At 40.3% G+C, this 121896-nt stretch overlaps 1 protein-coding gene across 4 annotated transcripts; it reads left to right on the top strand.

Moving 5' to 3' along the window:
* The first annotated feature begins 307 nt into the window (after positions 1-307).
* Positions 308-92892, top strand: UACA (uveal autoantigen with coiled-coil domains and ankyrin repeats). Of its 4 annotated transcripts, none has more exons than XM_047736521.1 (19): positions 308-558; positions 50005-50138; positions 53994-54082; positions 57230-57294; positions 58097-58154; positions 61507-61577; positions 61681-61787; positions 64626-64807; positions 65931-65968; positions 68717-68785; positions 72863-72970; positions 73487-73519; positions 74026-74124; positions 79350-79386; positions 80254-80306; positions 82938-85676; positions 87468-87620; positions 89471-89536; positions 92695-92892. In XM_047736521.1, the coding sequence occupies exons 1-19, from the start codon at positions 478-480 to the stop codon at positions 92764-92766; spliced, it is 4254 nt and encodes a 1417-aa protein (XP_047592477.1). In that variant the 5' UTR covers positions 308-477; the 3' UTR covers positions 92767-92892. The 4 variants fall into 4 exon arrangements, with proteins under 4 accessions (XP_047592477.1, XP_047592478.1, XP_047592479.1 ...); XM_047736522.1 differs by lacking the exon at positions 308-558 and adding an exon at positions 47407-47832; XM_047736524.1 differs by lacking the exon at positions 308-558 and adding an exon at positions 48840-48871.
* The last annotated feature ends 29004 nt before the right edge of the window (positions 92893-121896 follow it).

The raw sequence follows: 121896 nt of genomic DNA, 5'->3' as shown, positions 1-121896 counted from the left end.
CACGTGGGGAGGAGACGACAGCCGGCTTTGCCTGGACCCCATGCTCTCTTTCGACCTGAGGCTCCATCACTAAACCAGGCTGGCACCAGTGCCCTGGAGCCTGGCTCTCGCTGCGTCCCAGCCGCCGCCGCTGCTCACCGAAGTTACACGCGCAGCCGAAGTTCACAACTTTTCCTCCAGCAGGGAGAGGAAGGGTGTTATTAAGTTTGAAAGGGAAGTCCCGCCCTCTTCCCGGATTCCGATTGGTCGGGTCCGGCCCTACCCCCTCCAGGGCCGCGGCAGGATTGGTTGCGGGAGGGGAGTCCCGTCGCCTGCCAGGGAGCGGTGGGCAGCCTGGAGCCCCCAGGTGGCAGGTGGGGCCTGGACCGCCGGCGCCGCCTCCTCCGCCTTCCTGAGGGCTCTAGCCCGCGCACTTGAAGGTTCGCGCGCGGCAGAGGCGCACTGCGCCGCTGGGAGCCGGACTGCGAAGACTTGGCCATGAAGAGCCTGAAGTCCCGCCTGAGGAGGCAGGATGCGTCCGGCCCCGCGTCGTCTGGCGCCGCCGCCACCGCCAGCGCGGTGAGTCCCGCGGCCCGTACGCGTCCCGGGTTGCCGGCGCTGCCTTCCCGAGAGCCGCGGGGTCGTGTGCTCGGAAGCGCGCGCCGCTCTCCTCAGCCTGCCTTCGGCCGTCCCGCTCCGTCGGCCCGGGGACTCCTTCCTGGGGTCGGGGCCGGGCGTCGGCGCGGAGACCCTGGGGACCCTCCCCGTCGCCGGCCCGACGCAGCACCCGCCCCTCTCCCGCAGGTCTCCGAGCTCCCGGGAGAAACCCCGGCGCTCTGGGGGCCAGTGGGCCCCCTCCGCCATCCCGGCTTTCTGCGTTCCCCCCTGCGCCCGGCGACCCCGACTCTTCCCCTCGCCCGGCGTTGGCCGGGCTCCCCACGCGCGCTCTGCCTGGCCGGGCCCGCAGGGGCCAGACGGGGGAGTCGCACCCCTCAGTCCGGGTGGGCCGGGAAGCGGACCCCGCGCCGGCCCGCCGCTCTCCGCACCCTCCGTGGGCCCGGGACTCGGAGGCTGGTGGCGCCAGGGCGGGCGGGGGGGCGGGTGTCGTCGTGTGCGGGCTGCCTTCGCCGTAGCACTGGGAAAGTTTGATTTCTGACGGAGGCAGACACAATCGGGCGGCGATGCAGACGGAGCCCCTTGGGTGGGGATCCTGGAAGCGGAGGTGAAACTGGGGAGTTTGGTTGTCCTTTGAGGCCGAGTTTCACCTGTGGGACAGATCCGTGCGGGACAGGCATTCGCTGGTTCATCTGCAGCCTGGCCTCCGTGTGTGCACGCTAAGGAGCATTCAGGGCCTCTCTTTCGTTGGCAGGGGATCAGAAATCTTGAGAAACAGCCTGACTGCAGATGCTGGGGATTTAGATAATTTGGCAAGTCAGAAGAATGGCAATGTCATCAGCATTCTATAGTATTAAACGTTACTTAAAAAGTCGTGAAAGGGGGCGCCTGGGTGGCTCAGTGGGTTAAGCTGCTGCCTTCGGCTCAGGTCATGATCTCAGGGTCCTGGGATCGAGTCCCGCATCGGGCTCTCTGCTCAGCGAGAAGCCTGCTTCCCTCTCTCTCTCTCTCTGCCTGCCTCTCCGTCTACTTGTGATCTCTCTCTCTGTCAAATAAATAAATAAAATTAAAAAAAAAAAAAAGTCGTGAAGGGTCAGAAACGCCAATGAGATGTGATGCTCAAACTGCCCAGTTCCCCTTGGGAGTAATTAAAAAGGACCTTTATACTTTTGCACGAAGTATACCAAATGATTATATATGCTTTTTATGAGAATACTAATTAATCTGCTTTTGGTTAGTAGTTAATTCAGAATTGTGGCTTACTCAATTCTGACTTTCTGGGATCATTTTACTTAGACTTAACAGGAAATTGTGGCAAAACTAGGCTCCTTAATTTCCAGTTTAAAAAAAAAAAAGGAAAGCTGTAGGTGGCATGATATTTGATGACTTGATGTTGATTAATAAAGCATGAAATTATTTTGTAAGCATATAGGAGAGATTATTTTGTTTCACATTGTTTTTTAGATAATAGTATATGTGCTGCCGAAGCGAGCACTGTTTTTTAGATAATAATTGACAAATGTCGTCTAGTGTGTCAGAGGTCACTGTGGTTGAGTTAAAGATTCAGCTTTTTTGTAGTACAGGTTGTGTTTCATTTTTATAAAAGATAGCTTTTTTATATTTATTTGCTGTATTTTCCCATTTTCTTTGGCTTGCAATACAGATCCACATTCCACCTAGAGAATTTTATACCTTAATTTTATCCTGTTTTCTGGAAATGCAGAGTATTTTTTATTGCTATTATCAGCATGCCTGTTTGCATTGTATACATTTGGAACATTAAGTACATCTCCCTCAACTTAAATCTTAGCACCTACTGAACTGAGCATTCTTTTTCTTAAAATAGCATAAAAATAAAGAGAAATACATAGTATAAAAAGGTAGAACCTGTCTGCTTAGAAAACATGAACATCTCTCTTTAAGTTAAATACTAGAATAAATTTTGTAAAATATTTAAATGAAAATAATTGAGTTGATGACTAATAAAACCAAACCAAGGTAGAATAAAATGAATGTATAGGAGAAGTAGGTTCCTTTTGCTTTCAATCCATACCATAATCCCTAATGTCAGATTTGGTCACATGTGTATGTACTGTTGGTGTTACCAGTTGCTTGCCTGTTTCTCCAGGGAGAGTTGAGCATATGCAAGTCAATATGAATGTAAATATTCACCCTCTATTAGAATGGTAGCATACTGTACTTGTTGTTCTATATCCTTTTTAAAAACTAAATAATTAGGCCCATTCAGAGCATCTCCCTTCAAATCCTTCTGTAATATACAATGATGAATAAGCCTGTGTGTATTTCAAGTGTGTGTGTGTGTGTGTGTGTGTGTCCTAAAAGTGCAATTGCTCTGAAAGTGGAATTACTCCGTTAAAGGATGTGGTGCATTTGCAATACTGAAGAATGCTGTTGAATTTCCTTCATCATGTACCCCATGTGTGAGAAATTACTTTTTCCATGCTTGTAAGACCCCACTGCATGTTCTTTTTTTTTCATTAACAGTTTATCCTTTCCATTTTTCTGTTGGGTTGTTGATTTTTTAAAATTCATTTGTAGGGGCGCCTGGGTGGCTCAGTGGGTTAAAGCCTCTGCCTTCGGCTCGGGTCGTGATCCCAGGATCCTGGGATCGAGCCCCGCATTGGGCTCTCTGCTCGGCAGGGAGCCTGCTTCCCTCTCTCTCTCTCTGCCTGCCTCTCTGCCTACTTGTGATCTCTCTGTCAAATAAATAAAAAAAAAAATATTAAAAAAAAATTCATTTGTATGCACTCTATGTCAAGGCAATTACTCATTTTAATATGAATAGTATGTTTTCTTAATTGGTTATTTGTCTTATGACTTTGTGTATGGTGGCTTTTGCTATGCAGAAAGTGGTTATTTTTATGCAATTGAATTTGTCAACCCTCTGTGACTTGTATTTCCATTGTATCTTGGTCTTTCTACTCTTCGATATTAAAAAGCAAAACATTCTACCTCGTTTCTTTTAGTTTTTTAATTTGTTTCATTTTTTTAACATTTAAGTTAAATGTTTGATCCGTATAGAATCTATTCTGATATAAGTTAAGGGGCATATATCTTGCTTTTTTTTTCTCCCCCATGATTACTGAATTTGAATCTTAAAGCAGTCATTTTAATTATCATGGAAATAATCACAATATGCTCCGCACAACTTTGATTTGAGGACAAAAATCTTAGATGTGTATTTCATAAATATTTTTTCTTGTTTAAGCTTATGTATCTGAAAGAGATGCGTTAGCAATAGACCGACATATATATTTTATAGTATGTGAAATACAGAATCTTAACATGCTAAATTATATGTAGGAAAAAATCATTTAAAATAGTCTGAATAGGGCGCCTGGGTGGCTCAGTGGGTTAAGCCACTGCCTTCGGCTCAGGTCATGATCTCAGGGTCCTGGGATCGAGTCCCGCATCAGGCTCTCTGCTTAGCAGGGAGCCTGCTTCCCTCTCTCTCTCTCTGCCTGCCTCTCCGTCTACTTGTGATCTTTCTCTGTCAAATAAATAAATAAAAATCTTAAAAAAAAAAAAAGTCTGAATAGTACCATAGTTTAGAGCTCACTCAACAGAAGTTATGTTTATACACACATATATATAAGTATAGTTCATAATTATCAACTGTGGGTAAAATACAGTTGAGAATTTGTCCTGTACTTGCTGAATCTGGAGATAGCTGCCTATTTTAATCATAAAATAAGACTATTTTTGTTGTTGACATTTATCTTAATTACTAAATTGGAGCTTCAGATTTCTGAAAGGGGTAATTAAATGACTGTAAATGCCATTTCAAATCTAGTCAATTATATGTGCAATTATATGTACAATTATATGTACAGTGAGAATAGGCTATTCCGTTTTCACCTAGTTCAGACTAGGAAAATTGAGTAATTAAAATTAAGGGGGTGTATTTCAAGAACTAGTAGATGTACTGCAAACAAATATTGTAAGCAGACACTTAAACGGTACCTACACTTAGCATTTGTAGTGGAGGAAACGCTTGATTGTTAGTTATCTCTGATATGGGAGGCTGTGGTTATTTTTGCTCTCATTTCTCTAGGCTGCTCTGACTTTGGAACAATGAATTCTGTAAATGAGCAACCAAATATGTACAAAAGCATCTTGTTAATGTTTCAGGACCCTGAAAAAATACTGCTTTTTCTAAAAACATTTAGAGTTACAAATATAGCAACTGAAAAATATCTTCAAAAAAATTCCTTTGGTTCCCACTAAGAACAGAAGTTTGAGATGTTTGGGGTGCCTGAATGGCTCGGTTGGTCAAATGTCCTACTCTTGATTTTGGCTCAAGTCATGATCTCAGGGTCAAGAGATGGAGCCCTGCATTGGGCTCCCCACTAAGTGAGATGCTCTCTGTCCCTACCCCTCACCCTGCCTTCTCAGGCACTCACATATTTTCTCTCAAATAAATAAATAAATCTTTAGGAAAAAATAGAAGTTCGAGATGTTTAGAAAGCCTAAAGGATTATGTTTTGTCTCAGTTGTGGTTTTGAAAATGAGGGTTTTGTGTTTCCCTCTTAGGGTTTGGAGTATGTTTGAAAAGATGTTAATATTATAACAATGATTTTGGGGTAATATAAATAAGATCACAAATCATTATGTTTAAACTCATGATACTTAATTAAGCACTGTTTACTCAGTTTAATTAAAGTTGATGCCAACCTTTGGTTAAAAATGTTTAACTTAAAATTTTATTCAGACAGTTTCCTAGAGTTATCCCTGCTTTGTATTTCTTGTGTTCTTGAAGGAAGATCGCAGTAAAGAAGACCTGTATTTATACTTTTGATGTCAACCCAGGTCATCATGGTGATTTGAATTGCTGAATTTTATTATAATACCAAAGCAGAATGTTTGAGTTGCTTTGGTACATCTTTTGGTACAAGATGGGGCCAATAATTTAAATGATGGTAATTAACAATTTAAATTCTTTATTATTTTTTTAGATTTATTTATTTATTTAACAGAGAGAGAGAGATAGACAGAGATCACAAGTAGGCAGAGAGGCAGGTAGAGAGAGAGGGGGAAGCAGGCTCCCTGCCAAGCAGAGAGCCCAATGTGGAGTTCATTCCCAGGACCATGAGATCATGAGCTGAGCCAAAGGCAGCGGCTTAACCCACTGAGCCACTCAGGTGCCCCAACAATTTAAATTCTTTAAATAAGAGTGATACAGTGATTATATATCTGTACATATTCTGAAATTTAAAATGATTAGTTCAGGAATTGGACCTAGGTAAGCAGTTACCTTATTTAATTTGGAAAACGTTTATGGAACACATAATTTGGACTTAAGAGTGAATTAATAATTAGATCCTTTGTTAAGAAATAGGTAATTCCAAGTTGGAAGCAGAAAATGTGCAAATTGAGCCTGAAATCTTTTGTCCCCCTTGAAAGCAAGGAGACTGTCAAAGATTAGGACTCAGGAGTCAACTTGAAGAGGTTCCCACTTGACCCATGATGGGACAGTTCCATCAACAGTAAGGATAATATGACAGTGTATCAAAATCTTGAAATCTGTGATTTCGTAATTATGATTAGAAAAACAGGAGAAAGTTGTCACTTTTGGAGGATGCTAGAGAGTTGATGTATTCTTTTAAGAACCAGAAAATAAAGACAAAGAAAGAGGTATGCTTTTCCTCAGGCTAACTGAGTATTTGATGAGAGAAGTTCCTCTTTTTTTATTTTGTGTTTTATTCCAGCTAAGAGAAGAAGGGAGACGGAATTAGTATATTACAATTTTACACCTTCTAATGAATTGATGGATCTAGGGCAGAGACAGTGATTATCATTGGCTACTAATGTCTCAAAAAGAAAGAAAACCAGATGTAATTTATCTCCTGATGGAAATATTCATTACTGCCTGTGAATATAGTCTTGCCAAGAGAACCAAACCTGAATATGACAGGCTTCTAGATCTTTCCTCCATTTAACAGAAAATATAGGGATGGAGGAACAATGGGATGCAATGAGTGTAATTATGATCATGGGAAACTCTTGGAACAAATGGCCTAGTTTCTTCAAAAATAAATTATAAGAAGAAAAACATGGGGGAGAAATCTAGAGATTAAAAAAGACTTAGGAGACATATTAATTGATTATAATGATAGACTTCATGTAGACCTTGATTAATAATAAAAATAGGGACACCTGGATGGCTTAGTCTGTTAAGCATCTGCTCAGGTCATGACCTCAGGGTCCTGGGATTGAGCCCCACATAGGGCTCCCTGTTCAGGGGAAGATCAGCTTCTCTCGATTCCTCAGGGTAATGTGGTCGTATGTTTGCAAAGTGTTTTTATCTTTCAGAGAAACACTTAGAAGTGTACTACTATCTATAGATGAAATGATGTGAAGTGGGATTTGTTTCCAAATAATCTGTGAGTGAGCGGGTAGAAGTGAGTAGGGGGTACAAGTTGAAATGGGATTGGTCATCAATAATTGTTGTAGTTGGCTGGTTCATGATACTATCGTATTTACTTTTTGTGATGCTACTGTTTTTCTATATATTCTAAAATTTCTATCATAAGAAAAATCTAGTCACAGCCTTCAAATTTTTAAGAGAGCTAAACAAAAAATAATAATACCTTATGTTAAAACCATCGATAGAGGTGTATATAAATTTCTGTGGGAGTGCAGATGTGTAGGGTGGGGTTAGGGAAGAGGCTGGAAGGTGAAGGTGAGCCTGGGCCAGATGGACAGTCTGAAGGGCTTTCCAGGCAAGAGAACAGCCAAGTGCAGCAGTGTGGAGCTGTGAAATTAGAGAGTGCTCTGAGGGAGCATCAGGTTCAGAAAGGAGCTTTGGTGTTTTGGTAGGGGGTGGTGCAGATGAGGTATGGATGAGAATTTGGATGGGGCAGTTGGGCGAAATAGTTAAAGGAAGGCTTTGCCTTTTTTTTTTTTTTTTTTAAATATTTTATTTATTTATTTGACAGAGATTACAAGTAGACAGAGAGAGAGAGGGAGGGAGGGGGAAGCAGGCTCACTGCTGAGCAGAGAGCCCGATGTGGGGCTCAATCCCAGGACCCTGAGATCATGACCTGAGCCATAGGCAGAGGCTTCAACCCACTGAGCCACGCAGGCGCCCCCGCCTTTTAGTTTTTTTAACCTGAGTTAAAAGTTTGGATTCCTCGACAAGTTTAAATCCTTGTTCAGAGAGATTTCTAATTGGAGCGGGTAAAGTTTCATCTGACGAAGTTATTCTGTTGGTGAGGTAACAAGTTCACCCTTTTCCCCTTCCCCCAGAATTAGCTAATAGCCAGCAACATTATTCTTATCAGCCCTGTTTAATTTACAGTGGAATGCTTGGTAAAGAAATCTACATCCAAGAATTTTAGACTTAAACATTATAACTCATGTGTTTTATCTCTATCATAATGGAGGATTTAAGTATCCTGTTAGGAATCATGCAACATTTGCCCAGACACCTAAGGAATGTAACAAATGGTTGAAAATTTCCACCTGCCTGAGCTTACTTATGCAAGAGCAATCAAATTGATTTCTGTAGGGAATTTAATTTGCCAAAAAATGTTGATTGAAATGCACTTACTGAAATTGTAAATAGAAAGGTTGGGCTAATATATGCTTATTGCCTCATTTTCCTAAATCATAAAATAACTAAATGCTTTATATACGTCTAGGCTTAAATATATAACACAAAATACAGGAATAAATTTACCTGTTGTCCCAAAAACGGTTTCCTCTTTTGTATTTTTGTTATCCTCAGAAATCTTGGATATTACTGACGTTGATTAATTTATTCCTGAATGGTATAGTCTCCGAAATGATGTGCAAATGATGAACTGATAAAGTTGAGTTACTAAAGCTCTGGCAAAAGATGCGATATGATGAGCTGTAATTATACAATCGAATCAGACTTGCTAAATGCCCTTGAGAGAGAGTAGGTATGTGACTGAACCCGTCAAGGTAAATGGCTGTCTATTGTTTTAAAAATCTTGCCCCACCCTCCAAGGGGCATACATGGTCAGGGTAGAAAACAAAATACAGTTGAAGATAAAGAATAAAACATGTCAACATGCCATATCATAAACCACTGCTTATGCTCTTTTTAAATTTTCCAGATTGCCTCTTTGTTGTTCAGTCAGCATTTAATTACCTTGATGCTATAGTAATGATATATGTATAATTTCTTGAATCATATTTGATTCTAATAACCCCCATATTTAAAATTATAAGTCATTTGAAATGATTGGAGCAGATGTGAATGTCCCATTAGGAATACTAAGTAAATGCTAGTGAATTACTTAAAAAGAAGTTAGTTATAAGAAATCCAAGTGCCCATAGCCAATATTTATTGAGCATGCATGCCCCAGCATTGTTCCAAGTGCTTCACGTTAGCTTACTTAAACTTCACAGCAACCCTAAGAAGTGGGTACCATTGCCATCGTTTTACAGACAAAGTGAAATCGTTTACTTGCCTCAAGTGCCATACCTCGTAAGTGGAGATTGGGTAGCCCGATCCCGGAACCCATGTTTTTAACTATTGTGAAATGATAGAATTTCAAATTTAAAGCTATGACATTTGTATCTTGAGCTATATACCAAAGAAAATTGGAGGGAGGAGTGTTTAGGGGGAAGGAAGGCATTTTATGTTAAGTCTCGAAACTGATTTGTGTTCCCTCCAGCGCTGTATACAGTTGTTGCATTCACTACACCTTTCTAGTAATATGATTTAGAACATATTTGTCAACTTGATTGGAAAAATAATACAGCTTTAATAAAATACAGCTTTAATCTGTGTTTTTGGTTTCTAGGCAGTATGGACATACATTTCTATGCTTATTGCCACTTTTACTTCTTGTTTTAGGAACTGTTTGTGTTTGACCATTTTTTCCTTTTGATGCCTTGTTCATGTTGATCTCTGGGTGTTACATCTTAATTTTTGCTACTTGGCTTATTATAGCTTTGAGAGTAGTGTGTGTCTCACTATAGCTGTGTTGCTGACACCTTCCCTTGCATTCCAGTTTTTGTTTTATGTACTTAATTTTGTGATAATTGATACATTAAGACTCTTGGCTATTTTATATTCACTGAGGAGTATAAATAATGGTATAAAAGTCCTTAATTTGTACCATTAAACTTTTGTCTTGAATTCTACTTTGTCATATTATCTGTGATATTCTTACCCGTTTTGCCTTTTTGCTTTCGCGTGTGTGTGTATTTGCCCAACACAGTATTCTACAGTTCTTGGTTTTAAATATTTAGGAGGATGTATGGGTGAAACCAGTGCTGAGAATCCAGTAGAACTGAAAAGTGGGCTTACTGTCGAGATGTGCACGTACAAGTGCGTACCATGGGGTATATGCTTTTTTTGGGGGGGGTGATATATTTTTAATATTGACCTTATTGATAATGTTGTCAGGATTTGACATTACCTCTGTGATAAGGTTTTCCTGTTCAGGTGCACAAATAATTATTTTTTTCAATCTCAGTGACTTTTGGTTCTTTTTTTTTTTTTAAATCAGATTGTGACATAATTAGAGGGAAGAGGGGAAGGACATGTACATCATGCTTTCTAAACTAAAAAAGTGAGTGTATAATTTTTCTTCTAGCTTGTTTCTGTTTTTTCATGATTTTCTAATTTGCAGGGTACTTACCTTGTACAGAGGTTGGGGGTCCTTTGAAAAGAGTCTCCAGTGGAGAAGCCTAGTCGGTATAGTTGGGTTCTAGTGAGGGTATCACACACTGATCTTTTTAGCCCTGTAAGGGAGGAAAAGCCCACAAACACTTGCTGATTTACACGTGAGAGATTTTTTTTTTTTTTAAGATTTTATTTTTATTTATTTGACAGACACAGATCACAAGTAGGCAGAGAGGCAGGCAGAGAGAGAGAGGAGGAAGCAGGCTCCCTGCTGAGCAGAGAGCCTGATGTGCGGCTCGATCCCAGGATCCTGGGATCATGACCCGAGCTGGAGGCAGAGGCTTAACCCACTGAGCCACCTAGGCGCCCTGAGAGATATTTTTAATGAGAGCTCTTTTTATGATTCATCTCTTTTTTTTAAATGTTGGATTCTTTTTAAAAATTAACGTTTTATCTTTAAAAAAGGACTTTATGAAACAGAAACAACATTTGTGGTAGTGGCTAAGTAGATAAAGGTGGAAAATGGAGTGTTTCCTCAGCATTAGAAAAGCCAAATTGTGGGCCAAAGAATGTCCATTCATAGTTCCTGCAGCCCTGCCTGGGGCAGAATGGAGGCGGGGCAGTGTGTCAGGCCACTTGGGTCTGAGTCTTGCTGCTCCTTTGTGACCTTAGGCAAGTTACTGAAATGTATTTGTTTGTTTCCTCATTTGGAAAATGGGATTAATAATTATAGTTAAGAACTCAGTAAATATTAGTTCTCTTTATTACTAACTGAAAAATCTCACCAAGGGTCTTTCCACTTTTATCCTTCATAACCAGATGAACCACAGTTTTTCCTCATCTTTTCCTTTCCCATTAATACATGCTCTTGTAGACTTTTAGATTGAGATCTTCAAAAGACTATCTACTCTAGCCTCTTGTGCAAGAGTTGTCTCTACTTTTCATTTGTTAAAAAAAAAAAAAAGTTTCTTGAAGGCCTAGGCTTAGCATGAGGGAATGAGAAGCAGCAGAAGACAAGAGGCTCAAAGTATGGTGGGGGAGTTCTATAAACAGGTAATACAAAGTCATAACTGATGTGACAGGGGACTGGTCCAGTCTGGGGCTGAGGAGTTGGTGAAGGTGGTTTTGTTTTTGTTTTTGTTTTTTTAAATAGGATGAGTTGCTGTTGCTGTTTAAAAAAAAAAAAAAAAAAGTTGAGGGGAGATTCACAGAACATAAAATTATTTATTTATTTTTAATTTATTTTTAAAAAATTATTTATTTATTTGACAGAGAGAGGGCATAAGCAGTGGGGAGGGGCGGAGGGAGGGAGTGGGAGAAGCAGAGCAAGGACCCCCATGCAGAGACTCTATCCCAGGTTCCTGGGATTATGACCTGAAGCCAAAGGCAGATGCTTAATTGACTGAGCAACCTAAGTGCCCCTAAAATTAATCATTTTAAAGTGAAAAGTTCAGTGGCATATAGCATGTTCACAGTGTTATGTAACTGCCATCTCTGTCCAGATCTAGAACATTCTCATCACCCCAGAAGGAAACCCTGTACCCATTAAGCAGTTGCCTATGTGATCCAGGAAAGGATGAAACTGCTCTCCCAGGCAACAGCAAGAGCAAAGGCGTGAAGTGAAGAGTCCTGAGTTGGGGGAGAGGGTAGTTGGTTTGCAGCTTAGCTTTGGTGAACCCTAGAATAATAGGCAAGGGGATGGAGTAGGAGATAGGAGGGGAGATTGGGGCTAAATCTTAGAATGGCTTCAAATATGCCATATTTTCAGAGTGTTGAACTTTGTCCTGTGTGTTCAGAAGTTGGGAATCACAGGATCAAAGGTCTTCTGGGTGGATTACTTGGTAGCTATGTTCGGGATCTTGAAGGGGTCAAGCTTGGCAGCGGACGGCTGGTGTATGAGGCTGCTACCATAGTTGGGCAGGAATTCGTGAGGGCCAGAATCATTCCGCAAGGGACAGAGAGGAGGGCACCATGAGAGAAACTGGTATATGAGCCCCAGAGAAGTTGTGACTTGTCAAAGCCACACATGGTCAACAGATTAGAGCCCCTGCCTGCTGGCCCTGAGTGAGGCCCACTGAGCCCCCGGGGCGTGCTGCAGTGTTCCAGAGGTGCAGTCCCTGGCTAGAGGTAATTGTGTTCTAGAACACCACCTGTGTCTTCTTGTATGCTAGCGCGTTAGCCTTGTTTTCACATGACTTGCTCTATAACCAGGTTGGATGTGTAGCTAAATGTTCTGATGGGGTTGCTTGCAAAAATATTTCTGAAAGTTTAACTTACGATGCTAATAATCATAAACACAGATGTTGAGTATATATCTAATTTGTTTCCTCCAACTTTTATTATGAAAAATTGAAATAGAAAATTAGAAAGAATAGCACAGTGAACCAGGATCTGCCTGCTCACTACCTAGATTCAACAATTAACATTCTGCTGCATTTTGCTCTATCTGTATATGTGTATGTATATAAAGATAGAAAATAGACATGCATTTTTCATTGAGCCTTTTGAAAATGAGTTGTAGACATTATATTTTACCTTTAAGTACTGTAGCATCCATCACTTAAGAATAAGACATCCTACTTATCTACAATATAATAGTGATACTTTGAACTATAGGTTTTATTTATAGATAGGAAACTTAGGCACTATATAACTTAGGAGGTTGAAGCAAAATTGGAAGATAGAATGTTTTCCAATTCCTTAGACTCCTTTATCCTACATTGTACATGATAATATTTTGTCTCAAATTTTAGTAATATTAATGCATTATTTTGATGATTTTTGTCACATCCCTGAAATGCTCCTGCTAATGGTTAGTATTCTTTTAAAATGATTCTCTTAAAAAACACTGAAATATTGACATATTTATTTAGAAGGAAACTGGATGAAGGATAGAAAGAAAAGAGAGTTTTAGTGGTCCTCTGGGATGTAGAAATTACCTCTTAAAGACGAGCATCTCTAGGGAAGGAGGAGTAATAAAAGGGTGGGGACAGGTGGGAAGAGGAGGTTGGTGTGCAAGCACAAGGCTGCAGGCAGGGTGTGAGTACTTGTGCTCTGCCTGTCTGGTCTCTAGATTGATCCAGGGATCTGGGCATTGGTGCTGGCTCCTCCTATTGAACCTTTTCTTACTTTTCTTGTCTTTTTTTTTTTTTTTTTAAAGATTTTTATTTATTTATTTATTTATGTGACAGAGAGAGAGAGAGAGAGAGAGAGAGAGAGAGATCACAAGTAGGCAGAGAAGCAGGCAGCGAGAGAGGGGGAAACAGGCTCCCTGCGGAGCAGAGAGCCTGATGTGGGGCTCAATCCCAGGACCCTGGGATCATGACCTGAGCTGAAGGCAGAGGCTTAACCCACTGAGCCACCCAGGCGCCCTTTTCTTACTTTTCTTAAGTTGGGCTTCTCTTATTTCTCTGATTCCTCTTTCCATTCTCCAGGCTCCACTGCTATTATCTGTCCCTGCTTGCAGGCTGATCCTGAATGATCTGTAACCTTAGGAGGACCTGTAGGTAGACTGTCCTTGTCTCAGTGAGGTATATACACCGTATGCATTGAATAGACTATACTGACAAAAATGTCGATTTCAGTATTCTGCCACTAAGTAAATACTTTCCTGTTTGTGGAATGATTCTTTTTTTTTTTTTTTTTTAAGATTTTTTAATTTATTGGACAGAGAGAGACACAGTGAGAGAGGGAACACAAGCAGGGGGAGTGGGAGAGGGAGAAGGAGACACCCTGCCCAGCAGGGAGCCTGATGCAGGCCTCCATCCCATGACCCTGGGATCATGACCTGAACAGAATGCAGATGCTTAATGACTGAGCCACCCAGGTGCTCCAGATTTTTTTTAAAGTTCCCTTTATAGGGAATGATAATTTGTTAAAATTCTTAATTAAATAATTATTCAGTCATTAGAATTCAAGAATGTATATTTTTAAAAAAATCATACATTCTTTAAGTATTTACTGTATCCCAGACCCTGCATTGCCTATGGAATGTAAACACAAAATTCATAATCATATTCAAGATTATTTGGAGTTTTTCTTCAGTTCCTTTTCTCTAAGCTTAACTATCACCTGGATAATACCATTTTTGGGTGGACAGTAGCTTATTTAAATACTTAAATTCTTGTATGAACATGTAAATTACTAATGTGTCCAATATTTTATTTGACTACTAAATAAATATTCTAGTTTAGAATATTAGTTACATGGCCATTTGTTTTTTTGTATTTCTTATAGCTTTGGGTTTTTTTATTGGTCTATTTCATAAGAATTTTTATAAAAATCAGTGCTTTTCTTTGACAAATTATTCTATGATTTTACTTTTCCTTATGTAAATAAAAAATGTCATGCAATTTTAGAAGCATCTTTCATTTTAGTGTCCACACCATTTAAGTAGAGATATTCTTAGGCAAAAGATCAGGAATAACAAGAAGTCAGAAAATCTTGGTTTGAGTCCAGGCACTGCTATTGAATAACTCTGTGACCTTGGGCAAATTAGTTTTTTTTTTTTTTTTTAAAGATTTTATTTGTCAGAGAGAGAGAGAGAGAGCACATGCAGGAGAGAGCACAAGCAGGGGGAGTGGCAGGCAAAGGGAGAAGCAGGCTCCCCCTGGGATCTTGACCTGAGCCACCCGTGCATTCCCTTGGGCAAATTACTTTTAAGTTTCAGTTCTTTCTCTTGTTAGATGGGGATGATTTTACTTGCCTTTCTACCCTACCAGAGATTTTAAGTACTAAAAAGAATGAAAACCTTTTGGAAGCTGTAGAACAATATAAATAGAAATGTAAGCAGTGGTTATTATCTGTCAGTTAAAATATTACATTAGTGTTTGTTAGGTGACCCCAAAGTTGTACTGAACCAATTCGGAAAATACAGAAGATGTTGCTCACATCTTGATGAGATGAAGAGTCAACTTTATTATTTATTTGTAGAATGGAAAGATCTTCTGAATTCTAATTTGAATCACTTTTCCTACTTATTGCATGAGTGGAGAATAAGAAGAGTACAACTTTTGTTTTGTACAAAGGAGTTTTGAGTTGGTTAGCTAAATAACACACTTGACAGGGAAAAATCTTTGTAAGTTTAAAAATGCCTATTTTTCCACACTGAACTTTCATTGTAGAGTAGCACAATGAATGAGAGCCTTGCAAGCTGTGGAAAACATGACACTTGTGCATTTGATAAGAGGCTAAGCTATGTCTAGTATTTTATATTCATGGCTGTTAGGAGCTTCTCATTCCGTGGTGTCATTCACAGCTATCAATGTGTTCTTTCTACTGGTTAGTATCAATAGGGAGAATCCTGGCTTATTTTGCTGGAAACCAGTCTTTGGAATTCTGTTGAGAGACACTCTACTTGTATATTTGCCACTGTGTAAGTTACAATTACTCTGAGACTTAAAGTTTAAGCAAAAATCAGTTCTACCAATATTTAACAGACTTACTTTTTTTTTTTTTTTTAGTCTTAACACTTTTTTTGCCTGTACTCATTTTCTTGTGACTCCTAAGGACAGTTATCCAGCCTCTTGCAGACTGCCCCACCTTGGGTCCACTGTCAGCCTCCTGGCAGGCTGTGGGCAATTTTTAGCTCAAGAGCTGCTGAGATTTAGAAAGACTTCTTTTCCCTGGCAAGGAGGGTGAATTTTCTGGAGGCTAACAAACATATTTATGATCTGTTACATTGTACTTGCATTCAACACATATTTATTTATTTAGCACCCACTATATGCCAGGTTCTTTTCTCTTTCCTTCCTTCCCTTCTTCTTGCTTGCCTGCCTGCATTCCTCTCTTCTTTCTTCTTCTTCTTCCTCTTTCTTTTCTTCCTTTCTTTCTCTCCTCTTCTTTTTTCTCCTCTTTTCCCCTTCTTCCTCCTCCTCTGTCACTAGATTTGTGTGTTGGGGATGGGAACGGTCTGATACCAAAGTCAGTTAGCTGACTCTAGCCTGATCCTTAGTTGTATCCTTAGTCCTATGTTTTTTTTTTTTTTTCTTAAGATTTTATTTATTTATTTGACAGAGAGAGAGATCACAAGTAGGCAGGGACGCAGGCAGAGAGAGAGGGGGAAGCAGGCTCCCCACCGAGCAGAGAGCCCGATGTGGGGCTCGATCCCAGGACCCTGAGATCATGACCTGAGCTGAAGGCAGAGGCCCAACCCACTGAGCCACCCAGGCGCCCCCTTAGTCCTAGTTTTTAATGAACTTTTTTGGAATAATCAGTATATGAGCTGGTTTTTCTTTTCTTTCTTTCTTTCTTTCTTTTTTTTTTTTTTTTTTAAGAGATTTATTTATTTATTTATTTGACAGAGAGACAAGAGATCACAAGTAGGCAGGGAGGCAGGCAAAGAGAGAGGGGGAAGCAGGCTCCCTGCCGAGCAGAGAGCCCGATGAAGGGCTTGTTCCCAGGACCCCAAGATCATGACCTGAGCCGAAGGCTTAACCCACTGAGCCACCCAGGCGCCCCTGGTTTTTCTTTTGGCTCATTTACCTCCTCTAATCTTTATATCTAGAATGAAACTGGAGTTTTGTGTTGTAGAAATTGCCACTGGATTCAGAGTTCTTTGCTTCCATTTCCCCAGGCATTCATTATGATTTGTCACTTAAGTGGCACTAACCTTTATTTTCATTGTTATGGTTCTTTATTTCCTAAATTTCAACCTCTTGTTGGACTAGAACATTGGCCCCCCAAAAGGTGACAGTTTTGCAAAAACATCTTTCTGTTTTTAAACCAGTAGAAAAGTCAGTTCTTTTTTTTTTATTTAACCAATTTAAAAATCTGTATTATTTTATTTTCTCTCCAAGTTTTAAAATAACCTTCACTTTATTTCTTTAATGCCTTTAAATAATTGATTTGTTGGGCACCTGGGTGGCTCAGTGGTTAAAGCCTCTGCCTTCCGCTCAGGTCATGATCTCAGGGTCCTGGGATCCAATCCCGCATCGGGCTCTCTGCTCAGCAGGGAGCCTGCCTCCTCCTATCTCTCTCTGCCTGCCTCTCTGCCTACTTGTGATCTGTCTGTCAAATAAATTAAAAAAAAAAAATCTTTAAATAATTGATTTGTAGCATTTTTGAATTGGAAAGGACCCTAAAGGTTTTCTGGTCCAGTGGCAAAATTACCTTCAAGCTTTTCAGGCACAACCCACAGTTGGAAGTACATTTTTTATTGTGGTACAGAGATGTGGTAGACAGAATTCTAAAAATGACCACCCATGAACTCCCTCCCCCAACCCAGGACTTTGGCTATGATGAGATAATATGCCTATGATTATGTTGCTACATGGCAAAAGAGATTTTGCAGATGTAATTTAAGGTTGTAATCACTTGGCTTTGAGGTAGCCAATAAAGGAGATTATCCAAGTGGACCTATTCTAATCACATGAACCCTTTAAAAACAGATTTTTCCCTGACTCACAGCAGAACTGAAAGAGAGGTTTGAAGGACAAGAGAGGTTTGTTATGTCGTTGCTGGCTTGAGGGTGTATGGGCTGTGGGAGAAGGAATGCCAGTGGCCTTCAGGAGCTGTGGGAAAGAGGCTCTGGTTTGACAGCCAGCAAGAAAATGGGTGCCTCGGTCCTGCAGCCGTAGGGAACCCAATTCCAAGAACAACTTGAATGAGCCTGTGGAAGCAAATTCATCCCCAGGTAGGAGCCCAGACTGGCCGGCCTGCCTGGCACCTTGATTTGTGAGACCCTAAACAAGGAACCCAATCGGTCCCACCTGGACTTCTAACCTACACAAACGTGAAGTGATAAATAAGTGTTGTTTTAAAGCCTCTTAAGTTTGTGGTGTATTTTTACACAGTAGTAGAAGACTACTGTGCAAGAGCATTTTGCAACCATATGAAGAAGTGCTGTGGAAGAGATGGAATTCTTATAAGAGAAAAAAAATCAGAATAAAAAAAATGTAGTTACAGCCTGATAATAATGATAAAAAATATTCACTTGGGAAGAGACCAGCGGGGGATATACAAAGATGATCATTGTCACGAATTTTTTTTTTAAATTTTTTTATTTTTTCAGCATAACAGTATTCATTATTTTTGCACCACACCCAGTGCTCCATGCAATCCGTGCCCTCTACAATACCCACCACCTGGTGCCCCCAACCTCCCACCCCTTCAAAATTCTCAGATCGTTTTTCAGAGTCCATAGTCTCTCATGGTTCACCTCCCCTTCCAATTTCCCTCAACTCCCTTCTCCTCTCCATCTCCCCTTGTCCTCCATGCTATTTGTTATGCTCCACAAATAAGTGAAACCATATGATAATTGACTCTCTCTGCTTGACTTATTTCACTCAGCATAATCTCTTCCAGTCCTGTCCATGCATTGTCACGAATTTTGACATTTTTATTTCTCATTTTTTGTCATGTTACTTTTTATAATTAAAATAGTTTTATCTTATTAGAATTTATAATAAATCTGTGTAAAACTAGGAGCTTAATTTTATTTGGGAATTTATTACTGGCAACATGCAAATTCATGGGCCTGAAAGACTTACTGGCAAGTGTTAAATGTGAAAAAGTTCTGAATGTTCCTCCTAATTTTGCTTAATTATCAAGTATCATGAAGCTCATTGGTAGCAAGAACCCTTGTATTTCCTGATATTTACCATATCACTCATCTGCTGAGGAAATAGCTTTTGGTGGCCCCTCTTGTATTGATGAGGAGAATGCACAGGCCTGCACGTTTTTTAAAGAGTTTCTGAGTAGAAGTCTAGGAATGGCCCCTGGAAAGATAGATTTAAAGCTGTCATGTATGGCCTTTAAGATAAAGATGTGAAAGGACTCCCCCTTATTATTACTCATCTTCAAGCCACTTTAAGTCCTTCAGCCTTATTAAAGTTAAAACGTTTATTTAATGCAAGGAGTCCTGTAAGTTAAACTCTTATTTATAATAAGTCAGAGCGTTTTCTAGATACACACTGAGCAAGCAGAACAGCAGTTTTCTTAATTGCCTAGGTCTAATTACATTCCTGCTGTGCAACTATTCTGAGGGCGTGGGAAAGATGAGTCACAAAAGAGGAAGGAACTCCACTTAGGACCCAGTATAAAGATTTTTGGGTGTGGTGTGTTTGGGTGTACTCCCCAAGACAAAAGAAGTGTCTCATTTAACACAATGAAGCTATCCTGGAGAGTTTTTGTTGTTGTTGGGTCTGACCTGTAAGATAAAACTTTCCTGTGTCTGCTTCTGACTGCTGAGCAGGGTCAGTCCTCCTCAAAAAGGGTCACAGGGGAAGGAATGCTATTGCCTCACAAAGGTGAAACCGTATCCTCTTTAAGTTTTTCTTGAATCAAACTGGTTTCTTTCTTTCTTTTTTTTTTTAAAGATTTTATTTATTTTTTTTGACAGAGAGAGAGATCACAAGTAGGCAGAGAAGCAGGCAGAGAGAGAGAGAGAGGGAAGCAGGCTCCCTGCTGAGCAGAGAGCCCGATGTGGGGCTCAATCCCAGGACTCTGGGATCATGACCTGAGCTGAAGGCAGAGGCTTTAACCCACTGAGCCACCCAGGCGCCCCTCAAACTGGTTTCTTAAAACTAACATTGCTAACCACATGGGATTCTATTGCTTTTCATTGTTCCGGGGTGATACCATTGATTCAATTAAATGGCAATGACTGGAAAAAATGATGAAAATGGTAACATTTCAATTTGAAGCGTGAATACACATGGTTAACAATGATAAGCCACTTTAATTTTTATTTTTTAAAAGATTTCATTTATTTGTTTGAGAGAGACAGAGAGTGTGAGCAAGGGGGAAGGGCAGAGGGAGAAGAAGCAGCAATTTCCCCGCTGAGCAGGGAGCCCAGCAGACCTGACAATGCAGTTCCTGATGTCACAGGCTCATCCTAGGACCTTGAGAACGTGACCTGAGCTGAAGGCAGAGGCTTAACTGACTGAGCCAACCAAGTACCTCTATAAACCACTTTTAAACACCAGGCCAACTTGTTAAAGGACAGTTCTAGAAACTTCCTGGAATGCCTGATTTTTCCACCTTCATAATTTCAAAACATTTAAGTGGTCCGATTGTATGCTCGTCGGTGACCCTTTCTGCTGAGTTCCCCCATCCTTGTTTGGTATCATCATTCTAAACTGGCTAAGCAGACCCTGTGGTTCTTTGAGGGGGCGCAGATGGTAAGATGAATAGGGTGTAAGTGTCATGGTTTAGTACAGGACAGACCTTGGGGATGTGGGAATCAGGGTGCTGTTTTCTGCTAAGTGCAGTTCCTGCTGGACTGGAGGTCAAGTTAAAACAACAGGCTCTTGCCTCATATTTTTGGCTCATCTTCTACCTCTAAGAATGAGTCTTTCCTTAAATTGGTACCCTAAACAATCTCTCCCCAAACCCTAGTCCTGGCTTTGCCCATTGATGCATCATGGGAGTAGCAAGTTATCCTATCTTCTTTTCTTTTCTCTGACGGAGAAACTCTCCTCTTTGCTCAGAGAATCTGCAGTGAGGTTCTTGTATATATGTTTTTTGTATATATGACTTGGTTGGTTCTTATATATGTGATTTGACTTGGCCAATGCTATCACAGATTTATACTTTAATGTAAGAGCGTATTCAGCTGACAAAGATTTGTAAGATTTTTTAACGCAGCTCAAGTAGTTTGGTTTATATATATCATTTTAGCAATGCAAGTATTGTGAAAACAGTTTAGATCAGTAAGTATTTCATGACTGACTGCTAGCTTTTCTAATACATTGTTTGGGTTTGTCCCTTTTTTAATTATCAAGGCGATACTCTGAGTTGTTGTGCTTGCTTTTTAAATGAATACGCTCTGTTTCTGTAATTTATTACAGAACCTTTCTGTGGTGTGTTTCACATCTGTAACTGGCGCTGGACTGAGAGGTGGAATTGGGAGGTGCATTGCCATTGTCGCGAAGTGGGAAGAGGAGTAGATATGAGACGTAGTTCTGAGACAGAATTTTGAAGGATTGATTGATTGTTCTTCAAAGAAACAAATAAGAATCATCCTGGGGCTTAGATGTGCATTACATACCAAATTCTAGAGTATTAATTTAGATTAACTGCTGACACAATTATCTTTCATATTGACTTTAACAATGTGGTAACGTTTTTGGTTAAATTATATAAGTTAGCAGGAATCTATCATCAATGGATTTTTGAATGTTTAATATGTAGCCCCTTGAAAGTTGGTATACATCTTATATATCTATAAAGTTTGCATTTTTAGAATCACTTGAATAGCCTTTTAAAGCAAAATTAGTTATTGGCGAATATAGACCATATTATCTTTACCTTAATTCATCTCCTTATAGCAGTGGTTCTCAACTGCAAGCAGTTTTGTTTTCTTGGGCACATTTGGCAAAATCTGGGTTGGTTGTCACAACTTGGGGGGTACCACTGATGTCTAGTGGGTAGATGCCAGGGAGTCTGCTAAACATTGTATAATGCAGAGGATAGCCCCTCCACAACAGAAACTTCTGAGGTTCCGAATGTCAGTAGTGCCAAGTCATAACAAAGTATAATTTATGTCATCCTTTGCATTTTCCATTATTCCCCCATCTTAGGTGAAGCGGATTTTAAAAAAAAAATGCTCTTACGATATTTGATAGATTGATTAGAAAAAGGGCCCCGTTCTCTACTTTTTCTTGTATCCATACTCTGCAATGTGACGGTTTTCCTGTCTCTTGATTCTAGGTTGTGCTTTACTTTGGACAATAGAAAGTGTTGGAAATGATGTTAAGCCTGCTCGCAAAAGATCTTTTGTGCTTCCGTTCTCTTATGAACAAGCCCATGCCGGACTGCTAGTTAGCAGTTGCTCCTGTTACCCCAACTGTCAGCAGGCCGATCACCAGACCTGGGAAAGATGCCATCCTAGACCACCCAGCCCCCAGCCAGCCAACTTAGGCAGTTGGTAGTAGATGCATGCATAGTCCTGAGATCCCTCAATATGGCCCAGCACAGCGCAACTGCCCAGGTGACCTGTAGACTCGTGAGCAATAATAAATGGAGCTATTTTAAATCACTGTATTTTGGTTTTGCAGCAAGAGAAAACTGATACATTATGATATAATAATGCTTTTGTGGGGGAATGGACATACTTGCTTTTTTGTCTAATTATTACTAATCCCAGGCAGAGGGCTTGTTAAAAAAGCCTTGATGGGGGATTGTATTTGTTGTCTTCATGTTTTAAAAACAGGAAAACCATTATGATTGGAGTCAGGTGAGCAAAAGGGAGAAAGTGGAAAGAGATTAAATCAGTGATCTCTTGGTATCTGGATCATGTTTGGGTAATGGTTTCGGACTGTATTTGGATTCTAATCTGAAGAATTCAGCAGGGCAGTTTTTTTGTTTGTTTGCTTGTCCACAGAACATCCATATATTGGGTTTGTTTGCTGCCTAATTATCACTTTTAGGTTCAATATTTGTGGTGAGAATATAAACTACTAAGGGGTTTTAAACAAAGGAGTGACATGATCTGACTTGTTTTAAAAATGATTCTGACTCTTGTGTGGAGAATAACTGTGGGGAGCAGGGGACAAGGGTGGAAGTGAGGAGACCAATTAGTAGATTATCGTAATCCAGTCCAGGATGCAGACAGACACTAGAAAAAATGTAATCTATAATAGGTCTCATTGCCATTGATTAATCTAAATTAATTTTTTACTAGGCTATTTTTAAAACTCTTTTGCATCTTCTATATACTGTCACTTGAGAAATAATGCAATTTAAAAAAATTGTTCTATTAGAATAATGTACTCCTTGGTCTTTTTAAAAACTCATCTTTCCCCAGAACATTAATGACAAGTTCAGGAGGTATGTGAGAAGGGAAGGATAAATTGCATTGTGAGGCTCTGTTATTATCTGTATTATTGGAAAAGCTTAAGCAAATTATTTATTTATAGTAGCTGGCCTCTAAATGTGGCTTGGTTCTCTGTTTAAGGACTGTGGACTGTGGCTTTTTTTTTTTCCTCCTTTTTTTAAAAGTAAAAGGCTGTGATTGAGGTACAAAAGATATTCCTTTAAAAGATCCAAACATCTTCTATATAACAAAATTATTATATTTCATAAATACATATAAGCAAATAGACTAACAGGTGTTTTTAAATATAGAAGAAATATAAAAACTGAATAAAACTTGAATAAACTGAATAAAACTGAATAACATAAAATTTGAAATTTTGACCTCAAGAAAAACACCATTTTTCTTCTCGAAGGTAGACATTTATAAGACTCCGTATGAAACATCTCACTCTTCTTAATCTGTTCACGATACAAGAGTGGTTCTCAAATAGGCTACTGATAGCATTCAAAAGGGACAACCTTCCAAGACATTGTGCCTCAGACACTTAGGAGACCACCAATTCAAATTAGTCTACCGGCTCTGAAGAGTAATGATTTTAAAACACCACAACTATTCTGGATCTCAGATCTGCTCATTATAAAACATTTTCCATATCCTTGAAATTCAAAGAGTATAATGTCTGTGAGACAATTGTGAGATACCTCTCACAATACCTAAGAGTATCACTCATCAGCATTTGGTAACCGGTGAGCTGAAACTCTTGTGACGCACAGTGCCTAGCCCTGCCATTAGCCAAGTTCGTGTGCTCTGTCACCATTAGCCAAAAGCTTACAAGCGGAAGCATTTGTTAACTACAATTAGAATAATCACCCCAAGGGGTACCTGGGTGACTCAGTCAGTTGAGCGTCAGACTCTTGATTTTGGCTCAGGTCCTGATCTTAAGTCCCAAGTTGGGCTCCACACTCAGAGCAGAGTCTGCTTGAAATTCTCTTCTTCTCCCTCTCCCCCTGCTTGAATATGCATGCGCTCTCTCTCTTTCAATAAATAAAAGAATAATCACCTCATTTTAAGTAAGTACAGTCCCTCTGTTAAGATGATAATAAAGATAATTAAGATAAAGATAATAAAGATAAAGATAATAGAGATGATAATAAAGCAGACTAATAAAGATATTGACAATAAAGATATTGAAGCTCCATTTCTCAAGTACAGAAAATATTATTTGAAGACCTTTGATTATGTTGGCATTCTTTTTTTTTTTTTTAAGATTTTATTTATTTATTTGACAGATAAAGATCACAAGTAGGCAGAGAGGCAGGCAGAGAGAAAGAGAGGAGGAAGCAGGCTCCCTGCTGAGCAGAGAGCCCGACGCGGGGCTCGATCCCAGAACCCTGGGATCATGACCTGAGCTGAAGGCAGAGGCTTTAACCCACTGAGCCACCCAGGTGCCCCTATGTTGGCATTCTATTAAAATCAGTACAAAATATTTTAATTCCAGTTGTATAATAAAATATAATTTTTAGAATAATTCACTATAAGAATTTGACAATAAAAACAAAATATTTAAAACATCCTACCAAATATGGAAACTACTTATTACTTCATGCCATATTTAAATTATTCTTCTTAGACAGCTGTTTAGTGGAATGATGTAAAATAGAATGTGAAACACTCAAAATTGCTTTTAATAGTTGTTAAATATTTTTAAAACATGAGAATTAACTAATTTAGAAATTTGGCAATTTCTTTCAAACCCCAAAGCAGAGGTGTTTCCCATAAAGGTATCTCCCAGTACAATATTAGTATTATAATCCACCCAACATTAAATTTTAAAATCAATTTAGAATACCTGAAATAACAAAGATAGTAAAACTAAAGCATTTGTTATTTACTCCTTTTAAAAAATCTTCGTTTTCTCTGATCATGGAAAATTATAAATCTTTAGAAATTATCATTTAGACTTTTCAAGATGTCCAAAATATATTTATTGTGTGCAAAAAGCAAGTTGGAGGATGGTCCATTAGTATAATCCGTGTTTGATTAGTGGAGGTTTTTTTTTTTAAGATTTTATTTATTCATTTGTCAGAGAGAGAGAGAGAGGAAGCACAAGCAGGGGAGGGAGAAGCAGGATCCCCAGTGAACAAGGAGCTCAATGCGGGACTTGATCCTGGGACCCCGGGATCATGACCTGAGCCCAAGGTAGATGCCTGACTGACTGAGCCATCCAGGTGTCCCTGGAGATTTTTTTTTTTTTTTAAATTAGAAAAATATATGCCAAATTCTTTACCAAACTCTTAAAAGTAAATTCCTATGATTAAGGAGTTCAGGAATATGAGGTTCTCAAACATTCCTGGGCCACACTTGAAGAGATGAATTTAGAAGGTTTGGAATGGTGGCTATCTGCATTTTGAATAAACACACACAGTTAATGGAGAGGGTTTGCGGGCTATACCTTGAGCTGCCCTATGAAGGATCTTCTGTGGGGCAGGGACCAAGGAAGAAATACAGGCTATAAAGGGACCCTACCTTCAAACAGAGCAACTCCTCTTACTTTGTTCAATTCTTGGCTTCTTTGAAGATAATTTCTGAAATTAAAAAGATTTGAGGGGCGCCTGGGTGGCTCAGTGGGTTGAGCCTCTGCCTTTGGCTCAGGTTGTGATCCCAGGGTCCTGGGATTGAGCCCTGCGTCCTGCTCTCTGCTCAGCGGGGAGCCTGTTTCCCCCTCTCTCTCTGCCTGCCTTTCTGCCTACTTGTGATCTCTGTCAGATAAATAAAAACGAAGTCTTAAAAAAAAAAAAAAAAGATTTGAAAACCACCATCTGAGATAACTGCCCATACCCAGTAGAAGTTCTAGAACACATTGAGGGTATTCAATAACTTTAAAATCTTAAACATCACTACCATATGTTTATTGGATGTTTTAGTTTTTGAGAACACTTTCAACAATTTTTTTTTTTTTTAAATTTTAGCCAATTAAACCTGAGCAGGACAAATGGAAAGTATAATAGGACTTGAAATATTTCTATAATGATGAAGTATCTCAAGTAATTTATAAATAAGTTGCCGATATAAGTTTATCTGCTCTGTGGACAGTAGAGTTGAGAAAAGTATTTAAAGTAGAAGCAATCAGTTTTAGAATGCTTGCTATTATTTCTGTGTGAAATGATATCAAATAGTTTTGAAGGAACCCATATTTTTGATTACGTGCTCTTTGATTATGTGCTATTGTTATACAATAATTGCTTATGTAATAAAATGAGAAAAAGCCTTATCAATATTGTGCTTTGTTAAATGATATTTTTATGATTTTTAGAAAACATAAATGTAAATTTTCCTTTTATAGATTACTATACTCCTCACCCCCAAAATGCCGGTGAATAGGAAGGAGACTTTATCTATAATTGGATCTTCTTAAAAATCATGTGTATGTATAATTCTTAATCCAAAATCTGTTAGCTAAATCCTTAAGCAAAAGCTGCCTGTTTTCCTAACCTTAAGCCTACACATAAAGTGAAAGAAATTCAGAGTTTCAAAGTTTCAGATGGAAACAAAGAATGTCCCTGACTGAGGGTGAGTGCACCTGGGCTTTCGCTGGGCAGTGTGCACAGCAGAGCTTTGGAGGCAGCTCCAATTCTTCTTTTCAGGAGGTTTCTAGAAGGCAGGTGAATTTCAGGCCACTGTCTAACTCCAGACTTGGGCTCAGTTCAATTGTGGTTCCCACTATTTGTTTTCTTTGATATTTCCCTTGGCTCTTTGTGTATCTTTCTGATAAATCCTGTTTTTCTTAAGGCAACTGAATGGGTATTTCTTATAAGAAGCCTGAACAAAATAATATTTATTATAAAAAATTTAGAAACTACGGTGGGGGGAAAAAGTCTTCTCTAATCCCATATTCCATAGCTGTTAACTCTTTGGTTATTTCCTTCCTTCCTTCCTTTTTTTTTTTTTTTTTTTTTTTTGAGTGTTTACTTCTTAAAATTGTGATTTTACAACCTTGGTTACAGTTTGTATGCCTTTTCAATGTACTGAGCTCTGTGTGATCATATTTGTAGTTCAGAAGAAAGTGTAAAGGCAAGTGAAATGAGAATAATTGGAAGAAACTGTAGGGATTATGTATTCTTTTTTTTTTTTTTTTTAAGATTTTATTTATTTATTTGACAGAGATCACAAGCAGGCAGAGAGGCAGGCAGAGAGAGGAGGAAGCAGGCTGCCTGCTGAGCAGAGAGTCCGATGCGGGGCTCGATCCCAGGACCCCGAGATCATGACCTGAGCCGAAGGCAGTGGCTTAACCCACTGAGCCACCCAGGCGCCCCGGGATTATGTATTCTTAAAGCATACTTAGTTAGAGATTTAGTTTATCATTATAAAAAGATCAGCAAAGAAGCTTCTAAACTAATGAGACAGTAAATATTGCTTATAGTTTTTACACTTTCCCCCATGCTTCTGAAATATTCTGAATCTTGTAAAAGTTTGAATTAGGAGTTTTGTAGGGGAGACTCCGTTACTGTTGCAAGGTGAAGGTCTTTTGTCACCTTGATAAATCCGCCTCGCTTTGTTTAAGCAGAAACGCAATCTGGTTGGATTCAAGGATGCTGAGTTACACCTTAAGTTCACTGTGGTGGTAAGTGTCATCTTATTAATGTATACAAGGAGAACTAAATAGCTGACCAGTGGACTGGCTACTTCCATCCAGTCTCCCTAATCAGGAAGCAAGTTTGCCAGAAGCTTACTTGTTGAATTAGAACCCTGGAGAGGGCTGGGAGGATGCAAATATTCAAGCCATGGGGTTTTGATGCCTAGATGTCATCTCCACATTGGATTGTTCTCGTCAGTGCCAGAATTCCTGAAAACCTTCCTTATCAGCATACCTCTGCTCTCAGTCCAGCACAGTTACAGGTCCTTCAGCAGTGCCCCCACTCCTGGTTAAACCGTTGCGTGTCGCAGTCCCTCCACCTCCATGGGGACCGTGGAAAATTCAGAGCTCGGTCTTGAGAGGTGCTCCTTACGGTCGGAAGGAAGGACATTGGGAAAGTTGAAAAGATTTCCTTTCCAAATGGGATAGAGGAAGATTTTCCTACCTCCTGTCACAGCCCTTAGCAGCAAATGCTTCCTGCGACAGTTAAAATGACCATGCTGCTGTGCTGTTCTTAAATTATCGACTCCTGCGTTTTCCTCAGAGACCTGGGAGGATTGTGCGCATTCTTGGTCCAAAGGAAGGAGTGCTGAGATTGATTTATCCATATTCGCCATGGGAATGGCCACATCCACACCAGGTTTTTACCATTCCTGGACTCGATGATTCCTTGAGGTCTTGCTTCTGTTAATCCGAGATATATTTTAAAATTTAATTTCCTTTAATATAACAAGGGAAGCAATTAATTTCTGGATTTTCTACATATAATGTAGCTTGTGGGGAAGAAAATAACTACTTTGCAGTTATAGGATGTACTAACAATCTATTATAATGTTAATCTTAAAAGTAAAACTGCCAGGGCCACCTGGGTGGCTCAGTCATTTAAGCATCTGCGCTGGGCTCAGGTCATGATCCCAGGGTCCTGGCACTGAGTCCCACGGCAGGCTCTCTGCTCAGCGGGGAGTCTGCTTCTCCCTTTCCCACTACCCCTGCTTGTGTTCCCTCTCTGTCAAATAAATAAATAACATAAAAGTTAAACAGTAGTTATTTTATCAGCCATATGAGTTTATTTGAGGGTAGCAGAGAATTACAATTTAGGGTAAGCAAACTGTTGCAAAACCACAGGGAAGTCCTAATAACCTAGGAGAGGAACACTCTTTCATAAAGGAAAGGGTTGGGGGCAGTTAGAAGGGCTGTTATAAACAAAAAGTCCATTGGAGTAAAGTGGAGTTTGACGTATAGTGGCTTTTCATGAGTTGTGACTCTCACTGGCTGGCTGGGACTTGAGGAAAACTTTTCTCCCTCCTGTTGAGGTAGTAAAGTAGTAGCTAATAGTACTGATGTGCAAGTGTGTCTTTTGCTATTGGGTCTGCAATTTGAGGAGTGGTAGAGCCTGAGAGCTCCCCTTCGGGCTTCCTGACTGTTTTGGTGAGCTTTCTCTTTATTAATTTTCACCAAATAAGTCAAATCAAATAATCAAAATCAAATAAGGATTTTAATCTGAGAGATGTATTGCAAACTCGTTGCCTGGTTTGGACTTTCCAGATTTTATTTTCTGGCTTGGTGTAAATGAATAGAGGAAAAAGCCATTTGGGGCCAAAATTTACCATATATACTTGGGAATACTTACTATATAAAAAAAGAATATAATCTGTGAAAGGATCAAACTCTTTAAGGCAATCGCAGGTACACCTTGGTTTAAAAGATTGCAGTGTCCTTACTTCCCAAAGAAACCATGAAGCACCAGCACCTATTAGCTGGTTGTTATTAGCTCTACGGATTCATTTACCACAGGTTTCCTTGAAAAGTGACTCCCTAGTACAGTATAAAACACTTAGTATACACAGTATAAAACACTTCGTTTCAGACACATTTTCAGTTGCATAGTTGTTAAAAAAAACAAACCACACACATTAAAATTTTTAAAAATATGAGTTGGAAGTGTTAAAGGACTGCCATATATTAGGTTTCTATGTCCTTAAAGATTCCCCTCTTGGAAGGACACAACTTTTTCTGAGTGTATGTGTATTTTCTATCAGCTACCCTGATCTAAGAAGCAATACAAAGCAAAATATTTGTAAGTACTATCTTTATGGTCACCTTCTATCTGAAGTAGTTAGGTTTAGAAAGAATTCTCTAATTTCAGTATTTGTTAATTTCAGTGTCTTTAGTCACTCAACAGATACTTAATTGCCTACTTAATGCAGAGAAGTGATTAGGTTGTGAGGGCACAGTGCTCTTGAGGAATATGTAGACAGATGAATGGGGGAGACTTTATTACAGTGCTCACACACTTACATATCAAGCTACCATTCTACGTGATAAGCTCTATGAAGGATAGGTATTCCAGAATACATAACAGGGAAGGCCTGACTAGGCCTGGGAAGTCAGAGAAAGTTTCTCTGAAAAAGCTGAGCTTTTCAGAGAAAACCTAAAAAACCAGGTTATTGTTAAGTAGCATAGGGGAAGGGAAGGGTGTTGTTCTCAGGTACACTGTGAGAGAACTCGGTACTTCTGAAGAACTTCCCTCTGAAAAGAGATTGGAGGGCTGGAGAGGGAATATCCAGCTTCAGTTATTATACTTCAGAGGTCAACAGGGGCCAGACCATGAAGAATATTTGAGCTCATGTTAAGGACTTTGATCTTGAGAGCAACAGGAAGTTTTTAAAAAGTCTTAAGTACAGTAAGTTTATATTATGAAAGTAGACCTGTTCGAATTCTTTAGCTTACTCTTTCTAACCACAGCTGAGCACCTTGGTGGTGATAGAAGTAGTTGTAGTAGGAGGAGGAGGAGGAGGAGTAGTAGTGGTGGTGGTAGTAATACTTAATTGCCATTTATCTTGCACTTACTCTGTTTCAGTACTTTGGAGCATACCCAAGGTATAAATATATTAACTCTAATTTTTCTAACTAGTGAAGTGGTTGATCTTTTACAGATGAGCATACTGAAGTTCAGAAGGTTTAAGTACTTTGACCAAGGTCATTAGCAAATAAGTGATCAAGCTGGGAACTCAGTCCAGGGTTTTCTGATGCCAAATCCCTGTTGGCTGATAGGAATTCACTCAAAAATTGTCCACTGTACACTTTCTGGCCAAATGGTACATTCAGACAGGTTTTTAATGATGTTTTTAATAATGATAAATTAATGCTTCTTTTCCTTCGATTTTTCACACCTATTTGCAAAGAAAAAAAGCTTTTAGTTGCCAGCAGAGGGAGCCAGAAAGGTTGATACTTTAATAAAGATTTGGAATTCTCTAAGTTAAGAGTATTCACTCATAAGCAATTCTGTTGAACTCCTATTAAGAATAATGGTTCATATGAAATATGTATATAATATGTTCTCATTTTGATTTTAAAAGTAAATGTGTATCGTGTATTGAGGAGAAGTACGAAGAGATGTAAGAAAATATATTTATTGTTATCTCTTAGCAGTGGTTTTGCTAGGTTATCTTTTCTTATTTTCCACCTTTTTGGGGGGCATACATATTAGTTATCTAGTTTTTCTACAATGAACATGTATGATGTAGCAAGAAATAACTCTTATTTGTGGTTTGAGCAGTGTAGGGGCTATAAATGGTCTTTAAAGTGTTCTTTTTTAGTCTAAGATGCATCACTCATTTTAATGCATTATTAATTTACTTGGGAAATCTTTTTCTTATTGACAAGGTAAATTTAGGCCATTACTTATCTGAATCTTTAAAATTCTGAATTACTATAGACTAAATTTAAGAAAATGTACCAAGTAAAAATAAAAAAATTGTATTGTTTTAGACTCCTGGTTGTCACACTAATGAGAATATTATAGAGTATAAAGGAAAACAATTCATTATCAATAATATATTTAATAGGATTCAGACTTAGAACTGAGTTTATGGTATCAGTTTTCTCTTGCATCTATCTTATAGAATTAGTAAAAAGTATAAAATCCAGTTATCACTTCAGTGGAATGATTACTAAGTAATATGTTCCTTTAATTGAAGTTTAAAATTAGTTAGTCTTGGAATTTGAATTTTAACTCTGCCACTTAATAGTTATTTAATATTGGCAAGTTGCTGAACCTCCCTAGGTTTCTTTTGCTTTATATGGGAAATGAAGATGGTAGTAAAATTCTTTTTTGATTATAGTTGATGACTATGTGAAGTGTTTATTATTAACAATGAGTGTTAATTTATCAGGTTTGCAACTTTAGTTTTATTTTTGCCACAACCTCACTTCCAGCAACTAAACTGAATTGATTTATCCTCTATAGAATCCATATTTACCCATACCAATAGGTGTCATAGAAACATCGATCCATCATGAACTGTACTCACCTACAACTGCAGGCGTCTCATACTATAGTCAACTACCAAAATTATAGCCATGTATCACATATTTCTTTACCTCATAACCTTTTGTTTCATTCAATTTCTGTACTAACCAGCTTTCCTGCACAAACAACCCACAAATTTTGGTGGTTTATAACAATATTACATTACACGTAGCCTTTGAGCTACCTGTACAGAGCGGTTCGCTCACCTCCACACGTTTTCATTCTGACACCCAGACTGAAGGAGCAGCCTCTGTCTGGATCTGCCATTTGCATGGTAGTGAGAACTCAGTGGGCTGGGTGCAACCAGCCAGTGATGGTGGTTGTGATTTAAGTGATGATTAAAGCTTTTGCTCAGGTGTGCAGTGCGTCATGACTGCCAAAGCATGTCACGTGACTGGGCTCTGAGCTGGGAGGTATAGCGACAGCTACTCTTCCCACTGGAAGTGAAAACAAGTTCTAAATCAGAGCAGGAGTGTGGAAGCCTCTTCCAAGGATGGGGTTGGTAAAAAGTGAACAATAATGTCACCTACCATGATTTGTCTTCTTCATCACAAATGCCAACTTTCTTCTCTTCAGCTTACAAAATATATTTTTCCCTTTGTCAAGGGAAATACCTCAAGAATTCTTTCACACATTATTTTTGAAGTCTAGAACCTCATTAGAATTTGTATGTCTTTTATGTATATAGATTTCCTTGATCCAGAAACCAGTTATCTTCTACTCTGTATCTTTGCAACATAACAGTGTTGGAACAGTGATGGGACATTGACAGTAAACATTCCTGTAAAGAAGTGGGAAGGAGGGAGACACCCAGTAGTCACTGGGTCCCTGACATTTAATTGTAAAAGTCCTGTTGGGTAAATATAACGAGGGCACTGGGTCCCTGACATTTAATTGTAAAAGTCCTGTTGGGTAAATATAACGAGGGCTCCTTTTCTTGGCACTAGGGGATGCTCCTTGATTTTGCCCTGGTTATGCTCCTGTGTATAGCTCCTAGTCCATTGTTTTCCATGGCTCTTGACCATGCCCTTTGTAAGGTGTTTCCTTTAATATATCATCCTTCTCCGTATTTGAATAGAGTATTGAAGGGTATGCTCTTGTTGGCTGGGGAATGAGGTAAGGGTTGAACAGCTTTTCCTGTCCCGCTTCTTGCCTATAGAAACCTGGGGACCCAAATATGATCTAGAAGAGTAACAGACTCAGCCCAGGCTGTGGGTTGTTTTGGAAGTTGCCTTATGTCTTTTTTTTTTTTAAACTATTTGGTTGAGTCAGACCCATGTGCTAATTACTATATCCTTGATTCTTTGGCATATGCCTTATTCTCTAGACTTCAATACAGCTATCTTGAGCTTATTGGGCTTCTGTGGGACCACATCCTTAGTCTCTTCCTGTGGGGAGTCCCCCTCCGAGCCATTTTGTTTCATTGAAAGGGTTTACTGGGTGAAAGGAAAACACTTGTTTCCTTTCCTCACTATTCACTGAATGATTCTTTTGTACTTCAAGTGTGTATCTGTTTTCCACACCAAGCGATTCCCCAATTCTCTGTGAGAATCAACCTGGTGTATAGTTTAACTTAATACTGACTACCTAGAGTTAGCTCAGACCCCACAGGTTAAGGGCTCAGCTCTACGAGACTGTCCCCCTCTGACTTCGGACGCCAATCACAAGTCCAGTCTTTTCGCCAACTTATTTCATTTTTTTACATGTTAAACAGTTTCATTTACCACTACATGATGTGGTTTGCCATTTTGCCAACCTCCAATAACCGTTCCTTGCTATCCATCACCTAGCTTTGAAGCCCACATCACACATATTTTTATTATTTTTGGTCGTGGTAGGTTGTTAAGGTTACACCCTGCTTCTGGTGGCAATGTGTGCAGGGTTCATTTTTGTTGCAGTAATTACAACCGTGGTTTTTCAAAATAACAAGTTTACATTTCCTACTATATGTTGTAGACCGTGGGTCAGCTCTGTAGAAGCAGCCTGTGGCTCCCCTCCAGAACCAAGGCTAAAGGAAAAGCCCTTATATGAGCTATCATGCTAGTCTCTTGACTGAATCAAGAAGGCTGGTACAAACTTGGATTATTGCTTCAAGTTTTTGCTTAGAGGTGATATGTATCACATCTCTTCACATTCTGTTGGCCAAATCATATCTCCTGGGTGATCCCCAAGTCAATAACCTAGGGATGGCCATTCTTTCCCTATGAGATGATACACAAATCACACATCTACATATGGAGAGATACATAAATATATATGTGTGTGTATATAATAATAATCTTACAAGGAAACAGGAATGAATAGTTTCAATAATAATAATAATACAGTCTACCACAACTTTATCATATAATTCCAAATGATGGATAAAAAATCAGAATATATATTTTAAATTTAGTCTTATATTACTTTAATATACTGTATCTGGGTTCTCCAGAGAAATAGAGCTATTAAGAGATATTTGTTTATGTATCTATATCTGTCTATGTGAGAGATACTTATTTACTGTAAGGAATTGGCTTACATAATTGTGGGGGCTAGAAAATCCGAAATTTTCTAAGGCAGGTGGGCAGGCGGGCAGGCTAGGAACTCAGGCAGGATTTCTATGTTACAGTCAATGAGACAGAATTGCTTCTTGTCAGGGAATCTTTAGTTTTTGCTCTTAAGGTCTTAAAGTGATTGCATAAGGCCTATCCACATTATCAAGGATAATCCCCTTTAACTCAAGTCAACAGATTTTAGATGTCAGTCACATCTACAGACTACTTTCCTGGCAACATGTGGGTTCATGTTTGACAAAACACTGGGCACCATAGCTGAGCCAAGGTGATACAGAATTTACTGTCCATATATACGTAGTGCTATTTTGCAGATAGTAGAATATGAATACAGTGTTCTCTCTCATTGTAAAGGACAAACAAATTAGCTTGATCATAGCTAATAAACTCAGTATGTTTTAGCTGAAGATAATTGAGCACCTAAAACAGGGCTTGGCAAACTATGGCCCACTGCTTGTTTTTAGAAGTAAAGTTTTATTGGAACACAACCATGCTTATTCATATACTGTCTATGGCTGTTTTATTCCATAATGGCTGAGTTGAGTAGTGAAAATAGAGACCGCATAGCCTGCAAATTCTAAAATATTTACTATCCAGCCCTTTACAGAAAATGTTGGCCAACCCTTAATATATAGAAGTGTTTGCCAACCCTTAATATTGTGGTTCCTGTTTTGTCTTGGCCTACTCCTAGTGCAGTGTCTCTGTTCAAGGATAAGTATATACTCATTAAACACTACAGTAGCAATATTTTATTGTTTAAAGTCACAAATTCTATTAGATTCATAAAAATTAGTGGTTTCTTAATTTTTATTGCATAGCCATTCAGATTTTCTTTTAGATCACATATAGATTTAGTTTTTATGGCTAAAATGCATATGAATGCTGTTAGTTTAAATGAATACTGGTGTATTTTTGGGAATGGAAAGTACTTTTTTTGGACAAAATTTTATCAGTTTCATATTACTATAAATTACAAATTTCAATGTATCTATTTTCTTTTAAGGTGGTAAAAAGGTATATTAGTGTGCCCGACTCATCCCCTTTTTCAATTATTTATTTTTATTTTTCATGCTCTTTTTTAAGATAATGGGTAAAAAAACACTATTTCTCAACTTGACTGCTTTTGTGTACTATCGATAAAATTGAATTAGACTACAAGATTTATTTGTTTCCAAACCAAAGAGGAAATTGTAGCTTTAGTTAGTGGAGAAAGCATAAGCCCTGGCTTCAGACAGCCCTAAGTTTAAATCTAGTGGCTTAGAGCAACAGCTGCTTTATTTGCTGTTGACTGCATGGGTCAGCAGTTTGAGCTGGGCTCTGTCGCATGGTTGTTCCGCTGGTCTTCTCTGGGATTATTCATGCGGCTGTTGTCTTTTGGAAGCTCCTCTAGGGGTTGGTTGGTCTAAAGTGGCCATACTGATATATCTGGCATATTATGCTAGCCAGCACTGCTAGCTGTCATGGTTGGGTGACTGGGATCCTGCTCTCTCAAGATCTCTGGTGCTCTAGGATAGCTTGTTCATGCCGTGCTGGTAGTATGTCCAGATGGGGAGCTACAAGATCTCTTGAGACCTAGATTCAGAAGTCTTATAAGGTCTTATGCCACATCCTATTTGTCAAAATAATTTACAAGTCCAGCTTGGATTTAAGGGATGAAGAAATAAATACTATCTGTTGATGGGAAGCATGGCAAAGTCACATGGCACAAAGATGGGCTTAGAGGAGTGAAAGGAATGAGTACTGGTGGGGGGCGCCTGCCTGGGTGGCTCAGTCAGTTAAGCATCTCTCAGGTCATGATCCCAGGATCCTGGGATCAAGCCCCACATCGGGCTCTCCACTCAGCAGGGAGTCTGCTTCTCCTTCTCCTGTTCCTCCTGCGTGTGCTCTCTCTCTTTCTCTGTCAAATAAATGAATCTTAAAAAAATAAATAAATAAATAGTAGCTGCATAATTCACCACTGTAAACTGCTTAGTTTCTTTATGCCCTATTTGGAAAGAAATAACAATAGACTAGAAAAAAACAGTATGACTTGAGTTCTTCTTAAAGTTTAACAATTATGTATATATAATGCACTTAGAAGCATTTCTGAAACAATTTTGAAATTGAATCTTTAATTTAAATATTGTGCTTTTTATTATTTATATAAGTATTATGAAAGTAATTATTACCTTGGCTATGTATTTTTAACATGGGAGACATTTATTAAGACTCAAAGGAAGGATATCCTGTGTAAAATAAGTGTGTACGAGGAGTTAGACTTTTGTGTAGAACTGTATTATTCATTCAGTAAGTAAAAAAGAAAGCAATTAACTTCTGATGTGTTTGCAAAACCACACATTTTCCTATATCCCTCTGTGTGTTTATATTTCTCATTTTAGATTTTAAAAATATTAGCCTGTAGTGTAAGGTTTCTATCAGGTTACTTCTTGAAGAGTCTTTTGAGTACTTGCAACATATTTTTGTTTAGCTAATGTTTCCTTGCAAAGCCAAGAAAAAAATAGCCAAGCGAACAAAAAAATAGCTCTTATTTTTCATTGCGGTCAAATCTCATGAGAGGCTTTTTTTATAAGTGTATCTGTTTTGCTCTTGACTTTGTTAGGAATAAACACAGAATGCTTTCTAAATCTGTCCTGGTTTGAGATATATATATCTATATAGATATAGATATATATATTAGACATTGGCAAAAACGTTTGTTAAAACTCACCAGAAGTATTACTCTGTTCATTGGTTGTGTGTAGGTTTGGGCAGGAGGCATAATAGACCTTCCTTATAAACCTTATATTTAAATAATTTCACTCATGGCACTTAGGCACTTAAAGAACTCTAATTTGAATACATTTTTCTATAACATTGTCTAGGGATAAAGTTTACTTTTCCCAAATAACCACTTGGTTAACATTCTAAATCTACTTCTGCAGCTTGAGAGCTCTATTCTTGTATGATAAACATCTTTATTGTGTTTAAGATCTGCATTTATTTGGAATTTAATGCCTCTGCTAGTGAGGGAGGGTGAAATAAATGATATTACAAAATGAATAATACTTAATAAAATCGGAGAGGTGATATCCTGTCTGTATTTGTCATAAACTCTTTTGGGTGTCTAGAAAAGTTTTAGTAAAGGGACATTTGTTATAGGAACTTGTTACAGGAATTTGTTAAGGAACCCCTGCAATAGGGAGGGGTATTTATACAGCAGACTAGAATAGGCCCAAACCTGGTGGTCAGGAAATCTTATCAAAACAGTGCTTGCTAAATATCTTTCTTCTCCAGTTCTTCAAAGTTTTTTTTTTTTCCGATTCAGATTTCATACTCACCTTCAGTTCTGAAGATGTTAGATTTATTATTTAAATAGTAATAATAATATTATTACTACCTTTTTGGTCTCCATGGTATTTTTATGAGAGAAATTCCATTAAAGAAGGATTTCGCTTATTACTGTCTTGGTCAGAAACGTGCTCGATGGCTTATAATTTTCCCTTTCCCTTATTTGTTTCACTGAGTCCTAAGTACATACTTCCAGTGGTGCAGTGGCAGGCTTGAGAGATAAAGAAAAGCGGATGGGGCATAATTAAATAAAGATTAAAGAAAAATGAGAAAGGGAAGAGAGAGGGGCCAGGGATAGAGAAGCTGGATGGATGTACAGCTTTTGTTTTTCTGGTTTATTTTAACATTCTTCTTTGCTTCTTCTATTACGTAAGCTCTAATTTGCAGGTTATATAAGGCGGGGGGGGGGTGGGTGATAAATAACCTTTGGACCACATGGAAATGGGGGAAATATTTTTAATTATCACCAATCCAATGCACTGTAGAATAGTTCTTAATTGTGCAGCCTAATCTGTAAGGAATGTTTATGCTTTGTGAGCTTTGCTTTGTGCTCTTTGCTCAGTTTTCAGCTGCGGCAGAGCTTGTCTTGGGTTTAGTAACCGGGATTGTTGATAATTGTAGAGTACTATCAGGGCCTGTTCATTGGTTCAATTAGGTATTTAGGGCAGTTTGCCTAAATGTACATGTTGTTTAGTTTATATTTAGGATTTTTTTTCCAACTGGAGAAGACTTTATTTAGTTGCCCCTATGTTCTTTTTATTTGAGGAGACTTATCTTGTAGATGTGATTGTGAAATCCTATTTTTGGAGGTACTGTTATTCCTTTTATGGTGGATTTTTTAGTGTAGTTCATTGCCAGGTTTGTTCAGCTTTCTAGGTCTGATGTGGGAGAGGTAGATTTTAGTATCTATGATGTTAAAATAATTGATTAATCTTATAAACATTTCAAGGCTAGTTGAGATTTAGCTGGTTATTTTTAAATTCTTGGAAGTGAAAAAAAAAATAGTAAGCTGGGATGAATTTTTCTTTTTAGTCTTGATTCTAAAGTGGCCAGAAGATCCCTATGAAAAAGAATGGTCTTAGTTCTTGAAGAAATCTCTTTTGAAAAATGTATAAGACATATGGGGAAACCCACTTTTAAGTTTGGTGGTACCTGCCCTCCCCTCCCTCATCTCATTCTGTGATCCTTTGTACTCATTATATGTCAACTATGTTGGCCTTCTTCCAAATATGCTAAACTCCTTTCACTAGTTGATGCCTCCATCTGAGATGGAAATTCTCACAGGCCGGCTGCTACTTTTCATTTGAACCCCGTCATCAATATCACCTTCTCACAACTTTGGGGTTACCAGTCTATCCACTCTAATCAATCGCCAGCATTCCCTCACATCTCCCCCTCTATTCTCACCTGATACTTTCTCGTTTTCCTTACTTGTTTACCTTATCTTACCCTATTAGAACATCAAATTCCATTAGAAGAGAGCCTCTGGTAGTTTAAGGCTTTGATGGTTGTGATGGTTTTACGGGTGTATACTTATCCCCAAACTCACTGAGTTTATGCATTAAATATGTACAGCTTTTTGCATGTCAGTCATGCTTCGATAAAGTGGTTTTTTAAAAAAAGAGATTAGGCTGGTTTATTCACTGCTCTATCCCTAGTGCCATTCATGACATGTAGTGGGTGCTTCTAAAAGTTTAGATATGCAAATGTGGAAGTTTTCATCCCTTTTTTTTTTTTTGCTATAAAGGACATCTAAACTTATGTTTAAAATACACTTGCATTTTTACATCAAAAATTTATTTTCAGGTGATTAGAGAAGTGGAAACAACATAATTAATGGGAAGCACTGGACAAGAGGTTGTAATAATAGGATTCTCGAATTATTCTGCAACTAATTATAATGGACAAAATTCCACTAGGAGTGTGATCAGTATCTGCATTTACAACATGAGAAACAGTGTTAACATTTTCATGTGATGAGGTGAGGAGGTTTGTAGGGGCAACACTGCTCAGGAAGTCATAGACTCCATTAAGGAATTTTGTCTTTGTCCTATAAGAATAGAAAAGTGCTCAAGGATATTAAGTGGGGTGGGACAGTGTACATGGAAAGGAGTGCTAGTGGTACTGGTATGACTAGGTTTACATTTCAGAAAAGCCACTCTGGCTACAGTGTAGAGAATGTAGAGAAGGGTTAGAATGAATATGGCCAGACCCGTTCATCACTGTGGTCGTCCTGGTGAGAAATGCTGCTAACTTGAAGTAGGATAATGATGGTGTACATGACAATGAGCTGTGGGGTTTGAGCAATAATGGGGAATTGGAATCACCAGGATTTGGTGATGGAGGACCAAGGGGATGGAAGGTATTAAGACTGATTTCTAGATTTTTGTCTTGTATAACTAGATAGATCATGGCTTTGTTTGATGTATTACCGCAGTTTAGAATACGATCAGATTTCAGGAGGATCCCTTTCTGCATAAATTTTTATTGAACAACTAAATTATCCAGTCCTCTGGCAGTTCTCCAGTACTTGTTTTATAAACCTTGTATAAAAGACAACAATATCTTGCTACTGCCTTTTATGTTATGGGTTTTTTATTTTGGGGTTCATGGACTCCATAGTTGTAGGGAGATCAGTGAACTCTGAAAATAAATGTGAATTTTTCCAAGTATGTGCATATATATAATTAAAGAAGGATTCATTGCTTCCATCAGATTCTTAAAGGGGTCCATGATACCAAAATTATTAAGTATTTTTGTTAAATAATTAGATATTTTGACTCCTCTTGGTTTTAAACAATTTTCTATGAAAGTTTTACTCTTATCCTATATATTTCTCTTTAGGATAATCAATAAAAAGTTGCCTTTAGGTTAAAATGGGCCATCAGTCATTTTGACTGTAATCTATCGAGTCTACCTCTTAAATATAAATATTTTATGTGGATTTGCATATATTTTAAAGTCTCCTTGATTATTTGCATCTATATAAATTTCTTGTCAGGAGACCTTCTGTCCTAAATATTGAGTAAATGAGGCAACTGTTGAACTCAATGTAGGTTTAAGACAAATCTTGATTATGGGTGCCTGGGTGGCTCAGTGGGTTAAGCCGCTGCCTTCGGCTCAGGTCATGATCTCAGGGTCCTGGGATCGAGTCCCGCATCGGGCTCTCTGCTCAGCAGGGAGCCTGCTTCCCTTCCTCTCTCTCTGCCTGCCTCCTTGCCTACTTGTGATCTCTGTCTGTCAAATAAATAAATAAAATCTTAAAAAAAAAAAAAAGACAAATCTTGATTAGATCTTCTATAGAATAGAGATTAGAGATTAATATACAGCATTTTTAATAATGGTCTTTCTTCATGGTGGAATTATAGGTTCTCTATTTTAACATACAAACTGAAGTGTATTATGTATTTGCTACACTGAACATGTATTACTTTTAGAGCATTTTTAAACATTTCATAATTTTCAAAAAAGGTATGAATTTACAATTGATGTTAATATGAGGGAGTCATTATCAAAACTTTTAAGTGACTTCCTTTATGTTGATTTGGAGTTTAAAGTTACCACCCCATTAGGTCTAGAAAACAAAATAACTACTTGTGTTAGAATGTCCTGTGTATTCTCTAGAAACAGCTGTATTTTGACATTTACTGTACATACTTTGGCTTTCTGCATTCTGAGTTTGATGAATATCTTTTTTTTTTTTTTTTTCAAAAGACTGCATGCAGTCCCTGACTTTAGAAGGGTATTTGTTGTAATATCCAGTAAACATTAGTGCTCCTTAAAAAACTTACTGCTTGTTTTTAGAATGCTTCCATTTGTTATCACAGGGCTTATCTTGTTAGCATATGCCTGTGGACTCATTAAGGTATGTTAAAATGTTAATAGCTTAATTTTAATCCAGAGAGGATGTGCTGCATTTCCTGCCATATCAATGAGTCTGCAAAGGGCATTGGTGTTTAAGCAATATAATGTAATATAGTTTACAAATTTATACGCCAACCAGATTTATCGGACCATGTATCAAGTGTGTGAAATATATAGAAGTTGAGAGAATAACTTACTATAATGAATCTAGATGAACCTATAACTCAGCTGGAACAATCAAGCTATAACCTATAGCTAATCTTGTTCGGTCTATACCCTCACTGTCTTGTTTTTTAAAAATTATTAATTATGTTATTGTGAGAGATTGCATTTCTTTCATTTTATTATTTCTATTTTTAATTGTGCTAAAAAACAGGTACAGTTTACCATTTCACCCACTTTCAAGTGTACAGTTCAGTAGTGTTAAGTATATTTACATTGTTGTGTAATTGGTCTTCAGAATTTTTTCATCTTGCAAATCTGAAAAGCTATACCCATTAAACAATAACTCTTCACTTCCCTCTTCCTCCAGCTCCAGGTTATCACCATTTTACTTCCTTTATTTTACCACATTATGATTTGACTACTTCATATACCTCATATAGGTGGAACTATACAGTATTTGTCTTTTGGGGGACTGGTCTGTTTCACTTAGCATAATGTCCTCATGATTCATCCATGTCATAGCATGTGACAGGATTTCCTTCCATTTTATAGCTGAATAATGTTCCATTGCATGTATATATCACATTTTGTTTATCCTTTCATTCATCAACGGACATTTATGTTACTTTCACATCTTGTCTATTGTGAATAATGCTGTTGTGAACATCACTGTACAGATCCCTCTCTGAGACTTTGCATTAATCATGTACTAGTTCCATTTTAAATTTTTAAAAATTTTTTGAGGAAATGCCATCCTGTTTTCTGTTGTAGCTACACCATTTTTCATTCCCACCAACAGTGCACAAGGGTTCCACTTTCTCCACATCCTTGTCAACACTTACTGTTTTCTGTTTTTTGATAGTCATTCTAATGAATGTGAAGTGATAGCTTATGATTTTGATTTGCATTTCCTTAATGATTAATCATGTTGAGCATCTTTTTGTATGCTTGTTGGTCATCTGTATATTATCCTTGGGGAAATGTCTATTCAACTCATTTGCCCATTTTTAATTGGGTTGTTTCTTTGTTACTGAGTTATAAGGGTTCTTCTTATATTCTGCGTATTAGCCCTGTATCTAATATAATTTGCAAATATTTTCTCCCATTCCATAGGTCGCCCTTGCACTAATTTATTGATTATGTCCTTTGGTGTACAGAAGTTTTTGTTTTGATGTCCAGAAGTTTTTAAATTTAGTGTAATCCCATTTGTCTGTTTTTGTTTTTGGTGTCCTATCTAAGAAATCATTGTCAAATCCAGTGTCATGAAGTTTCCTCTTTATAATTTCTTTTAACAGCTTTGTGGTCACATCTTAAATTTAAGTTTTAATCATTTTAAGTTAATTTTTGTATATGGTGTAAGATAAGGTGCCCAACTTCATTATTTTGCATGTGGATATCCAGTTTCCCCGGCACCATTAGTTGAAGAGACTCTCTTTTCCCCAGTGAGTAGCCTTACAACCTTGAAGATCATTCGACAACATACATGAGGGCTTATTTCAATAGTTCTCTATTTTGTTTCATTGGCCTATGTATCTGTCTTTATGCCAGTACCGCACTTGTTTTGATCACTGTAGCTTTATAATATGTTTTGAAATCATTAGTATGAGACCTCCAATTTCGGTTTTCTTTTTCAAGATTATTTGGCTATTTGAGTTCCCTTGAGATTCAATGTGAATTTTAAGATGTTTTCTGTTTCTGAAAAAAAAAAAAAAAAAAAAAAAAAAAAGCATTGGAATTTTGACAGGGATTATATTTAATCTGTAGATTGCTCTGGGTAGTTTTGATTTCTTAACAGTATTAAGTCTTCCAAGCCACGAACACTGCCTTTCCATTTATATGTGCCTTCTCTAGTTTCTTTCAACAATGTTTTGTACTTTTCAGTGTACAGATCTTTCACCTCCTTGATTGTTTGTTTTTAATGATTGTATTTTTAAAAATATTTTTATTTATTCAGAGAGAGAGCACATGAGAGTGCACAAGCAGGGAGTGTGGCAGAGGGAAAGGGAGAAGCAGGCTCCCTGCTGAGCTGGGAGCCAGGTGTGGGGCTCAATCCCAGGACTCTGGGATCATGACCTGAGCCGAAGGCAGATGCTTAACCAACTGTACCACCCATGTGCCTCAAATTATTGTACTCTTTTTAATGTTACTCTAAGTGGAAATGTTATCTTAATTTCAGTTTTGGGTTGTTCACTTTTAGTCATAGGAACACAGTTGATTTTCTGTGTGTTGATTTTGTATCTTGAAACTTTGCTGAATTTGTTTATTCTAACAGTTCTTTTTCTTGTGGAATTTTTTTGGGTGTTTTTACATACAAGATCATGTCATCTACAAACAGAGATGATTTTACTTCTTCCTTTCTAGTTCTTATAAAATTTCCTTTTTTATTTTGCCTAAGTGCTCTGGCTGGGACTTCCAAAACTGTGTTGAATAAATGTGGTGAGAATGGGAAAAGCTGATCTTAGAGGAAGAGCTTTCTTTCACCACTAAGTTGTCAGCTTTTCATATATGGCCCTTATATGTTCAGGTGGTTTCCTTCTATTTCCAGTTTGTTGAATGTTTTTATCATGAAAGATGTTTGAATCTTGTCTAATGCTTTTTCAGCATCAAATGAGATGCTTATGTGGTTTTTGTCCTTAATTCTGTTAATGCAGTGTATTACATCGATCAGTTTTCATACGTTGAACCATCCTTGCATTCCAGGAATAAACCCCACTTGGTCATGGTGTGTAATCCTTATAATATGCTGCTGTTTAGAGGAAAGCAAACTGCACCCCGACCTCCCTCTGAGAGAGAAGCCTCAGTCTGTTCCCCTCTAGGTGCTGCGGAGCCCGTAAGTTTCCCCTCAGCCGCTGGCAGAGCATGTTCCGAGTCACAGTCCCTGGGGACGCAGGAACTCCTGCTTGTACCCAAAACCACAACAGCGGCGGCTGTCTGGGTAGCTCCGGACCGCCAGAGAGGTTCCAAGCAGTGATCGCACACTGAGATTTTCCCACTGGCCAGGGCTGGGAGTGCCTGGTCTTTCTGGGTCCGAGAGCGCCGGGCTGGCGCCTGCGCGCACCTCTCTCAGGGGAGGGTGTGGGGCGCGCGTGTCTCAGGCTCTGATAGCACTGCACGGCGCACGTGTGGAGACTGCAAAAAGGCTATGCTTCTTCCGTCTGGTGAGGCTCCCAGCCCCTCACGGGACCCAACGTGCTCTCAGGCGCACTGGCGGCTCAGGGACCAAGACCTGGTTTTTCCACTGCACTCTCTCTGGCTCAGCGCCAGGGGTGGCTGTCCTGGGTCCGGGACCTAAGCCCCTAACCGTCCCGATTCCCACAATTTCCCCCCATGATCCTTTGCTCTTTTTGAGTGCTTTCAACCAGACTCCAAGTTAATGCTGGTCCCCAGACGCAGGGCACTCTCGTATTGGGGTATTACTTTCCAATCGGTCGTCTCTGGTGGCTTCCTCCACCTTTTGTTTATCTTCTGAGATCAGTCCGACTTTCCCACTCTGCTTTACCCTGGCAGTGGCATCTTCTGCCCCCATAGAGATCCAGACGTGTATAATTCTGATCTCAGGCTGATTTCATGGGTGATCAGAGTTCTTTGGTGGGTAATCAGCTCACTTTAGGGTACAGGCTGAACTGGCACCTCCTCCTACTTCCCCGCCATCTTGTCTCCCTTCTATAATGTGCTATTGAATTCAGTCAGCCCTCTGATTGTTTTGATTCTTTTTGAAGCAAAAAGCAGACATAGGCAGTAAGCTGATAAATAAACATGATACGATGGCAGATACTGATGGGTATTATGAAGAGAAGTAAAACAGGGCAAGAAGGTTAAGAGTGGTAGGAGCAGGGGCACCTTGCTGGCTCAGTCAGTAGAGCATACGGTTCTTGATCTTGGGGTCATGAATTCAAGCCCACTTTTAAAAAAAGTGGTAGGAGTAGAGTGAGGCTGGTTGTTTAGATATGAGGTTTGGGAAGCCCCCTGAGGAAATGTCTTTTTAGAAAATGAGAGAAGAATCTATAGGCATGGGGGACAGCAAAATGGGACTTAGAGCTTTTGAGAAATAGCTAGCAAGGAGGGTGTGAGAGTAGGAACAGGAGATTGTGACAGAGAATGGAGAGGCTCAGGATGTCGACAGTAGAGGAGGGCACATAACTCCTGTCTTCCTGATGCTTAACATGGACAGTTGCTTACATGTTTTTATTACTCATTACAGATTTCCTCCTTTTTATTTCCTTTGCCTTTGCAGTCCTATTTCTAGATAGAATGTGCTTGCTTTGTTAACCTAAGGACAGGGCCTGAGTTTCATCCCAGATTTCCTCTGTAGAAGAGTGAAATAGAGTGAGTGGAGTCTCAAGGTCTAGCCAAGACTCCATTGTGATGTCTAATGTGATTTGGGGAAAAAAAATAAGTCTCAATACATTATGGTGTATGAACTTACATATTTTACAATTAGAATATGTGCCTAATATTATAAAGTTAGTAGGAAGTGGATTGCTTGATGAAGTTCATAACAGTTTTTAACTGGCAGCATGATCTATAGTATAGCAGTTAACCTCCTTCCTATAAACACTTGTGTTGGAATGTTTTGCATTGCCATGAAACAGTTTTCCCAAATTCGTCTTTTTGGAGGAAGTATAAATTACTGTCATGCTACCATGGTAACAGAAGGTAAAAAACAGCCTGGAACTCACAAATGTTTGTTGTTTTCCTTGATAATGGAAGGAACTTTGGTACAAGTATTGTTGAACGTCATAAAGAATGTAGAGAAGTGGTCTGCTTTGTCCCCAAATGGAGTTGTGTTTACAGTCTGGCCCAGTGTTCAATATGCATTTGCCTCCTTTAGTAAAATCTGCTTACTTTTTTGTAATTCCTGAATCCAGATAATTTGATTTTCAACTGATAAAATATTTACTTGTCATATCAGCCAGGGCGCTAAACTTAGAAATTAAGAGTAGTGAGTTAAATTTAAAATTTGTTGAAAGTATTCATCATAACACAGTCTACTTAGTGTCTTGGCAGTGCCTCTGGCTCTTCTCATTTCTCATGTTAGGAGACAGACTGGCAGCGGTTGTAAACTGAAACCTGGTTGTATGCAGCGAGCCTGATAGGGCTATGAAGGAAAAATGGAGAAAATTTGAAAACATTACTCTGTGTGTATGTGTGTGTGTGTGTGTGTGTGTGTGTGTGTGTTAAATTAGAGTATGACACATTTGCTTAAAATAGCATTTTATATTCTGTTTATCAAAGCAATTATAACTTCATGATAGATCCTAAGACTGAAACTGGTTTTAAACACCGTCTTGTGGAAGAGCCAAATTTGCCTCTTAACAGTATTGGCATAACGTCACTCGATGTATAATAAGCACATTTTACAATGTGTTTTGAGTCGTTTGTCTCCTGTAGACCTGAAATCTATTACTCAGAGGAGAAGCATGCGTTTACAGTATATTCTTAGCTGCCCCTCTCTATCACTCAGCTGTCAAAGGCCTATGGAATCTAAAATAGAACCTGACCAATGGGAGGCTGTCTCCGCACTGTTTACGGAGGTTTCGGAGGTGGACGCTTTTGTCATGCATAGCGGCCTCTGTGTTGCAGTGTTGAGGCAGCAGGATGTAGAGGGCTGGTCAGCTTTTCCAGTGGAGTCCGTGAAGGGGACAGCTTCATAGAAAGACAGCTTCTAAACATTAAGAAATCAGAGGAGTTACAGTACCTGACTTGGGGCTGCTCCATAAGGAAGATAATCTTCAAGCGTTATGAAGGCGGAGAAGGATCCCGAAGACGAAGAAAATATCGTTAGCGATCCAAGCTAAGTGTAGCCCAGCATGAAGATTGTGGAACAGGAAGATTTGTAAAGCGAGGGACGGAGTCACTGGTTAGGAGTTTGTCTGAGGGCGTGCTTTGTGAGCCACAGAGCTTTGTAACTTAATGCCCAGTAGTTTGCTGCTCGCAACCAGAGACTAAATCCTGTCTATGATGAACTGTTGGTTTTCTTGTGCTCCCAAGAACAGAGTAGGTATCCCTGCTGTCCAGTGTCACGAAGGACTTGTGCTTGGGCTTTCTGAGCTGTATTTTTGTAAAATGTACTGCTGTTTAATTAATTTTATTTAATTTAATTAATTTTAGTCTCTCTTCTTTCTGATGTATTTGATGAGCAGCAGATTGGGGTTAGTGATAGCAAACGACAGTTCTTGTTTCTTTTTCTGGGGTTTTAAAAAGCACACAATAGAATCTTAGTAATTGAGCAGTATTTCTGTTAACTGACAGTGGACGGGGATGGAAAACGGTGCTTGGTGAAGTGGAACTGAAAAATCCCATGATAATATGAGACTTGGATCATGTTTAATTATCTTTTAAAAAGCCTTGCTTTAGGATTTTACAGGTTTTTTCCCCCTTGTTTTAGAGAGCTCCTTTCTCCAGCTGGCAGTTTACTTGGAAATAAAGTTGAGGTGGTTTTAACTGCAAGGATAAACTAATCAATTTCAAGCAAGTATCTCTGTGTTAAACAGGACTTAATCCCTAAGGCATTTGAAAACCCAAGTCTTATCTTAAGCCTGCTTCTACGCCATTTCCCAATTTAGAGTCTGTAAACTGTTTTGTTTTGAAGCTAGAGAAGGGGGGATGCCTCAAATGTAGTTGAGCCTTTGAGCCAGTAAACAGGCCTAGTCTGCGAGTTGACAATTTGAGCTTTTGAAGTTAGAAGGAAGTGGGCTCACCTCCAAATTTAACTAATTTGGAGACAACGATGCTGAAGTCTTTGTAGGTACTTGAACCGGATTCCATGGAAACATTGCTTTTCAGGAGTAGGTTAAAATTTTAATGTATTTATCTTTTTTCATATTCAATTTTCATACTTATTTTCACTTCAGGTATTTAATGAAGACACTGCTTGCTTAGCTAGAAAGTTGGTGTTTTGTGTTGCTGTTTGAAGGGGAGAGGTAATAGAAAGTTAATCCTACTGATCAGACAGAGGATATGCTTCATATAACAGATTCGGTTTTTTTCTCCCTCAGAGATTTGTTTTGCTATTTGTGGACACAGGAATTGCTTTGTAAGTTTCAGTGAAAAATAGGTACATCTTTCTTTGTTTTAGAAATAGTACTGGGGTTAGTACAGAATTTAGCAATAAGTTTACATATACTATTTTAAAAGGCTAAAACCTTAACGTGGTTAAATATTGTGTATTTTAGTTCTGGGTTCTACATTTCTGCCTACTAAGAAAAAAGCCAACTTATTGGCCTTAAAATGTCTTGCATATGTTTTCTCCAAAGTTAAAAGTAACCTTGATACAATTAAAATGTATATCATGTGATACATCCTCCTATTTAAAAAATTGCCTTTGATCTTCCTCTTAAATGCATGTACTGAGTTTTTGTTAAAACCAAAAATCTTTTTTAAACAAAAACAATATATGTTGAATGTAAAAAAGAAGGAAGAAAATGAAAGTCACTGTAATCCTACTGTCTTAGGATTTTAAAATAGTTAATACTTAAGAGTCTTTGTTTTTTTCTATGTAGAGGTTTCTTTTTATCCTAGTGTATGAGCTTAATGAATTGCTTCCTCTGTTGAGACAGAGACAGAGTGTATGTGAATGTAGGTATGTGTCTAATTTGCCTCCATAAATATATTTCCAACAGTACTTTTTAAGCAGGCTGTGTGAGTCTGTGGATGTCTTAAAATGTGTACAGAATTCCATTGCATCTAAGGTCTTGGAAGATAGGTGACCAGAGCCAAATATGAAAGCAGGAGTTAGAGACTAGGAGAACTGATTTTGGAAATCACTGGAAAGCACTTTGGGAAGCACACTGATTTTGGAAATCATGAGAAGTCTTGGTTGGGTTTGGCTGCTGAGGTCTTTTAACATCCCTGGAGCCTTGACTTTTCCCATCTGTTAAATGGGGATGATGATTTTAGTTCACTTGGGGTCTTTTGGGTAATTCACGCCTGGCACAGATTGGTGTTCAACAATTACTAATTTCTTTGTTCTGAAGGCAAAGAAAACAGAGAACATGGGAAACATGCTTTTTCTCAAAATTAGACCTTAAAATATTTCTTGAAGGTCATGTTCTTTGGAGAGGCTCTTCTCATGAAATGTGGGGTGCAGTGGAGATTAAGTGATGTTTTATGTAGTATCGCTCTCCGTTCTCAGTAGGCCATGTTTATCTATGTTTTTCCTTTTTGTAGCATGCTGCAGATTGGAACAAATATGATGACCGATTGATGAAAGCCGCTGAGAGGGGAGATGTAGAAAAAGTTTCCTCAATCCTTGCTAAAAAGGGCATCAATCCAGGCAAACTAGATGTGGAAGGCAGATCTGCGTAAGTATTACTGATGATAATTCCCTCAAGGAAATTTGGGTAGACCCTTGGGACACAAGTGAAATTTTGAATTGTGGTTGTCAAGGTATCAACTTAAAAAGGCTTTATCAAAACCCACGCTATAAAATCTTTTAAACATCGCTTTCAAACATTATGGACTAATAATTTGTTCTCAATGTGTAAGATTTTTAATCTAGAGAGAATACTAAAATACTACCCAGTGGTCGTAGTTGTTTAGTCTGAACTCCCAATCTGTTTTTATATTTGGGTCCTTATTTTAAGTGAGAATGTTCAGAACAGAAAGGGAGGCAGAACAACGAGAGTGGCTTAGGGAAGCATAGGTTGTGATCTCATCCTTTGGTTTTTGGGTCACTGAGAAGGACTACTGGCTTGTTTCCCTGCTTAGCTTTTCTCCCACCCCTCCCCATCTTCTTCCCTTCCCTTCCTGTTGAGGATGGGTTAAAGGGTAGGTGTACATTCTGTTACTGCCCTCTGTAATTACGGCAGTTAAAACCTTATCTGGGAAACCTTCCAAAGTTAGAGGTTAAAAGTCTCATTTCCTAAAGTTCCTCTCCGTCTTGCACCAGTTTATTTAGAATATTATAACTGGAAACCAGATACTAAATATAGAAATGAATATTAGGAAGTAGATAGTTAATGTTTAATGTAGATCACTACCTTAGGATGCTTAAATATTCAAGTATAGGAAAAATAGCAAAGTATGACATAAAAATCAAGTAGCTTTTAATACCGATAAAGTTTGAAAAGTTCGAATTTTTTAATACTGTTTCAATTTTATCAAGTAGGTGATTTGATAGCCATAGAAACATTGCTTGAGTCCTGCTCCTGTTTTTGCTAAACTTTGAGCTATTTCTGTAGGGCTCACAGTATAAGCAGTAAAAATTTAATATCTAAAAGTGACTTTATTTTTTGTGTTTCTTTTTTTACCAAACGTCAAGATGTTAGAAGATGAAGGAAATCTTTGGGATGAAAATCGTCAGTGAAACCTTATTTCTTCAGTTCCGCCCAACCATGCTTTGAATGTTTTGAGTGAACTGTTGCTTGAGTTGCTGTTCATATTTTTTTCAATCTGAGATTCAGTTTTGAGTGAAATTATTTGTATTAATGGTCAGAGTTATAAAAATCTGGTATAATTTGATGAACTGTGAACTTCAGTTTGTAAGACGTATGAGTAGTATTAGTCTCTGAGGTTTTCACTGTAGGAAATATAATTCTTTTAGGATTCATGGGATAAGATATTTTCCTTTTGCTACTCACACACAGACTGTATTCTTCCTTAATTAGAGCATTTTGTATTTAGTCAAGTATGGGACATGTTACAAACACACTTTCTTTTATTTCAAATGACTTTTGGTTTGTTTTAGTTCTGAAATTTAAGACAGAAGTAATATGTGCTTCTTGACCTCGATCCAGTTTCAAAAATGAAATATTTGAAGCCTAGCCAGAGTCACTGCAAGGATTTGTTTTCTTCCTGTTCACCTCTCTCCTGGGGACTAGCCCATTGCCAAAGCAAAACAGGGCAGATTCACCAGGAATCCCCACTGCCACTTGGAAAGCCGGATACCAGTTCCTGTCTCGCCGTCCCCTCAGGCTGTCAGAAGTGCTATTTGGCATCCCAGCTGTTTTCTCTGGAATCAGCAAATGTTCCTCAGCAAAAAATGGCTTCAGATACCAAGCTTACCTCTCAGGGCCTCTGTCCCTCCCCGTGTCCTGGCCTAGTGGTTTTTCACTGTCTTAGCTCACTGATGCCTTCCAACATATGTCTTACAGTTTATGTGGCTCTTCTCATTGTTGTCAGAGATCGTCCACATTACCTGGAATTCGTATTATGGAAGCAGTAACATGCGTCTAGTTTAAAAAAAGACAAAGTTGACTTTTTAAATTAAAAAAGAGTATTTCTGTAAAGTAGTTTTTCAGATTTCCTTTACAGCTCTTTGCATACACTGTAGTGATCGATACATCTTCCTTCTGAAGTCTGCTATTTATATAACATCCGCATTAATAATGTATTGTAGATGTGTTGTGATTTCTGCCCTTTAGGACAACATCAGCATAATGTTGATTTATTTTGAAGAAAAATGTCTTCCAAATTTTTGGAGCTAAGAAAGGGAAACAAGCAAACAAAAAATGTTCCCTCCAAGATTGTGAAACCTTTGCTTGAAGAACATTACCGTTTCTCAGAAGGTTCTAACAGTGCATGGCATAGTATAATAAGTGTAATTCTATACTTTGGTGTCACAGAGATCAATACCCTTAGCCTTACAGCAATTTAATTCCACTCTAAGAAGAACTTTCTTGGTTCCTATGAACATTATATTCCTTTTATTAGAAGCATCTCTGTCTCTCTAATTCAACCTATACACAAACCTCCTTTATTTTACTTAGTAGCGCTTGGCTCTAGTTTGCATTTACATCCGTCGTAATACAAGTAGAGATACATGGCCAAGTGTTGTAATATCTGGAAATGAATTTGCAACCTAGCTCCAGATTTTGTCTCTAAGCATTCAGATATTCAAATATTTGAGGGCCCATCATCTGTCCAGTACGTAAATTGGTCTGGGAATATAGTAGGAAGCAAAACAGACAAAAATCCCTACTTTCACTGAGTGTATAGTTGAGTGGGAAGAGACTGGTACACTTATAAAGAAAGACTATAAAGAAAATAAATCTTGAATTTATATATAATTTTGAAAATATGTGTTTCTGTATAGAATAATAAAGGCAGGGATTGGAAAAGTTGGAATACTATGGTTTCAGGGAATGGGGAAATGTAAAAATTTTAAACAGGATGGTTAGGGAAGACCCCTCCTGAGAGTGTGATACGGAGTTTGTCTATATCTAGGCCCCTTGCCGAGCACTTGTATATCCTTTATCTCCTGGCATCTTCATAGTGGTCATTGTACTTGGTTTCGGGTCAGTTGTATTTTGACCTGTGGTCAGCATCCTTTGTCGGCAAACCCTCCTGTCCTTACTTAACAGTTTGGATTTGGTGGAGTATAGTCAGTCGGTCACTGTCCATTCTTAGGGCACACAAAATATTTCTGTAAATGTTTGTTGATTAATAAAATATTAAATGATAAAAGAAACAGTGGGATATTTTCTCTTGTATCTCGAATACCTGATGGCTTAAAGTCAGTTTTTTAAGCAGGTTTTCCTTGCCTTATTAGGAAGTTTGTCATGGCTGTGTGTGCAAAACTTCACCCGCTCATACAGGTCTGTGAACAAAGGGAAAGAATTAGGTGGCAGTTGTGGCTACTTTGGGGGAAGAGGATACCAGCTCCTCCACGGCTTTCCAAGTGTAGCTTAGTTTGTTGTTTTGAAGGCTTTTCCATGTGAGTTCTAATTTGATAATTCTAAAGAGAAGGGATAAGTGTTTGATCTGTGTTTGGCCTTAGCGTTCTGCTATAACTTTATTTGTTTTGGCAGTTTCGGTATACTTGAAACGAAGCAAAATGATCTGGTAGAAGTTTTTCAGTGCATTCAATGCATTCCAGCACTGGTGCCTGCACTACTGAGTATTAATAAGCTATAGAGTTAGTGGTATTATTGTATAAATTTTTTTTTATTACGACTGTTGAACATTGGAACATTCCATTGGTTCTAAGGAGGTATTGCTGGAGAGTATTGACTCCTTATGTAAATTTGGGTTAAAATTAATTTTTCAGCAATAAGGGATAGGTTTCTTTTTTCTAGTAGAAAGTACATAGATATTTTATGTAGACTTTAAAATGTGTGTGTGTGTGTGTGTGTGTTGAATAAAAAGTGACATTCTGTAACATTTAAGTCGATATTTCATAGTTTCTGTGGCATAACATATATTTTCTTTTCGTTCAGCTTCCATGTTGTGGCCTCCAAGGGGAATCTTGAATGTTTGAATGCCATCCTTATGCATGGAGTTGACATTGCCACCAGCGACACTGCAGGTCAGTTGCCGCCATAGTCGGTTATAAAACAGAAAGGGAGGACAAGCCTTGTCCACTGCCAGCGTTCTTCAGACCGAACTGTGATTTAGAAAGAGACACTCTCAACTTTCTGTTTTTTTAAATGGTTTAGAAAAAGTTCACTTCTGAGGTATCATTGTTGGTCTCGGAGAGGTAAAGCACAGGGAATTGAGACAGGATTGCTGATCTGATGAGCATTTGGAGACCTGAGGTCCAGTGCTGGTCTTCGTAATATTATAGGATCCTAAAGTCTCAAGAGTTCGAAGAGCCTTTAGGGGCCATTTAGTTTGTACTCATATACTCTTGACTCTATGATTCCTTGCTGTCATGAGGTCGTTCGGTATTTGGTTGGACATTTCTCACGATGGGAACCTAATTGCTTCGCAACAGCAACAGCACGACCAAGAATGATCATAGCAAGAAGAGCTGACATGGCACATGGCACTCTGCCGCGCACTTTACACGCACTAACTCCCTGTCTTCTCATAGCATCACAGTGAGGCTGCGAGGCCCTGAACCAACCATTTAGTAACTGGCCCGGGGTCCTTCAGTAGATGCATGGCGGTTGGAGTCTGTGTCCTTACCCGGCATGCTTTTTACAAGGAGATCTGTTCTGTGTTTGGTTAGCTCTATTTGTAAAAAAAATTATTTCTTGTAGGCAGTTTTAAGTCTCTTTCTTACTATGCCTTCTGGTTAAACTTAGTTGTACCATGTCTGGCTTTTAAAATCTTACAGCGTAAGTTTGTCTGCACAGCACAAGACAGACCTCTTCAGTTTGCGTGCTGGTTTTCTTAGGATAACCATTCTCAATTCTCTTGACAGCTTCTTTCTCTGCAGTTCTGCTTTGTTATTCAGTCAAATATAGGCGGTGACCTAGGACCAGAATTTCCTTAACAACTTTAATGTTTTATCCTGTGATTCCATATAGAGACAAATAATGAACACATTACAATAAAACCAGCACTGTGTTTAGAAATGGAAGGGAGGCAGAGGAAAAGAGAGATCTCAATGAGGAGACTCTTTACCTAAAAGGTCTATCAAATTTTGTATTGAAGACCAAACTCTATCTGCCACCTTTGAAGGAGGAACAAAAGAATATGTTAATTACTGGGAGGACTGGGTGGCTCAGTTGGTTAAGCATCTGCCCTCAGCTCAGGTCATGATCCCAGAGTCTTGGGATCAAGTCCCACATCCTGCTCCTTGCTCAGCAAGGAGCCTGCTTCTCCCTCTGCCTGCTGCTTCCCCTGCTTGTGGACTCTCTGACAAATAAATAAAATCTTAAAAGAAAAAAAAAAGTAAATTACTTACGAAAGCATTCCATTGATGTAGAGGAATATTTATAGAAATTTTGGACTAACCATATACCTCTAGACTTTATTTATTTGTTGTTCTGATTCTAATTTAAACAAGTATCTATCTTATTTTTTGTCTGCATTTTTTCTGCTCTGGATATTTTTGCCTAGTGACTTTTGCCCTCCCTCCTTCAGTGCAAATCAAGCTTAAATGCTTTCCCAGGCGCAGCAGACATCATTTTGTATGCTGCAGCCTGAAATACTGTGCCTAAAGTCTTTGTCTTCTGTTTTAGCTGTTGTTTAGTTATATTTGTATTTGCCTTGTTTTACTGTTTTTGTCTTTAGTGTTGTCCTTTCCTGAGGACAAGGACCTTGTCTTATTTGCTGTAATATTGTCTATTATAATCCAGATGTGAATATTCAATAATACTTTGATAAAAAAATTTATGTATTTTATCTTAACTCCTTCATTTGCTAGCAGTATGAAAGTATATTGAAAATAATCATATTTCAAGTAAGCGTGGTTTTGGTTTTGAGGTATTTATGACTCAGGTCTTACCAGATAGGCACCTTGGGTGTAATTCATAGTGTTGTGCTTTAGATTTGATACTCGTTTTTTTACTGCATCATCTCAAGTGGCTGGATTTGGGTTTGGCTAAGGAAATACCCCACCGGACGTTTTTATGTGACCCATTGTGTTGAACACCAGGGACTGTCCCTACCATCCTACTCCATACTCTCTCTTACTTTGCGTGTAAATGATAGTTTTCTTTGTCACTTTTTCACAGTCAGTAGCAAATTGAAATATGAAATCATTACATCTGACTTATTTGTAACTAGAGAATGTTTAGGTGTGGATGAATGTGTTGTTCCTGTACTTAGTTAAAAAGGCCTGGACTCACTGCTGTTTGTTCTATAACCTGGTTGGTCAGTACACAGAAGTGATCAGATCCAAGAAAACTTAATTCACTTATCTAAACTCATATAAAACCTAGTGAAGGTTGGAAGTTGAAGTCAGTGTACTCCTTCACCTAGGATGAACAGAATACAAATGACTTCTCTTCTAGCAAAAGGGTCTGTCAGTGAAGTCAGATCATTTTTTGAGAGGTTTGTGAAGTGAGAGGAAAGTTAAGAGCTTGAAACATTGAAAGATGGAATGGCCTGGTGAAACCCTTTTATCTTTCATTATCCAATGAGATGTATGCATGAAGAAATGCAATTAGGAGAAATCATGTTTGGAGGTAGAATGTTGTCTGCAACTTTACCTTTTTCAGTGTTCAGAGTTAACCTTTCCGATGATTTGTTTCCTTTAAAATGGCACATTTTAATACACATTATATTTGAACGAGTTGTCTGATTTTCAGAGACACAGTCTTAGTGAACTTTGAATTTAAGTTGAAAATTAGTTTCTTTGACTTACCTCTCTTAACTTCCTGTATTTTAGTGTCCACACTGCCTGTTTAGAAATATTATGAGAAATCTAGGTATCTTTCTTGCTCTCCAATTCCCATTCTCTTTTTCTCCTCTTCCTCTCTCTCCCTCCTGTCTTTCCTGGTTGACTCTAATTACTTACTCTGTCCCAGGCACTGCTCTAGGTATTAGAGATACCGTGGTGAATAAGACAAAGTTCTTGATCTTTATGTGTTTGTAGATTTAATTTTTCTTCCCACCTTCATTTTTTTGGTGTGTACATTATCTCATACTACAATGAAAGCGTGCTTACAAATTAAGTATCTTGTCAACTAATCTTGGAAAAATGAATCACATTTCTATGGAAAATTCGCTTGTGAAGAAAATAACTTCACATATGTCTTAAATTATTATTATTTTTTAATAGGAAGAAATGCTCTTCACCTGGCTGCAAAATACGGGCATGCATTGTGTCTACAAAAACTTCTACAGGTAGTAAAAGTGGTTAATACTTTGTCTTTACTATTTTGACTGCTAATAATGTGTTTTCAGTGTGTTTTTGGAATTTGAGATCAAAGAAAATAGTAGGTTAATTCTGACCGTTAGCTTACATAATTTCTTTTCCATCATTTGTGAAAGAATGTGAACAATAAAAAGCAAAAACTCTGAGGGAAGTGAATCGCATAACTCACTGTATTAAAAATAAATAACAAAGGCTTGACCTTCCTGTTGACATTAGCGGGAGACTGGAATTTTCTGTTGTCTGGTCTATGACATAAAGTGATATGGCATAGGAGCTATATATTTCTCTGTAAACATAAGTCACTTAGACTACGTGATATGATATTGACACAGCTAGTTAAAGTTGAAGTCAGGCAGCCACAGAACTCCTTGAACTAGTGGGCTGAAGAAAGTTTTCAGTTAAAGGGTCCGGTCCTCCATTTCTAGAAACATTGTTACCAATAAGTTTCATAGCAGAACTCATTTGTTTTTCCTGATTCAGTTGTTCAAATTTTAACCCTTGGTGAGAAAAAAACCCCAAACAATAACAGTTTCTACATCCCATGCTATTATAATGTACCATATGGTTTCCTGTTTGGTGGAAAACTTGAATTTACAGTATAATGTTATTAGATTTGTTTCATGTTAAAATATTTAGTGGCTTGTCTAGTAGTCCTTAGGTTTTTTGATAAATGGAATATTTTAAGATTAAATAACAGCTGTTCATCTGAGTCTAGTTGTTTAACTTTAAAGTAAAACTCTCCCAGCTGACTAAGTTTCTGTGTTTTAACAGTACAATTGTCCCACTGAACACGTAGATCTTCAGGGAAGAACTGCACTTCACGATGCAGGTAAGTGAGGGTTTCACTGGGATATAGCCAGTATTTGTTAAAACGGCTTGGCATTGAAATTCATTTCCAAGTTTTAATATGCATACATTTGTATAATTCATGGAGAAACAATATTACGAAGTGTTTGTATACATGAATATGAAATTTATTTGATTGTACAGCTTAAAAAGATTCATTCGGCCAAGGCTGGTTTGCTAGATCCTAGAAATCCAGAGATAAATAAACATGATCCTGCTCTCAAGGAAGCTCTAAGCACTGTGTCACTCTGGGGGTTGGGGGGGGTGGGTAGGGAGGGAGGGATCTGGTACGAGAAATGGGAAGATGATTTTTTTTTTCCTTAAAAACTATATTTACCTAATTAACATGTCTGAACACCATTTTTCTCATCTGCAAAATAAAGTTAATACTACTGCAGTAAGTGGTTTATAATTAAATTATAAATAGTGCCGGCATGTCATAATTTCTTAATTAATGGTGGTGGTAGCTGTTGGGTTAGGCCTTGCTGCTAAATTTCATATCACTGTTATGTGCTGTATTTAAAAAAAATTATATTCGTAATTTCATAGATTTTATTGATCATACTTGTGTATTTAAATTTATCTGCATTATTCTTCAGTGGTCTTAAAGACAAAAGTTAGATATTAAGTGTTTTTGGACTGTACCACAGTCAGACCTCTGGCCTGACTCTTCTCAGTCTGACATTCCTACCATTTACTGGAAAGCCAAAGTAAAGTAGTTACCCTCGCTTGTCATGTTTATGGAATATCTGAAGTAAATAAAAGTGGTCTTCATTAAAAATGGAATAGACTGCAAATTTCCTTCAAACTTCGGGGCCTTAATTTATTTCAGCTTTTTTCTTTTTATGTTTTACGTGCTTTTGTGATAGTTTAATTTTTTACATAAGGGTGTTTGTTTGTTTGTTTTGTATAAAGTGGTGGTATTTGCAAAGTATTTTCATATGCATTGTTGTTTGAGCCTCACAATGACCCCAGTGTGGTTTTTGTGTTTGAGGAGAAATGCCTTACCCTTTGTTCTCTATGGGCCCTAGCTCTGCCTTCTGGGAGGTTCTTACTTGTCCATTATTCTCTAAGGTCACAGGTAAATTGCATGGCAGAAAACATGTCCTCTGTAGAGGGAGCTTAAGGGCTGGAACAATCGTGAGTGTTAGCAAGGGCCTTCTGGGACCTTGCGCAGTACGGTTCCCCTAAAACCTTGGTCGGCTGTCTGGTTTATTTGTTGCCAGCTGTTTCCATTTGTCCATCTCCAAAGTTACTTCCTGGACATGAAGTTCATAACCATCCTTTAGTTCTCGTTTTTGTTTGCAGAGTCATGACTCTGCCTCGTTTAATGGTGGCCACCTCACAGCCATCTGAAATAATACTTTTGAATGGGATTATAATGTCCTTACCATGATATTTATTCCAAGACCAAATTTTTTTTTTTTCTCCTTAGTGGGAGAAAAGTTGTGACCAACAATAGTGGTATATCTTGCTGTTTGACACAGAGAAGCAGTTGGCTTCCCCACATCTCCGAGGTCCCAAATATATGTGTTCATAAACTGGCTAATTCTTGCTTGACCTGTCTCTTTCTCACCAGACCTTGCTGAAAGTAAGCAACTGCCAATGTGCACTAAATTTTTGGCTGTTTTCTGTGGCTTCACCTTGAAAGGCTTCATTGTCACGTGGTACACCTTCTAAATAATGATGGACGATATAGCTCTTTCAAAAGTTTTGCCATAGTGTGAGAAAAATCACAAGATTTCTAGCCTGAAATATGTTTAGTCACTACTTAGTTCCCAACCACTAAATCAGTGTTGTATGATTTACGGATTTATTGTAACAGCACCGAACTCCTGATAGCAGTTTTGTCTCAGAGATAAGGCTAGGCTTCTATGACAAAGACATTATAAAAGAACACTGGCTTAACAAACCCCACAGGATTGCTTTCTTTCCTGTCCTAGTCCCGGTGTTTAGAGGGGCTTGTGCCTCTGCTCCCTGTGGCCATTCAGGGACCAAGATTCCTTCCATTTTTCCGTTCCGCCTTAAGCTAGGGCGTTATCCTCATCTTTAAGGCTGAAGCTGATAGCAGGCACTTCTGTTTTCCTGCTCACAGGAAGGGGAAAAATCATGGAGGAATGTATAAACCATTCTTTTAAGCCCTAGAGTCAGAAGGTAGCACACATCTCTCCTGTCACATTCCACTGGTGAGCTTTAATGCACATGGTCATGCCTGCATGCAAGCATGCAAGGGAGTCTGGGAACTGTGGTCTCCAAGTGAGCCCCCAGGTCCCCCCACCCCCAGCTTCGTTACCGTGGAAGAAAGGGTGACCACACTTGGGTGAATGGCTGCCACTCTCCACCATAGCACCTTTAATACTGACTTTACTAGTTCAATATATTCTAGCTCTGTAATGTATTATGCTTTACATTGTTTCATTCTTATTTTCAATTGGGCGGGAATGGTTTTTAGTTTTAGAATTTCTGGATTAATGTATTCAGTTTCAGTTTATCTTTTTTAAAAAAAACTATATTTTATGTAAAAGACTTGTTGGATTAAAGACAGCAGAAAATTTACTTGATTCTCTTATGTGTATTTTCTTTTAGTCTGTGGAATATCACACACACACACACACACACACACACACACACACACAAGAATGCTGACTTTGTCAGTACTTTTTGTGGCTAATAATCTAGTCTCAACTCATAATAAATACTCAAAGGAAGTATTTGTTAATAATAATATAAAAACTTTTAATAAAAACTCATGGGGAGTTGAAACACAATCCTATTTTATGATGTTAACAGTAATTTTTTTCCTAATACAAATATGAACTCTAGTGTTGGTTGGAAAAAAAGCAGTGTGTGGTTTAACAATATAATATTTAGCAAAATGACCCTGCTTTGCATCATCAAAGGCAGACATTGCAATCTATGAACTATATGAGTTAAACCTTTTTTACTGTGACTCTTATATGATTCATTAAAAAAAGAAAAAAATTGAGCTAACCCTTCAAGGATCAAGTCAGTTGTAGCCACATTTAAGAATATATTCTAAGTAGAAAATTTAAATTTGATTTTTATTTCTATGTTTACACTTAGGGTAGAAGTATATTGTCTTCTTTAAGGGTGACAATATTCGTTGGTCCCAATAAATTGTACAACATTTATAAAATGATCTGGTCTAACCCATTTTCTACAATAGGTACTTAAAATGCTAAACTAAGAAGTGGACGATGTGAAGCTTGGTAGTTTAGAAATTGTAGAACTTATGCCTTATATGGGCGTAGCAAAGCACCATGTGTCTTACCAACAGATGTTCACCATTTATCATTTTCCTTTGCTCCTCAAAGCCATGGCAGACTGTCCTTCCAGCATACAGCTGCTTTGTGACCATGGGGCCTCCGTGAATGCCAAAGATGTGGTGAGTCCGTGTATGCTTATTGTCATTTCAACTTGTGTATTCAAACTTTTATGTTTTGGGAGATTTGTTGTCTTAATGCTGTTTTATTTTTCTTGTTGCTTAGGATGGGCGGACACCACTGGTTCTGGCTACTCAGATGTGTAGGCCAACAATATGTCAACTGCTGATAGATAGAGGAGCAGAGATTAATTCCAGAGACAAACAAAACAGGTAATTCTTTTATCACAGCTCTACAGACACCAGCTGGATTCACAGTGACTCTGAAACTCTGCCGCTGTGACTTGTCTTTTCCATCCCCCTTTGGATCTCTCTTTCCTTGGAATTAGCACCCACTTCTTTTTTTCTTGTCTTTCTTTCTTTTTTCCCCAGAGTCTGATGAAGGAAGAAGAGGGAAGTAGGGTAAATGTGGAATACAAGCAGTGATTAGAGCCTGTCTTCAGGTCAGAAAACCGAAGAAAGGAATTATATCCCAGTTATTTATTTTAAAGCTTTAAAACAATCTTTAGTGAAAAAATGGGCTCAGATAAGATAATGAGGGAGAATAATAAAAAATCACACCTATGGTCTGCTTCTTTGTTAGTCAGTCTTTTGGGAGTAAATGTTCTTGGGTGTCCTGGAGCTTGACGTTTTTCCGTTTTTCCGTTTTTCCGTTTTTTCCGTTTTTCCATATAGACTTTCTCCATGTGTTGGTTCTGCTTACCCTGTCCAGGCATAGTGCTATCTCCTTCTCTGGAACCAAGTTCATTGCCACACCCTGAGGTTCCCTACATTTATTTTTGCTTCTGTGTTCATGTCATTTTAATTGGTGCACACTAATACTTTACTGTCTGTAACTCTCTCCTTCCCTCCTCCAGGTCCAGTGTATCGTGGCGCCGCTATTACAATTTTCATGTTCATGGTCCTAGTGTTTCCAACAGTGATGTATCTGAAATACATCCTATCCTCAAGTTGGAGCATTATAATAATTCATAACAAATTTTTGGGATTTTGTAAATGATTACTAGTAAAACTGTTGGTTTCTTCTGACTTAATTTTATTCTTCTAAACATGTACCCTTTTTTTTTGTAGTTCACTGGAAGTAAATAGGTATAATAAAAGTCTTCAGATGTCAGATTTTATAGCTCTACTTGTTTTTATTGTTTAGACCTTTCAAAGGAGGAAATTCTTAAGCAATTAAGTCATTAATGTGATTATTAAGGAAGTGGCTTTTTTGCATTACTTTGTTTTTGCAGATACTATAATCTGGTTTCAACCATTACTAAGAATATTGGGTTTAAAAATAAAGTTTAGGATCAGAGAGGGATGATCTGGTTGTTCCATGTATAATGCCTAATTTTTTTTAAAGATCCTATATTCTCCCAAGCACTTTGGAATGGCGCGCGCACGCCACACACACACACACACACACACACACACACACGATACGCTGGACTTAGGACAACGTGTATTAAATAGGCTAGGTAGCAGATGGCTTTAAAAATAAATTTAAAATTTGGAATTCCTGGGTGGCCCAGTCGGTTGAGTATCTGACTCTTGGTTTCAGCTCAGGTTATAATCTCAGTGTCATGAGATCGAGTCCTGTATCTGGCTCTGTGTTCAGCATGGAATCTGTTTAAGAGTCTTTCTCCCTCTCCCACTGTCCATTCCCCCACCCTCCAACGCATGCTCCCTTTCTCTCAAATTCAAAATCTTAAATATAAGAAGAAATGAAAAATAAATTAAAACTCTGTATTTTTTTCCTGGTCTTACCTGTAACATTTTTTTCCTCTAATAAAAAAACTTTGTTGTTGGTTCCCGATGTATATAAAATTGTATTCCAGCAACTATTGGGAAGTATAAAAGAGAAATAGGATATGCATAGAATAAAAGCAAGGATCCATTTTCTTATGAAATCCAATATTCACAAAGACTGCGTTAAGTATAGGATAAGTCACTTCATTTCATGAGGTATTTTTTGGTTTCCTCAGCAATAAAAATAGGAATGGGACAAAATAATTTCAAAGTTCCTTCTAAATTTCCATGATGATTCAAGTGTTTAATTGCGTTATTGCTATTTGTTAAGTGTTTCAGTGCTGATGATCCTGCCAAGGCATAATGACATGACAATGGGGATAATTAAGGTTTATGGAGGAGGCAGGTTTTAAAATGAAGTGTGAAGATATGAAGGTCTCCAGTTAGGAGAAGGAAAGCTCCTTTAAGGAGATTAATCAGGACTGGAATCTGATTCCTGTTTTGGAGTGGAAGGGATTGGTTGAAGAGGTTTACATGATGAGGTTTGTTCATGAAGGACTTGAATAGTTTGGGTTTATAGCTGTAGGTTTTGAGCAGATGGAGTAACAGTATCAGTGATGGGAGAATATTGTGGTAATTTACTTGTAGAACACAGAAGGACTGGAGTAAAGGAGGTTAGTTTGGTAGTAGAAGTAACATGTGTCTATAAGTGATGCCAGGTTTTTAGCTCTGCAAACTAAGAAATGTTTTTATAAATATAATGAAGTTAAACTATAAGATAAAAATAGGAAATAAGGGGCGCCTGGGTGGCTCAGTTGGTTAAGCAACTGCCTTCGGCTCAGGTCATGATCCTGGAGTCCTGGGATCGAATCCCACGTCGGACTCCCTGCTCAGCGGGGAGTCTGCTTCTCCCACTGATTTCTCTCCTCTCATGCTCTCTCTCTCTCTCTCAAATAAATAAATAAAATCATTTAAAAAAATAGGAAATAAAATCTGTATAACAACTATGTTTTTTTTTTTTAAGATTTTATTTATTATTTGACAGAGAGATCACAAGTAGGCAGAGAGGCAGGCAGAGAGAGAGGAGGAAGCAGGCTCCCAGCCAAGCAGAGAGCCTGATGCGGGACTTGATCCCCGGACCCTGGGATCATGACCCGAGCCAAAGGCAGAGGCTTAACCCACTGAGCCACCCAGGAGCCCAACAACTATGACTTTTTAAAGTAATATCTCTTCCTTAAGAAGGGGCCTCTGGAAGGTTTCTGGAGTATTTTCTTGGGCCTTTCTCAACATCTTTTATGCTTCTGTCTTCCCTCTTAGAACTGCTCTCATGCTAGGCTGCGAGTATGGTTGTAAAGATGCTGTAGAAGTCTTACTTAAAAATGGTGCTGATGTCAGCCTGCTGGATGCCCTGGGCCATGACTGTTCTTACTATGCAAGAATCGGGGACAATCTGGACATTCTAACTTTATTGAAGACTGCGTCGGAAAATACCAACAAAGGTAGGTAGCGAAGTAGCTAGAAAAGTCTAGCTTAATAAAGAACAGCTTTTAAAGACTCAGACCATGGAACTGCAGGTTTTAAGAAGCAAAGCAGTCCTTAATGCTACACATCATTGGTCTTTCTCCCTCTGTGCTGTGGCTTTGTGTATTTGCATTAGTCACTTTGAGGCAGTGCCTGTTGTGTATGTTTGCTAGTTTATCAAGTAGACCCTATTGTACTATGGAGTAGGTTAAGGAATGAGGAGAAAGAGCCCGATCAAGTGTGTTTTACTAATATCTATCTATCTATCTATCTATCTATCTATCTTTTTTTTTGATGAGGTACTTAGCTTTGATAGAAAATTTTAAAGAAAGAATCATTGTTTGAACATGTGTGTAAAATATTCAATCAGTATTTATCAAATACCTGTATCAGGTATTTTTCTGTGTTTATTAAGGAGAAATATCCTTCCAGTCTTCTCCCTATGCAGGAAGGAATATCCTTGTCTTGACCCTATGAGGGAAATTGAGGTCACTTGTAGTGAGCTGCAGATTACTTTTTGTGTAAAAGATTTTGAAGGGTTTTCTCTCATAGATAAACATTTTGTGTAAAATTTTTATTAATGCATAAAATTCCATATATTTAATTGAATTAAGCAATTTTCTGTACATTCATTTAAGTTGTTTATAGTTTTTGCTAATATACATAACAATTTAGTGACTGTCATGATGTGTAAATATTTTAGCATTTTTTTATTATAGTCTTAGGATCAATTCCTAGAAATTGAATCCTATACTTCAGGATATACCCATTTCTTTAAGCTTTTGGTATATATTGACAAACTGCCTTCTCTTTAGGAGTGTTTAAAAGTTTCTATTTTGCAAGTGCTTCCCCTTCTAGCATTGAATATTATCCATCTGGATGTAATCATAACAAAAAAAATAATTTTGCAGTTTGATAGGTAAAACTCGTTCACTGTCATTTTAACTGTAGAGCAGTTAAGCTTTAGAGGGAGCTTTAAAACTGACTTCTTTAGTGACTCAATTATATAGTTAGAGAATTCATAATCTGTAATCTATCCAAGGTAACCTGCTGTTTTACTGTTCCCCCTCCTCCTCTCTTTCTCTCTCTTTAAATCTTTAGGGAGAGAACTTTGGAAGAAAGGACCATCTTTACAGCAGGTAGATCTTAATTTTAATTTTTTAAAAATTATATATACTGTGCAATTTCAGTAAAGAGTTTACAGATTAATGACTATGCGCAGCTGTTTCAAATTTAAGTGCATGTTTTTCTCTTTGCTCAGTTAATCCTGCCCATGTAGAACCCAGGTATTAAGATTCTGAGGCTTTGATACAATCCCTCAGCATGAGACAGTGGACCTCGATGACATCCAGTAGGAAATATCCTCCTGATTGCTGGCCTTGAGCCTCCAGCACTTTCAAATATGAGATATTTGTTGACTTCAACGATTAATTTTAGCCTAGTAGATCATAATCATAAACATTTGTCCCTTACTAATAGAGTGCAATGTTTACTGTTACAGGAAAATTCTTCCAGTGCCCTATGAAATGAAGAGACCAGAGTTCAAAACTGATTATATATTGTGATTTCAATACCGCTGTTACGATTTTGCTTTCTTTGTACTTTTTCCACCTTGTTGGTAGGACTTCGAAAAAAAACTCAGTATATGAAAGAATTCATACTTTGCCGTAACTTTATTATCAAATCACTATGTAACCCTGGTTTTGTGTTCCCAGTCTCAGTAAATATCTTATTGTTTCCCCCTAATCTCTTCAGGTTAGCGTAAGTGGGGCTGGTTTTCTGCAGTTACCATCTTGCTCAAGAGCTAGCGTAGTAGGCACCTTTCCTCTTCTGTTGGCTGTTCCCTTCCAGGCTTTCAGCTTTTCTCTAGTGAGAGGAACCTGAGCCCTTCCAAACCCTGAGGAGAGTAATCAGGTACCTGCTGAGAAATTCTGACCATCATCCTCTCTGCACATCATTCCTTGATCTCTCACCGGAATCTGAAAGCTATATGAAAGCATGTTTTCCTCTCCAGTCCATCAGAATTAAGTAATACATTCATGCATGGTTCATGTCTGCCATCACTTTACCTTTCTATCTGGAGCAGCCGTTTCTACCTTCTCTTCTGTTCCTCAGACGATCTAAATAGGAGTAGAGTGGATAAAAATGCACTCTGTAATGTCTGTACCAGCAGACTTATATGGGAGCAGAGAAAGTGATTTCTGAAATATACACATATTTAAAATAAAGAATTATTGAATATTAATGTGGGAATGGTAATCTGCTTAGGGCTCTAGGAGTTATCTAAATGAATACACGGAGTTAATATTCTGCTAGGAACAGTAAAACTCAGTATTTCCATTCTTTGTTGAATACATTTTAAAATAGCTACCATAGATAGCATTTGTTCCTGTGCTAAAGGACATAGAGTCCCTGTTATCAAGAAGAGTACAGTATAGTTTTAAAAATAAGACTTGTATTCAGTTGTTTGCTTGACAGACCTCTCTGGGGCACCTACAATATGCCATTACTATTCTAGGTGCTAGGGAATCATAGTGTGCAAAATTCCTGTCTCACGTTGCTCCCAGTCTGGTGAGCGAAATGAACAATAAACAGATGCTAGTATATAGTATCATAGCATCTGCTTTGAAGAAAAGTGGAACAGGATTAGGGGATGAAGAGGGGAGAGGGCGGGAAGCTATTTTAGATGGCGTGGTCAGCAAAGGCCTCTCTCAGGAAGTGACATTTGAGCAGAGGCATGAAGGAAGCGAGAAGGGAGCCACAGGGCTCTGTAGAGGAAGCCTTAGTGGGCAGAGGGAAGGACAGGTGCCAACCCCCTGATGCAGGAGTGTGTTTAACACATCCAGGGTGCAGTAGAAGGACAGCATGGAGGAGTGATGTGTGCATGACCGAGGAGGAGAGGCAGGTGAGGGAAACATCTGCCAGATGATGAAAGACCCTCTAGAGGGAAGATGGGGATGAAGGTAGAATAAGGAAATGAGTCAGATTCCACACAAAGAATAGTCCTTTGCTGGAAGGAATGAAGCAAGAAATGTAATTTGGGCCAAGTTGTGGGTATGGAATATCTTCCTAATAGGACCTTTCCTTTCTAATTCTAAATCCAAACTGATTAGAATAACAGTTAAAGCAAGACTCAACAAATAATGTAAAACATAAAAAAATTTTCTTGGAAAATTAAAACAGTAGCTTTTTTTTCTTCTTCTTTTTTTAAAGCTCTCAGAGAGACCATAGGTTTCTAAATTATTATGTAGAAGTAAAGGTCAGTTCGGCCAAAAAAAAGTTATATGCTCTCTTGCTTAATGATTGTGTTATGGTTTTATTAAAGCAAATCTTTAGGCTGGAATAAGGTTTCAAAGCAGTAAGTGTACAAAACAGAACATGTACTGAACCAAGTAGTTTAGAGGATTGTCTGTCTCTTCCTGACCACACCCTTTGATATTTTATCAGTGCTTAAAGAAATAAATAATTTCCGTACCTCTTTTCAACATTACTGTAACTCCCCCTCCTTTTTAAGTACTAGATATTTCCTTTCGGGATGGTTGCTGATGTCTTATAGTGCAACTCTAGGTTTGTGTCTAGTACAAATTCTACTTTCCAAATCTTGGTAACTTTAGTAAAAATAAATGTTTAACAGTTGGGATTTTAAATTTGATTATGTCTTCGTATTTTTAAATAAATCATACTTGATTTATTTAAAACCTATAATCAAAGATGCGCTTCACTTGGAGTTCGAAGTGCAAACACTGCCACCTTGTGTTGTATACAGTAAAACGTCATGTTGGATAAGCCGCCCATCCCTAACTGGATATGTTGTTGCCTACTGAGGAAAATGTACTTTTCTGTATTTTCATACTGGCTAACCCGTGTTCTCTCATGTTTCACCAAAGCGAAATTTGCCATACATACTAGATGAAGTAAATATGAAGTCAAGTCAGAGGGAGCATCGAAACGTTCAGGTAAAAAAAAAAATTGGTATCTTCTTTGTAAAGAATTACTGTGTTGTTGGTAGTGGGGTCGGGTGGGAAGAGGAGCATGAGATGGGGAAATGAACAGGGGAAGGAAGGGCAGCCTGCTGTGTTTTGTGATTCTGTTTTCTTGCCCAGTCCCTTCCAAAAGAATCGACTTTTGTTAGGAATGTTTGGGTCATCTTATCTTACAGAAATTATTGTTTTAATATGTATTAGGAAGGAAATAAGTAAACAACTTTACATAACTTTCTGTTGATTTAAATCTGTTTGGGCCATAAATCCTAAATTTGTATTCATTTTAGAAAACAAGTATTACAATGAAAAATGATGGTTACGAATGTAAATAAATGTGTTTAGTTTAATACAACTGTTTTTTTATTTTGATAAAGAAAAATCATTTTGTTTAACCATATAATGTTCTATGTTAATCAGAATGTTCAGAAAATAATTCTTATGTGGATTATATGGGAGGAAGATTCCATAACTGAATGGTTTATTTTATGACTAAAACACCATTAAAATACAAGTTGTAAAAACAACAACAACAACAACTAAGTTGTATAGCTGTTTTCCACATGATAAGACAAAAGCATTTTATTTGGGCTTTTATAGTTACTGTGTAGTGTTAAGAAAGTGAACTCTAAATTGGAGCCTTGAGGGCTTCATCAGCGCATGGAAGTAATTAGTGTAGCGAAAGCATTAGAACCCTCTCATAAACTTGAGAGGTGTTAAGCAAAAGTTAAAATGGCATATTCTTCTGTTATTTTCTATTTCCAGGTAATTTATTTATTTTGTTAGAATCATGGTGCTTTGCTGTCTTGTATATACTCATATTAATTAGATGACAGGACCATAACCTTCTGCAGGCACACCTTGGAGATAGCGCAGTTCAGTTCCAGGTCATTGCAATAAAGCGAGTATTGTAGCAAAGCAAATACAGTAAAGTGAGTCAAAGGAATTTTTTGGTTTCCCAGTACGTATAAAAGTTATATTTGCATTATACTGTAGTCTTTTTGTTGTTTTTGTTGTTAAGATTTTTATATATTTACTTGAGAGGGAGAGAGAGATAGAACACCAGCCAGGGGGAGAGGCAGAGGGAGAAGCAGGCTCCCTGCTCAGCAGGGAGCCCAATATGAGGCTGTAGCCCAGGACCCTGGGATTCATGACCTGAGCTGAAGGCAGATGTTTGACTGACTGAGCCACCCAGGTGCCCCTGTACTGTAGTCTGTTAAGTGTGTAATAACATTATATCTTAAAAAAAAAAAGAAAGAAAAGAAAAGAAAAAACCCCAATGTGTATACCTTAGTTTAAAAATACTTTATTGGGATGCCTGGGTGGCTCAGTTGGTTGGATGACTGCCTTGGGCTCAGGTCATGATCCCGGGGTGCCGGGATCGAGTCCCACATCGGGCTCCCAGCTCCATGGGGAGTCTGCTTCTCCCTCTGACCTTCTCCTCGCTCATGCTCTCTCTCACTGTCTCTCTCTCAAATAAATAAATAAAATCTTTAAAAAAAAACAAAACTTTATTGCTGGGGTGCCTGTCTGGCTCAGTCAGAAGAGCATGTGACTGTTGATCTCGGGGTTGTGAGTTCAAGCCCCACGTTGGGTGTACAGATTACCCAAACCAGTATTTTTTAAAAGAGAAAAACATTAAATAAAAATACTTCATTGCTAAGAAGTGCTAGCCATCATGGGAGTTTTCAGTGAGTTGTCACTTTTTACTGGGCAGGCATCTTGTCTTGATGTTGATGGCTGCTGACTGATGAGGGTGGTGAGTTGTTGAAGGTTGGGGAGTCTGTGGCAGTTTCTTAAAGTAAGATAGCAAGGAGTTTTGCCACAGCGATGAACTCTTCCTTTAACAAAAGTTTTCTCGGTAGCATTTTCCCCACAGTAGAACTCCTTTTAAAACTGGAGCCAATCATCTCAAACACTGCTGCTGCCCCATCAACTAACTTTATGTCATATTCTAAATCCTTTGTCACCATTTCAATAATCTTAATAGTGTCTTCACCAGAAGTAGATTCCATTTCAAGAAACCACTGTCTTTGCTTGTCTGTAAAAAGCAACTCCTCAATCATTCGTTGTATTGTGGAGTAGCTAGCAGTTCAGTCCCATCTGCAGGCTCCACTTCCTTTTTTTTTTTTAATATATTTTTTATTTTTTTATAAACATACAATGTTTATAAGAAAGTGAATTGCCGGGGCGCCTGGGTGGCTCAGTGGGTTAAGCCGCTGCCTTCGGCTCAGGTCATGATCCCAGGTCCTGGGTTCGAGCCCCACATCGGGCTTTCTGCTCAGCAGGGAGCCTGCTTCCTCCTCTCTCTCTGCCTGCCTCTCTGCTTACTTGTGATTTCTCTCTGTCAAATAAATAAATAAAATCTTTAAAAAAAAAAAAAAAGATTTAAAGAAAGTGAATTGCCAGGTTTACACACTTCACAGCACTCACCATAGCACATACCCTCCCAAATGTCCATAACCCCACCACCCTCTCCCTACCCACCTCCGCCCGGCCACCCTCAGTTTGTTTTGCGACGTTAAGAGTCTCTTACAGGTTCCACTTCTAATTCTAGTTTTCTTGCTGTCTCCACCACATCTGCAGTTACTTCCTCCGCTGAAGCCTGGAGCCCATCAAAGTCCTCCATGAGGGTTCCTTCCTACCAACTCTTTTTTTTTTTTTTTTAAAGATTTTATTTATTTATTTATTTGACAGACAGAGATCACAAGTAGGCAGAGAGGCAGGCGGACAGTGAGAGGGGGAAGCAGGCTCCCCGCAGAGCAGAGAACCCGATGTGGGGCTCGATTCCAGGACTCTGGGATCATGACCTGAGCTGAAGGCAGAGGCTTTAACCCACTGAGCCACCCAGGCGCCCCCTTCCTACCAACTCTTGTTAATGTTAGTATTTTGACCTCTTCCCATGAATCACAAATGTTCTTAATGGCATCTAGAATGGTGAATCCTTTCCAGAAGGTTTTCAGTTTCCTTTGCTCAGATCCATCAGAAGAATCTCCTTCAAGGCAGCCATACAAAATGTATTTCTTAAATAGTAAGCCTTGAAAGTTGAAATTACTCCTTGATCCATGGGCTGCAAGGTGGATATTGGGTTAGCAGCCTTCATAGAATTCATAGAAGAGAGTTAGGGCCTTGTTCTGGATGAGGCTTTGGCTTAAGGGCATGTCGTGGCTGGTTTGATCGTCTATCCAGACACCTAAAACTTTCTCTGTTTCAGCCATCAGTTGGTTTTGCTTTCTCGTCATTCATGTGATCACTGGAGTAGCACTTTGAGTTTCCTTCAAGAACTTTTCCTTTCATTCAGAACTTGACTGACTGGTAAAAGAGGCCTAGCTTTTGGCTTTTTTTAGTTCGAGACATGCCTTCCTGACTAAGCTTAATCATTTTTAGCCTTTGATTTAAGGTGAGAGATGAGTGACTCTTCCTTTCTCTTGAACGCATACAAGCTATTGTAGAATTGTTAATTGGTCTCATTTCAATGCCGTTGTGTCACAGGGAATGGGGGCCTGAGGAGAGGGAGAGAGATGGGGGAACAGCCAGTGGGTAGAGCAGTCAGACCACACGTGGCATTTACTGGTTAAGTTTGCCATCTTTCATGGGCGCAGTTCATGGTGCCCCCAAGACAGTTACTGTAGTGTCAGCAAGGGTCACTGATCACAGGTCACCATAATAAACAGAATAGTAAAAAAGTTTCAGAAATTGTGAGAGTTACCAAAATATGACAGAGATTCAAAGTAAGCAAAAGCTGGTGAAGAAATGATGCTGATAGACTAGCTCGATGCAGGGTTGCCGCAGACCTTCAATTGGTGAAAAAACACAGTATTTGCAAAGCGTAGGAAAGCAGAGTGCAATAAAATGAGTATGCCTGTATATTATTTCTGATCTATCATTTTTAAGCCATTAAATATTTAAGCCACAATATGTTGTGTCTTTGGACTTAAAACTGTTTTATATAGGTATATATCTGACCATGATAGTGAACTGCTTTTGAAAATTTCTTCCATAAGAATTGCTCTTTTAAGGCTGGTCTGGCACCTGTTATCTTTACTGTTTAAGGATCTGGAGATTGAAAATGAAGATTTGAAAGAGAGGTTGAGAAAAATTCAGCAAGAACAGAGAATATTACTGGATAAAGTCAATGGTTTACAACTACAGCTGAATGAGGTAAATAATCTACATAATATAAAAAAACGAAAAAAATGTTTTACTACCAATAATCATCATTGAAAACAAATCATTAATGATCGCCTGCCACATCAGGTCATGGTGCTAGATGCAAAAGGAGGTATAATGAGATCATTGCCCTTCAGAAAAGTTCTGTTTTCCTGGGATCTTCATGTGAAATTTGGAGTGTCACACGTAGGAACAGAGAGTACTGGCGGTGTATGGTAATAGCAAAGCGCTGACCTATGGTTGGGGGTTATGGGATTGGAGAGAGAGGAGTTGATAATGGATGGGTTCTCAGAAGAATAGAAGTGCTTCTTAACCTGGTCAGTGAGAAGAATAAGTGATGGCTCAGACCACAGAGCTGGTCATTCAGAGACATTTTCTCCTCACCTCCTTGTTCCCAATCTTAAGATTGGGATATGTGCTGGCCTTTTACAAAGGTACTCGCTGAGCTCATGCCTTTCAAAAATAAGCTTTGAATAATGAAAATACATTTCTTCTTTTTAAATTTAGGAAGTAATGGTTGCTGACGATCTGGAAAGTGAGGTAGGCTGATAAATTTTACTTTAAAGCTATAAAATGTTAAGTCAATTGAAGATGACATTGCAGTAGAGTTTTGAGTCCCGTGTTGAGATGGGGGTGAGGATTCGATTTCTGGTTATTGCTTAAAGGGAAAAACAAAACCTACATGTGGCTATTAAAAAATACATTTTTAGGGATAGTAGCATGGGTTATCGTAAGCATTTTGTTGTTATTGCCTCTGAATGCCTCATTTTCTCTGAAACTTTTAACAAAAAGATATAAAATTCTAAACATTGTAAATAAAATGTCTGAAAATAATAAGATTTGAAACATGCAGAAATGTGAATTTTTCATAGTATTTTTATATATTTCATATTTTATTGTATATTTGTAGAAACTTTCAACTCTGCTAATAGTTAAAAATACTAAAAAAATCAAAGTTATTCTAATTCACATTTTCTGAAACATATTTTTAACCTAGTTGCAAGCACGGAGTGATTTTGCTCTGTATTTATTCCTTTCCATTTCAGAAAGAAAAGCTGAAGTCCCTTTTGGTGGCTAAAGAAAAGCAACATGAAGAAAGCCTAAGAACTATTGAGACTCTGAAAAATAGATTTAAATATTTTGAGGTATAGAAAGCTTAAATAAATTCTTTCATATAACATATAATGGGCAGTGGAAGGAGCTTGGAGTCACACTTGAATTTGAATGATCTCTTTCTTCTTTATTGTGTGACCTCAGGCAGTTTATTTAAAGTCTCTGAGCTTGCTGCTACTTTCACAAAATGGGGATGATCGTCCCTTTCCCCACAGAGCTGTTGCAAAGGTTAAACAACACTACTGAAACGGACCTGCATGGGCCTGGCATTCCATACCTGTTTCTCTTCCCTGGCTTTCCTCTTTGTCCATTTTACCTTTACAAAACTTCACACTCGTACCTGTAAATTTGCAGTGTGTATGACGGTGAAAAGAACAAAGCCTCATAAATGAATAGTATATTTCTGGGATTATCTCAAAAAGAATTTTGTGTATCTTTTCATTAGTTACAACACTTAAGGTTGAGTGTAGTGTGTCAGTAAGATTCCATTCATAAGCTCAGCTTTGGTTGGATAAGTTAGCACTTAGTTTTTCCAAAGTCATGGTATTTTTAAGTTTTTATTGAAATACAGTGTACATTATAAAGCACACATGTTAAAGTGTATATGTTGAAGAATTTTCGTAAGTTAGACACACCATGATCAAGAAATAGAACATCCCGGTACCTAGAAGCCTCCTGACACTTGCTTCCTGTCACAACCCACACTCCCAGCACCGATGGTGACCATTCTCCTGATTTTTACCTGCGGAGGTTTGTTTTGCAAGGCCATAATATATATTTTATATCACTGGTGCCACTGAAGAAGGTGGCTGATACAGTGTGAATCCTTTTTTTTTTTTTAAAGATTTTATTTATTTATTTGACAGACAGAGATCACATGTAGGCAGAGAGGCAGGCAGAGAGAGGAGGGGGAAGCAGGCTCCCCGCTGAGCAGAGAGCGGATGTGGGGCTCGATCCCAGGACCCTGGAATCATGACCTGAGCTGAAGGCAGAGGCTTTAACCCACTGAGCCACCCAGGTGCCCCCAGTGTGAATATTTTATCTGTACTGGGGAGTATCACTCCAAAGTACGTGATAAAAGCAGTTTTTTTCCTTTGGAGATGAAAAAGTGTGCAGCTGTGAAAAAAGTTCAGAATTAGACAAAACTGATCTGTGGTGATGGAGGTCAGAGTAGAGGCCACCCTTTGGTGAGGGGTTACCGACGAGAGGCATGAAGAAGTGTCTGAGGGCACTGGGAATGTTCTCTGTCTTCATCTGGGTTGTGATGACATGGGGTATACGTATGCAGAAACTTACTGCAATGTACATGTAACATTCATGTACTTTACCGCAGGCGAGTGAGTTTTGCATTGATGCATGTTCGCACTGATATGACTGAATTCTGAAGATTATTCAGAAATACAGATTTATAAACTAATGAACTAGTGGAGTGGCTTCTGTCTTTCACATCTGAAGATGTTTGTTTTTAAGGTTAATAGTGAAACTAGTAATAGCTAACATTTCGTAGCCTGGTCCACGTGCCAGGAAACGGCCCTGTGTACTATACACGCATTTCATAAACACATCAACCCTGTATGGTGTATCTTACTGTTATCTCCACTTTGTGAGTGAAGAGACTGAGGCCCAGAGCAGTCTACCCATGTGGTGCTCTATAAATAGGAAGTGGCAGGACCAGAACTTGAACCCAGGCAGTCTGACTAGTTTTATGCTCAGAGTAGCTTGAATGAGAAAATACAGATGTGCATATGGGATTTTTGAAGTGTCCGTCAAAGTTGGGATATGTGAAATTGGGTACTATTTATGTATTACTTTTCTGCTAGGAGTGGGCTCTCACATCTTAAGAATAAAAAATTTTTTTTAAAGATTTTATTTATTTACTTGACAGATCACAAGTAGGCAGAGAGGCAGGCAGAGAGAGAGAGGAGCAGGCTCCCCACCGAGCAGAGAGCTGGGTGAGGGGCTCCATTCCAGGACCCTGAGATCATGACCTGAGCCGAAGGCAGAGGCTTTAACCCACTGAGCCATCCAGGCGCCCCAAGACTAAAATTGTTTTCTGCAGCTTTCAACAAACTTTCAGCCAAGTCTATAACTTTGAATGAGGTTATAATATATTGTAGAAAAATAACACGTTTTTTTCTTTTAAAAACAACACATTTTAGGAAGCCGAGAAAATGTAGTTAAACTAAAAGCAGAAAATAAACACACCTATAATGCCAGCACTCTTAGCCCCTGACTGATCTCCTTTGACAACTTTCTTTGTGCATAGCTAGTGGTACATACACATTCAACAGGTGGGCATACTGTTTCGTAACTTTCTTAACGTTTGCTAATGGGGACATTTTCTCCAGTTGATACATATTCATTTTGATGAATTTTTATACTAGAAACGAGTTTTTTACTTTCAAGAAGAAAATTGGAGGGTGCACTTTATATGTGACCCAATATTTATGAAAGTGGCCATTAAAACTAAAAATGCATTATTTATAAATATTGAGTACTCACTCCCGTATCATCTCAACGTGCTAAAAATTCCTCATAAGCTGCCAACAGAAATGCTGCCTTATGTGTAATATATAACATATAGGCAGTTCCCTTATATTTATAGGGAAAATATAGGCTAATATGGGTACTTTAGAACGAAGCTGATTTTGTATTACAACTCATCTGTCCTTGTTTATTTGAGTAATCTACTAAAGGTAATAAACACAAACCAAGTTTTTTGAACTCCTTATGTATGTAGGCCTCCCCCCACCCATACATGTAGAAGCCAATTTAGCAACTATTGCAAGCTCTTGTATTCAATATTACATAGAACAAAGAGCTTAACTAAATTTGCAGACATTTTTCCGTACCCTTGGAGCTCTGTGGATTAGTGGGGCTGGCATTAATTTAGTCACAGAACTGTGGACCGTTTTTATTGTGGTCGCCTCTATGAGTCTGACATACAGCTCTTAGTACTAATCCACACAGATACACAAACATGAACTACATCTGCCCATCTTTTCTTAGAAACTGAAAATCGCTGACGCACAATGGGGCATTAGTTTCAAGTGTACTACATAGTAATTAGACAACTCCGTGCATTATACTGTGCTCACCACAAGTGTAGCTACCACCATACAACGCCACTCCAATACTCTTGACTGCTTCCCTATACTGTACCCTTTATCCCCATGACTGATTCGTTCCATACCTAGAAGCCTGTATCTCCACTCTTCTTCATCTGTTTTGCCCGTTCTCCTACCTCCTCTCCTCTGGCAACCATAAGATTGTTCTCTGTATTTATGGGGTCTGCTTCTGCTTTTTGTTTGTTCATTCATTTTTTTGTTTTGGGATTTCACATAGGAGTGAAATCATACACTATTTGTCTTTCTCTGTCTGATTTACTTCACTTAGCATAATACCTTGAGGTCCATCCATGTTTAGCAAATGGCAACATCTCATCATTTCTTACAGCTAATACTTCTTTGTGTGTATGTGTGTGCACACCACATCTTCTTTATTCTCTCTTTTCTTGATGGGCACTTGGGCTGCTCCCATATCTTGGCTGTTGTAAATAATGCTGCTGTAAACATAGGGGCTCATATATCTTCTTGAATTAGTGTTTCTGTTTTCTTTGGGTAAATTATCCAATAGTGGAGTTACTGGATCATACGGTATTTCTAAATTTTTCAAGGATCCTCCATGCTATTTTCCACAGTTGCTGCACCAATTTACATTCCTACCAGTAGTGCACAGGGTTCCTTTTTCTCCACATTCTCGCCAACACTCGTTTTTTTCTTGTCTTTCTGATACTAGCCATTATGACAGGTGTGAGGTGATATCTCATTGTTATTTCAATTGTATTTCCCAGATGATTAGTGATATAGAGTGTCTTTACATGTGTTGGCCATCTGTATGCCTTCTTTGTAGAAATGTCTATTCAGGTCCTTTGCCCACTTTTTAATTGGATTATTTTTAGGGAGTGTGTATAAGTTCTTCCTATATTTTGGATATTAATTCCTTATCAGATATATGATTTATAGATATCAACTCCCACTCACTAGATGGTCTTTATATGGTTTTCTTTGCTCTGCAAAGGGTTTTTGTTTTGATGTGGTCCCAGCAATTTATTTTTGCTTTTGTTTCCTTTGCCAGAAGAGACCTATCTAGAAAACTATTTCTATGGCCGATGTCAAATAGGTTATGGCCTATTTTTTTCTACCAGTTTTATGGTTTCACATGTCATATTTAGGTCTTTAATCCATTCTGAGTTTATTTTTGTGTATGGTGTAAGAAATGGTTCAGTTTCTTTTTCTTTTCTTTAATTTTTTTTTTTTTTTTTTTTTGCATTTAGCTGCCCCGTTTTCCCAACATGATTTGTTAAAGAGAGACTGTCTTTTCTCCATTATATACTCTTGCCTCCTTCGTCGTAAATTAATTGACTGTGTAAGCTTGGGCTTATTTCTGGGCTCTCTGTTCTGTTCTATTGATCTATGCGTTGGTTTTTCTGCTATTACTGTACCGTTTTGATTACTATAGCTTCATAGTATATCCTGAAATCTGGGGTTGTGATCCCTCCAGCTTTATTGTTTCTCAAGATTGCTTGGGCTATTTGGGTTCTTTGTGGTTCCATTCAAATTTTACCATTATTCTAGTTCTGTGACAAGTGCTTTGCTATTTTGATATAGATTGCATTTGATAGGGAAGGCATTTTCTTCCTTTTGAGGTAAAGAAGCAGTGAAGAGTGTGTATTGAAAGTTGTTTCAGTTCATTTGGGGCTCATTTTTTTTTTTTTCTTTTGAGCAGAAAAGTTTTTCCTTGAAACACTTGGCTGCTTTTATTAAAATGCTCAGTGAAGTAGTTTATTCCCAACTGGTCTCTCGAATTGTCATCAATGCTGTGTCTTTTTATGGTTTCAAGTAGAGTCATACTCAGGAGAAACAAGGAATGTTGAAATGTGGCTTTATTTTTATTTATTTATTTTTTATTTTATTTAAAAGATTTTATTTATTTGACAGAGATCACAAGTAGGCAGAGAGGCAGGCAGAGAGAGAGAGAGGAGGAAGCAGGCTCCCTGCAGAGCAGAGAGCCCGATGTGGGACTCGATCCCAGAACCCGAGATCATGACCTGAGCCGAAGGCAGAGGCTTAACCCACTGAGCCACCCAGGCGCCCGAAATGTGGCTTTAATAATTGGATCATTTAAGAGCTAAAATAGATACAGAATTTAACAAAATGAAGCAATATTCATCATAAATTTATGCTTCTGATTTCAGACCGATCATTTAGGATCAGGAAGTCATTTCAGTAACCGTAAGTACAAAAGCGTAGATTATCATTACCATTCACCCAGTTAAAACAAAGAAGAATGTTTATACCTATTCATTTTGTCTAACTGTATATGACATTCTTGCCACTCAATTTCAACTGCTTGTGTGTTATACCTCAACACACGGAAGTAGAAAGAGATAATGATACTACTGTAGCCTCTAGCATAACATCCAGTAATGCTGAGGCTCTGATTTTCCCTAGCCACTTGTATTTTTAAGTTGTATCTTATATGAGTTACCAAACTTACCTTGTTCATTAGTAGACATTTATTTTGTGATATTTGGAACTTGTCTTTTATGAAAAGAAACATAACTTCTGATTTGGAGAAATCTTTGGATGTAGTTTCAATGCAGGGAGGCATTTAAAAATTAGAAGTTACATAAACACTTATTTCTTAGTTATTTTAAGACTGTGTAATTAATATTAACTTTTGTGTATTGTTTGCTAATTCTAAATAATTCCTCTAGAAAATCCATTTTTTTCCTTCCCAGGAAATATTAAATTATCCTCGAGCTCATTTATCCTATAAATTATAAAGAACACCATTTTTATTTTGACTGATTATAAGATACATTTTATAATAATCATGTAGCTTATGTAACAGTCTTACATATTTCTTACATATTTCTAAAAACCAACTTAGTATCTATTCAGAAGAATATGGGTACTTTCCTTATATATATAGAAATAATAATGAAAAACAGGAATATTTTAGAACAAGGATAATTTTATGTTGTAACTCATGCTTTTGTTTGACTAATAGAGGAGAGATAATAACACCAAATCAGTTCTTAGCCTACTTTGGTATGGATATTTAAGTTAAGATATCATTTATTTGGATTTATGTAGGAAAAGAAGATATGCTTCTCAAACAGGGTCAAATGTACATGGCAGATTCACAGGTAATTGTTTTTTAATTTAAAAATATTTATTAAAAACATTTGTGCCTTTTTAAAAAGAGGAAAACAGGGGCACCTGGGTGGCTCAGTGGGTTAAGCCGCTGCCTTCGGCTCAGGTCATGATCTCAGGGTCCTGGGATCGAGTCCCACATCAGGCTCTCTGCTCAGCAGGGAGCCTGCTTCTCTCTCTCTCTGCCTGCCTCTCTGTCTACTCGTGATCTCTCTCTGTCAAATAAATAAATAAAATCTTTAAAAAAAAAATAAATAAAAATAAAAAGAGGAAAACAGCATTCTATATTAGTACATACACATTGAATAAGGTTTTCATTATCAAAGAAAAGTTATTGTTGGTGTTCTGAGTTTAATAAAAGCAGATATTACTGTTTCTAGTGCCCTCTAGAGTGTTTCTGATGACAGTAGCTTAAATAAGAGATTTGAATTACAATTTTATTGTCTTGGATAGTAAGCCTGTATTTATCAACAGTGATTGGTCACCTCTTCATATTTGCCCCTATAGAGGGGAAGACAGGTTATGAATAACTCAGAAGTAATTTTTTTGGCTTTGAAATGTATTTTTCCTTATGTTCAAATATCTATTCTCTGTGTTGGAAATTCACCTCAAAATAAGAAAACCTTCCAAGAGATAGTGTTGTCTGATTTTCTTGTTGATATCCTTCTCATCTTTACTTTCCAATAGATAGAAGTTTGCATTTTTAGCATCTCCCATGGACTGAAGTCATAAATATTTGGGCTTTTATTTTTATTTTTTTAAAGATTTTATTTATTTATTTGACAGACAGAGATCACAAGCAGGCAGAGAGAGAGAGGAGGAAGCAGGCTTCCTGCTGAGCAGAGAGCCCAATGCAGGGCTCAATCCCAGGACCCTGGGATCATGATCTGAGCCGAAGGCAGAGGCTTTAACCCACTGAGCCACCCAGGTGCCCCAATATTTGGGCTTTTATTTTATTTTATTTATTTATTTTTTTTTTTTAAAGATTTTATCTATTTATTTGACAGACAGAGATCACAAGTAGGCAGACAGGCAGGCAGAGAGAGAGGAAGGGAAGCAGGCTCCCCGCTGAGCAGAGAGCCCGATGCGGGGCTCGATCCCAGGACCCTGGGATCATGACCTGAGCCGAAGGCAGCGGCTTTAACCCACTGAGCCACCCAGGCGCCCCAGCCAATATTTGGGCTTTTAAAGGCTTTTTTACCTTCTGTCATTTATAGGCAGAATGAGTTAGCCTTCGTGATGTCTTAAGATCACTGTAAGCTGCAGGGACCCCTGGGTGGCTAAGTCGGTTAAGTATCTGCCTCAGCTCAGGTCATGATCCCCAGGGTCCTGGGATCAAGCCCCATATCAGGCTTCCTGCTCTGTGGAGAGCCTCCTTCTTCCTCTCCCTCTGCCTGCCACTCCCCCTGCTTGTGTGCACGCTCTCTCTCAAATAACTAAGTACAATATTAAAAAAAAAAAAAAAAGGATCATTTTAAGCTGGAAGCTTCTAAGATTCTAGGTTGAGAAAATGGATATCATCTGATATTTAAGTATTTAAGATTAGATAGATATTTGATTATAATAAAACAAGTCTGGAAATTGTAAAGATGTGTAAATAATTGGTAAATTTTTGCAGTTTTAGTCTAAAGATCATTGGCAAATTGAAAGATAATTTAGAAACAGAGAGGCTGGGAAATTCTTCCATGTTGTTAATTTTCTTTCTTGATCCTGTGGAAGGCAGTATAGATTTAACTAAACAACAGTGAAACCTGCTTATTAAAATAGTGGAATGTGTGCACAGCACATAGGTTTTATCAATGAGTTAATACCTGTAAGGGGCCCTTACTGTGATAGGCTGTATGGGAAAAAATAAAATAGTTGAATTTAGTCTTTCGTGCTTATATGTTCTGTTTATGAACTATTTCATGAGAAGTTTAATTATACTTTTTTGTGTCAACTCTTAGTGGAGGGAATGAGATGTCAGTCAGATTTTGTACTAAGATCATATGCTAAGTTCTCATTCACCCTACTTGACTGAAGAAAACTTGTTTTCATTTTTGTGAGCTAATATTCTCTTGAAAACTTATACTAGCTGTGCTGCTTATTTTGGTGGTATTTCTATAACTTAGAGAACATTACATCGGAGTTAACGAGGATATTCAGAAATTATATATCTTATTAGAAGTTATATAATGTATTATTCTGTGAAATAATTTGCAGATTTAAAATTGTAATACTTGTTTTGATTCGAGGGTTCTGATGACTTTGTTTAGAATTGGAAGTTCTAAGCACATTATGTGCCATAAAGCATAGAAATAATAATGAGTTTTGATAAAGTTGATATCACTTGTGGGTAGTTACCGTGTATGGAGAAAGGAAGAGGAAGTAGTCCCCAGAGGTCACAACTACTTACCTTCTTTGTTCTGCCAGAAATACACTTAAAGTGAACAGAGTCTCTAAGTATCACTGCTTGAGAGCATATGAAGGGACTCATACCCATAATCACTACTGTAGTTTTCCAGTGTGCTGGTCTGAAAACCCCTTGACTGCTGATGATGTGGGAACTTTGTAAGTTTGGCAATTAAGTCGTTGTCTTCTTTAGGCTTTTGTGATTAGTATCTTTTTTTTGTTTCCCTTTTCAGTGTACTTCCCCAGGGGTCCCAGCCTACATGCAGAGCAGGTCCATGTTAAGACCACTGGAGCTGTCATTAACCAATCAAACCTCATATTCCGAAAATGACATTTTAAAGAAAGAGTTAGAGGCAATGAGAACTTTCTGCGAATCGGCAAAACAAGACCGCCTCAAGCTGCAGAACGAGCTGGCGCACAAGGTGGCCGAGTGCAAGGCGTTAGCGCTGGAGTGCGAACGGGTCAAGGCGGATTCCGATGAGCAGATAAAGCAGTTGGAAGACGCCTTGAAGGACGTGCAGAAGAGAATGTATGACTCCGAAGGTAAAGTAAAACAGATGCAGACGCACTTTCTTGCCCTTAAGGAGCACCTGACAAGTGAAGGAGCCACAGGGAGCCACAGGCTGACAGAGGGGCTAAAGGACCAGCTGAAGGACATGAAGGCGAAGTACGAGGGCGCGTCCGCTGAAGTGGGGAAATTGCGAAACCAAATCAAACAAAATGAGGTGGTAGTAGAACAGTTGAGGATGGACGAAGGCAGGCTGGTGGAGGAGAATAAGCGCTTGCAGAAGGAACTCAGTACGTGTGAAACGGAGCGAGACCAGAAAGGAAGGAGGATCGCCGAGGCGGAAGGCCAGGTGAAAGAACTCTTAGCCAAGTTGGCCTTCTCGGTTCCAACGGAAAAATTTGAAAGCATGAAGAGCTTGTTGTCAAGCGAAGTAAACGAGAAGGTGAAAAAAATAGGAGAGGCAGAAAGAGAGTATGAAAATTCACTTACGGAAATCAGACAGTTGAAGAGAGAGCTTGAGAATTGTAAGGCCAAACTTGCTCAGCACATCAAGCCAGAGGAGCACGAGCAGCTCAGAAGCAGACTGGAGCAGAGAGCAGGAGAGCTAGCGAAGAAGGTCACCGAACTCACGTCAAAAAATCAGACATTGCAAAGGGACATTGAAAAGGTTTATCTGGAGAACAAGGCCCTCAACCAGCAAGTCCAGAACTTAACAAGTGAAATGAAAAGTCATTACGTTCCTCTACAAGTCAGCGAAGAGATGAAAAAGTCACATGATACCACTGTTGATGAGCTGAAGAAACAGCTTTTAGATGTAACACAAAAATATGCAGACAGGAAGCTGGAAATGGAGAAGTTGCTGATGGAAAATGACAGTTTAAGTAAGAATGTTAGCCGCCTGGAAACCGTGTTCGTGCCTCCCGAGAAGCACCAAAAAGAGGTCTTGGCTCTGAAATCCAGTGTCGCTGACCTCAAACAACAGCTGTCTGAACTGAATAAGAAGAGCGGCGAAGACCGAGAGAAAATAAATGCACTCGTGTCTGAAAACACTAACCTGAAAAAGACCCTGAGTACCCAGTATGTGCCGGCTAAAACCCATGAGGAGGTGAAAACCACGTTGAATGGCACAGTGGATAAGGCCAATAGAGAGTTACTAGACACGAAGAAAAAGCTCGAAGATCTCAATCAGGAATTTGTAAAAACTAAAGGTGAGAATGAAATCCTCAGAAGAAACCTGGAAAACACTCAGAGCCAAATAAAAGCCGAGTACATCAGCCTCCGAGAGCACGAGGAAAAGATGAGTGCTGTAAACCAGAGCCTGCAGAGAGTACAGGATGACAGCGTGGAAATACTGGCCAACTACAGACAGGGCCAAGATGAGATTGTGACCCTGCATGCTGAAATCGAAGCCCAGAAGAAGGAACTTGACACGATACAGGAATGCATTAAGCTCAAATACGCTCCAATCGTCAGCTTCGAAGAGTGTGAGAGAAAATTTAAAGCAGCAGAGAAAGAACTAAAAGAACAGCTCTCAGAGCAGACGCAAAAATACCACGTCAGGGAAGAAGAGGCCAAGAAGTGCAAGCACGAGAATGACAAGCTGAAGAAGGAGATTTGCGCTCTTCAGAAGGATTTAAAGGATAAGAACGTTCTCGTTGAGAACTCTCATGGCACAGAGAGAGCACTGAACAGGAAAGCAGAAGAGCTAAACAAACAGTTGAAAGACCTGTTACAGAAGTACACGGAGGTGAAGACCGAGAAGGAGAAGCTGGCAGATGAGAATGCCAGACAGGCTTCGGAGCTTCTCACGGCCCAGACCCTTCTGCAGAAGCAGCATGTTCCCCTGGAGCAGGTTGAGGCCCTGAAAAAATCTCTTAACGGCACCATCGAGCATCTGAGGGAGGAACTGAAGACTAAGCAGAGGTGTTACGAGAAAGAGCAGCAGACGGTGGCCAATCTGCGTCAGCTGCTGGAGAACCAAAAGAACTCTTCGGTGCCTCTGGCAGAGCATTTGCGGATTAAGGAAGCATTCGAGAAGGAAGTGGGCATCATGAAGGCCAGCCTGAGAGAGAAGGAAGAGGAGAGCCAAAACAAAACTGAAGAGGTCTCCAAACTCCAGTCTGAGGTTCAGAACACTAAACAAGCATTAAAAAAGCTAGAGACGAGAGAGGTGGTAGATTTGTCTAAATACAAAGCAACAAAAAGTGATTTGGAGACCCAGATTTCCAGCCTCAATGAAAAACTGGCCAATCTGAATAGAAAGTACGAGGAAGCCTGTGAGGAGGTGCTGCAGGTCCAAAAGAAGCAACTTTGTGCCAAAGATGAGAAGGAATTACTGCATTTCAGCATCGAGCAAGAAATCAAGGATCAGCAGGAGCGCTGCGATAAGTCCTTGACCATAATCTCAGAGTTACAGAAAAGAATACAGGAATCTGCCAAACAGATTGAAGCGAAAGATAATAAGGTAGGCTCCGAGGTGTGTGCATGGCTTGGCGTTGGCAGGCCCCAGGGCAGAGCTGCTGGAGTGGGACAGGGCCCTTTACTGCAGCATCCCACGGGACGGGGTTACAAAAGCATTCACTACGGGACCACTAAATGCCACCTTTCCAGTTAGACTGCTGGTGTGCAAAGAAATTCAGGATTGAAAGAAAAGTCAAGTCATACAGGCAAAGCTTTTCTCCTTTGGTTTCCTCAACTGGTAGAGCCAAGAGTTGAGGAAAGATGGGGAGACTCAGGGTTCCTGGGCCTCATCAGCGAGTGGTCAGTGCAGTGGGTTTTAGGATATGGAAGGGTGATGAGAGAGAGGAGGAAGAAAGCTGTTTCGGGGCTCCGAGAAACGAAGGACATGGGGGAGCACCCCAGACTTGATCTTGGCACTCATTCATACCAATAACCGAGCCCTCCAGTTCCTTGCACAGTTTGTCCTTGTGTCTTTCCACACCCTGGTCTCCTCACCCAGAATGCCCTGCCCCTTGTGCCTCCCGAGTTAAGTCCTGTACATTCTTTCATGCCCACTTCAACACATGTCCTCCTTCCTGAAACCTTCACTGTCCCGTCTAGCCTCCAGCAAACTGTTCCTCTCACAAAATGCATGGTTTCTGTTAGTGCTGCCATCCATTTCAAATGTCTCGATTACTGAGTTATGTGCTTGATCGTCTCAACCAGCTTCTAAGCTCAGTTTTGTAACTTATCTTTTCTTCTTTCATTCTCATGCTACAATCTACAGAACAGGTGCCCAACGATATTTTTGAAACTGGTAGTTGGTGTAAAGTGTATATTGTGAAGACGAGAAATCAGGAAGGTTGGGTGCATTTTTATCAGTTCAGTAAATAATTGTTGAATGCCTTCTATGTGCCAGGTGCCGTGGTGAGTTCTAGGGGTACAGTGACACCTGAGAGCAGACACATCCCAGCCCTACACCTTGGAGAAGTGCCAGTACTAACCTGACCCATCTGCTCCGATGGCCCAGAATTTAAATGCTCTCCACTTATTCAGAAGGATGTTACAAATGTAACATTGAATAATTACAAGAGCAAGTTTTTAATAACTGCTTAACATTTTTGCCGCTTAATTGAGCTTATACTGCATACAGGCATGTATTTATGATTGCATTTGATTTTCTTAACTATGAAAGAACTTCCCTCCTTTCATTCATAAAGGAACTAAAGCTTCAGAGAAAGAAAGGAAATTGACCAAACTCACACAGCTAATCACTAACAGATCAGGCTGATCTTAAATAAAGCCTTTGCTCTCTCCACTGGTCTGAAGAGCCTCCTGATTTTTTTTCCCCCTTTTTAAGATAAAGTAGTCTAAAATCATATGTTCTTGACACAAACCAGGGTCATGAGTTAGTGCTGGACTTAAATGAGCCATGCTGTCTTTTCAAACTTTGTTGGAGGCAGTGCCCCATAAGTTCCTGTTTCAGATGACCTAGAAGATAATCTGTAGACTTTCATAAGTACTTAAGTATTATCTAAGAATAAAAAGACTGAGGTCACAGTCCAATCTTAGGATATATATTTATTCTCAATTTGGTAATGCTTTTATAAGGAATTTACTGAGAGGAATTTAATGAAAAAACCTATATAGTTTATGTACTATTGATCATAATATTGACAATATCCATTCCTCAATTTTCTGGTCTATAAAGATAAATTGTGTGCCTCAAGGAGGGATTTTTGTGTAAAGGTGTTCATTAGAATCGAATAAGTGAATAATACAGGTTTCTCCCATACCTTTCTGCTTTCTTTATAAGATAACAGAACTGCTTAATGATGTGGAAAGACTCAAGCAGGCACTCAGTGGCCTTTCACAGCTCACGTCCCCGAGCGGGGGCCCCAGCAAGAGGCAGAGCCAGCTGGTCGACACCCTGCAGCGGCAAGTCAAGTCCCTGCAGCAGCAGCTAGCCGTGAGTAGCCCTCGGAGCCTTCGTGCCCGCACATGCAGGCTCACGGTAGTTGGTAAAATTTATTTAGAAGGCACATTAATTTGTGGCTATGCTCAGGTCCAGGAACCTGATCACATTATCACATTTGCTCAGAGTTACTTGTACTAGTGGTAGATGTGCTGCCTTTGATTCGCCAGGCATGGCCCTAAACACTTTACATACTTTGACCTTGATCTTTATCACGGCCCTATAAGGTTTTATTCCCCACCCCCCACCCCCCACTTTATTCTTAAGGGAGCAAAGATGAAAATACTTGAGGCCTAGGGACAGTCAGCTAGAATTTAATCCTGGGACTGGCTGACTCCAAATCTGGTATCTTTCTAACTGCAGCACAGTCTCTAAAATACTGGTCCACTCAACTAAAGGAGTATGATATTTTACGCTTACAAATAAAGGTAGGCATCCCTCTGGTTTTAGACCTTATATATTAAAACATCTGGAAATATATATATATCCATATATGTATCTCTTTTCTATGGGAAAGAAAGCAAGTGAATTGAGAAACTGTGAAGATAGGAGCTTGTTTTAAACTCTGCCACTTAAAAGTGAGTGACATGAAACATTCTCCTTGATCCTTGGCCTCCTTATCCATAAAATAGGCTAATAAGAACTGATTACTTATTTGTTTGTTTTTTTTTAATCAGATGAGATAATATAACGTGCATGGAAATGCTAAGGAAGATGTAGCCCGCTCAAATGTAAATTGTTGCTAATAATTTCCGATTTTATAGGAATTGGTTAGGAGTTTTTGAATAGAAGAAAGCTATTTTTTAAGGGTTCATTTTATTAACATCCCTGGCCTACAAATTAATGACGATAAATTACTGATTTGGATCTTGTTAAAAGGATATGGTAGTCCCTTCAATAATTGGAAATACTGGTTTATTATTCATTATGTTCATGACACTGTGCTAAACACTGTCAGGGGTAGAGAAAGTACATAGTTTTTGCCCAGGGAGTTCTGGAGAGTTAGAGAGGCAAAACACAGATCCACGAAAAGTAACATAACAAACCCAAAAATATCAAATATAGAATTGAGAGTAAGATCCCAGATTCTAAGTGGTTATGAATTCATAGGAAGGAAGGATCCCTGGTGTGGTGGTGGGAGCTAGTCAAAGAGGAAGGGAACAACTGGCCTGAACCTGTAAGGTAGATGGCATTTGATAGGTGAATGGAACATAGAGAATCTTCCAGGCAAAGGAAATTGTAGGAAGGAGGGGTGGAGTGGATTGCAAGGGGCATACCCATGAGGCAGTGAGAGGCTGCTCCGCCTGGCTGGTCACCAGAGTTACGTTTGTGGCAAAACTGACAAGCCTGTTGAGAAGCAAGTAGATGAGTTTGGATTCTCTTCTATATGGAATGAAGTTTCTCCTGAGGTTTTTGAGCCAAAAGTGATATGAGCAAAGAGCTACCTTAATTTCAGGAGTATGAAAAGAAATAAAATCTAGAGGCAGGGAGACAAAATGGGAAGCTTTTGCAATAATCCAAAGTAGAAGTTAGTAGGTGTCTGGATGATCTCGTGGCATGAGATGTCCACTAAGGCAGTGATTTCCCAGTACGGAGGACAAGTGGCATTGCTTTCACTAGGTTCCCACACGTTGATTAGGAAAGTCTATACTACTGTTTTGCTACAAGGTTTTGCATCATGGTGCTCAAGGTGATTTGTTACAAGGTGTGGCAGGAGCATAACATGGTGGGAGCACACTACTGTTATGTAGTGTCAGGCCTGAAGGTGGCATTCCCACAAGCCTCTCTGTGTTTGAAAATGTGAATGCCATTGCTCTGACCTGTCTGTCTTTTCACATCTCTAGGATGCTGACAGACAGCACCAAGAGGTGATTGCAATTTACCGGACACATCTTCTTAGTGCTGCACAGGTAAAAAAACAAAACAAAACAAAAACTCTTCCTCCTTTGGAAAAGATTTCATTTCATTTTTATTTTCATCCTAAGAGTCCTTTCCATTTTATTTTTTAAAAATTCCGGTGTCATTAACATGCAGTGCTGCTGTATTAGTGTCAGATGTACAATACAGTGATTCAGTAGTTCCATACGTCATCTGGTGCTCAGCATAGCCGCACTCCTCGATCCCATTTTGGAGAAGACCATTTTTTATTTTCAAGTACATTTATGAGAAAGTCACTGATGTGTAAAGTAGTTGTACCCCATATGCTTATTTAGAAATAATTGTGTTTCTTTTAATCATGGCTTGTGTATCTCCCAGCAAAATTTACAAAGCTATATGGTAACACAACATTCTTAAATTTTGTGTTCTCTCCATCTGCTTGTCACTCATTTTATAGACAGTTTGGCAACATCTGATGGCAGCCCGTGCTAGTGGTACTGCTAGCTGGAGATAGCGTCTTGACATCCATACCTGGCTCTCAGCTCAAGAGAGTGGAAAGGACTTCACTCTTTCTCAGGAGTATTTCTTTGACATGTAGTACTATAAAAGTGCAAAAATGACAAGATGTGCACAAAATTGTAAGAATGTAAGGAAAAAACTGGTTTGGTAGGAGATTACCAATAACATTTATTTATTGAGGCTTAAACTCAGTGAAGCGTAAGATTAAGAATTCCCTTCTTTGGGGGTATAATGAGAAAGCTTTTTTTTTAGAAGAATAAGAAAATGTTTGACATATGAAGCGTGCCATACTTGATGCTCTGTAGAAGTCCTATGATCAGCATCTCCAAAATTCTCAGAATAGATTTTTGAGGAAGATGTATTAAAAGAGACAGTGTTAGAATGGCGGGTGAGATATAACAGGACTTGTTTAGAATTTGAAGTGTCAGTCCACACGGTTTTGTTTGTTTGTTTTTTGTTTGTTTGTTTTAAAGAGGTGTTGAGATGAGAGAAAGCTTCCAAGAAGGTCATTTTTTAATAAAAGGAACTAGGTAAAATAATAAAAAGAAAGAAACTTTACAGTGTCAAATTCTTAAAACCAAAAAGCCTTCCTTTTCTATAGGAGATAAAGGGGTAACAAAAGGAAAAGAATGGATTATGGTATGATTGGCTACTTTCTTTTGTGGAGCAAGATGAGCTGGGATTTGACGGTACCATTGACGCGTGAACAGTGGGAGGCAGGGGAGCCAACCCTCTAAGGTCGAAAACTCCGAATATAAATTTTGATCCCTCCAAAAACTTGGCTACTAATAGTTTATTGTTGACTGGAAACCTCACCAATAATATAAGTAGTCGATTCAATTAATACACATTTGCTATGTTATATTTATTATATACTTATTATATACTATATTATAATAAAGTCAGCTGGAGAAAAAATATTATTAAGAAAATCATAAAGAGGGACGCCGGGGTGGCTCAGTTGGTTGGGCGGCTGCCTTTGGCTCAGGTCATGATCCCAGGGTCCTGGGATTGAGTCTCACATTGGGCTCCTGGCTTGGCAGGGAGCCTGCTTCTCCCTCTGCATCTGCCTGCCACTCTGTCTGCCTGTGCTTGCTCGCTCTCTCTCCCTCTCTCTCTCTGATAAAAAAAAAGAAAGAAAGAAAAGAAAATCATAAAGAGAAAATACATGTATTTTGTATTAATATCATATGCCATATGATATTAATAAAAAAAAATCTGTGTCTGTGTGGACCCATGGTTCGAACTCCTGTTGTTTAAGGGTGAACTGTATATTGCGGTCATTAGAGAGGACAGTTGACGGACAGCGGAATGGGACCTTTAGGAGGGAGAGGGTAGAAAAGTGTTGAAGATGTGTATGAGAGAGGATGAGGAACTCATTCAGGTCTGGTATTGGCCAGAAGAGGAAGAGTGTGCTCTCGCGGAGAGACACTGCAAACTAGCGAGCCTTTCAACTTTGTCTAATGTCTGCTTCCAAAAGTTGAAATTCTACTGACTCCTAATGAAACATAACAAAAACAACTGGCATCTGAAATAGTCTTGCCTTCTGGCATCAAAAAGTTAACTAAGAAATTCAGTTTAGTCAACTATGGCTAATGTTTGAAATTTAAACATCCTGCTGTTATAGAAACAGATTTTGGAAGCATAACTTTTTATATTAATAGGAAGTATTATGCTAAAACCTGTTCAAGTGTTCAAGCAAAGAAAAAGGGGAAGAGGGTGTTGTAAGCTTACCATATTGACTTGCATTTAATCAACCTCTTGCCATCTTTTTAAGTTCAAAGTGTTTCTTCCTAAATATAAATGGCTAACATACATATAAAAAAGATCTCAACCTCGTTGATAATGGAGAAATGCGAATAAGCAAAGGAGGTACCATTTTTCACCGAGGGGATTGGCAAATACTAAACAAGATGATTGTCTGGAGTGTTGGCCAAGGTGTCTGGGAAATTGGCATTTATACCCTGTTGGTGGGAGTGTAAATTGTTACAACGCCTGTAGGGGAAGTTTTGTAGTGCTTAGCAAAATTAGCAATTGAGCCTGCTTTTTGAACAGGCAGTTAGGAATCTGCCTATAAAGATGGGTGACACCTTAAATGGGCATCACTGCAGGACCAAGTAAAGAAGTGATGATATATTCATAAGTGTTATTATCCAATAACTTAAAAATAATTAGGGATACAGCTGGGGAAAGACTTTGTGACATTAGGTGAAAGGGCAAGTTGGAAAATCATACATGTGATCCTACTTAGGATAAGAATATAAGTATGGGGTCTTTTTCATTAATTACTTTTCTAATTACAAAAACATTTCTTAGCAGGAGCAGGAAAAAAACTTAACTTGTAGCTGACTTTGCTTATCTACAATTCATGCTTCCCCTATTATCTGAGCCATTATTAAAAAAAGAGAAGGAGAGACGTTTGTCCATCTTTCTTCTGATAATAAGTGCTGAGAGCAGCTGGTTTCTACTACTTTTAAGCTGACTTTCTTTCTTTCCATCACATAGCTCTGCCTCTCCTTTCCAGGAAATCCTTTAGAATATCTGCAGTGATGAGGCTTTAGCATTTGGTGAATTACAACCACTTAGGCCCTGTTTCAAAGCCTTGGGCTTTAGAATTCTTGTGTCCGTGAGGATGACATAAAATATTTCTGCCTTTCTTCTTTCGCTCCAGGGTCACATGGATGAAGACGTGCAGGCGGCCTTACTCCAGATCATACAGATGCGGCAGGGGCTCGTGTGCTGAAGGCAGTCCTGACCAGCTGGGGCGTGCTTTAGCTGCTGGTGCTCAGCAGTCCCAGTACGACTCCATGGCCTTCCTCAGCTGCCTTGTGCTGGTTATAGTTGAAATAAAATATATTTTGTTTCATCAGCAAGTTTCTTTTTTTTAAGATTTTATATATTTATTTGGCAGAGAGAGATCACAAGTAGTCAGAGAGGCAGGCAGAAAGAGAGGGGGAAGCAGGCTCCCTGCTGAACATAGAGCCTGATGTGGGGCTCGATCCCAGAACCCTGGGATCATGACCTGAGCTAAAGGCAGAGGCTTAACCCACTGAGCCACCCAGGCGCCCCAATTTTGTTTCGTTTTGTTTTGTTTTTAAATTAGATGGGTATGTTACTGAGTTTTTCCCTATCAGTTCAACTCTTATATTCTATATATATTAATTTTATGGTCAGGCAAACAACCTAACACTGCCTCAGATGGGCTATGTATTTTTAAACTGTTGAGTCTGTAATAAAGCATACGCCACCTTTGTAGGGCCATATGAAGAGGGGTCAGGCTGAAATAATTTTTAAAGATTTCTTTTAGAGAAATTAATTTGCTAAGTGGATCAAAAGATCTTTCTGGTCTTCAGCTAAGTCATGAGACCGAATGTGATTTTAAGGAGTGCATCATAACTTGGCTGGCCAAGTTGCATTTTTATTGAAGTAACTTCATGAGTGCCTTTGACTTGTTTTAGAGGTACAGATTTTTTTCTTCTTACCTAGTAACTTTTATGCCCCTTTAAATACATTTCTTTTTATAAAGCGGTGTGCAGTGCTAAATTACATTTAGATTAAAAACAGGCAAGGGTAGAATGTATCAGGAATTTATATTAAAATGGCCTCATGATATCCACAACAGCATTTTAATTTTCACTTGTGATTTCTCTTGCCATAGTATTTAGAGAACTATGATAAATGGTATGCTAGATTTTTCAAAGTGTCAAAAATTACAGGCTTTTTTTAAGCAACTACTTTGACATTTGCTACTATAGTAACCAAACACTCACTATACACACATCCTCCAAATGCTTTGTACTTACTTATAGGAAAATTGCACTAATGAAATTAATAACATACAGTTTTCCTGCAAAATTAGAGAACAGATTTTAGAAAACAGATTTTTCAGGTTTTAGGTGAAAGGGCAATAATAAACCGTAAGAATGTAGATCACAAGGAAAAAAATAAAATGGGCCATGTTTTAGTAAATATTTTAACCAACCATTTTTATTAACTACATCTCATTAAGAAGAGTTTATGTGTTTTGCTATTTTATTTACCATTCAGATTGAAGATTACTAATTTGACTGTTAGCAAATAAACTCAACAAATGAATCTTTTCAACCAAGTTTTCTTTTCATTGCAAAATGTGCCTTAGCAATAATCTTTGAACATTCTGGACCAGATTTCTTTCTTTCTTTCTTTCTTTCTTTCTTTCTTTCTTTCTTTCTTTCTTTCTTTCTTTCTTTCTTATTTATTTATTTATTAATGCATGCATGCATGCCCAGCATGGGCCTTAAGCTTACGACCCTGAGATCAAGAGTTGCGTGCTCCACTGACTGTGCCAGCCGGGCACCCAGATTTTCTGGTTCCAATTTTGTATAGTAACAAGGACAAAGAGCCATCAAAATAGCTTCTTCCACCAGGAACCATCACATTTCTTCAGTGTAGGAACAACAGTGAAAAGTCAGAGTTGGATTTATTTTTTAATTCTTTAGATATTTTTTGACGTAAAAAAATTGGATTCTTTAATTTTCATATTTAATGTTGTCTTTTGGCATGAGTTCTGTTTCATCGGTTTTATTTAGGTCTCCTTTGAAGCTCTAAAGTAGAAAACGTTCCTTACTGAATAGTCACATTTCAGTGCTGCATTTTCCTTAATAGAGCTGGGAGGGAATCTCATGTGTGCTTTATTTTGTCACCAATCACCAGTAAAATGTGGAATATTGTTTTGAGCATCCTTGTAAAAGATTTACAAGATCATTTATGCCATGTGCCACTTTGGAGAATTTGGGGTAGAGAACGACGGGGTCCACCGATGATGTCGCCCATTTGCAGTCCACCACATGGAGGAGCAAGGAACCCCCTTGAATTAATCCTATGGTCTCCTTCACCCACCTTTTGATATCAAAGGCAGAGATGGGCTTTATGACACTGAAGGCTAAAGCTTTTTAGATAGTAAACAGAGGAGTGTACAGAGTAGGTAGATGCTGGTCTCTGCTGTTCTGTGTTCAGAAGAACTAGGAGATCTGAAGGAAGATCAGTTGTGTCTGAGATGTGAGCGGGAAAAGTCACCTAATTCCTATTGGGGCACGTTCCTTTGTTGAAAGCTTTATTACTTTCCCACTGTTTATTCTTAAACCATTCCTGCTTCATTGGGAAAGCTCATTCTTTTTGCCAGAGTATCCATGTTATAAAGAACTTTTAATGTCGAATATTCATTCAACAAACATCTTAAATTGTAATATTACAGTGACTTACTCACTAGCTAAACCTGCGCTGTTCTAAGACTCCAGGCAAATGTAGCTTCGTCTTTCTGATGGCTTGCTTTTGACCCTAGTCAAATATTCCATGGTTTAAAACTCTTGGGCGTCGGATCTTTGCTGCTTTAGGAATCTTGCCGCTTCAGAACACAAGTGCATTACCAGCTTTCCTCAAACAAGCACCTAAAAACTGTTCTACACATGCTTCTCACCTACCTGAAGGGTTCCTGTTCTTGGTTGACTTGCTTCAAAGTAGAAAAGGGGAGGGTTTCAAGTTCATTTTTGGTGCCACAATGACGAGGCCTATTGGTGCCTGCCCACATAAAGCTAAAGCTTAGGCAGCAATGGCAATGGCCAAAAGCTTCTCTTGATGTCCCTTTCCCCACAGTGGAAGACAACTCCTCCTTACTGCCTCTGCATTCTCCTCACTGGACTCTGCAGCCTCGTGTGATCTTTTTTCTTCTCACAAGTTCTGTGCGTCAAAGTAATGGCGGTACCTCTGGCACCAACATAGGGACAGAGAGGCTTGCCTGTGATGAGCAGGCAAAAATATGGCGGCCCACGCCTGCCAGAGAAGGAAGAGCCTCGGCCTCGCTCCTGGCTGCTGCATGCTGTGATATTCAGCAACGATGACGTTTCAGAAAAGAGGAAAAAAATGGCACCATCAAATATGTATATGCAAAATACAACACAGGAAACGGGCATCTCCGTTCCCTTCCATTCAGTGATCTCCCCAGCTGAGCTGGGGCAGAGTCTTTGTTGTTGGAAGTTCTCTCCCAGGTTTGGGCCTTGGTGACTTGAAATACGACTGCCTAGATCGGACCTCTCCAGGTAAATAGTAACCTGCAGTCTTAGCACGGCTTCTGTCTCTGGCCACATGTAGGGGCCTCCACCTTGCAAGAGTCATGATGGTAGAGATTTAAAAAAAGCCCAGAAGCTGCAGCAGGGGTGGCATTCCAGGGCACGAAGCACCGAGTGCCCTCGTGGTGAGCGTTACTGGTCATGTGGTGTCGCTTATGCATTAGAGGCCGGGTTCATTATTTATGCCCGCAGGAACAAACTTCGGTGAGGGATGGATTCAACCAGAAAGGGAAGGTTACAAAAATGTCATATGTAAATGAGAAAGAGCCAAGACTTGTGAGGATTGCTTCCCCAGTAGCTGTGTGTGTGTGTGTGTGTGTGTGTGTGCACCTACATATACATACTTACGTTCTACTCCATGAAATAGTAGAAGAGACATCAGTAAAAATAATGCCCATTATAATTGCTATTTGGCCTCAAACTTTTGTACTGAATGGGCCTGATTTTTATATTTTAAACAGCTTTGCAGTTTGTTTTTCGAGATAGCGGTCCTGGGAGTATTCTGAATTCAGGAAAGAGTTTAGAGAGGTTATTGCCTTCTTAATAATTTAGAGCTTCTATTGCTCTGCCAAGTCAGAAGATTAACATTTAATAGGAAAAAAATTATATATCTTTAATTCCGTCATGGCTATTAGATCGGATGGATTTTACATTAAGTGACAAAGATGTTGAGCATTTAAGGACCATTAAGCTACAGGACTCTTTTATTAGGTTCTGACGCCTCTGAGTCCAGGTCCCATGGCGAAGAGTATTTGTGTCATAGATACAGAACGCATTAAGGATGAGGAAAAGGGCATATATTTTAAAAGAAAAGAAGCTGTGAAAAAAGAGTGATTTTCCACGTTGTGAACAGCTACCATACAGATTCAGTGTGACTTTAATTAGTTTTGTTCCTCATCAAGTGGCCGTCTCAGAGGCTACGAGAGGATGGTGAAGGGTACTCTGAAAGTGGGACTTGCAGGAAATCCAACTACCTGGGCACCCTCTCTTGATATTCCACTTTGAGAAACGAGGTTTCCAGTAGTTTCCAGGTCGCTCTAGATCATAAAGAATTTAAGTTCCAAAAATGCCTTATCTAGTGGTCCTTAAGGACAATGAAAGGAAACAAAAGAATTTACTTCTAATAAGTGTTTACTTTTTTTTAGTAATGCCCAACTTATCAAAGAGGGGATCCACTCTTGAGAAGACCCATGGGGATAAAGTCTGCGCCTTCCTTTTAATTAAGTGCTTGTAACATACCTCACGTTATGGTAATTAAAACACAACAAGCAGTATCTTAAGCATTAGAAACATTTCTTACTCATTTCTCCGCTGTGCCTCCTGTCCCATTCCCACCTCCAAAACCCCGGGAAGAGTAAAAAAGCAAAGTGATACAGGGAGGATGTAGGAATGGAGTTCATCTCATGCGTAACTTTTCCCCCTTGCAATGTCCAAACAAATGGTGTGATTTTTCTTTCCTGCTATTCTAGGCTGTTTTTAATTGCCTCCGACTGAAGTGGCACCTTATGGGCTGCTTCAGAAATTGTCTTCAGGATTTAAAAATGAAGCCCATTCATATTCAGTCTTCCTGCTAAAATCTGTTAAGCCAAAATAAAAATGACTGCTCCTGAGATTTTGTTTTCCTCATCCTTGCTGCAAACATTGTCTCACAGGAGCCCTGCGTTCCCATTTATGCACAATTACAAACTCTTCTCTACGCAAATGGAGAGGCCCGAACCATCACAGCAGGGCTTCCAGCTCCCTGCCTCCATCAGATAAAGGGGAGCTGCTCTCTTGAGCTTGGAGCCTCTTTTTTTTTTTTTTTTAAGTGAATTGTTCCAGTTGGCCTTAATCCCTAAGCAATATGGCTCCCTGAAAACCATCTTTATTCATTCACACCAATTGACGCTTTAAGAAATTCCTCCAGCTACTGTTCATCTAAGTCTAAATATATCTGTTAGAGTTGAATGCGTTTAAGAGGATTTGCAATCTGTGATTATCCAAAATACTCTTCATTGTCAATATTTTTGGTGTGCCATAGCCAATCTTGTTATTATAATGTACATAACTACTTAACGGCAGCAGAGCCCAAATACATCACAGCGATCGGGATAACCTGAGCGGGGGCTTTTCTCCCGACGCCTCGCTGCCGCTCCAGCACCGCTCAGCTCGTGTGGTTCTGAGCATCGGAAAGAACTTAATAAGCTCTTGCTCCCCTTCCAGACCCTTTTGAGTAATCTCGCCCTCATGTTCTAAGTAGAGAGCAGTTACCAGGACGACAGAGAATTTGAGGAAGATTTAATTGTGATCTGATGTCTAACCAGCATAAAGAGCTGGTGCCTCGAATTTACAATTCGAGGTTCCCAAGCAAATGTCAATATGCACATTTATTATTTTTGCCCAGCCTCATTACAAAAAGGAAGTTAAGGGGCGCCTGAGTGGCTCAGCGGGTTGAGCCGCTGCCTTCGGCTCGGGTCATGATCTCAGGGTCCTGGGATCAAGCCCCGCATCGGGCTCTCTGCTCAGTGGGGAGCCTGCTTCTTCCTCTCTCTCTGCCTGCCTCTCTGCCTACTTGTGATCTCTCTCTGTCAAATGAATAAATAAAATCTTTAAAAAAAAAAACAAAAAAAAAACAAAAAGGAAGTTAAGGTGGCTTGCAGTGTTTCCCTTAATATGGGAGAGGAGAAGGGGGGATGTAAATACCAAAAGGAGAGGAAAAATAAGCAGCAGCTTGGGATCCAGAACACATGACAGAGACACAGTAATATACCGCTTACTTTTCTGGAGCTGCCTCGATGTGACTCAACTTCCTAGCAGCCACCGCAAGGACTGAGCATCATAGATGGGAACACAGCATCTGTTCCCTAGAGCACCGCTGGCCCTGGTGCTCAGGCGGGCCAGCCCGTCCCCCAACGGGTCAAGCACAGCTGATGGTGTTCCCCTCTGGTGTTGCCCCAGAGGGAATGTGTGCTCCCTCTGGGGCACGCGCAGGGGGATGGCAGTGTGTCTTACTTACTAAGTGCTTGCATCAGACTGGATGGTAAGAAGCAGAAGCTAGTTTAGGATAACATTTTTGGTTTGCAATCATTTGTAGCTGGTGAGATGATGGAGTCAGCAATAATGGCCCACATTTTGGTCCATTTGGGTCCATGAAGAAGAAGGTTTTTTCCTCTCCTCTTATTCTCGATCCCCAGTGTTTCTATTATAAATGATTTTTTAGTTTAAAAAAAAATGCTTAGCTCCCCATCATGTACTAACTGGATAATTTTAGGGGAATAATAAAATTAAGAGGAAATCACATTTTAAGGAGTGAGGAAGAAAATCTGCAGCAGGTAGAGGAGGCCTTCATCCTTGGTTGAATTTTGCTCACCTCATCTTTGTAATTCCCTCTAAACTATTATTCCTTTTCACAGAGTCCTCCTTCCGCCTCTATCTTGGATGAAGATCTCTTCTTTAAAGTGTATTAAGAAGTGGACATTCACTGTTCTCTTGACCACCCAACATAAGAACCGTCTTTCCGTGTTTAGGAAATTGTCTTATGAGCCTTAATGAGATGAAGAGAAGAGACGTCCGCCCACTATAGAGGCTAAAAATGCCAGATGTTTGCTTTTCCCTGGCATCTCGGGATGGAGACACATGACCCAGGCCAAGTCATTTTGCCAACTGTGCCCTCAACTGTGGGGCACTAAGTGATGGTAAGAGGCAGAGGTGATGTCTTTCCAGGAACTCCAAGATCAAGTTCCTGGTGCAGAGATGGAGGGGGCCCAAAGATTAGCATCTATTGCTTGGTTGGGACAGCTGCTGTTTTCTCCGCAGACAGACTCTGCTGTATGATTTGGAAGCTCTGTCTGTTGGGCCCAAGCCTGGTCTCCTGCCTTCTCTATAATTTAATGAGCTAACCTAGTACATTTGTAATAAATAATAAATCCCCTATTTGGTTAAAACAGACAAGATTAGTTTCTGCTTCTTGGAAATAAAAACTTGAGCTGATATAAAAATTTCCCCCTTATCTCCAAAGCAAAGTATATTCAATTTAGAAACTTAGAAAATACAATCAGGAAAAAAGGAGAACTCAATTCGCCCCAAACCCTGATATCAATATTTGTTAATGCTTTGGTGAAGTATCTTTTCTAATACCATTATATATATTCAGTTCAAGGAAGACCGTGCTGTCGAAAAATAATGATACAGGATTTTGGGAGGGTACTTTCTTCCTTGTCCAGGGAATCCAGGATATAGTCTTCCTACCCTTGTCTTAAGAGCCTAGGGTTAAGTGTGCTTAGTCGGATTGGATTGTGTGGGCTGGAATTGCTTTTAAGCCCCATAACTAATGAAAGGATCACTTACAAAAGGCTGGCACCTCTTTGCTGTGTAGGTTGACAATTTTTTCCCTCTAATGTTGTCAGTTGTGCTTAACTTTGTTTTTTCTCCCACGCAGAAGTTTAAATTTTGTGTACAAATTTAGCCATCTTTTGTGGTTTGGTGACATTGGTGTCATGCCTTAAATATCCTTTGCCAACACAGAGATATACATTTTATCTAGCGCTTTTATGGTATTATTGGTTATATTAAACACACAACGCACTCAGAATTTGTTTTAGGATATCATGTGAGCTAAAGATTCAGTTTAATTATTGTTTATATTGCTACATAGTTTGATTAATTCAATTATCTTTTATCTTCAATGCAGTAATTTTTGTTTTCGCCACTGATTTTTTTTTTTAAAGATTTTGTTTATTTATTTGACAGGCAGAGATTACAAGTAGGCAGAGAGGCAGTCAGAGAGAGGAGGAAGCAGGCTCCCCGCTGAGCAGAGAGCCCGATGTGGGGCTCGATCCCAGGACCCTGGGATCATGACCTTAGCCGAAGGCAGAGGCTTTAACCCACTGAGCCACCCAGGCGCCCCTCGCCACTGATTTCTAATGCCATCTTGAGAACATGCTAAATTCCTATCTGGGGTTTTTTTTTTTTTAAGATTTTATTTATTTATTTGACAGACAGAGATCACAAGTAGGCAGAGAGACAGGCAGAGAGAGGGGGGGGGAAGCAGGCTCGCTGCCGAGCAGAGAGCTCGATGTGGGGCTCGATCCCAGGACCCTGGGATCAATGACCTGAGCCGAAGGCAGAGGCTTTAACCCGCTGAGCCACCCGGGTGCCCCTCTGGGGTTGTTTTTTGACTTTTTGTTCTGTTTCGTTGGTCTACCTATCTCTTACCTCCACTTCAAAATCTGTATCTTCCCTCAAGTTCCAAATTTTTCTGTAGTTGCTCTTGTGGGGGGGGGGGGACAATCTTGGGTTAAATAGGCAGGGATTTGGGGGACCTATCAGTTGGGGATTGTCATTATGGAAAACTCTGTTCTTTAATGTAGACAGGGAATGGAATGTTCTGGTTAATGAAGAATTCTTGTAAATAAACAGTTGTATTGAAGTAATTTGATTTTGACTTTGAGAATTCACAAGACCTGTCAAGACCTTATGCTATCTCAGGGTCATCAGCAACACCACACGCACACTGGTTATCCTTATGCTATAGATACAGTGATGTGCTCATTAACAGAGTCTGAACAGAATATCGGATAAAATAGAATTGACTATATTTTCTTTTTGGATGCCAGGAGTGAAGTGAGTACTAGGGTCCTCGGAGACAGAGGACACGTCTATCAGTTTGCTATGTAAATTACCACATCCACACAAAGCTGATGAATGGACTTGGTGAGTTAGACCTATTACAGAAAGCTAGCTGAACAATCATAAACAGTTGGTGGGAAATTTAGAGAGCCAGTTCCCGGAGGAGGGAAAAGTATCTTTCTATCCTGCCAGGTTCCAAATAGCCTCCTTGCAGGCGAGTCAAGGACACCTGTTTGGATTTCTATAGTGCACCACAGAACAGCCCTGCTGGCGCCAGGCTTCGAAGACTAATCTGTGCATGTTTCCCACGTTGGTAGAATTGATCGTGTTGGAGGAAAGCAAATGAAAACCCATACAAGGGCTGGTAAATGAGGGAGTCAGGGCATCTGTATCTTCCATCCGAGCCCAGCTGGGTCCACGTCACTGCCCTCACCGTTGTAGGCTTGTGAGCCTCTTTGCTTTGCTCATTTTATCCCATCACTTGAAATGATCCCCTACTCTATTTCTTGCCATTATAATTCACCTAATTCTTCAAGGAACATCCCCAAATCCTATTTCCATGAAGCTTTCAAGGAATCCCCTTTTGGAAGAATCTTACTTTTTTTTTTTTTAAGGTTTTATTTACTTACTTGAGAAAGAGAGAACACGCAAGAGGGGCAGAGGGAGAGGGAGAAGCAGGCTCCCTCTCTGCTGAGTAGGGGCTCCATCCCAGGACCCTGAGATCATGACCTGAGCCGAAGGCAGACACTTAGCCAACTGAGCCACCCAGGCACCTCTGGAAGAGTCTTAGTCTTTCCTTTTATTCTGAACTCAAGATATTCATAAAACATTTCTTGAGTACTTGCCATGTATCTGAAAGGCGCTGTCCTAGTTGATGGGGCAGATATCAGTTTCCTATGGCTGCTCTGACAAATTACCATAAGCACAGTGGCTTAAAACAACAGAAAATTATTCTCGCACAGTTTTGGAAGCCAGAAGTCCAGCATCCATTTTACTGTCTTTTTATCTCCTAAACCAAAGGATAAACTGCTGGGCTTAGGGATACTTAGAAAACTTTGAATCCCTCCAGCAGTGGCTACCCTAGCCCAGAAGCTTCCACTTGAATAAGTGAATGTACGGATAAAATAGCAAATGAAAATGACCTGGAGAAGAGATGCGTGAACAATGTACTTCAAAAATACATTAACTTTCCCATACTGCATGAACCCATTTACGTATCATTCTCAGAATGACGAAATTACAGCAAAATTACAGCAATGGAGAACAGATTAGCTGTTGCCAGGAATTGAGTTTGGGAGTGGGGAAGTGATTAGAAAGGAATGGCACAAAGGAGGTCTCTCTGGGCGTGGAATGTTCCGGGTCTTTACCTCAGTGGAAATTACATAGTTACACAGATCTGCACACACACACACACACACACACACACACACACGATAACCTGATCTGGAACTATACACACATTGTACCAACATCAAGTCCCTGGGTTGGATATTTTATTCAGCTGAAGTGTAACTGCTGGAGGAAATTAAGTAAACGGTAAGCAAGACCTCTCTGTATATCTTTAAAACTTTTGGTGACTGTAATTATTTCACAGTGTTAAAATCATAAACATAAATTCACTTTGTTCTTCAGAAAAGTAAGCACTGACTTGCAGAAACATACATGACAAAGTAAAAGTAATTACATAAGGAAATTGAAGGTTCAGATAAAGGTAGGGGTATAGTCCTCATACAGTAACTACACTTAGCCTGCAAAATCAACTCTGAGCTTTCTAAAGACCAAAGGAAAACTAGTCTGCTAGGGTTTTCTGTCCCCGCCCCCGAGCTACTTCTCTAATCCAGAGGACAGCGCTGTTAGGACCAGGGTGAATCGAAGAGCCTTTTCTGTCATTGTGTGTTACACTGAAAACATTGGCCCATATCAATCCTTTCTCGTCTGTGTGGGGATTGGGATGTAGTCAAGAACTTGGATGGCCCCATTTTTGCCATGGCCGTGATGATCAGCCCGAAAAGCCAGTGCCCATGGTGGAAAAACTAGCCCAATAAAATTTCCAAAGTGTGAAGCTTGCCGAGATCCTTCCAAAATGGCACTTTGTAAAAGAGTTTCATGTCTTGGGGAGAGAAATTAACTGTCAATAAAATGAGGGGTGTCTTTTAAAGATTAGTGTGGGCTCAGTTGGAAATCGGGCTTGCCTTTCTATAGAAAATCTTTTCATCTTACGGGACACTGTGTGTGTGTGTGTGTGTGTGTGTGTGACTACGTTAGGTCATAGCTAACACATTTAATGATGAGAATGTATAATTTTGTGAAAGTAGAGATAGAAGCACGATTTGGTGCTGGGTCCTGGGTATGCTCCTAATTACCAGTGTGACCTCGGGTAAACACTTTAACTCCCATATCTAGACCTGAATGGAAAAGAGACGCTTTGATTCTTACATAAGTACTTCTCAGCCTAAAACTTTTATGAGGTTCTATTCCTGGAGCAATTGTTGGTTTGTCTTGGCATTTGGACCAATCATGCTCTTACTGTTTTCTCTGAATTATGGATTTCAGGTTGCTTTTTCTGACACTGTTTGGTTGAGATGTGTGTGTGCTTGCATGCGTGTCTATGAACCCCTCACCGCTGGTGTTGTGCGGTCAGTCCTTGCTCGTGTGAGTTAACCAAGAGAGGAGACATTCAGGGAATAAAACAAGCCGCTGTAGACACAAGGGCATCTCTCCCGCCTCTCCAATTGTGGCTAGGAGACAAGCCATATGAAAGGAGGAGAGATTAAAGCCCAGGAGTTCACAGAGCTCACCAACGAAGCAGCAAATGGATGCTGGAGGCAGACTCATTCAAAAAAGATTCCACAGTAGCTCAAACTGGCTCATCACTTCACTCCAACCCAGAACTCTGTTGGGGGGTGGCCCTACATCCTGGGCCACTAGTCTGGGAGTTAGAATGAGACTGTTACTTCCCCTCAGAAATTATGCATGTAGTATCCACCAATGATTTTAGTTACAAGAACAGTTGCCTGATTGGAGAATAAACATAAGTTATTGAAAAAAATATAAGGAAGCTCATAGAATCCCTGGAAAGATGGAAAGACAAAGTGCAAGGCCTATGCAGCAAACCATGTTGTAGAGTTGGTTCAGCATAGACGCCACTGTCATTGTCGAGAGTTGGTTCAGCATAGATGCTCACTGTCATTATCACGCAGTGCCTGGTCCTGGCTGCACCTGCCTGTGTGAAATAGGAGGGAGGCTGGAAAGTGGGTCTTGGGCCTCGACAGCACTGGCTCAGTCTAACAATCACAGGGTGGGATTTTCCTAATTCTAGACATGGGCTCAAATTCTGGGAAGCCAAAAATCAAACAGAACATGAGTATCCTCTAACTTCCCTTTGGTGTCCAATACCATAATACCCTGTTGTAATACTAGGTATTTACTATGTGTACCATTGTGTACTAAATGCAAATACATTATCCAAGAAAATTCAAGCCTTATAAGATGTGAACTGTATGTCTTTGAAACCAATTACATAATGGTGAGGCAGCGGTTGGGTGGGTGGCAGCTCTGAGAGTCCCCCCACCACATGACCCAGCTGGGTCCAGGTCCTGGTTGCCATACGGAGCCATTTGGGGCAGGCGTCAGCTCCAGCTTACATATCAAGGCAATGATTCTGGATTCTGCAGCAGGAAGGGATTCCAAAACAGGTGCAGGGATTCTAAACCTCCCCCCACTTCATCGGTTCCCGTTTCATTGTCCTGATCTGGAAGGAATACCAATGATGGAACAGAGTACCCCCTGTCTCTCTCCTTTACCATCCAAGGTAGCCTGCTGTTCCCGGGCCTGGCTTGGTTCTCCTTCCGTGTTCCTCAGTCCTGCTGCAGAAGCAGAAGATAAGTTATACCTGCCCCCATTCAAGAACAGAGGTTGGGCAGAAGACAGAGCAATTGTTAATCATGCTATATCCAGGGCTGCATCATGAGGTCACGTGTTACTGTATATCAATATCATTCCTTCTTCCCACATGATTGCTTCAAAAACAAAGTATGACAATACAAACCGTCCTCCCTGTCCTAACCCTCATATGATAAAAATTGCATTCATCCATTTGTCAAAGGGAGACCCCCCAGCATCTCATAAGGGCTGTAACCAGTTCCAAGTCCACATCCCAGGTCTCTGGGATTGCCCTCCTCTTCCAGTCCTGACACATTCTTACCAGAATTCTGTGACCTGACCTAGAGACTAACCTGTGAAGTTCATTACCCCAGCTGGGGACAGTGGAGCAAAGACAAGGAAATGAATCACAACGCATGAATGTATACAAGGACTGGAAGTAAAAACGGGTAACTGCTCTAGCCTTAGTTTTTGCAAATGGACCCAAGGCCAGAACTGGGTTTTGTGACTTTTCTCCTCCACAATATTTGATTCTCTTTGCTTTCAGCCAGAACCTCAGTTGGGTTGTTTAACCAGGAAAGGTGATCCAAACTTTCATTTTCTTCTGAGGCATCTGAGGCTAATGACCCTTTTCCTAGGGAATTGCTTATCAGTGGTGTGGTGGATTTACCTTGCCCTGCCTTGCGAAAGTGGTAAATTTTCGGCAATGGAAGGACTCACTTGTTAAAAATAGCCATTATTAAGAATTAAATTATATAAAATCACAATTAAATAACTTATATTAAAAACAATGTAATAAATACCCCAAACTCATCACTTCCTAATTATTTGACCACTCTCTATCCTTTGGAGATCATTTTTATCTTTTATATACATGGTAGGAATGCCATATAACGGTGTGTTACTGTTCACCTTTTCCCACGTACGCATTCCTAATGCGGTGATGTTATATTGCTAGTTTGAAATTGGCCCCCGTAGGAGTCTTTAAGGAAATGGGCAAACACAACAATCGTACCACTGGCTGTGGTTTCCATTCATTTTTACCACTGATCATTGCAGTGTCCAGAGGAGTCCCATAGGATCTTCTACGATCCAACTTCACCTTTCTCCTTCTGCATGATGTAGTAACTCCATTCCACCACCACAGCAGCATGTGGGGGTGAAATGGCGAATGTACGAGAAGCCATTTTTTTGTCTTCTGGTGGAAGCATTTTTCTTTCAAGACTGAAAGCTTTCAACCAAAAGAGCTCTGAGTTCTAGGGGTGGGAAGCAACTACTACTTTGTGAGTAGGTCAATACTGACATGATACTGACAAGCCAGAGCTGGTTCCCCTCCACTGCTCGGTTCTGGGCACCATGAAGCGGTCGCTGGCTTCAGACATGTACTGTATATTGTAGACAGCACCCTGACCTGAAAGATCTTATTTCTCCAATGATGCTGTAACTGGGATTTTCAATAGGTGACACCCTTCTGAAAGGCCAACGGCCTCTGGGTGATTTGGTACCAGCCAAAAACTAATGAACGAAGACCATGAACCAATTTTCTAATTTTGCAGAAAAATGAGTTCCTTAGAAGTGATGTTGTCTTTGATATGAAGTCTCTGTAGAAGGTGAGTCTACAGACAGCTATGTTGCCAGAAGCATTGTGGGCACAGGAAGCAAATCGAAATGTGTTTCAGTGAGAACAAGGCATCACCCTCTCCATATGGCGCTCTCTGATGTCTCAGGTTGGTCATTGCCAGCAAGGGGAGCCCATGAGATCAAGAATGTAGGGATCAGGGGCACCTGGGTGGCTCGGTTGGTTTAACATCTGAATCTTGATCTCAGGGTCAGGAGTTCAAGCCCCGCTAGGCCATGAAGCTACCTAAAAAAAAAAAAGTAGGGATCAAAGCTTTTCATTCTTTCAGTTGGTCTTCACCCTTAAAAGGAACCACTCACGTCATAGTCCTTGAATTCTTCAGGCTTTTCATACTGCTCTCTGTCTCCCATGGCCTTCAGATTGCAATCCAGTTTCATTAGCATGGCTGTTCTCATTAGGAGCCCCGTCTGTCCCTGCAGCCTCGTGTCATCCCCACCTCAGCCCCAGCCAGGTGGCCGTGTGCCATATTGAATGTTTTCTTCCCCAACAACGTGTCCCAAGCCCCTCTGCCTCCCTGTTTTTGCACATGCTCTTTTTTTTTTTTTTTTTTTTTGTGACAGCCACAAAGCATCTCAGAGCTGATAGAGAGGGGACGTGGGGCCTGTGAGCTCTGCCTGCCAGGCAGGGAGAGTGGAGGACACTGTGCCTCACTCCACCCCAGGACTGCCCTAGTGAATGAGACCAGGGGCTGCCCCCACTCTGCCATGCCCAGCTCCTCGTGGTGCAAAGTCTGCCTGGGGCTTGTTCAGGACCTGCTGGGTCTTCCAAGGCCTCTGGGCCCCGGTGACTACAGGTATGAGCTGCATAATGAAGATTCACCAGCTCTCATGCTTTCCATAGGTGTTTGAGTGTTCTCTCTCTCTCTCTCACTGTAGTCACTTAAGGAGTGTGCGTAATGAGCATGTGGGGGTAGCAATAAAATCTTGGAGGCCTAGGGAATCCCATCTTTTCTAGAACATTGCCAGCTCTGGGCCACTTACTGCCAGTCCTTTTCATAGGAGGACAACAACTCCCGTTACAAAGCTTTTTCCTTTTGTTGACCTAAAACTGCCTTCCTGTGACATCCCCCTGTCGGTTCTAGCTGGAAATGGCATTAGCCTTTTTTATTTTTGTTTTTGACAGCCACACTGCATTATTGATTCTTCCTGGGCTTATTACCAAGGAAAACCTTAAGGACTATTTTCAGAAGCAATGAGATCAGGCCTCTCATAGTGTGAATATGTAGATAACTGAGAACAAAGTACAGGACTTTACCATGAAACATGTCAAATGGCGTTGTGTTAGCTTGGGCCCGTCCTTTCCCAGTTGGTTCCAACGCCGTGGGAGTGAAGCCCAGTGCCAGACGTGTTGCAAACGGGCAGGAGATGGCAGGAGAGAGCCGGGAACGACCAGCATGGCCTCCAGGACTGTGGAAAGGTGCAGTTCTGGAAAGCAGCTGGTGGGGAGAATGTGGGAATCCAGGCCAAGGGACCCCCGGGATGGGGAGCAGGGCAAGGGGGAGGCTGTTCATGGACCCTGAGCAAGGTAACCGGAAGAGGGGTGTTTGCAGGTACAGAGAGCAGGCAGGGCAAGAGGGAGAGAAGCAGGTAGCTGGGCAAGGACTCCTGAGCCCCACGGGGTGTGGGAGGGAGCACAGGTCAGGGATCCCTGAAGCCAGTCCCCAGACCCAGAGGCAACCTTCCCCAGGCAAGGAGAGGGGGGATGGGCCAGTCAGTCGGGTAACCTACGTACAATGGAACACTTTGCCCCGATTATAAAAGGTGTTTCCAAAGAGTCTGAACGACAGAAAAATGTTCCGTTGAAACTGAAAAACGCTGCTGTTGACCCAATTATGTAGTAAAGATTTGTGGGCTGCGTGTAGATAGACTATATACGTGTTTTATATGTGTATGAATGAAGAAATATTCTCAACACACATTCTAGATTGAGAGAGAAAGAAATTAATAAAAAAGTTAACATTGTTTACAGTTTCTAGATCGGCCTTAGAGAGCAGATGTGACTCCTATGGTTAAAAAATTACAGTACATGTCATTGAATTTCCGGTTTTCAAGAATTAGTGCACAATGACTAGATGATAGCGCTGGGATCCCCGCTTGCTGCCGGGAAAGGGGGCCTTCCGTTTAGGGCAGGCACCCTTCACCACGGTGGTGTGTGCGTTCATGTGCCCATCAGCTGTCCATCGAACACTTCGCATGGGCCAGGCGTTCTGCTGGAATGGATGGGGACGAAATGAAGAAATCACTCTTGTCATGCTATTGCTACTTTGTTGATCACCTGTTGTCCACCAGGTCGTGGGATAAATTCCCGCACACAACACATGCAGGGTTCAGGGACAGACTTTATAGGGGGAAACACGCAAGTAGAGATCAGCAAGAAGAGACATGAGGTCTCCATCTTCCCCGCATCCCATGGATTGGCATGCTAGGCTTAAAGATGGAGGAAAGCAGTCACCTTCCACTTGGGGACCTTGGGGACCCGTGGGAGTTTCAGGCAGCCACCAACCCTCCTGCTGGAGCACAGGGGCTCCTGGTCTCATAGGAAGCTGAGAAGAGGAGGCCCCCAAACCCAGAGCAAGCTACCAGGGTCAGTTTCTTATGAACCCCCTTGGACGCTGCCGACGCTGTCCCGGTTCTCAGCATCGCGGGAAGACAGACAAGGATCCAGAAAAACCACAGTCCACTGGCATTTTTAGGTCTCCCCCAAGAGCTGCCCGGATTCTGCCATGGTTCATCATTTGAGCTTGCTAGGATTTTTTTGAATTTGGGCATCCCAAATTTGCTGCCCCTTATGGCTTTGTGTCATCAGCACAGTTGACAGACTTGTTCTCGGTGTCTTCATCCCACTGGCCTAAGGAGCCAGCCTCGGTGCCCCCCATCCCCCGAGGGTCCTCAGAGCTGACTGGATCCGTGGACATCCGCCCTCTCAGCCGGCTGTGAATCTGCCCAGAGGGGCCCTTGGCTCGCTTTGCCCCTTTCTCAGCCTCCAGGCTTCTCCCCTTGCCCACCCAGCCTCGTGTGAGTGAACGGCCTCCAGGGCCTGTGGCCTCCAGTCCCTCCCTCTCTCCAGGCCCACTGCCACCCTGGTCTCCTAGAGGGTCTCCCGGCTTCTCACTTCTTCCTCCTCCTCCCCGTGTTTCATTCTGTCGGCATCATCTTTTAGACATCTCACTGGAATATCAGTCAGCAATAAAAAGGAACAGACGGCTGGTTCATGCTCGCACACGAGCTGAGTGAAACACAACACTGAGGGACAGAAGCCGGAAGCGAAAGACCACATATTATACAATTCCATTACGGGAAGTGTCTAGAAATGGCAAATCTATAGCAATAGAAAGCAGATTAGTGGTTGCCTGGGAGTGGGGGTGGTCATGGGGATTGACTACCAATGCACACGTGGGACTCTTTGAGGTGACAGAAATGTTCTAAAACAGGATTATGCTAATGTCACACACTCCTGTAAGTTTACTGACAATTATTGAACTGTACACTTAATATGGCACATATACAGGGCAATGGGAGGGTTTGATGAGGATGGATGGGGCAATGTTTTGGTGTGTTCTAGAAGAGTCTAGTGGAATCACTATGTTTTGGTCATTATGGTGCATTTATGAATATGATTAATGTTACAATAATTCTTTACAGAAGGGAAGTTTTTTTTTTTTTTTTAACCAAAGAGACAAAGCATATATTCTTATTTTAAAAAGATCTGATCTTATCATCTGCTTAACAACTTTCTTGAACCCTGTGCTGGCATGACTCAATCAAGGGGCCCTACCAAGGCATGTGGTGTCCCCTGCTCTGTCCCCAGTCATTCCTCCTTACTAGCACCCTCGTCCCACTGGCTTGCTTGTGGTGTCCCCAGCACGGAGGCATTTCTAACCTTCATCTCTGCCTTGTGTCCTGGATACACTTCCATTCATCTTTTAAAGCCCAGCTCGCATGGCACCTTTGCTCTGGTGGGATTAGGGGCTCTTGTATCTCTGTTCTCATGTCCCCTCTATGAAAGCACATCTGTCTCCTGTACTGGAGGGTAAGCTCTCTAGGGGACAGCCCGTGTCCTGTTCATCTGTGTAGTCCCAGGGCACACTGTGGGCTCTCAACAGCTCACTCATTCATTCAACAGTTGCCCATTTAGAGCCGGCTCTCTCAGCCTCCGCACGATCAGCCTGTTAGGACAAAGAATTTTTTGTGGCTAGAGGGTTCTGCTGTGCCTTGTAGGGAGTCAAACCTCCCTGGTCTCTGCCTGTTAGATGTCAATGTGTGCCCCCCCCACCCCATACATGACAACCATATGTGTTCTCCAGACCTTGTATGTCCTGGGGAGAGAATGCTGGCTAAGGGCCTTTGGTGTGACAAGCACTATGCCTGGAACCTTCCTTACGCTTCTTGGAGAGCATGCTGGGACTCAGGACCGAGCACTGCAGCCCACTCCTAGTTACCATTCGCCTGTCTGCCCTCAGAGCCCAGATTGTTGGGGGGCCGCAGAGCCCAAGCCAACCTCCCCCCCGCCTGCTGGCACATTAGTTGAGTGTTGATTTCTCTTAACTCTGTCTTCACCTTCTATGCTTTTAAAACAGTTGTCTTGATAGGAAAGACAGGAGTGACATAGGTTCTGCTTTCTCCCTGTCACCCATGAGGAGCCCACTGTGCCACAAGCACAGGCTTGTCCTTTCCTCCCCCCCGAGCTCCTGTGACACAGTCTTTTTTTTTTAAATTTTATTTATTTATTTGACAGACAGAGATCACAAGTAGGCAGAGAGGCAGGCAGAGAGAGAGGAAGAAGCAGGCTCCCTGCTGAGCAGAGAGCCCGACGCGGGGCTGGATCCCAGAACCCTGAGATCATGACCTGAGCCGAAGGCAGAGGCTTAACCCACTGAGCCAACCAGGTGCCCCTCCTGTGGGGCAGTCTTGAACAGAACCCTCTCCTTTGTCCTTGGGCTGTTAGCAAGTCATGGGGCATTTTGGGGTTTGGCCTTCCAATGCCAACGGCTCGGACTGGGAGTGGGGGCCTCTGCTCTCTGCTTTGCCAGGGTCACTCCTTCTGCTCTTTGTCCTTTTAAACACCTGCCCACCCACCCCCCCAGAGCATCCTGGGAAGCCAGAGCCTTTCTGGAGTTGCTTCTGAGGAATGGATTTTTTGTGTTTTCTCAGAATTTGTAAAAGCCTCCCTCCCATCCTTGAGCTACCTTCCTGTTCCTCTAGTTTCCAGCTCTGCCTATTCTGAAATCCACTTTCTCAAATCTCTAAATAGCATTCACTTTACTATTAAATGTTTATACACTCGTAGAGGCAGATTCAAACACAGACTGTTTGACTCCGCAGCCTGTAGGATACCTGCTCTGCTACTAGGCGTCCAGGTTTCTTTCCAGATTTACTTTCTTGGTTATCACATTACTTTAGAGTCCCTACAGACAGAGACCTGGAGGGAAGGATTTGAGTGAAAGTGGTTTTTTTTTTTTGGAAAGCGATCCTGGGAAAGGCAGGCAAGGGAGTGGGGAAGTGAGGCAAAGAGGGAGGAAGCTTCTAGAGCCTGGGATACAGTGTACATGTGCACTTGGACCGCGAGGGCTCAGTCCCTGCGGTGAGACCTGGGAGGCGCTGGAGCGCACCCTCTGAGCAGCCACACAGAAGGAGAGGGCGCTGGGCGGTGGATGCACCGAATCCTGGTCCCTGGTGGTCGTGGGTTGCTTTGTTGATCATAATCAGGTCCACGGAAGCAGGGTCTAGTTCCCCCACTTTCTTTTCTCTCTCTTTTTAAAAAGATTTTATTTAATTATTTGACAGAGCAAGAGTGCACAAGCAGGCAGAGCAACAGAGGGAGAGGGGGAAGCAGGCTCCCTACCGAGCAAGAAGCCTGATGTGGGTCTTGACCCCAGGACCCTGGGATCATGACCTGAGCTGAACGCAGGGGCTTAACCAACTGAGCCACCCAGGCGCCCTAATTCCTCCACTTTCTGAGAGTTTTAGCCCTGAGGGAGGATCAGAGGCCACTCCCAGGAGTGGATGGAGGGCGGAGCTCCCTGCCGGCTTGCGGGGCAGGAGATTCTCGGTGCCCCTACACCTGCTTCTGCGCAGGCGCAGTGACCCTCCTCCTAGAGGTTCCACCTTCTCCTCCCTGTGGGCTGGACCAACGTGGAGAGGGGGTGTGTGGTGAGTGAGGGGGCCCTGCTGCTCCCTGCTCTGCACTTCAGACGGCTCGGAGAGGCTTTCCGGGGTCCTGAGGCCCGTGTGGAAGCTCACTGCAGGGAGCGCGCCCCTCCAGATGGCGCCAGCATTGGCCACGTGCGCCCACCCCCTGCTCCTTCCAGGGAGTCCCACTGCGCTCCGTTCCCACGGAGGGTTCTGCCCGGATGGCCGCTCTCGGAGTCTCAGCCTGGGAGCGATCCCAGGTCCCTGTGATGACTCCTGCTCTTTTTCTCTGCCAGAATTCCTTTTTTTTTTTTCCCCTGGGAAGAAGATCCCAGGTTCCTGTGAGGACTCCTGCTCTTTTTCTCTGCCAGAATTCCTTTTTTTTTTTTTTTTTCCCCTGGAAGAAGGAAGCGTCCCTTCCCCATTGCATCTATCCTCTGGAGGGAGCTAAGGAGCAGCTCCACCCATCCCAAAGCACGGACGTCCCCTGACCCAACTCAGGAAGCCCAGCCCTGGGGACTCATCATGGGTGTGAACACCCAAGCAAGGCCACTCTGAGTCCTTCCTGAATGGACACGCAGAGACTAGGAGAGAGAGAGAAATGCCTTTCCCCTCCGTCTTCCCCCACCCTAGGCTTGCTAAGAGCTAACTAGAGATGCCCACCATGGATGAACTTGGCTGCCAGCCTCTCTCTCCTCCTTGCACCCCACCCCGCCTTTTCCCCCTTCACCTTTAAAAACAGAGCCATGACCGTGGGTGAGGACAGTGTCGTTTGTGGAGCAGCTTGGGATCTGAGAGTCCTTCGCTGCAGCAGTGGGACGTGAAAGAATGTGGAGGTTGGCTTAGAAGCATTTAAAAGCAACAGACCAGATGTTCTCTTAGAAACATGGATGGATCTTAAAACCCTAGCCCTGAGGGCCCATAAAATAAGATTAAATACAAATGGAGGTAGTTAATTAAGATAGTCTGCAAGTCCCCTCTTAGGCCTGTATTTGTATAAGGTGGTGTGAATCACAGAAGTTAGAAATAGGAACTGCATATTGTATTCACAGAGCCTGCATCCTTCTGCCCCGCGGGCTGCTTTTGGAGACCTAAGATCTGCACCCTGCGGCCCTACCCCCGCCCCTCTCCCTACCCTCTCTGGCTCTTGGGCAAAGTCCCAGGTGTTCACCTGAACCAGGACTTGGTTTCAAATCCCACACTGGCTATACACTAATACTTTGGACAAGTCACTTAAATTCTCGGAGCCAGTTACCTAACTTGGGAAGTGAAGATAATAATCCTCATAGAGTGTGTTGGACAGGGCTTGGCTCACAGTAAGAGTCCAAGAAATGATGGGCAGCTGTCTTGCATTGTGGGTTAGCAGTGTTATTCTGGGGTGGGAAGAAGACAGGCCTGGGCTTTTTATCCCATGGCAGGAAAGGTCAAAGGCTCTGCCAGTGTGGAAAAGCCCAGGATAGAGGGAGTAGAGATCTGGATATTGTCCTTAAGGAAAGCAGAGCCCTCCACAGCCTGTCAGCTCTTGCTGGGTGTCTTCCAGGCTCCCGTCACCTGGACCAACCTTGCATCTGAGGAGGGCACGCTGTCCACCCCCCCCCCCCAAGCAGGGGTGGTCATCGGACTAGGCTCAGCCTATCAGAATTCCAGGGCCCCAGGGATTAGTCATGGTGTGAACACCCAAGCAAAGCCACCTGGAGTCCTTTCCTGAATGCACATGCAGGAATTTGGACAGAGAGAAATGCCTTTTGCCCCGGGCTTGCTAAGAGCCAACGAGAGATGCCCATAATGGGTAAATATGGATGCCAGCCTCTCTCCACTGGGGCCGGGCACTTAGTGTCAAGGTAGTTCTGTATTAAAGTTACAGGGGGCACCTGGGTGGCTCAGTGGGTTAAACCTCTGCCTTCGACTCAGGTCATGATCCCAGGGTCCTGGGATCGAGCCCCACATCAGGCTCTCTGCCCAGCGGGGAGCCTGCTTCCTCCTCTCTCTCTCTGCCTGCCTCTCTGCCCACTTGCGACCTCTGTCAAATAAATAAAATAAAAAAATTAAAAAAAAAAGTTACTATAGTGGTTGGCTGTGGGTAAGAATGTTTGAGGACCTTAAAAAATATGATCTAAAACTAAAATATGATCTAGTAGGATAACGAAGTCTCCAAACAGTTGTCAAGTTTGAATCATAAGAGCAAAAAGAAAGCACTTAATTTATTGGAAATATATGAAAATATATTGAACGGGTTCAGGACAGGCCCCCCCCCCCCACCTCCTAACGTGCCATTTGGGCCCGTGGATTATTTTGAGCTAAAGGCACTTGAGACCCTGCAGGCTGAAGGGAAATTCTGTCCCTCCCTTAACCACACAGAAGAATCTAAATTGGGGGTGTTTTCCAAATAATATTATTAACAGAGAAAAATATTATCTGAGTGGACCCATCTGTATGGTCGGACAAACACCTAATTACCAAACCTCTTCTCTTCTTACCACCTTGAGAAGTGTACACAATGGCCGCTTCTCCTCAGTTGAGAATGACATACGTACCTCATGTTGTCTGGCATTTCCATGTCCGTGTGGGTTCTCCGTACCTACGCTCTTCAATGTGAGTTCCTTCTGTTAACCTGTGTCGTGTCAATTCAATTCTTAGTCTAGCTAGAGGGACCTAGGGGGACCTTAGTCTAGCTAGAGGAACATTTGAGGGACCCAGATGCAAAGACCACCAGTGGCCCCTGAGCAGGAGTGGGCAGATAGACACATGGAAAGAAGAGGGAGACTGAGAACAGATCCATGCTGGTGGGAACTGGATTATAACAGAATGCAGCAAACAACCCAGGAAAGAACAGATGGTTTAATAAATAGCTTTGGAAGATCTTGCTCACTCTGTGAAAAGAAAGTCGAATCCTGACTTCTTACCCTTATACGAAGGTGAAACCCACTGAGATTTAGAAGCTAAATTTGAAAGGTGAAGCTATAAAGCTAATAGGAGAAATTGTTGAAAGATACATTTGCAATTTGGGGGTAGCCCAAAACTTCTTAAATGAGACCCTCAAAACTTTTCTCCTAAGGAAGTAAAATGAATGCATTTGATGATATCAAAATTAAAGGTTTTGTTAAACGGTTTTCATAGATGGAGTTAATAAAAAATTGATAGATTGGAAGGTATTTTTTATAATGTCAAAGCAGATTAAGATAATGGGAAACATTGAATATGAACCCTAAATTAGACATTGGTGTTATATAAATGCTAAATTTGTAGAGTAGAGGAATTGTATTGTGGTTTATGTAACAGAATGTCCTTGTTCTTAGATTTACATTGAAATATTTAGTCGTGTAGTGTCTGAATGTGCCCAACTTACTTTCAAATGTTTCATCAAAATATATGCTTATATATCTATATTTATACCTATACCAAAGAAAGAAAGCAAGTAGATGTGGAACAAGATGACAGTTGGTAAATCTGTTATGATAGGTCACTTTTTTGTTTGTTTCAGATTTTTCAAAATAAAAAGCTGGAGAAAATAACAATAATGTAACATTTAGAATATATATGGAGCTCTTGAAAATCAACAATAAGAAATCAAGAACAGTTTAGAAAAATGGGCAAAGGACAGGAACAGGCAGCTCATAGGGAAGGGAAGCTGAGTGTAATAAAGACCAAAGAAATGCTGAATGTCACCCTTAACCACAGAGAGGAGAAACTAAAAAGTAAGATACATGTTATACCCATCAGGTGACAAAAACTGGAAAACTGGAGAATGACCAATGTCAGGGAGGCCATGGGGAACCAGAACCATTGTTAGGGTAGGTCCAGTGGTCTTAGGGAGCAATCTGGAAGTGCAGAGTGAAACTGTGTATGCTTGGGCCCTAGGACTTACCTGTCTGATCTCAAAAGCCAGAGATCCTCACTGGTACACTTGTACTGAGATGTTCATGCTACTTAGCTCATCTTAGGGAGGATGTGAAACCTATCACCTATGGATAGGACCAGGCAGATGAGGTAGACACCTACCAGTTGGGGTCTGCTTGTTATCCAAACCCTAGTAGAATAAGCAGCCAGAATGTCAGCAAGACTATAGAGCGAGGGACAGGAAGCTGGAGGGTTGGGGAAACCTACGGAAGGCTTCAAGACTCAGGGGTCTGGAATTAGTTGGATGAGGAAAATAAATACAATTCTATCTATTGCTTGTTTAAATTTATGAGTACAGATTTATTCTTGCTATATTGTCACTAACAGCTATTGGCCTCCTTAACTCCCCAGGAGCCAAATGAAAGATAATGTCTGACCCATAATGGAGGAATTTGAGGCAGAGGACAGTCTAAGGGTGAGGGGCAGAGTTCTTGGCCTGGAGGGGAGCAAGGGTGCTGGGGAATCCCATGGTGTAGGACAGAGGAGATTTTATGCATGGTCTAAAAAAAAGATTTTCAAAGATCCTGGAACGTTTTCTTAAGCGAAAAATATTAATGTGTCTTCAAAATAAACGCCCCCAGTTGGGTTGGATGCTAACAAGTTCCAAGCAGCCTGAGTGGAGGCCTTTTCAGGGAAGAAAATAAATGTGTTCATTTCCTGTGTAGGAAAAAAAAAATCCCTCATGTTTTAGGAGATTAATGTACAAGTTCTTTTTTGCAGGTGTTGATAATTATCTTTTAGCCTTGAAAGGAACTTAAATTCCAATGCCTCTGTGTCTCCTTAGGTAAAGTAAGAGGCTGGTATTGAACTTGCCATGACCAGAGGTGAGGACACAGAGTTTTTTTCTGTGGAGCATCAAAAGGGTCTTCGCTTGTTTAGTTTATACGGACAAAACCTGGGCAGAACAACTCTTCTGAGTCTTCTGAGCAGTGAGTGTCCTCTGAGAAGAAGCCGTTCTGACCCTTCCAGGCTCCTACAAAGAAGGCCAGGGTGGAAGCGAGGAATGAACTCCGGTTGAGGCGTCCAGGGCCGGGTGAGGCATCCTCCAAGATCGGTTTTGTATTTCCCACTCTTACCCTGATGAAGCAGCATTCCCTCCCTCCACCCAGCTTACAGCTCAGAACACTGAGCTCCGGAGCGATTCAAGCAGCTCGCCCAAGGTCCCAAGCTCATTCATAGGCCTCGAGGATTCCAAGTCCAGGTGGGATTTCTACCACACCGGGCGGTCACACTCCAACAGCAACTGATAAATCTTTCTGAAGCTTTATACCAGGCCTCACTACGGCTCCAGCTAGTTTCTCTGAGCTCATCCAAGGGTGTTCCCCACCCTTCTGAAGATGCTTTCGCCTTTCCCTCAGATGCCATCAGCAGAAAGTGACTTCAGGAGGTCCACATGGGAGTCTGGGCATTTCAGCTGACACAGAGCCCTGTTCCGTGTGCAGACTTAATTAAGATGCCAGCTTCAGGTTCCAAATGTCATGTTCACTGAAGAACGGGAGGGGAGGTCCCCAGACGCCACTGAGGCCCTCACGGAGTGAGGCTCAGGTGCCAGGGGGAACACCCACACCAATTGCCCAGAGACGGAGCAGGAGGAGGAGCCGTCTGGCTGCCAAGCCCTTAAGAGGCTGTGATTCAGAGACTGTTGGCTTCTAACCTTTCAAAATTCCTGCTCTGCAGGGAGGAAGAGTCCTCGACTGGAGATCAGGGTTGATGAAAAGTTGAATATTCAAGCTGACATTCTCTAAGAATGATGGGGGGGGGGGGGGCTTTAATAGCATAACAAATGATTCTCCTGAAAGAAAATGTCAGGCAGGCTAGGCTTGGTCCAGGACTCTCTTTCCTCCCCGCTCCCTCCTTCACATTTCCGGCTTATTTCAACTTCCTGCCAGCTGGGCAGGGAGAAGTGAAATTAGGACCAGCCCAAAGCCTCAGTTTTCAGAGCCCGGTAGATTAGGGGAAAGATAAGGGACTGGTGAAAACCAGCAACGGGCTGATTTTCAAACGATTCTTTCTGAGTCAGCATTGGCTTTGGTGGGGTTTGGGGCCCTCATAGTGAATCCCTTGGGGTCTGTGGAACCCTGAGCCCTGGGGTATCTTGGGATGGAGGGTTGAAATCTGATCCTGAAGTGGATTCAATGTAATTAGGTCCAATAGACTTGTTCTGCTTCCAGATAAGATGTTTGTTTCAAACAGATCAGCCCTGCAAGTCTGTTGCTGAAAACACCGACGGTCCTGTTAGGAAATGACAAGCATGTTCGCACATAGTCTGTGGCTCATTTGGCTTTGGCTGATGTTGGATTTGTGTGATTATGGGGCCTTCCCCTGGGTTTGTTTCTTTTTTCCCCTCCAAAGAGGAAAATGACTCATGTGCAATGACCTTGTTACTTACAGGAGAGTGGCAAGGTCTCACAAAGACAGTTTCAAATTTTAATGCTCCAAATTGAGATGGTGATTTTTTTTCCAGCTACTTCTGTTGATCTGCCCATCTGTTTTCTATCTACTTATATTCATCCTGTCTATCTATGTAGGTCTAAATGTTTGTGTCCTGCCCTCCATCCCATATTCCTATGTTGAAATCCTAACCACCTCCCCGCCCAAGGTGATGGTATTGGGAGGTGGTCCATCTGAGGGGTGACTAGGTCATGGAGGTGGAGCCCTCAGGAATGGGATTAGTGCCCTTATGAAACAAGCTCCAGAGAGAATCCCACCCCCCGCCCCTCCACCATGTAAGAATGCAGCAACCAGTGTTGGCTATGAACCAGGGAGAGGGCCCTCATCTCACTAGGGAGGTGCCTTGATCTTGGACTTCCCAGTCTCCAGAACTGTAGGAAATAAACTTCTGTTGTTTCTAAGCCTTTCGGTCTATGGTGTTCTGTTAGAGCAGCCTGGATGGATTAAGATATATTTTTCTTCTCCTTCTTGTCCTTCTTCTCTGCCCCCCTCCCCATCTGTCTGCCTATCTAACTAATCTTTCAACAGATTGAGAGCCTACTCTCCATGAGGTCATGGAAAAAGCCCACATAAGCTTTTTTGCAGGTCCCAGGGACTAACACTTGAATCACCTCCAAGAGCCTACTAAACTAGGGGTCCCACGCCCCTCTTCCAGGAATTCTGGCTCAGTAGCTACTATTCACTAAACACTTACTATGTACGAGGTGCGTATGTGATCTCATCTGGTCTTTGCGACGTCCATTCCAAGGGGATCAGTTCTTCGTCCCACTTTACAGAGGAGGCTCAGAAAAGTTGAATAATTTCCCCTACATCTCACAGCTATGAAGTGGTAGGATTCTAACCTAGGTCCATCTGAAGTGAAGGCCAGCGTGTTACCCATCGTACTGCTCTTTCTTGAGTCCAGAACTCTGCCCAGCTCTGATGCCGGTCCAACAGTGGGCACTTCACTAGGCAAGGGTCTTTCCTCCTGTGGACTTGATTTGGGTCTCACTCAGGTATTTGCTTTTGTGTGAGCCTCCTGGCTGGAAGCACTTGGCCCCCAAAACCAGTGTTTCCAGGAGGAGGTCTAAATTCCTTGGGTTGGCATTCAAAGCTTCATACAATTTGGCTTCCTCTCATTTTACCTCTCATAGCTCCCCCCACACACCCTTAGTCTGTCCCCTATCTTGTGAATCCAAGAGGTTGTTATAATGAGGAAAGCTTCTTTCATCCTTTGGAAGTCCAGCCCTTCTGCCCACTCTGGATCCTACTTCCTTTACCTTCCTTCTCTTTCTACATCTTTCCTTCACGCATCCCCTCAACAGTTGAAATGCTGTAAAGTCTCTCCTTTTTATTATTTTTAAAAAAGATTTAATTTATTCATTTGACACAGAGAGAGAGGTAGAGAGATGGAGAGAGAGCACAAGCAGGGGGAGCAGCAGGCAGGGGTGAGGTTAGAAGCAGGCTCTCCACCGAGCAGGGAGCCCGAAGCGGGACTTGATCCCACGATCCTGAGACCATGACCTGAGCCAAAGGCAGATGCCCAACCGACTGAGCCACCCAGGTGTCCCTTCTTCTGATTTTTGTCCTGCCTCAGAGTCTAATTCTTCCAAGTCTCTGCTCAAAGGACCTCTGTGCGGGGGCATCAGAGCTTGATCCTGGGTCCTATGCTCATCCCCATCCCAGGCTTTTCATCTCCATTTCAATGGGTCTTATTTGTGTGTCTCCAGGCACATTTCTCTCTTGAGCTCTGGACTGCCTGTTCCACTGCCTACCAGAATGTTCAAGAGGCATATCTGCCACGGCGTGCCCCACAGAGAACCCACGATTTCACTGCAAATCTTCCCCCTCTGATAAGGCAGAACCATCATCCTACTACTTCAACCAACAACCCAGGAAACAGCCTGATTGCTTATTTTCTGTTCCTCTCCATGGCTGACCCTGAGCCAGAGCTGTCATTTCATCCTTCAGAAAAATCATGGCACCAGAGCTACTCCCTTAGCCTTACTCTCTAAAGAAAATTCCTTCCCTTTCCAAGTTTCTCTGTCATATTAACAAGCTCCTTAAATTCTCTTGTTAGTTTATATGTTTACTAGCTTGCTGACTGTCTCCTCTTCTAGAATATAAACTCCACGGAGACAGGGACCTCACTTGTCTTCCCCATTGTCTCTCCGCTGCTTAGAGCG

This window comes from Lutra lutra, chromosome 7, assembly GCF_902655055.1.
Source record: "Lutra lutra chromosome 7, mLutLut1.2, whole genome shotgun sequence".
Taxonomy (NCBI): Eukaryota; Metazoa; Chordata; class Mammalia; order Carnivora; family Mustelidae; genus Lutra; species Lutra lutra.
The sequence above is the reverse complement of the archived record's forward strand: the minus strand, read 5'-3'. Positions and strand labels throughout refer to the sequence as shown.

Excerpts from the sequence above, each read along its gene's own strand:
- UACA (XM_047736521.1), top strand. The coding sequence starts at position 478 with ATGAAGAGCCTGAAGTCCCGCCTGAGGAGGCAGGATGCGTCCGGCCCC. Across the intron at positions 559-50,004 it reads CCGCCGCCACCGCCAGCGCG|CATGCTGCAGATTGGAACAA; the intron begins GTGAGTCCCGCG and ends TCCTTTTTGTAG. Across the intron at positions 57,295-58,096 it reads GTCTACAAAAACTTCTACAG|TACAATTGTCCCACTGAACA; the intron begins GTAGTAAAAGTG and ends GTGTTTTAACAG.